The following is a 144,179-nucleotide window of genomic DNA, read 5'->3' on the forward strand; positions in this document are numbered from 1 at the left end:
GGTGAGAAGTTTGAGAAGAAATTTAGAGCAAGGATTAAGGTAAATAAAAGATGCATGTGATGGTTAATTTTTATGTGTCAAATTAACTAGATCACAAGGGCCCAGATAAATGGCTCAACATTGCTTCTGGGCCTGTCTGGTAATGTTGTTTCTGGATAAAAATAGGATCTGAATCAGTAGGCTGAGTAAAGAAGATAGCCCTTTCCAAGGTGTCCTCATCCAATCCATTGATAGGTTGAATAGAAGAAAAAGACAGAGGAAAGGATAATTTTTCTCTGTTTCAGTCAGATTGCAACAACTGAGACATGATCTCTTGTCTTTGGACTGAATGTGACACCATCAGTGCTCTTAGTTCTCAGGCCTTCAAACTAGACTAAAATTTACATTACCTATCTGGTCCTCATCTCTTTGGATTTGAGCTAAGACTTACACCACTGGTTCTCAGACCTTTGGAGTTAGATTGAAATGATATCATCTTTGCTGGGTCTCTCAGCTTGTACACTGCAGACTGTAGGATCTTTCAGCCTCATAATCATGTGACCCAATTCCATATGTGTGTATATATATATGTAAATACATATATATATTATATATATATTATAATATATATTATATATGAGCCAACAATATTATATATATATAATATATATTATAATATATATATAATTCTCTAAAAGTCTTGACTAATAAAATGTATTTGGAGACAATTACAGCTGCTCGCTGAAGTCACATGTTCCTTGCTAAAATAGCATGTGCCTCATTGAAAATATATTTTTCCTTAATAGAAATATACTTAATCCAAATCTGTAATACAACTCAATTAAGCACAACCTGTTTTCAATAAAGTTTGTTAAGCAGGGTGAAAATTTAGATTTACAAAGGTAGGGTCCATCTCCTCCAGGAACCTAGAAACAGAGCTTGAGAAGGGAAGTAAGTAAATGATTACAAAAACGAAAAAAAACTATATAGATCTACATGTATCATATTCATGGAAGAGTAATTATAGAGAGGAATTCAAAGAAACATATATCATAAGGATCACACTGAATCCATGCAAACAATGAGCTCTGAGGTAGGCAGTGCAGTTACAGCTAGGTTACTGAGGGGCTGGGAAGTACATAATATTCCAGGAAGCAACAACAAGGACAAATTCAGACCCAAAAGTGCAAGGTATAAATACAGAATAGAAAGCTATCAGGTTTGGCTACATATATTCTAAAAAATCAAATGTATGTGATTTTCTACTAATTAAAATATATACCAAAAATCTATTACGTACCAAGTTCTGTTCTTAGCAATCACCATGAGAGAAAAAGTCCCTGTTCTCATGGAGTGCGTTATCTAGAGGGAATGGGAATAGGGATCACAGAGTATTAAAGCTAATTTTCAAATACAATAAATAAACAATAAGACCTATTTTGAGAACTGAAGTAGTTTGTCTGGGTGGTTATTATTGATTAGTTGTGCAGGAGAACAAATTGTCTCTATTTGAAGCATATGATGTTGAGTGTTGACTTTGTGCAATATACCTTCCCTCTAAAGTTATTATATATTATGTGTATACATGACCACACACATACACAAATGCATTAATGGCAAAAGCAAAATGGTGAGAATTACAGAAAGCAAACTGGAGACAGATCTTGGTGAATTCTTAAATTCTACCACTACCTAAGAACCTATGAACAAGATATTTACGTCTTGACCTGTATTAATTGCAATGATGAGTGGAAAACAGCAGACTCACAAGGATACTGTGAGAAAAAAATGAAATACATGTGGATAGAATTTGAAAATTAGAGATGTAAAAATGAAGGAATATATGTTATTATCTTCATATCATCATGTGCACAAATGTCTAAAGCATGTAAAACTGAGGATAATAACATAAATTCCTAGTAATTTAAAATAACATTGTCCTTAGCCATACTGCCACAAAGATAGGTATTGTTACACTGTCAATGAAACATATGCACTTAGGAAATTTCTGATTTAATGAGAAAATTCTTTCTGGCAACATTTAAGACAGAAGCTAAGTTTTCTCATGTAATAGAAATAAAAATAACAATAATAATAGATAAGTAAAGTGATATGTAAATACACTGAATATGTACACACCAAGTACAGATACATGTAGCTAGATGATTGATTTTAGTACACTGTTGGTAAACCAGCAGAATATCAAATTGTTACTTATACTACCTTTAAAATGGCAGTTCTTCCTTCATTCTCACTGGATAATTCTGTAACTGAAAGACTAGGTCAGTCTTCACTAGAAATATGACTACATAGTACAAAGGCTCTACTTCTCAGTCTCTTTATAGGTAGCAATGATCCTGTGATCAAGTAATGGGTCAATACAAGCAAAACATCTTGTGAAAGTTTGAGAAATTTTCTTTAGAAGACTCTACACACACATTTTGATGTTTTTACTCATCCTTCCTTCTTCCTGCCAGCTGCCTAGAATCAGTATCAAGAGCTGGAGCTCTAGCTGCTGGTTTAGCTTATGGGCCACATGGTGAGTAATAGGATGTAGAAAAGCACTAACATATCTATCAGTCCTAGGTTGTTAATTTCAGGAAATTTACGAGAAAAATACACTGATACCTTGTTTGGTTCGGGGTCTTTATTTCTGAAAGCAGCATGTAAATACAATGGGACACATAAAAAACAGTAAGAGAACTCTTAAGCAACTATTATTTACTTACGAATGTCATTCACTCTGGGAAAAATATATGTCTTAAAAAACTGGGGGAGGGTGCCTGGGTGGCTCAGTTGGTTAAGTGACTGCCTTCAGCTCAGGTCATGATCCTGGAGTCTCAGGATCGAATCCCACATAGGGCTCTCTGCTCAACAGGGAGTCTGTTTCTGCCTCTGACCTTATCCCCTCTCATGTTCTCTCTCTCTCTCTCTTTCTCATTCTCTCTTACATAAATAAATAAAATCTTTTAAAAAAAAAAAACCTGGGAGAAATACTAAGAAATTTATGTATAGTCAATAAATGATAACAAATAACTGGTAATTGTTCTGAAAAAAAAAAAAAAAAAACCAGCATAAAATGAGAAGATTATTTTGGGACTGGTTCCTATTTTGATAGAAAGATGTAAAGGACAAAAGTCATAAAACTCTGCCAGTTTAAACAAAAGCCATGTGTCATCTGACTACCACAGTTTTGTAAGGTTACATCCACCTTTATTCCACTGTGCACTTGCCAAAAAAAGTAACTATGAAGATAGCTCAGGGATAAGGCATGTGGAATCAATTAAGAAGAACATGGCCCAAAATATCCACACTATCTGCACATGAATTTCCACACTCATGGAGTAGTGCTAGTCATAATAAATAGCTTACCTTTTGGAAAATAAGATAGGAAAGAGAGAGGCTATGTCATGTTTTGAACCATATCGTATCACCCCTAGGTGATAGGACTAGGATTTGTGTTTGCTCATCTTTTTCATTGTTTAACATGTGGGGAATGAAGAATTCTTCCTTTAATTGGTCCGACGCAGACTAGTGAAGATATTATTAATCAGTATACATCCTGGAAGATAATGAGTTTTCCTGATTACTTACCCTGCTGAGGACATCAGAAAACAAATGAGATGACAGAAAATAAGTAGTTATTTAAACCAACTTTTTTTCTAGAAAGTACAAACATGTCTATGAAAACAATACAAACTCAATTTCTCCAAATTGCAAAAATGTTGTATTTTATATGATCAGAACAGATAGTATGTATTGTACATACATATATAGAAAAAATAATTGTAAAACATGTTTGAACTAATGCAGTTTATACCTGCGCTATTTCAGTTTTTATCCAGACCCATCGTTATGGACAGAATTAAATTTCCTTAACACAAATAAATTTATGTGATGGTGGATGGGTAATTTTGTGTACAGGAGAACAAATTAATCCGATGATTTATTGCAAATCTCTCCAAAGGGAATGATTTACTATTAAGATAGAAAAGCACAATTTAGTGTTATCTAGAAAAGGTACCAGAGGATTTGGAGCACAAACCTGAAGAAAATGAAGACTATGTGGGTTCCTTGTTTTGTTAAGACAGAGAAAATAAGCAATTTGTTGTTTTGAAGTTGAATTCCTGTATATTCAAGACCACTTCCATATGCATCTTAGTTTCAAGATTTTATCAATGCCTGTTAACTTTCAAGTCCTGTGTGTTTTTTTGTTCCTTGTGGATCTCGCAGTGGGAATTTACATTCAGCTAAGAGGCCTAGTAACAAACTGTTCTATTTATGCAATGGAAAAGAAGGGAAAAAAATCACTTAAAATTATTTTTCTTAAATATATAATCAGATGAAAGATCATCGAATTCATGAAGAAAAATAAATCACATAATTAGAGTGTATAAGATAAAAAATAAAAAAAAAATAGGCTAAAACCAAAAAATTCAACACACACTAATAGGAGGTAAGAAATTCAGAACAGAGGATCCTGGGTGGTTCAGTCTGTTGAGTCGCTTCAGCTTAGGTCATGATCTCAGGATCCTGGGATCCAGTCCCAGATTGAGCTCCCTGCTCAGCATGGAGCCTGCTCAAGATTTTCTCTTTTTCCCTCTGTTCCTTGCCTCCTTTGTCCCACTTTCATTCTCTCTTTCAAATCAATCAATCAATCAATCAATCTTTAAAGAAATTCAGAACAGAAACCATGGTGCAAAATATATAATCAATTAATGCATTGATTGCAAATCCTGTTATCACAGTTTAAAAACATGTTCATAAATTGGACTTTTTTGAACTACCTCTGTTGCCACCATCTCTTGTCAGGATTATTACATTAACCTTCCAATTTTTACTCCCTTATAGCACAAACATTTCCTCTCTTCAGCCCGTTCTCATTCAACAAATAGCCAGTGTTCCTGTTAAATACAGAATACTCAGGATCTCATGTGACTTCTCCTCTCCAGATCACCCAGTAACCTCTCTGCACAATCAAAATAAAATCAAACTCTTCAATATCCTACAATCTCCTACAGTCCACGTCCTTGTTATCTGACCCCTTTATTTCTATCCCCCAGCAAAAATCCTCAGCCATACAGGTGGTGGCATCGGGGGTTTTGCACAATTATTTCTTTTTCCAAACTAAATGAATCACTTCTTTACCTTATTTAGCTTTTAACTTAGATGTCGTCCTCTTCATGAGGTTTTGTTGAGTCATCACATTTAAATTTGATGCAAATTTAATTTCAAACAACCCTAACATGATACACATTTCTCTGTTTTCTACCTGGCATTTACTGCCATCAAAAATTTTCTAAATTGTTTCTCTTTGTTTACTTATCATTATTTTTTTTTCTCTGCCATTAGAAGTAAGATCCAACATGACAAGAATTCTTTTTTAATTGCTATATTCCCAGCAGCTATAACAGTGGCTAGCATACAGCAGATGCTTGATAATAAGTGAATTCATATTTAATAAGTTAACTCAAGAATGATCATTGAATGAGTAAATCAAGTTTAGAATAAAGAAGTGTCCCATTATTAGAAATATTTTTGCAACATTTCAGAACGCAGTTTTTTTTTTTTAAGATAATAAAAATCATCCAGAGAGAGATGTAAAAAGCAGAGAGATTGAGAAAGAAGAGTGGTTAACAACCAAAGAACAAAATTCAGAGTGACTGCTAATCTTTCAACAGCAAAATATGGTGATAAAGACCATTATGAAAAACTTTCAATGTTCTTAGGAAACATTATCAAAGTTATATAAAGGGGAAATACTAATATCATTTAAGAGGGAAAAATGCAATAATTTAGAAAAAGTAAAATTACATATTGTGGAGGCCGAGAAAATTAAGGCCATCCCACCTGAAGTTTAGCTGATGTGGGAAACAGAGGCAGAAGAAAATCATTAAAATTCCTTATCTACTGACAAGCCCTTGAAACAGACAGAGTGGCTCTCCCCTGGGGACTCATCTGCCCTCACCTTGAGGTTTTGTTAAGGACAATCTTAGACTGACCAACCCCCTACCCACAACCAGGATCCTTTAAGTCTCTTTAGTGATTCCTTTAGGAAACTTTCTCTCTAAACTGCCAAGATAGTGTCGAGAATCATTCCCAAGTATATGGCCCATTGATATACATCTAAAAGGTCTCATGAGAAGATTTTTATTATTGGTAATAAATAACCTTTCTCTCAACAATAGCTAGCCCCTCAAGGTCCTGGAGACCTCGCTTCCAAAAATCCTTGGAGATTTACATCATCCCTAATCCCCTTTGTCCTCACCCACCACCAAGTCCACTCCTACTCTGCCTTTAAAAACTCTGACTGTAATCTGGTTTGGGGTCCAAGTCCCTACTCCACTGTGTTGGGTATACTTGGGCCCAAGCTTAAGTTTGTCAAATAAACCCTCGTGTGATTGCATCGGTGCTAGGCTCCTTGGTGGTCTCTCGTACGTGAAAATTCGAGCATAACACATATTAACAACTTTATTTTTTTCATATTAAACAACTTTAAAAGCTGTGTATTTATTGGCATATCAAGTAAAGAAAAGAAAAAAATATTGTAGAAACAATGGTTAGTATTTAATCTCTCACACATTCATGACCCTTGCAGAGAAAGTTTTATGCTCTTGCCATTTCTGTTTAGGTTTGTTCTGGATGACCTTTAGTATGATAAAAACCCTTACTTCACCTTAAGTAGACTGGTCTGTCTTACTGTTTTTCCACTGGTGTCTTGTCTTGTCTTTTCTTTTCATTTTTTTTTTAATAATTCATTTATTTATTTGGGAGAGAGAGAAAAAGAGAGCATGAGCAAGGGAAGAAGCAGAAGGAGGGGCAGAGGGTGAGGGACCACCAGACTCTGTGCTGAATGAATGGAGCCCAATACAAGGCTTTATTCCAGGACTGACCTGAGCCAAAATCAAGAGTCCTTGCTTAAATAGCTGAGCCATGTAGGCGCTCCTATCACTGGTGTCTTTGTAGGATGAGAGTTAATCCTGTGACTCAAGTTATCATAAGAGACCTTCACACCACAACCCCACCTCTTATAGAGCTTTCCCTAGAAAAACAAAGTTGGGCTCCAACCTTCTTTATAAAAATTTTATAAAAATTCTCAGTTTAGGTAATAATGATAAGACTTAGAGAAATTTCCTTTTCAGATATTTTAGTCAGCATCAATGTATTATGAGCTTTTTCTATTGCAAGTCATAGATCAATGCTAACATTGTAAAAGGAAGTATGTTTTAAGTGATGAAGGTTAGTAATATCCTTTTATATGCAAACAGTATAAATCTGAATAATGTTGTACTATAAATATTTTTCTTATTTAGAATGTTAACCTTTTCTCTCCAGTATTCGGAACAATTCAGTTGCTATCATTATTCTTAATGTAGGAGCTCTAACTTCCTACTTCCTTATCTTTTGAGATTTCACAGTACAAACTTCTTGAATAAATTCCTTTTGATTTGAATAAATGCACAAAATAAATTGCCTTATAAAATTTTCTCTTTATATATGTGTACATATAAGCATTTTATAATAGTACATATTCTTTCTACTGAATTTTTACAATTAAGAGATTTTAAGGACCTTTGAGGCATATTTTCATCAATTAAAAATATTACATAGTAAAATCAAATGAAAAAATGTATGAAGTATTTGAGTCTCAGGATAATATATGTTTCATTACAGATACTTTCCCATTCAACTTATATCCATGGTATTTATTATTTCTTATCTTAGATTATACATTTCTAAAATATGTAATGCCATAATAATAAATCAACAAAATTGCATGTGTTCTTAAAAATAGAAAGTATTGTGGTTTTTAAAATATTAATTCTGGGTCTCACTCAGATGTTAATACATACCAACCAATAAAAGCTAGGTTCTGCTAACCCAATAATTAACTCCTTATCATTTTAACAGGAAGCATAAAGTACCTAATTCAAATAATTTTTATAACTGGGTGAGATACTACTTGGAAAACACTATTATGTTAACACCCTCCATAAGTTTTTACATTACCTAATTTTAGTAATAATAAATTTAAAAATTATTGTTTATAAAAAATTTCTGCTTCATAATGCTAAGTAAAGACGTTTCATTGCATTTTATGCTTTTTTGTGTTACTGTATTAAAAAAGAGTAAAGTGAAATCACATAGTTAACCTGTTTAAACAGTTAAACTGTTTAACACTAACAGTTATTTATGTTATAAATTTATATTGTTTAAGTGAAAATAACAACAACAACAACAAAAAAGAAAAATAGATGCTACACAAAGAAAAATTCCTGCACAATTAACTGGAAATATGCATTTTTTCCCAAATATTTTCATTACTGATATTATTATCAATTAAACTACAAATGTATTTATTTTGAAAACCACAATTCCAATTAAACTTCAGCACATATACAATAATAGGATACTGCACATACACTATCAAACTAAGAGTGCCAATTTTAAATTCTACTTTATTAAACTTCTAAAACACAACATTTAAACTATTTTTAGATCCAAAGGTATTACATTAATGTAAAATATATTAGAAACATACCCTAATTTGTAGGTAATACATAGTCCTATAAAGCTAATGTATTGATATAATCGTATGAAAATTAAAATTTTAGGCTAAAATTTTAGGATATTTATAAAAATAAAACCACAGCAGATCTTATTATATGACTCAAGCTCTTTTTGAGAAAAAGCCCATAGCCTTAATCCGCAATGCTTACAAGTTGGAAAAAATCAACTCTTAAAAAAGACATTTCAAATAACTGAAGAAATAATTTAATAAAGAATAATTCATAAAAAATTATATAATAAGGGAAATAAAGCATTGACTTCCCCGAGTTTCCAGAGATACAGAGTAAATAGATGAAAAATTATAGCTGATATTAGAGCTGTAAAGGAAAGTAATAGTTTTTGTTTGTTTGTTTATTTTTATTTTTATGAGAAGTTACAATAATGTCATTGACTTGACAGGCAGTAGGGGTTCTGTGTAGAAATAATTCCTAAAAGTGCACTGAATGATCTTTTTCACTAGGAAAGGTAAAATAAAGCTCCAAAGTTCACATGTCCATGAACTAACAGGGTTAAAAGTATTGAACGCTGGGTATTCATATATATTTATGAGCCATTCAGGGACACTGAAATAAGCTCTATATCTTTTGATTTTTGAATTTTCACAATGAATTTGCCCTTTTACAGTTCCCATTTTGTCATTTATAGACTTTTAAATACTTTATTATTTTTATTAACATAAAACACAAACACAAAGCTTTAAAGCAGCATTTAATAAATATAGTCAAGTTAATAGGAAGTTCTCAATTTTTGGTACCATCCCAGACATTTCTCATTCATCCAAAACACATCCACATAATTTAAAATTTTATTAAAATTTTCCAGGAAGAGCTAAAATTAGATTGCCTAATAGTCATTATGTGTCTCCCCAAGTTTATAATATTATGGTATTTGTTCCTCAAAAATATTTTTCCTACTTTTTCATCCAAACTGGAGGGGGAGAGGGGTGGGAGGGAAAGATGGGGTGGCTGGGTAATGAACACTGCGGAGGGCATGTGCTATAGTGAGTGCTGTGAATTGTGCAAGACTGAGGAATCACAGACCTGTACCGCTGAGATAAATAAAAATACATTATATGTATATGATTAATTATATGTATGTAATGCATAATTATATAATTATACATTACAATTACATTTTTATACATTATAAATATATAAATAAATAATACATTATATGTATATATAATACATTTTGTATGTGTGTGTGTGTGTGTGTGTGTATACACATACATATATATATCAGGGCACCTGGGTGGCTCAGTTGGTTAAGCAACTGCCTTCGGCTCAGGTCATGATCCAAGAATTCTGGGATCAAGTCTTACATCAGGCTCCCAGCTCGACGGGGAGTCTGCTTCTCCCTCTGACCTTCTCCTCTCTCATGCTCTCTCTCATTGTCTCTCTCTCAAACAAATAAATATATATTTATTTATATATATCTCCAAAAAAAGAATGCACCAAAAGGTACCCAGAGAATTAAATTCAGTCTCTCTGAAAGACACTCCCGATGCCCCAAGAGAATAACAGGTGTACTTGGTTAGACTACAGATATATCCCTTAAAGTCCAATGTTGTGACGAGAGAGAGGGAAAAAGTGAATAAATGGTGCAAGAGATAAAAAAAAAAATTCTTAAAACTTTTCCAATTTATGTTCAGTCTCTCATTGCTCTCCCTTGACTTCCCCCTGCTTCATATTCCATTTCTTAGATCCCCATAAACAACCCATCATAGACTTCTATAATATTCTTCTGTATCATACTCTTTTGTCCTTGTAATAATACTCTTTTATCCTTGTAAAATGATTATTTCACAAAATGTCATTATTACTTTAATTTAATCAAAAAGATTCAACTCTATTTTTCCAACAAAGATGAGAAATTCTGAGTGAGTATTCAAGCAAGAACCAAATATGATGTCAAGAGAGAAAAACATAAATACTTATACATGAGAATTCAGTGTTTCTCTTCTACTTTCTGGCTGGAGGCAGAATGTACTAAGTGAAATTTATTTAAATGTACTCAAATGTAAATTTGAAAATTCATGATTGCGCTTTTTAATTAAAGAAAAATATAAACATATCAAAGAGATTCTCAATTTCCAAATAAGATGAAATCAGTTGTCAATTGTTAGGAAACGGGAATTACCTGTTAACGTTGAGCAGCAGGGTAACTGCTTCATGAAAAGAGGCAAACAAAACCAAATAACAGGAATATATGATTCAGGACAAGGTTCCTAAAATTTTAAAATTAAGTCAGTCGGTCAGTCAGTCAATCTGTTTGCCTCTTACTCTCTCTCAACCTTAACTTTACCAAAGTTTTAACAAGAAAATCCTTGACAGTTAAGGACATCAAACCTCAGGCCCTCAGAAGCAATTTGCTCCACATGCATTTGTGTTTACATTTTTTCTGGTGATGAATTGTCATCTCCTACATAGTAGACATTACAGGGATTTATTCCACAGAAAGTCTTATTCACATTTTCTGGCCCCCTGGAAGGATACCAAAGTACAAGAGTAATAAGAGCTCTAATGTAGAAAGGTTATTGGTACCTTAATGCATGCACCAAAAGTTGCCCCATTTTGCATAGAACTTTGGTAGGTGGTTTAATCTGAAACACAGCATGGGCCTTCTGGAAACCAATATTTTCCCACCAGGGGTCTCCCAGACTATTTATGCTATTAAAGACATGGAACGTTTCATATTTAGTGGGAACATCATGCTTATAGGGAAATTTGGTATATATATATATATATATATATATATATATATATATATATATATATATATTGAAAACTGATCTCATATTCCCTTCAGTCTGGAAAGACCTATAAAAAGTGCTGGTACATGTAAGAGGATACAAAATGACTTAAACTGTTTGTAGTGGAAGAAACTACTCCCTCCAGTTCTTCTTGGTGGAAATGTTTCTCAGTCAGTGGTTGCATAAAACATTTCCAACTGTAGCTACAGAAACCAGAAGAAACGTATCTGGGCAGCATGACAGAATGGAGAGAGCGAGGATAAATACAGGATAGGAGGAAAGTGCAGAGAAGCATACATGTCTTCATAGATTCTGACTGACTTGTTCAAATTTCCCCAGAACTTTTATAAAGCAAACATTAAAAGAAAGTTTAAAGTACTACAAGAATGACTAGATTGTTAAAATATATATCTATAGATACATACATAAGTATATAAATGTACATTTAGGGAGATATATAGATATAACATGCATAATTCAATAGCCTAATCCTAAACACATTAAGTTGAATTTCAGAAACCAGTGAAACAAAACCCTCTGAATAAACCAATTGCTGTAATTTAATACATTGAAGTTAAGGCATTTCTATAGCTCCAAAATTTGGCACAAATTAAAAAATTTTAATTTTCTTTGTATTTTGTCTCATAATGACATTTAAAATGTTAGAATAAACACATTAGTTAACTAACTATATGTAATGCTGCTAATTTAACAACTTGGTCTGTTGTCTTTGGACAACAACTGGACTTTTCCATATATTTTACTCTATTTATTTGTTTTTTATAATATATTTTAAATTAATCTTCCTGTCATTCACTGAAGCTACTATAACATAGCCATCCATTTTGCCATGGATGGATCATTATCAAAGGCAAACCAGATTATGGCATTTTCACATAGCATGCTTCAGTGATGTCCTATTACCGTCAAGCTGAAATAGGAGCAATTTAGCATGGCATATAAATCCCTTTGTCATCGGGCTTCTGTCTCCACATCCTTATGTTTACACATGCTTTCACTTCTACTAATCCTTCTTCTCTGCTCGAAGTTTCTTAAAAGTGCAATGTAATGTATAGTGTTCTATGATCTGGATAGATTTCTTAGTTCTAGACTTCTGCCACATAGTCATCGTCCTTCTCAAAACTCAGTTCAATATGTGCGAGATGGCATTAGGATTGTAGTTTGAGTGAGGTCCATTCCCAACTACATTTTTGAAATAAAATCCTATTGCTTTATTAAATCATAATATATTTTACAAAACTCAAAATACACAAAACACTATGAAGCGAAGAGTTCCCCTGCCTGCCTTTTCACCTGACCACAGGTTCTCTCTTCTTGCCAATAGCTGTTTGATAAAGTTATTTGTGTGTGCACTTCTAGAGTCAATGCATACAGATACCCATACCCTGACCTTCACTCACAATTTTTGAAACACTGTGTTAGATACTCAGTATATAAGGTGAACAAAACAGTCTTAAAATAAAAACTTGTTCTTAAGAGAGTACATTTATAAAAGTGACTGAAATACAATGTTCAAGAAGAATGCTACAATTTAATAGCCTATGAACTTTGCATTTTACCTGTGGATATGCCTTGTTTAAAATATACACCCTAATTATTTATCAACAGGTAAAAAATAATTTACAGCTTTTTCTTAAAAATAGGAAATGTGGACACAAAGAACCTACTTTATTTCTCTGTATATTTGTGAATGTATGTATTTAACTTATCTATTATAAATTCACTTTCTTACATGTATATGTATGTAATTCTATGAATTTTTGATAGAAGTACTGAGTCATATCACCATATGCCCAATAAAAATAGAGGTAGTTCCATCACTCCCTCAAAAAATCTCTCTTGTGCTCACCCTTTCCAGTCAAACCTTTCCCCACTTTGGACCAATGGCAACTGGTGATCTGTTTCTTCTCCCAGTAATTTTGTCTATTGTAGAATTAGATTTTAAAAATGGCATCATATAGTATGCAGGCACAGAAGGCTTCCATGAATTAGGATACATTTAAAAAGCATCATGCTGAATATTCAACAGTTTTTTCCTTCTTATTAAGTAATATTCCATTGCATGGATGCATGCCAGTTTATTTTTGCATTTGCCAATGGTAGGACATTTGGGTGGCCTTCTGATTTTGCAGTTGTGAACAAAGTTTCTAAAAGCATTCATAGAGAGATGTTTGTATGAGTGTTAGGTTTTCATTTCTTTGGAGAAATGCCCTAACAATCACCTGTGCTCTGGCTATTCATCTATCCCTACTCCCTAACTCCTAGCAACCACTGCTCCTTTTGCTGTTTCAATGGTTTTGTCTTCTCAAGAATGTCATATAGTTGGAATCAGATCATCTATAGCCTTTTCAGATTTGCTTTTTTATTTAGTAATATGCACTTATGTCTCCTTCATGCCTTTGCACAGCTTGATGGATTATTTATTTTAACACTAAATAATAGTCCACTGTCTGAAGTACTGAAGGTTAATCTATCCATTAACAAACTGAAGGGCATCTTGGATGCTTCTAGTTCTGGCGCTGTGAATAAACCTGCAATAAATATTTGTGTGCAAGTTTTTGTCTTGACGTAATTTTTAATCCATTTGGGTAAATGGCAGGGAGTGTGATTATTGGATTGTATGGTAAAAGTATTTTTAGTTTTGTTAAGAAACCAACAAACTGTCTTCTACAGTGACCATGTCATTTCACATTCCCACCAGTAGTGAATGAGAGTTCGTGTTGTTTATCATTTTCAATGGCATTTGAGGTTTATCAGCATTTTGGATTTTGGCCATTTTAATGGGTGTGCAGTGCATCTCATCATTGTTTTAATCTGCATTTCCTCCTGATATATGATGTTGAGCATATTTTCAAATGTTATTTGTCATTTGCCTATCTTCTTTATTAATTTAAATGAACATTAAGCTAGAATGTTATATGAATGATAAGCTCTCTTCTAAGTGATTGCAAAGACAGAAGAAATCACACCCTTTTAAATAACCAAATAGAGGGGTGCCTGTGTGGCTCAGTGGGGTAAGCCTCTGCCTTCAGCTCAGGTAGTAATCCCAGGGTCCTGGGATCAAGCCCCACATTGGGCTCCCTGCTCAGCAGGGAGCCTGCTTCCTCCTCTCTCTCTGCCTGCCACTCTGCCTACTTATGATCTCTCTCTCTCTGTCAAATAAATAAATAAAATCTCCAAAATAAATAAATAAATAAATACATAGCCAAATAGATACAACCCATTGCATTCAGGTTCTCATGATAACAATTACTAGTCATCAAAGTAAGACAAACTGATGGAACCATTTATTAGACACAGTTTATCTTAGATTCATCTGGTAACTGAGAGGGGTATCTATTTTGCTAATTTGCTTATCCATAGGAAAAATAAATTTTTCATATCTTTAGAACAGGTGCTTCAAATTAGGTGCTTAGTTTCCCACAAAAACTGGAAGATGGAGTGTTGTTTTTATTGTTTTTGTTTTTGTTTTTTTAAATAATTTCAAAGAGATGGTGCTCAGATCCTGAAGAAAGACTACCAGGTCTTAAACTCAAGAGGTTTATCTAAAAAAAAAAAAAAAAAAGATTTAAATATATTTCAGGGACAAAAAGAATTCAAAAGTTTACTTAGATTAACATTACTGAGAATTTATAGTTAGTTAAATTATTGCTCCAAGAAAAAGAAAGGCAGAGAAGTCTCTTCACTTATTTTCAACAGGAGAAGTTTAGACTCCTGTTTTTAATTTAGATTAGTCCTGACATCCCCTCTGGTCTTATTGCAATATGCAACTAAGATTTGCAACATTCTGATAAGATTTAAGTATTATTAAGTCATTTCATTGTCTAACAGTGGACTTTGATTGTCCCTTCTATTGGAATCACATTATTCACCTGGGTCATTCCCTCAATGCTTTAGGTTTTTGCACAGATCTCAATATCTCAGTCAGATTTTTCCTAACTCTGCTTTTTTAAATTGCAAACACTCTCCCATCACTGTGTCCTTTGACCCATATTCTCTGTTATTACTCCAAAGCATTTGCCAATATGTGGGCCAAGAACAGCGCAACAGTTGTTATCCAACAAAGATTAATTTCCTGGCATACAGTTTAAATTAAATATCTTTGAAGTAATTAATGAAAGGGAAAAGTTACAAGAATGGAGGAAGAAGATTCAATAGGAAGCTGTTGTAAAAATGCAGTCAAGAGGGGCGCCTGGGTGGCTCAATGGATTAAGCCTCTACCTTTGGTTCAGGTCATGATCCCGGGGTTCTGGGATTGAGCCCCTCATCAAGGCTCACTGCTAGGAGGGGAGTCTGCTTCCCCCTGTCTGTCTGCCTGCTCTCGGCCTACTTGTGATTTCTCTCTCTCTCTCTCTGTCAAATAAATAAATAAATAAAATATTTTTTTAAAAGATACAGTCAAGAGCTGGGATTTTATTAAATGCAAGAGGGTAGTAAAATATGAATGGAGCTGAGAGCTTGTTAAGATGATAGAATCAATCAGACTTAGTAGTTGGTTGGAGATGGGTCATAAAATATAGAAAGAAGTCAAATGTAAAATCCATGACTTCAGAATGAGCAAACGAACAATTAGTGACATCATTCATGCAAATATATAATACATGGAGATCATTTTGGGGATATAAAAATGATTTCTAATTCAGTTATAAGATAGACACTTTCTCTGCCACTTAGCAGATTTGGAAATTTTTTAGACTTCCTTGTCCCTCAATTTCATCACCAATAAAAAGAACACCTATTTCAAATACACATAAACTACTAAAAAGAATGTCTAGCATATAATAACAACTAAATGTATACTAAATGTATACTAAGTATTTTGAGGCCATTATATTGTTCTCACTATTAGTATTTAATACAGCAGCAAATGGATTTATGGGCATGAGTTTATATATAATACCATGATGTTATATATACATCAGTATATGTATATTGATGTTATATCAGTGGTGTTATATATACATCAGTACATAAATCCTTTGACCAGTTTATTTATAAATTAGATAATATCTATTTTCTTCTATGAGCTACCAGGTTTATAAGAAATGCTAATATGATAGTTTCATGAGGTAAAAGTCTACAGAAATTATTATGTACATAATTATAATTTTAAATTTTGAAATAATTTTGACATATAATGCATATATTCTGATTACAAGATTCAAGAGTAATAAACTTTATAATATTCTGTGTAAACTTTTTCTATCTAATTATTTGTGATCCTAAATTTTATAGGAAGGTCTAAATAAAGCAAATTTCAGTTTTTTATAGTAATGCAACTTTTTTTTTAAAGATTTTATTTATTTATTTGACAGACAGAGCTCACAAGTAGGCAGAGAGGCAGGTAGAGAGAGAGGGGAAAGCAGGCTCCCTGCTGAGCCAAAGAGCCTGATGTGAGGCTCGATCCCAGGACCTGAGACCATGACCTGAGCCGAAGGCAGAGGCTTAATCCACTGAGCCACCCAGGCGCCCCAGTAATGCAACTTTTAAAAGAAAATACTTTAGGTTGTAGATAAAAATACTAAAAATAAGTGAATATGACCCAATAATGTTTTTCTAAAAACTGCATTTTAATCTTATTTTTAGTTGTCCTATGTAATCGATTAGTGGTATGTGTCCTTTTTATGTGTGCTACTTAAAAAGTAGCAGTTATAATTAAACAAGATGGTCTTAATATCCCCTTCAGCTTGACTAAAGTTTAGACTGGTTTCCTCCCTTTTCTCAAATCATTTATTTTCAAAAACTTGCAATAACAATTCTTTCTCAGCTCCTTTGAGTTATAAAACTTTCTGCTTCATTCCAGTTTTACAACTCAGAATTGTCCTTCTCAAGAGCTGGGGAGTCATCTTTGAAATGTAATCCTCAAAAAAGAGTCTTTTTTTTTTTTTTTCTTGTCTTAATGGAGAGTTGGAGCCTTACTTCTAAAAGCATCAATTATAAATACTAATGGCCCGATCATATTGTCAACCTCTCCTCTGATAGTCTAGTACTTTTCTATTAGCTCATTGCAGTGCTTAAAATTTGTCCACCCTTTGTTTTAGTGAAACTGAGTTCAATCTCTCTTCCCTATTGCAACAGACTTGAATAAAGTCTGTCTTGCCTCTTTAAGTTACCTACTGCTCAGTTCCATAATATAATATAAAAATAAATTTAAGAGTTTCGTGTTTCCTTTGTTTTGATTCTTTGTTTTTGTTTCTAGGAATATGTTCACTTAAGGTATATGAGAATAGCTGATCATTTAACCATAATATAGCAAAGTTAAAATCACCCATGATTATGTAATGTGGATGGGACTTTTTCACAGTGTACTGTCTATATATGCACTACATGGAACTGTTAGCTATACTGACATTATAAAATATTGAAACGTAAGAAGAATTAAGATAGGATGGGAGGTGTTTTTCTAAGCTCTTTATCCAGCCTTGTTGTCCAGGAGAAACCAAAACCAATGTTTACATAAAAAATTATTAAGAGAAAAATAACCCAATGATTCACAGACTCCTAGATGGTTGGCACATAAGGCTGATACACGACTCTAAAACGATTCTTTTATTTTTTTAAAATCCTGGATACCATTTACCCCCATTCTTGGATTGGGAGGGAGACAAACCATAAGTGACTCTTAATCTCACAAAACAAACTGAGGGTTGCCGGGGGGAGGGGGTTTGGGAGAAGGGGTTGGGATTATGGACATTGGGGAGGGCATGTGATTTGGTGAGTGCTGTGAAGTGTGTAAACCTGGTGATTCACAGACCTGTACCCCTGGGGATAAAAATATATGTTTATAAAAAATTAAAAAAAATAAAAAAATTAAAAAAAAATATATATATATAGTTTGTGATACAATTTTTCAGACACTATTGTCTGACATCATAATGATTTAAAACATTCATGAAGCCAAAAACATGTTCTCATTGTTTTTGGCAGGGATTTCCAAGACTAGAAGCTCAAATTGGACATGGTGTCCTGTGGCCTTAATCTTTTCTCATGCTATAACATCTGGAGCTCCTTAGAGCTACCGACTCTGTCACATTTCTGGTGAGCAAAAAAAGCATGTCAAAGGCTAAATCAGTTTGTGTTTTGGTAAACAGGGTATGGAAAGCTCAAGTGCACAAGGTATACCTAGTCTGATTTCTCCTTGATCACAGCTAGTAAATGGAAAAAGTAACGAATGTAAGGAGTCAAGAGACTAGCCCTTGACAAGAAAAGGAGAACAATAAAAAGGTAGTAATGACTCTGTCCTGTTACCAAAAAAAGATAAAAAAGCCAATCACCCTCATGAACCTCCTATTCAACACCAAGTTACAGGAAAACAAATAGCAGCTTGTCCCCTAGTGCTGAGAAATACATTACAAACCGAAACCATTTAGTTACTCATTATTCTTTCATTATGGAGAACTGTGACCATTATTCCGTGACCACCAGATGCTTGCTAATGAGCAAACATTTCTTTTTTAAGTAAATAAAAGTTGCTTTCAAGTTTCAACAGAAAAAGTGAGTTTTAAAGTACTCAATTTTCCTTTTCTTTCAACATTTATTAGAAATATATATGTTTCATGCTCCTATGTTGTACAGGGCACAGGGAGCAATGATGATCATATAGTAAATACAGTCTTTACAGAGAAAACTTTCGATGTAGTGAAAGCAAGATGTATTGATCAAATGCAGAATTACAACAATGAAAGTGCTGTAACAGAGAAATATGTAGAACATTAAAAGTGCCTTAAAGAACAGTAAGATATACAAGTTAATATGTGGTATAATCTCAAGTGTACAGAAGACAAATTTAGAGAGTCTGAAAAATTAAAAGGGTATTTAAATAATATGTTGGCTATGAGTATCCATTAATAATTAAGTTACTGAAAAATTCATATTCTTCAGATTTTAATAAAAAGCATTATAGTTAAAATTGTGAAATAATATAAGTATTAAAAGTAGTTTCATTTTCTCAGTCAGAGAAAGGCAGATACCACATGATTTTACTCATATGTGGAATTAAAAAAACCAAACAAACAAGCAAAGGAAAAAAGAGAGAGGGAGACAAACCAAGAAACAGACTCTTAACTATAGAGAACAAACTGGAGGTTATCAGAGGGGAGGCAGGTGGGGGGATGGGTGAAATAGGTGATGGGGATTAAGGAGTGAACCCTTCCTGATGAGAACCAGCTGATGTTTGGAAGTATTGAATTATTATTGTACACCTGAAACTAATATTACACTGTATGTTAACTAACTGGATTTTATATAAAAACTTTTTAAAATGGGTAATTTATACTAGAAAAATCAGAAAAAAAAAAAGATCAACATAGAGCACAAAAATACAATTGTCAGAAAACATACTGTCATTATCTAAAAGTAAACACTTATATAAACATAAGGAAAATTTATTGGATCAGAATGTTAAATAGTATTGGTTTATTACTATTCATGTGTAAAACCTTTCAGTGATTTTCATACATTTATATTGTATACAACTACACTGTTAAAAATAATTCCATGAAAAAAATCCTTGCAGATGTAAATGAGATTATTTTTTTTTTTTAAAGATTTTATTTATTTATTTGACAGAGAGATCACAAGCAGGCAGAGAGGCAGGCAGAGAGAGAGAGAGGAGGAAGCAGGCTCCCTGCTGAGCAGAGAGCCCGATGCGGGACTCTTGATCCCAGGACCCTGAGATCATGACCTGAGCTGAAGGCAGAGGCTTAACCCACTGAGCCACCCAGGCGCCCGAGATTATTTTTTAATAGAAAAATAAAATCTAGATTTTCTTAACTCTCTACTGTGTCAAGTAGACTGACAATTACTTTGTTAGCATAATGAGTTCAGGGTACATATTCTGTGAAATAAAGCTTGTGTATTTAATTGAAATAGGAAATAGCTACAAATTCCTTTTTTAACTTTGCTGCCCTTCTCAGCAAGAGATGAAGGTTATTTCTCCACCTCACTATTCTGTGAGTGTTGGTCTTGTGAGTTGTGTCAAAGACAAAAGGAGGAAGACATATATTGTGGGAATCCAGATGCTCACCTGAAGAGGACCAGAAGTTTCCACTCTTGCCCCCCTGGCAATCTGTTTTCAAGCCACCATGCAAATAATCTCTATTCACTCCATTGGAGGATTACAGAGCACATGGAGGACTATATTAGCTGAATTTCTCTAGAACTGTCATCTGACTACCAATTGACACCAACAACGATCACCAAACATCTAAATCCATCTTAGAATATCCAGTAACAGTAGAGTCACAAGATGACTATGGCTTACCAATGATCCCAGACAGAACTCACGGGAGAACTGCCCATTTAAACTCATCCCACACTACTGACAAGATTATGAGTAAGTAAGCTGATTGTTTAAAGCCTTAGAGTTTTGTGGTAATTTGTTATACAGGAAAGGATAAACTGATAAATCTCCAAGACATCTAGTTTCTGAAATAAAATTAAATCTGTTCAGGAGACTCTGATAAAGTCCTTTTGAATAATGGCTAAAAATAAAACACAAGTAATATTTTTAGGTAAGCAATGTGCTAAACATTTTACATTTATTGTCTCTAATAATTCTCAAAGTAATAAATTTAATACTTTTCTTATCTCTACTTTATAGATATTGAAACATCGAGAGAGATTTAAAATGTTGTCCAAGTTTCCACAACAGGAAAGATAGACAAATGAATTCAAACCTAGGTTTACCTTTTAAGGCAAAATTCTTAACTAGTACACATATCTTGTATGTATCCTGTATCTTGTTCCTTCCCCTTTTTTCATAATTTCTAATAATAGTGCCTACAACAAGGATTAGAAATATTGAAACTTGCAATGGCAACATACTTTAAAATGAGAAACCACAAATGGTATAAAATAACTTTTTGTAATTTTTTTGATGCAACATGGAGGCTTAAGTGGGTAGAAGAAGAATAAATGAAACAAGATGGGATTGGGAGGGAGACAAACCATAAGTGACTCTTATGTTCATAGAATAGAATGCCTTCTTGACAGAAGCTCAATAATTATGTCTGTATGTAGTTTTATGTGGCTAACAGAATACATCACTACATAAAGAACCACAGTTTATGTTCATCTAAACAGGAAATAGGAATGGCAGTAACTGGGACATTCTCAGAAATGTAAGGGGCACCTGGGTGGCTCAGTGGGTTAAAGCCTCTGCCTTCGGCTCAGGTCATGATCCCAGGGTCCTGGGATCAAGCTCCGCATCGGGCTCTCTGCTCCTCGTGAGCCTGCTTCCTCCTCTCTCTGCCTGCCTCTCTGCCTACTTGTGATCTTTGTCTATCAAATAAATAAATAAAATCTTAAAAAAAAAAAGAAATGTAAGATTATATAGCGATGTGCTACAATCACAGAGAGTCATCAAGAGGCTCTCAGAGAAAGAAGTAAAACTTATACAAGTATCAGGTTAAGATGTGGCAAGACAAATTAAGATATAAGCCAATATGCTTCCTTGATATGATGATAATACAAGTGGAAATGAATCAAGGATCGAATATATACTATTAACATTTTCAGATAAATATGACAAGAATATTGAAAAAATACATAAGATATTGTATATCCCCTTTTATTTTTGAATGATCATAGAAGAACAGGTAAGCATTTCATGTATTTTTCAAGCATACATATGTACAAAAAAAAAAATGAAACGTTTCTCAGGAGGAGGAGCTGGTCCTTTTGAATATTTCTATTTCCAATATTAAATTACAAATCTTATTAAAAGAATATTCAAAGGAAGATTTTGATCGATGAATTTATGATGTTAGTAAATGGTATTTTAATTTACTTTTGAAATATAATGTCTTAATGCTGTAAATTAGCATATAATTATGGTAAAGCATGACCCCTTTCTTTCTCCCAGAAAGGGAACACACACAAATAAATAGATGTATATTGTCTACACATTATACATATATAATTCTATGCATGTATAGCCTTATAATTAATTTCTTCCTAAATACTATCAACAAAATGTCAATTCTTGAAAATAAATTAAAAGTGTACAGAAACACTAAGCCAAAGTGATATATGCACTCCGACGTTTATAGCAGCACTATTAACAATAGCCAAATTATGGAAAAAGCTTACATGCCCATTGACTGGTGAATGGATAAAGAAGAGGAGGTATATAAAAGAGTTGAGAATAGACTATTACTCAATCTGGAATATCACTCAACTGTAAAAAAGAATGAAATCTTGTCATTTGCAATGACATGGATGGAGCTAGAGTGTATTATGCTAAGCGAAATAAGTCAGTCAGAGAAGGACGAATAATATATAATTTCACTCATATGTGGAACTTAAGAAACAAAACAGATGCACATAGAAAGTAAATAGAGAGGCAAATCATAAAAGAGACTCTTAACTGTAGAGAACAAATTGAGGATTGTTTTAAGGGAAGTGGGAAGGCACATAGGCTAAATGAATGAAGGGGAATAAGGAGGGCACTGGGAGTGCTGAGCACTGGTGTTGTATGTCAGTGATGAAACACTAAATTATACCCCTGACATCATATGCTAATTAACTGGAATTTAAATAAGATACAAGTGTTTCTAAAGTTATCCGTAGAAGGTTAAAAAAAATAATAAATAAATAAATAATATATCCAAAAACACACTTATAAAAATAAAAGCCACCAAAAAAAAAAAAAAAGCTAAAGATGACAAAGATATACACAATGTTCACGAATTAGAAAACATTACTAAGATGTCACTTTTCCCCAAACTTATCTACAGATTAAAACCAACCCTAAGAAATATTCCTGTAAGGCTTTTCAAAAGAAATAAGAAATTTTGCTTCTTTAATTTAGATGATATCAACCTTTTGTCTGTACTGTCATTTAGATGAGCATATAATGAAAACAGAATAGCTTAATTTAAAAAAAATTAAAACACTGAAACACACAAGACAGCAAATGATACAATGAATAGAATAGTTAAGGAAAAAAGCTTATATCCTAAATATTAAGGAGAGAGGAGTGTGTCAGAACTCGTAGGCATTGTTAATTGGGGTGTAGAATATTACAAATATTTTGGAAATAAATTTTCAGTTGAATGAATGATCTTAGACAGTTTAGTTGTTTTTTTTTTTTTCCCTAGGAAAAAGACTTAAAAGACAACTGATTAGAGTCCCCCCACCCCAATCCTTGAAAAGAGGCCAAATCTGGAAACAAAAGAAATGTGGAACAGTGCAATGTGTATAACAATAACTAAATAAATAAATAAGGAAAAATACTGATTTAAATAGTCCTAGAAATACCAGATTTTCTCTTTTAGTCCAACGAAATATAAATGACACGTTGGAGTATGATTTGTAAGCTGTTAAAAATGTTTTTAGGTCCAGCTATCATGTAAAAATTCACGAGTCCTTACATAAGACAATATTGGAGAGCATAATGGGAGTTCTTCTGAGTGCCACCCTGAGGTTTTATTTTACTAGTCAGGCCACAGAAGTATAAAGAGGTTACTTAGTGCTTTGCTTATGATTTTTTGCTCTTAAAAGATATTGCATTTTAACTTTAGATCACTGACCCTTTTATTGTACCTTTCATTTCTATTTCCATTGAAGAACAGAGTAAGAAACATTAACTTGCAATTTTCTCTAAAGTGATTTTGTTTTGCATGTGCATGCAGTATATTTTAAAGTAGAATACTAGATGTTCCAACAATGTATAAACTAATTGTACCCAGGTAATTAAATAATTTACACTTTTTTGCAATTTAAAAAATATCTTAAACATTAGGTATCTCATCTCATTTAACAGAACAGTTCCATTGGTAGAAACTTAACTTAAATATTCACATATATAAACACTGCTTCAAGTAAACCTGAGTGTTCACAGCAGCGTAACTACAACAGGAATATAATTATTCTAAACACTTTCTAGCAGAGAAGTAAAGGAACACTTGAATATACATATAATGAAATAATAAAATGCTATGTGGCCATAAAATAATGAAAACATGAATATGTTAGTAATATATTATAAATGTCAGTAAATATCTCTATTAATTTTATCTGATATAATAAGATGAGTAGGATAATTTGTTTTAGAATTTTCTAATGTTAAATGTGAATGTCCATTTATATGTTAAATTAAGTTTTGAATTTGAAATTATCTTCAAGCTACTTTTCATTATTGTTATTTTACTCAATATTCATTAATATATCTAAAAATATACAAATTGATCATGTTTAACTGTTTCTTTCTTATTTTTTCTATCAATACTGAAAATAAAAACAAGAATATTACTGTTTAAAATTAATAGTTAATATACTGTGTGACAGATTTATGCTCCTTGTTTAGGAAACATTAGTTTACAAGGCCTTTTATCTTACCTATTAAAGCTTATTACAGTTAATGGCAAAAGATTTGTAGGGTGATCTAAAGAGTTACTAAAGAAAATATTTAAGTCAACCGAGCGAGTGAAAACTTGCACACAGAAGAGATTTATCTCAATTTTCTCATATCAAATTTCAGAACTAACACAGTTTGTGCAAAAATTAATTTATTAATATTTTTAAATAGAGCATTTAATAAAACACCAACATGTAACATTCAATAAAGCATGGACATATGTATTCAAACAAGTATGTCTTCATATTCAGTGGATTTTTTTAACACAACATAAACTGTCTGTTTTATTGGTATTACAGTGTAGTTTTGATACAAGCTAAATATAAACACAATCGTTAGATATTCAGTCATTTCTCCTATGAAACAATATGCCAAGATCAAGCTTAAAGCACTTTTAAAAATGAAAATATCTAAAACACCTTCCTCAATTAACTCAAAGAACAACATACACAAATGTAAAATTTTCAACTTGCCCATAATCACATCAAATGTTGAGGGGCTGACTGAACAGTGAAAAATGATGCTAAGTTTAAAATTAGCTCCAGTTAAAAGCATTTCCCACATCCACTGTCTTTGTATTCTGCACTGAGTTCCAAGGTAAAGACAGCTTCCCACTCTCCGCATCACCAGAGGCTATGAGTTCCTTGGCTGACATTCACAGACCTTTTCATCCTCTTTCCTCGAGGTCCTCAGCTTTTTAGAAGGAGACATATGGATGGGTTTCCATGGAATGGATTATAAAATACTGGTTCTCAATAAAATTCTGTGTTTTCCATTGGCATAACCATAGCTCTCTGCAGCCAGACAAGGTCTATTTTTTTAATTTTTCAACCACTCCTTAAACTTTCTTTCTGCTATTTCCTTTTTCCCTGTAATTCACCTTACCATTATTTTTCCTTTTCCTTTTCTTCTTATCATGTTTTCCAACATTTTTTCTTCAACCATTCTTGATATTTTTCTTTTACCTTTTCTTGCAAATGTTTCTTCACCAGTTCCTCTACTGTGTTTTCTTCCATTTCTTTATTAATTTTTGTTCCCTTTTTCTTTTCTGTTCATTCTTTTCCTGAACCCATTCCTTGTACGTTTCTTTAGCAATTACCTTTCTATCTTTTTTTTTTTTCATAGTCTTCTATTTCTTTCCTATTTCCTCGTTGTTTTAATTCTTCCAGAGCTTTCTGTTGCAGACAGTCACATTCTTTTTCTTTCCCAACAAACCGCACTTCCCATGGAGTTAGGCAGCTTTTTGGTAGGTGCTCCTGTTTCTGTTCTTGGTTGCCTTCTGATTCAACCACACAGGAGCAATTCTGTACCTCCACTGCTCTCAGACTCGCCACCTTAGCCTCTGAATGATGAGCATCTTCATCCACATCTTCCTCAGCCTCCCCTGGCCATTGCTGTAGTCAAACAAGATGCTCTAGTGGCTGAGGGGAGACAGTATCCACAGGTGGATTTGCTGTAGCCCAGCAGCAGTGACCACAAGCAGACTATCACCATTGCCAGCCCCTGCCTCTGCGTGCCTGCCATGAGGACCTGGACATGCAGTCACCAAGGACAGACAGCACATAAGATGGAGGCAAATCAGGCTCCCATGGCTGGTCAGCCCATATTGGGCCCATCAAGTTCAAACCAATGGTGTCTTAATTAGAATGATAAGTAGATTTTTCACAATCATGGCTAAATGGAATTGTCACCACAATTGTCATCTAAATGACTAGCTTTACCTTGAAGTTGTTATTTTGGTGCCTACTTTCCCCTCAAGATTTTTCCAAAAACCTATTATAAACTGGACAACATCTCATGGAAAAAGAATTAAAATTGGAAACTTTCTTTTGTCTCTATAAGTTATCAAATATAACAAATGTCAAAAACAAACTCATTTAATTAAGTGCATTGTAATTAAAATCACCTATAATCTCTCCTGTATACTATGAATGAGGTCTCAAGACGTATGGGTAAGAAAGCCCCATTTTACAAAGACTGCTTTGATATTGACTTGTGTTTTGTGTAACAGTGGAAAGATATAATCATTGTACATCTCAGTTTTTTAAAATCTGAGTTTTTGATACTTTATTTATAATTGTATGTGTGTCTTTGTTCTTTTATTTTTCTAATTTTTTTCTGCATAATATAATTCTACCACTTCCTTTTTAAATTATTTTGCTGCATTTGAACATACACTTTATATTTTATTTTTGGCCTTTATCCTTCTCTTTGTCATTTGAATACCTAAAATTCGTATTTTGTGAAACTTCTGAATTTCAATTTTTATTTTGTTGCCAAAAAATGTGGTTTTATTTCCCTCTATTTTTCCCATTGCTTGGTTCTCACTTTCAGTATAGATCTAGAATTTTAAGTCAAAATTAGAATTTATGATAATATTGCAATATCAACTTTTGATAGTAATTATTATTTGCATTTAATAAGAATTGATTAAAATACATTTCAATATTGGTCTTACATTCTAACACTACCTTTATGGATTTGTTATCATTCTTGTTTTCCTGGTTGCTGTTTAATTTTTTAGTTGTATAAGTGATAGTTATAATCTTATTGTGTCGTAAAAATTATTTTATTTAGTACAAATAAGAAGACAGTGGTAAAACCTCACTACCTAAGGGGAAGAAAGAAAACCTCAAGTACATAAGGAAAAGATAATTATATAATACAGTTCATGGGGTATTCCATCAACAATAAAATATATAGAAGATGGCATAGCAATTATTTCAGTGCTCAGGGAAGTAATTTTGAATGTAGTAGTAGACATGCAATCAAATGTACATTCATATCAGAAGAAAACAAGGTAATTTTTATAACATAAGACATTCCATCAAGGGAAAGAAATTTTGGCATTTGATTTGATGATGTTGAGAGAAGCCATAGTTAATTTTAAGGATATCTATATAGATTGTTAGAGAAGATGGCGGAGAAGTAGCAGGCTGAGACTACTTCACCTGGCCGGAGATCAGCTAGATAGCTTATCTAAAGATTGCAAACACCTGAAAATCCATCGGCAGATCGAAGAGAAGAAGAACAGCAATTCTGGAAACAGAAAAACAACCACTTTTTGAAAGGTAGGACCGGTGGAGAAGTGAATCCAAGGCGACGGGAAGATACACCCCGGGGGGAGGGGCCAGCTCTCAGCAAGCGGCGGAGCAACGGCGCACAAAATCAGGACTTTTAAAAGTCTGTTCCACTGAGGGACATCGCTCCAGAGGCTAAACCGGGCAAAGCCCACGAGGGGTCAGCATGGCCTCAGGTCCCACAGGGTCACAGAAGGATCGGGGGTGTCTGAGTGTCGCAGAGCTTGCGGGTATTTGAACGGGAAAGCTGGCTACAGAGACAGAGCCAACAGTAAGCTCACAGCTCGGTGTTACCTTGAACCAGTCGCAGGCTTGGTGAGTTCGGAGCGCGGCCGGAGGTCAGGCAGACAGGAGTAACTGGGCAATGTTCTCTGAGGGCGCACTGAGGAGTGGGGCTCTGGGCTCTTGGCTCCTCCAGGCCGGAGACCAGGAGGCCGCCATTTGTATTCACGTCCTCCAGAACTCTACGGAAAGTGCTCAGGGAACAAAAGCTCCTGAAAGCAAACCCAAGCGGATTACTCACCCCGGCCCCTGTTAAGGACGGTGCAATTCCGCCTGGGGCAAAGACACTTGAGAATCACTACAATAGGCCCCTCCCCCAGAAGATCAGCAAGAAATCCAGCCAGGACCAAGTTCACCTACCAAGGAGTGTGGTTTCAATACCAAGGAGAGCAGCAGAATTCCAGAGAAGGAGAAAGCAAAGCACGGAACTCATGGCTTTTTCCCTGTGATTTTTTTTAGTCTTGCAGTTAATTTGATTTTTTTCTTTTTAATTTTTTGTGTTTTTTTTGTCGCCTTCTGGTAAATTTTTTTTTAACTTTTACCTTTTCTTTTTTAACATTTTTTAACTAGTTTATCCAATATATATATTTTTTCTTTTTTATATTTTTCTTATTTGTTTTCTTTTTTTAATTCTTTTCTTTTCTTTTTTCTTTCTTTTTTCTTTCTTTTTTTTTTCTTCCTTTTTGAACCTCTTTTTATCCCCTTTCTATCCCCTCACGATTTGGGATCTCTTATAATTTGGTTAAAGCATATTTTCCTGGGGTTGTTGCCACACTTTTAGTATTTTACTTGCTCCTTCATATACTCTTATCTGGACAAAATGATAAGACGGAAAAATTCAACGCAAAAAAAAGAACAAGAGGCAGTACCGAAGGCTAGGGACCTAATCAATACAGACATTGGTAATATGTCAGATCTAGAGTTCAGAATGACAATTCTCAAGGTTCTAGCTGGGCTCGAAAAAGGCATGGAAGATATTAGAGAAACTATCTCGAGAGATATAAAAGCCCTTTCTGGAGATATAAACGAACTAAAATCTAACCAAGTTGAAATCAAAAAAGCTATTAATGAGGTGCAATCAAAAATGGAGGCTCTCACTGCTAGGATAAATGAGGCAGAAGAAAGAATTAGTGATATAGAAGACCAAATGACAGAGAATAAAGAAGCTGAGCAAAAGAGGGACAAACAGCTACTGGACCACGAGGGGAGAATTCGAGAGATAAGTGACACTATAAGACGAAACAACATTAGAATAATTGGGATTCCAGGAGAAGAAGAAAGAGAGAGGGGAGCAGAAGGTATACTGGAGAGAAATGTTGGGGAGAATTTCCCCAATATGGCAAAGGGAACGAGCATCAAAATTCATGAGGTTCAGAGAACGCCCCTCAAAATCAATAAGAATAGGCCCACACCCCGTCACCTAATAGTAAAATTTACAAGTCTCAGTGACAAAGAGAAAATCCTGAAAGCAGCCCGGGAAAATAAGTCTGTAACATACAATGGTAAAAATATTAGATTGGCAGATGACTTATCCACAGAGACCTGGCAGGCCAGAAAGAGCTGGCATGATATTTTCAGAGCACTAAATGAGAAAAACATGGAGCCAAGAATACTATATCCAGCTAGGCTATCATTGAAAATAGAAGGAGAGATTAAAAGCTTCCAGGACAAACAAAAACTGAAAGAATTTGCAAACACCAAACCAGCTCTACAGGAAATATTGAAGGGGTCCTCTAAGCAAAGAGAGAGCCTACAAGTGGTAGATCAGAAAGGAACAGAGACCATAAACAGTAACAGTCACCTTACAGGAATACAATGGCCCTAAATTCATATCTCTCAATAGTTACCCTGAATGTTAATGGGCTAAATGCCCCTTTCAAAATACACAGGGTATCAGAATGGATAAAAAAACAAAACCCATCATATGTTTCCTCCAAGAAACTCATTTTAATCCCGAAGACACCTCCAGATTTAAAGTGAGGGGGTGGAAAAGAATTTACCATGCTAATGGACATCAGAAGAAAGCAGGATTGGAATCCTTATATCAGATCAATTAGATTTTAAGCCAAAGACTATAATAAGAGATGAGGAAGGACACTATATCATACTCAAAGAGTCTGTCCAACAAGAAGATTTAACAATTTTAAATATCTATGCCACCAACGTGGGAGCAGCCAACTATATAAACCAATTAATAACAAAATCAAAGAAACACATCAACAATAATACAATAATAGTAGGGGACTTTAACACTCCCCTCACTGAAATGGACAGATCATCCAAGCAAAAGATCAGCAAGGAAATAAAGGCCTTAAACGACACACTGGACCAGATGGACATCACAGATATATTCAGAACATTTCATCCCAAAGCAACAGAATACACATTCTTCTCTAGTGCACATGGAACATTCTCCAGAATAGATCACATCCTCGGTCCTAAATCAGGACTCAATCAGTATCAAAAGATTGGGATCATTCCCTGCATATTTTCAGACCACAATGCTCTAAAGCTAGAACTCAACCACAAAAGGAAGTTTGAAAAGAACCCAAATACATGGAGACTAAACAGCATCCTTCTAAAGAATGAATGGGTCAACCGGGAAATTAAAGAAGAATTGAAAAAAATCATGGAAACAAATGATAATGAAAATACAATAGTTCAAAATCTGTGGGACACAACAAAGGCAGTCCTGAGAGGAAAATATATAGTGGTACAAGCCTTTCTCAAGAAACAAGAAAGGTCTCAGGTACACAACCTAACCCTACACCTAAAGGAGCTGGAGAAAGAACAAGAAAAAAACCCTAAGCCAAGCAGGAGAAGAGAAATCATAAGGATCAGAGCAGAAATCAATGAAATAGAAACCAAAAAGACAATAGAGCAAATCAACGAAATTAGGAGATGGTTCTTTGAAAGAATTAATAAAATTGTTAAACCCTGGCCAGACTTATCAAAAAGAAAAGAGAAAGGACCCAAATAAATAAAATCATGAATGAAAGAGGAGAGATCACAACTAACACCAAAGAAATACAAACTATTATAAGAACATACTATGAGCAACTCTACGGCAATAAATTTGACAATCTGGAAGAAATGGATGCATTCCTAGAAACATATAAACTACCACAACTGAACCAGGAAGAAATAGAAAGCCTGAACAGACCCATAACCAGTAAGGAGATTGAAACAGTCATTAAAAATCTCCAAACAAACAAAAGCCCAGGGCCAGACGGCTTCCCGGGGGAATTCTACCAACCATTTAAAGAAGAACTAATTCCTATTCTCCTGAAACTGTTCCAAAAAATAGAAATGGAAGGAAAACTTCCAAACTTATTTTATGAGGCCAGCATCACCTTGATCCCAAAACCAGACAAGGATCCCACCAAAAAAGAGAGCTATAGACCAATATCCTTGATGAACACAGATGCGAAAATACTCAACAAAATACTAGCCAATAGGATTCAACAGTACATTAAAAGGATTATTCACCACGACCAAGTGGGATTTATTCCAGGGCTGCAAGGTTGGTTCAACATCCACAAATCAGTCAATGTGATACAACACATCAATAAAAGAAAGAACAAGAACCATATGATACTCTCAATAGATGCTGAAAAAGCATTTGACAATGTACAGCATCCCTTCCTGATCAAAACTCTTCAAAGTGTATGGATAGGGGGCACATACCTCAATATCATCAAAGCTATCTATGAAAAACCCACCGCAAATATCATTCTCAATGGAGAAAAACTGAAAGCTTTTCCGCTAAGGTCAGGAACACGGCAGGGATGTCCATTATAACCACCGCTATTCAACATAGTACTAGAGGTCCTAGCCTCAGCAATCAGACAACAAAAGGAAATTAAAGGCATCCAAATCGGCAAAAAAGAAGTCAAATTATCACTCTTCGCAAATGATATGATACTCTATGTGGAAAACCCAAAAGTCTCCACTCCAAAACTGCTAGAACTTATACAAGAATTCAGTAAAGTGTCACGATATAAAATCAATGCACAGAAATCAGTTGCATTTCTCTACACCAACAGCAAGACAGAAGAAAGAGAAATTAAAGAGTCAATCTCATTAACAATTGCACCCAAAACCATAAGATACCTAGGAATAAACCTAACCAAAGAGGCACAGTATCTATACTCAGAAAACTATAAAGTACTCATGAAAGAAATTGAGGAAGACACAAAGAAATGGAAAAATGTTCCATGCTCCTGGATTGGAAGAATAAATATTGTGAAAATGTCTATGCTACCTAAAGCAATCGACACATTTAATGCAATTCCTATCAAAGTACCATCCATCTTTTTCAAAGAAATGGAACAAATAATTCTAAAATTTATATGGAACCAGAAAAGACCTCGAATAGCTAAAGGGATATTGAAAAAGAAAGTCAACAACGTTGGTGGCATCACAATTCCGGACTTCAAGCTCTATTACAAAGCTGTCATCATCAAGACAGCATGGTACTGGCACAAAAACAGACACATAGATCAATGGAACAGAATAGAAAGCCCAGAAATAGACCTTCAACTCTATGGTCAACTAATCTTCGACAAAGCAGGAAAGAATGTCCAATGGAAAAAAGACAGCCTCTTCAATAAATGGTGCTGGGAAAATTGGACAGCCACATGCAGAAAAATGAAATTGGACCATTTCCTTACACCACACACAAAAATAGACTCAAAATGGATGAAGGACCTCAATGTGCGAAAGGAATCCATCAAAATCCTTGAGGAGAACACAGGCAGCAACCTCTTCGACCTCAGCCGCAGCAACATCTTCCTAGGAACAATGCCAAAGGCAAGGGAAGCAAGGGCAAAAATGAACTATTGGGATTTCATCAAGATCAAAAGCTTTTGCACAGCAAAAGAAACAGTTAGGAAAATCAAAAGACAACTGACAGAATGGGAGAAGATATTTGCAAATGACTTATCAGATAAAGGACTGGTGTCCAGAATCTATAAAGAACTTAGCAAACTCAACACCCAAAGAACAAATAATCCAATCAAGAAATGGGCAGAGGACATGAACAGACATTTCTGCAAAGAAGACATCCAGATGGCCAACAGACACATGAAAAAGTGCTCCATGTCATTCGGCATCAGGGAAATACAAATCAAAACCACAATGCGATATCACCTCACACCAGTCAGAATGGCTAAAATCAACAAGTCAGGAAATGACAGATGCTGGCGAGGATGCGGAGAAAGGGGAACCCTCCTACACTGTTGGTGGGAATGCAAGCTGGTGCAGCCACTCTGGAAAACAGCATGGAGGTTCGTCAAAATGTTGAAAATAGTACTGCCCTATGACCCAGCAATTGCACTATTGGGTATTTACCCTAAAGATACAAACGTAGTGATCCAAAGGGGCACATGTACTCGAATGTTTATAGCAGCAATGTCCATAATAGCCAAACTATGGAAAGAACCTAGATGTCCATCAACAGATGAATGGATCAAGAAGAAGTGGTATATATACACAATGGAATACTATGCAGCCATCAAAAGAAATGAAATCTTGCCATTTGCGACAACATGGATGGAACTAGAGTGTATCATTCTTAGTGAAATAAGTCAAGCAGAGAAAGAAAACTATCATATGATCTCCCTGATATGAGGAAGTGGTGATGCAACATGGGGGCTTAAGTGGGTATGAGAAGAATCAATGAAACAAGATGGGTTTGGGAGGGAGACAAACCATAAGTGACTCTTAATGTCACAAAACAAACTGGGGGTTGCTGGGGGGAGGGGTTTTGGGAGAAGGGGGTGGGATTATGGACATTGGGGAAGGTATGTGCTTTGGTGAGTGCTGTGAAGTGTGTAAACCTGGTGATTCACAGACCTGTACCCCTGGGGATAAAAATATATGTTTATAAAAAAAAAAGAAGGATATCTATATAAAGCTTATTTTGCATAAATGAATAAGTCAATATTTTTATGCCATACTTCTTCCCTTTGCTACTTTTCTATGTCCCCTGACACCCCAGAGAAGAAATCATAGCATTAAGTAGTAAAGCTAATAAAAATAACTAAAATTTTGCATCATGTAAAAAATTTTTCCAAATAAAATTTCCAAGTAGAAAGACTAAACTAAGTCACCAAGCCCACAGATGAGCTAAAATCTCAGAAGAAATTATTTAAAAATTGCCAAACAAAAGATAAATACACTCCATAACAGATGCAATTTGGCTTATGATGCATAACAGTTTATCAATTATTATTATTACTAATTTATGGAAACTAAATCATAACCCACAAGTTACTTCTGGTTTTGATCTTTCATCATTATTATCTGGTAATAATAACAAGAATCAATACAAATTTCAAGAATTAATACAAATCAATACAAATACAATATTTAAATCAAAAACTTTTTCTGTATGATAGGACTACATAGTTAATTAAAATTATGTGTATATATTCACTCATGATGTGATAGTGTTATATTTAGAAATCTGATATAAAAATACCTCACTCTCCAGGCCTTGTCTAGTTGCTGAGTAATATTACACATATATGTGTGTATGCACACACACACACACACACACACACACACACAAGTGCTTCTAACTTACTAAAGCTTTTTATCTAGTTGGGAAGAACAAATTTTGGTTAGGAAAAACATGAGTAGTGTCAGGGTGAAGAAAGAATTGTTGCATATTTTGAAAAAATCTAATAAATTAATTTTTAAGTAATTAAACAGGAAAATAGAATTGTTTTAAGAGTTTTTTTTTTTTTTAAACATTGGAATTGAAGAAATGAGATCAGAAGCATTTTATCTTGATGAAGCCCCCAAAGTTTATTTTGCCTTTGGAGAAATATTTTGAAAGAAGTTGCTGTGGCCAGTATTGAAGAGGTTACTGCCTATGTTCTCCTCTAGGATTCTGATGGATTCCTGTCTCACTTTGACGTCTTCTATCCATTTCAAGTTTACCTTTGTGTATGGTGTAAGAGAATGGTGATGCCTCTAGTTTTGCTTTTCTTCTTCAACATTTCCTTAGCATCTTGGGGTCTCTTCTGGTTCCATACAAATTTTAGGATTGTTTGTTCTAGCTCTTTGAAAAATGCTGGCAGAATTTTGATAGCGATGGCATTGAATGTATAGATGGTTCTAGGCAGGATAGACATTATAACAATGTTTATTCTTCAGGTCCATGAGCATGGGATGGTCTTCCGCCTTTTTGTGTCTTCTTCAGTTCCTTTCATGAGTGTTCTGTAGTTCTTGGAGTACAGATCCTTTACCTCTTTGGTTAGGTTTACTCAGAGTTATCTGATGGTTATTGTTGCTATAGTAAATGGAATCAATTGTCTAATTTCCCTTTCTATTTTTTCATTGTTAGTGTATAAGACAGCAACTCATTTGTATACATTGATTTTGTATCCTGCCACATTATTGAATTGCTGTATGAGTTCTAGTAGTTTGGGGGTGGAGTTTTTTGGGTTTTCCATAAAAAAGTATCATGTCATCTGAGAAGAGAGTTTTACTTCTTCTTTGGTAATTTGAATAAATTTTATTTCTTTTTGTTGTCTGATTGCTGTTTCTAGGACTTCTAGTACTATGTTGAATAATGGTGGTGAGAGTGGACATCCTTGTCATGTTCCTGATCTCAAAGGGAAGGCTGTCAACTTTTCCCCATTGAGGATTATAGTTGCTGTGTGTTTTTCATAGATAGATTTTATGAAGTTAAGGAATGTTCCCTGTATCCTTATACTTTGAATCATTTTAATCTGGAATGGATGCTGTATCTTGTCAGTTGGTTTTGCTGTAGCAATTGAGAGGACCATGTGGTTCATCTCTCTTGTCTTATTGATTTGCTCTATCTCATTGATTGATTTGTGAATGTTGAACCTCCCTTGCATCCCATGGACAAATCCTACCTGGTCATGGTTGATAATCTTTTTTAAAGTTCTGTTAGATCCTATTAGCTAGCATCTTGTTGAGAATCTTGGCATCCATTTTTATTGTGGGTATTGGTCTGAATTCTCCTTTTTGGTGGGGTTTTTGCCTGGATTGGGATCAGGGTAATGCTGGCTTCATACAAAGAGTCTGGAAGTTTTTCTTCTGTTTCTATCTTTTGAAACAGCTTCAGGAGAATAGGTATTATTTCTTCTTTGAATGTTTGGTAGAATTCTCCTGGGAATCCATCAGGTCCTGGGCTCTTGTTTTTTGGGAGGTTTTTGATCACTGCTTCAATCTTGTTACTAGATACTGGTCTATTCAGGATGTCAATTTCTTCCTGATTCAGTTTTGGAAGTTTATTGATTTCCAGAAATGCATCCATTTCATCTAGGTTGCTTAACTTATTGGCATATAACAATTGATAATAATTTCTGAAGTTTGTTTTAATTTCCTTGGTGTTAGTCATGATCTCTCCCTTTTCATTCATAATTTCATTAATTTGAGTCCTCTCTCTTTTCTTTAGGATTAGTTTGGCCAATTGTTTATTGATCTTATTGATTCTTTCAAAAAAAAGTTTCTGGTTTAATTGATGTATTCTACTAGTTTCTCTCTCATCGATTGCTGCTCTAATCTTGATCATTTTCCTTCTTGTGTGTGTTTTTTGTTGGCTTAATTTGTTGTTAATTCTTCAGTTCCATAAGGTGTAAAGACAGCTGGTGTATTCTGGATTTTTTATTTTATTTATTTATTTATTTATTGAGGGAGGACTTGATGGCTATGGATTTTCCCCTTAGACCCACCTTTGTCATCCCCATAGATTTTGGACCAAAGCGTCTTCACTTTCATTGGTTTCCGTGATTTGTTTAAGTTTTTCTTTGTTTTCCTGGTAATCCAAACATTCTTAAGCAGGGTGGTCTTTATCTCCAAGTGTTTGAATTCCTTTCAAACATTTTCTTGTGGTTGAGTTCCAGTTTCAAAGCATTGTGGTCTGAGAATATGCAGGGAATAATCTCAATCTTTTGGTATCAGTTGAGCCCTGATTTGTAACCCAGTATGTGGTCTGTTCTGGAGAAAGTTCCATGTGACCTTGAGAAGAATGAGTATTCTGTTGTTTTAGGGTGGAATGTTCTGTGTATATCTACAAGGTTCATCTGGGTCAATGTGTCATTCAATGCTCTCATTTCTTTATTGATTTTCTGCTTGGATGATCTGTCTATTACTAAGAATAGCATGTTAAGATCTCTTGCTGCTATTTATATCAGTATGGCCCTTTATCTTGATGAACAGTTGTCTTATGTAGTTGACTTCTCCTGTATTGGGGGCATAAATATTTACAACTTGTAGATCTTCTTGGTGGATAGTCCCTTTAAAAATGATGTAGTATCATCCTTCTTTTTCTCTGACTACAGTCTTTACTTTAAAATCTAATTTATCTGATATGAGAATAGCTACCCCAGCTTTCTTTTGAGGGCCATTTGGCATGAAAGATGCTTCTCCACCTCTTCATTTTCAGGGTGGATGCAACCTTATGTTTCAAATGGTTCTCTTGTAGACAACATATGAACGGGTCCTGTTGTTTTATTGAATCTGCAATGCTGTGCTGTTTTATGGGAGCTTTTAGGCAGTTCATGACTGATTATTGAAAGATACATTTTTTTCTTTTCTTTCTTTATTATTTTTTAAGATTTTATTTATTTATTTGACAGACAGAGATCACAAGTAGGCAGAGAGGCAGGCAGAGGGAGAGGAGAAAGCAGGCTCCCCACTGAGCAGAGAACCCAATGCAGGGCTCAATCCCAGGACCCAGGGATCATGACCCAAGCTGAAGGCAGAGGCTTTAACCCACTGAGCCACCCAGGCGCCTCTGAAAGTTACATTTTTATTGACATCATGTTGCCTGTGAAGTCCGTGTTTCTATAGATGGTCTCTGAAAATTTCTGTTCTGTGACACTCTTGGGTTCTTTCCTCTTACCCCCGGCCCCGCCAAATATTTCTTGTAGTGCTGGCTTGGTGGTCACATACTTTTTTTTTTTTTTTTTTTAAGATTTTATTTATTTGAGAGAGAGAGAGAGCGATCACAAGTAGGCAGAGAGGCAGGCAGAGAGAGAGAGGGGAGGAAGCAGGCTCCCTGAGGAGCATAAAGTCCTCTGCAGGGCTTGATCTCAGGACCTTGGGATCATGACCTGAGCCAAAGGCAGAGGCTTTAACCCACTGAACCACCCAGATGCCCCATGGTCACATACTCTTTTAAACCTTGTCAGTTTTGGAAGCTGGCAAGTTTTGGAAGTTTATCTTTACATCTATTTTGAATGCCATGATATATGCTGGATAAAGCATTCTTGGCTGTATGTTGTTCTCATGTAATGCCCTGGATATGTCTTGCCAGCTGTTTTTGGCTTGCCAGGTTTCTGTGGGCAGGTCTGATGTCATTCTGATGGACCTTCCTCTGTACAAAGGAATCTCTTCCCCCTTACTGTTCTCAAAAGCTCTTGTCTAAAATTATTCTTCATCAGTCTTGCAATCAAGAGCCTTGAGGTCTTTCTAGATTTGTTCATCTTAAGGGGTGCTCCTTCTACCTGTAGGACACTAATGCTTATTCCATTCCCCATACTGGGAAAACTTTCATATAGAATTTGTTCAACTGTATCTTCAATTCTTTCTTTCTCCTTCCCCTCAGGGATCCCAATAATTCTGACATTGGAATGTTTCATGGCATCATTTATTTCCCCAATTCTGTTTTCACGCCTTTTGTTCCAGGCCTCCTCCTGATCATTTTTCTCTATCAGTTTGTCCTCTAGATCACTAATCCTATCTTCTGCCTTGATTACCTTAGCTGTTAACATATTTAGATTAGATAGGATCTCAGTGATAGCATTTTTACCTTCTTCCTGGGTAGCTTTCACTTCCACCCTTAGTGATTCCAATTCCTGGATAATTGTTACCCAGAATTCCCTTTCTGATATACTGTTTATGTCCATATATAATAGTTGTGATGGAGAGGCCTCAATATCTGAATTTTTCCTCTGTTGGGTGTTCCTCCCCTAGACATTCTGATGAGAGGTAGTTGAAGGGATGTTTAGCTGAATATATCAACCACAATCTGGCCAGGTGAACCGTGGAAAGCTTTGGACCATTTGGAAGTCACTACCAAAAAGAAAGAAGAAAGAAAAAAGAGAGAGAGAGAGAGAGAAAGAGAGAGAAAAGAGAGAAGACCCAGCCAGAATGCACCCTGAAAGTAAGATTTATAAGGTATACAAACAAAAAATGAACAAATAACTAACAAAAGTAAATGACAAGAAAAATAGAAAACCCAGCCAAAATGAACCCAGATGATATGATTTATATAATATCAGAACAAAAACAAATACACAGAAACACTGACAAAAGAAAAAGATGGGATGCTGGTTATAAGTCCTTGATGTGGGCAAGGAAAGTTACTTTGATTCTTCCTGGGTGTATCTTGTTATCTTTCTTAATGGAGTCAGCTTTCCAGAGATAAAGGGAGATTAAAACTGGTTTATATTTAGGTAGGGGTAATATTAATTAGGGAAAGAGGTTTACCTTGAAGCTTGTATCTGTATGTATATTAAAAGAAATAGAAAAGAAAAAGAAAAACACAAGTATATGTATGAGAAAAATTCAAGTTAAAAATGTTATTATGGGATATATTGTATTAAACATCTAGTTGTAATGGTAAGTAGGTTAAAAAATTTAAAAAGAACAAGAATAGTAAGATTGAATTAAAACAGAAGTTGTATCTATGAAATATACAGCTTTTAGGATATTAATGGGAGCTTAATATCTTGTTTTCCCCTGATGTTGGGGTTTTACAGTTTTATGGGGACTCTGTGGTGGTTGTCCTCTCATTCTTTGGCTGGCTTGCAGGGGGAGGGGCCTGCTGCGTTTTTGTTTTTCAGTCTGTCTTGCTTGGGTTGAGTCTTCCAGTCCCCTATCAAGGGGCCAGGTTCTGTGGAAACCATTTTTTTAGGCTTTTGTTCTCTGGAGGTTTTTGTCCTTTGACAGTTTTTTGTAACTTTTTGGAGGTTTAAGAAAAAGCTAACTAACCGAGTCCTCAGTCTCAGAGAGAAGCCTCAGTCTGCTCCCCTCTGGGTGGTCCAGAACACACAAACTCCCCCTCTGCAAACTCTTTTGAGCTGTGCAACCTCTCACTGTCAGTGCTTGTCCCCAGCCACCATCTCAGGGGTCACCCGAAGCAACTGCTTGTCTCTGCACCCCCATACCACTAAAACCATAAGTGACATTGGTTCACAGAGCCTGCTTCTGGTGGCTGCCTTTGCCTGGACTGCTGTCTGGAGTAGTTCCTTCAAGTCGGGGCTGGGAGTGTCCAGACTCCTGGCCAGCCTTAGAGACTGCTGGCTAGAGCCCCCATGGAGAACTCTTAGGCTCAGGTGGGGAGCACGATTCAGACTGGTTGCACAGTGAGCACAGAGTGTAAAAGGCTGTGGTTCTAGAGAGTCCCATCAGACTCCATCATGCAGGGAGGTGGGAGTGTGACCCAGCTGAGCGGTGGTGCATGCCGCATAACCCTGGGGTCCTGGGGACCGGGAACTGGAGTCTCCACTGCTGTACTCTCTATGGCATGGGTGGTCACCAGAGTGGCTGTTCTGGGTCTGTGGGCTTAGGTCCCTGCCTGTGCCCTCCCAATTCCACCAGCTGCCCTTTAAGATATTTTGCTCTCTTTGAGTGCTTTTAACTAGACTCCAAATTAATGCTAGTCCCCAATCACAGGGCACTTTCGTATTGGGGTATTACTTTCCAATGCTTTGCTTTGGTAGCTCCCTCCCCTTTCTGTTTATTCTCCAATATCAGTCTGATCATACCCAGTACACTTTACTCTCCACTGGTGTCTTCTGCCCCATAGGGATCCAGAAGTGTATATAATCCAATATCTCAGACTGGTTTCATGGGTGTTCAGAATGATCTGGTAGATAATCAGCTCACTTTAGTTGACTGGCTGAAACAGGGTCTCCTACTTCTCTGCCATCTTGCCCCTCCTCCTCCTAAGGTGTAATTTAAATGGTAGCTAATATGGAGAAATTGCATTGGACATGAAGATTAAAGAAACTGAAGATTCAGGTAATTGTTTATATTCAGAGGCATCAACACCTCCCATGGTTGATGAAGCTGAGAGTATAGAAAGAAATACTGAGTTAAGCACCACTTAAATCAAGGTAAAATACAGGTGGGGGATCTTAAGCATCTGAATGCAGCAAACCTGACAATGTTAAAACATAAGCATCATTGTTGTTTTGCGGATATGCTTTATTTTATATCATGTTGCATTTACAATCTTTTTATATCTATTTTGTGCCAGTACCATGCTGTCTTGGTGATCACAGCTTTATAATAAAGCTTGAAATCAGGCAATATGATGCCCCAAGCTTTGTTTTTCTTTTTCAACATTTCCTTAGCAATTTGGAGTCTTTTCTGGTTCCATACAGAATTTTAAGATTGTTTGTTCCAACACTTTGAAGAATGCCTGAGGAATAGGAGAAGATATTCACAAATGACAATACAGACAAAGGCCTGATAACCAAAATCTATAAGGTACTCCTCACACTCAACACTCAAAAAGCAGATCACCACATCAAAAAATGGACAGAAGACATACAAATGGCTAACAGACACATGAAAAAAATGTTCATCATCATTACCCATCAGGGAGATTCAAATTAAAACCACACTGAGATACTATCTTACACCAGTTAGAATGGCCAAAATTAACAAGATAGGAAACAACAGGTGTTGGAGCAGATGTGAAGAAAGGGGCACCCTTTTACACTTTTGGTGGGAATGCAAGTTGTTGCAGCCACTTTGGAAAATAGTTTGAAGATTCCTTTAGAAATTAAAAATAGAGCTACCTTATGACCCTGCAATTACACTACTTGGTATTTACCCCAAAGATACAGATGTAGTGAAAATAAAGGAGATCTGTACCCTAATGTTCATGGCAGCAATGGCCACAATCGCCAAACTGTGGAAAGAGCCAAAATGCCCTTCAACAAACAAATGGATAAAGAAGGTATGATCCATATATACAATGGAATATTGCATCTCCATCAGAAAGGATGAATACCCAACTTTTGTATCAACATGGACAGAACTGGAAGAGATTATGCTGAGTGAAATAAGTCAAGCAGAAAGTCAATTATCATATAGTTCACTTACTTGTGGAGCATAAGGAGTAACATGGCATGGAGGACATTAGGAGAATGAAAGGAAAAGTGAATTGGGGAAATCAGAGGAGACAAAACATGAGAGACAGTGGACTTTAAGAAACAAACTGAGGGTTTTGGAAGGGAAGGGGGTGGGAAGATGGGTGAGCCTGGTGGTGGGTATTTTGGAAGACACATATTGCATGGAGCACTGGGTGTGGTGCATAAACAATAAATCTTGGACACTGAAAAATAAAATAAAATTTAGAAAAAGGAAATAAGATCAAGGGGTATAGAATTTAAGTGAAGACTAGCTTAAGGATTCATTGATACAGTCTTTGTAAAATCTAAGTAAACTTTTGTTGGAAAACTTTTTAAGAACAGAATAAACATTGCTATAAAAGAAGTTCTTTCAGGGGTGCCTGGGTGGCTCAGTGGGTTAAAACCTCTACCTTCAGATTGGGTCATGGTCCCGGGGTCCTGGGATCAAGCCCCACATCGGGCTCTCTGTTCTGCGGGGAGCCTGCTTCCTCCTCTCTCTCTGCCTACTTGTGGTCTCTCTCTGTCAAATAAATAAATAAACATCTTTTATCTTTTAAAATATTCTTATCATTCATGAAGGCTAAAAGACACTGTTGGAATTTGACTTAATTTACAAGTGAAACAATGAGTTTGGTAGAAGCCTATATACAAAGGGAGTCAAGGAATATTTAGAGTGTTTAGCTTTTTTTTCTTTTTTAATCAAGGTCTTTTGGCAAATTAGTATGGGAGGACTTAAACTGAGTTTCTCGTATTGCCTAATCTAAGGTATATTCTACAACAATTCATTATTTTAATATTCAGTCACTGTTTCATTTGGTTTGCTATGGATGTTGCCAATCACAAGTAATACTCTAGAAGAATTTACACATTTGGAATATGTAATTCTAAAATTACACATGAGCCAGTTACATTGAAGACTATAATAACATATATAGTAAACAAAATAAAAAAGCAAAAAAAAAAAAAAAAGCAAATTGACATTTGGGACCCACGAGAATATTGAGTGATTTAATTGTACCATGAAAACTGTCAATAATTCACTTCTCACTGATGTAATAATTGAAAGTTATATATATATACTTATTTATAAGAAAATTGAAAAAATATTTAATGTATTCCCTGGAGCCTAGGTTGGTTTATGACTGTTACCAAGGACTTCTGGTTTCAGCTCCGATATTTGAAAAGCCTGGATATCCAGAGAGCTTCCAAGGGCTGTGAGTAAGATCCTTACAAGTAAAAATAAAACAAACTGAATTCAACAACTTTATGTGGACCCATCAAATAACTGAGGTCACGGGCGCCTGGGTGGCTCAGTGGGTTAAAGCCTCTGCCTTTGGCTTAGGTCATGATCTCAGGGTCCTGGGATTGAGCCCCACATTGGGCTCTCTGCTAGGCAGGGGGCCTGCTTCTCTCTCTCTCTCTCTCTCTCTGCCTGCCTTTCTGCCTGCTTGTGATTGCTCTCTCTGAGTCAAATAAACAAAATATATTAAAAAAAAATAACTGAGTCGAAGGCCAAACTTCCACCCCAAATTCTGGAGATGGACCAATCCAGAGATTGATTGCCAACAACTACATAGCTGGATTAGAAGCCTCTAAAGTCATAAGCAGGTAGGAATTGTTAAATAATAATTTTAATGAGGTGCTAGAAGTTGAGAATAAAATAGATTAAGTTTGAGATTCACCAGGGAACTGACACATCAGAGGGTCCCACAGAATTTTGTAGAATTTTACCGCCAGGACCCTTATTCAGATTCTCTTTATGAAGATTTGAGAATGATCCTTGTATGCTTCTGGCAAGAAGAGGGAAAGACAAATCCTTGTGATTATGTCTAATGCTTTTTTGATTATAAAAGTCTAATGCCCAGGGAGCAAACCATTATTGGTGCATTGTCCCAGAGACTTAGGCATTCCTTTCTTTCCAGGTCTCTCCAGTATTCCCTCACTAAAGAGGGGAAGAAGTTATCCTAGAGACAACACTGGTAAATTTAGTCACAACCAGAGATACAGGCCTACTAAAAGACCACAAGTTAATTGGAAAATCACATAATGCACCCATCCTCACACATTACTCCAATATCAACAGGGCTACAATGTAATAATAGTGAATTATACCTGGAAAAGCTGCAGGGCAGAAACTCTTGGAGAACCAAAAAGGAAAGCCAGAAGTCAAGAGGGGAGACAAAATCAAGGCACCAGAGGAATCTGAAGCTACCAATGGCTCAAGCAAGTCCTAAACAGAAGCGAACATATTGCCAACAGATGAAGACTGGTTTTCTATTCTTTTCTTTTTTTCCAAAGACTTTTTATTTGTTTATTTGACAGAGATAGATCACAAGTAGGCAGAGAGAGGAGGGATAGCAGGCTCCCCACTCAGCAGAGAGCCTGATGCAGGGCTGGATCCCAGGACCCTGAGACCCTGACCTGACCTGAAGGTGGAGGCTTGACACACTGAGTCAAACAGGCATCCCTGAAGACTGGTTTCCAACAACAATAAAAACAACAACAAAAATAGAAGATAAGCCGAAGGCAAACAAACAGACAAACAAAAAGACACCGCATGAAGAGATAAAGCATTAGGGCCAAACTCAGACATAATATAGACATTTTATTTGTCAGTAGAGAATTTAAAATAACTATGTATAATATATTAAGGTCTAATGGAAAAAAAATGCATTGATATTATAAGAAGATTGAAACTTAAGAAAAAATTTAAAAAAAAATGCAAAAAACCCCACAGTGTATCAGTTTGACTAGGTATGATACCTAGTTTTTTGTTCAAACACTAATACAGATGTTGCTGTAAAGTTGTTTTGTAGATGTAATTAAAATCTGCAACCCATTGACTGTGTATAAAGGAGATCATTCTTGAAAATGTTAAGGGCCTCTTATGGTTTTGGGTGCAATTGTAAATGGGATTGACTCCTTAATTTCCCTTTCTTCTGTCTTGCTGTTGGTGTAGAGAAATGCAACTGATTTCTGTGCATTGATTTTATATCCTGACACTTTACTGAATTCCTGTATAAGTTCTAGCAGTTTTGGAGTGGAGTCTTTTGGGTTTTCCACATATAGTATCAAATCATCTGCGAAGAGTGATAATTTGACTTCTTCTTTGCCGATTTGGATGCCTTTAATTTCCTTTTGTTGTCTGATTGCTGAGGCTAGGACCTCTAGTACTATGATGAATAGCGGTGGTTATAATGGACATCCCTGCCGTGTTCCTGACCTTAGCGGAAAAGCTTTCAGTTTTTCTCCATTGAGAATGATATTTGCGGTGGGTTTTTCATAGATGGCTTTGATGATATTGAGGTATGTGCCCTCTATCCCTACACTTTGAAGAGTTTTGATCAGGAAGGGATGCTGTACTTTGTCAAATGCTTTTTCAGCATCTATTGAGAGTATCATATGGTTCTTGTTCTTTCTTTTATTGATGTGTTGTATCACATTGACTGACTTGCGGATGTTGAACCAGCCTTGCAGCCCTGGAATAAATCCCACTTGGTCGTGGTGAATAATCTTTTTAATGTACTGTTGAATCCTATTGGCTAGTATTTTGGTGAGAATTTTTGCATCTGTATTCATCAAGGATATTGGTCTATAGCTCTATTTTTTGGTGGGATCCTTGTCTGGTTTTGGGATCAAGGTGATGCTGGCCTCATAAAATGAGTTTGGAAGTTTTCCTTCCATTTCTATTTTTTGGAACAGTTTTAGGAGAATAGGAATTAGTTCTTCTTTAAATGTTTGGTAGAATTCCCCCGGGAAGCCGTCTGGCCCTGGGCTTTTGTTTGTTTGGAGATTTTTAATGACTGTTTCAATCTCCTTACTGGTTATGGGTCTGTTCAGGCTTTCTATTTCTTCCTGGTTGAGTTGTGGTAGTTTATATGTTTCTAGGAATGCATCCATTTCTTCCAGATTGTCAAATTTGTTGGCGTAGAGTTGCTCATAGTATGTTCTTACAATAGTTTGTATTTCTTTGGTGTTAGTTGTGATCTCTCCTCTTTCATTCATGATTTTATTTATTTGGGTCCTTTCTCTTTTCTTTTTGATAAGTTGGCCTAGGAATAAACGTAACCAAAGAGACACAGAATCTATACTCAGAAAACTATAAAGTACTCATGAAAGAAATTGAGGAAGACACAAAGAAATGGAAAATGATCCATGCTCCTGGATTGGAAGAATAAATATTGTGAAAATGTCTATGCTACCTAAAGCAATCGACACATTTAATGCAATTCCTATCAAAGTACCATCCATCTTTTTCAAAGAAATGGAACAAATAATTCTAAAATTTATATGGAACCAGAAAAGACCTCGAATAGCTAAAGGGATATTGAAAAAGAACGCCAACGTTGGTTGCATCACAATCCCGGACTTCAAGCTCTATTACAAAGCTGTCATCATCAAGACAGCATGGTACTGGCACAAAAACAGACCCATAGATCAATGGAACAGAATAGAGAGCCCAGAAATAGACTCTCAACTCTATGGTCAACTAATCTTCGACAAAGCAGGAAAGAATGTCCAATGGAAAAAAGACAGCCTCTTCAATAAATGGTGCTGGGAAAATTGGACAGCCACATGCAGAAAAATGAAATTGGACCATTTCCTTACACCACACACAAAAATAGACTCAAAATGGATGAAGGACCTCAATGTGCGAAAGGAATCCATCAAAATCCTTGAGGAGAACACAGGCAGCAACCTCTTCGACCTCAGCCGCAGCAACATCTTCCTAGGAACAATGCCAAAGGCAAGGGAAGCAAGGGCAAAAATGAACTATTGGGATTTCATCAAGATCAAAAGCTTTTGCACAGCAAAGGAAACAGTTAACAAAATCAAAAGACAACTGACAGAATGGGAGAAGATATTTGCAAAGGACATATCAGATAAAGGACTAGTGTCCAGAATCTATAAAGAACTTAGCAAACTCAACACCCAAAGAACAAATAATCCAATCAAGAAATGGGCAGAGGACATGAACAGACATTTCTGCAAATAAGACATCCAGATGGCCAACAGACACATGAAAAAGTGCTCCATGTCATTCGGCATCAGGGAAATACAAATCAAAACCACAATGCGATATCACCTCACACCCGTCAGAATGGCTAAAATCAACAAGTCAGGAAATGACAGATGCTGGCGAGGATGCGGAGAAAGGGGAACCCTCCTACACTGTTGGTGGAAATGCAAGCTGGTGCAACCTCTCTGGAAAACAGCATGGAGGTTCGTCAAAATGTTGAAAATAGTACTGCCCTATGACCCAGCAATTGCACTATTGGGTGTTTACCCTAAAGATACAAAAGTAGTGATCCAATGGGGCACGTGTACTCGAATGTTTATAGCAGCAATGTCCACAATAGCCAAACTATGGAAAGAACCTAGATGTCCATCAACAGATGAATGGATCAAGAAGATGTGGTATATATACACAATGGAATACTATGCAGCCATCATAAGAAATGAAATCTTGCCATTTGCGACAACATGGATGGAACTAGAGCGTATCATGCTTAGCAAAATAAGTCAAGCAGCGAAAGACAACTATCATATGATCTCCCTGATATGAGGAAGGGGTGATGCAACATGGGGGCTTAAGTGGGTACGAGAAGAATAAATGAAAGAAGATGGGATTTGGAGGGAGACAAACCATAAGTGACTCTTAATTTCACAAAACAAACTGAGGGTTGCTGGGGGGAGGGGGTTTGGGAGAAGGGGGTGGTATTATGGACATTGGGGAGGGTATGTGTTTTAGTGAGTGCTGTGAAGTGTGTAAACCTGGTGATTCACAGACCTGTACCCCTGGGGATAAAAATATATGTTTATAAAAAATAAAAAATTATATTAAAAAAAAGTAAAAAGAAAATGTTAAGGGCCTCATTTCAATTGAAAACCTTAGAAGCAGAAACTGAGTTTCTGAGAGAAGGAATTCTGATATAAAAACGCAACACCGAGGATTGCCTTGTTATATCAGTAGGTTATATCAGTCTGCCTTTGGCTCAGGTTATAATTGCAGGACCCTGGGATTGAGCTGTGTGGGGCTCCCTGCTCAGCAGGGAGTCTACTTCTGCCTCTCTCTTTGCCCCTCTCCACACCCTTGCTTATGTATAATTTCTTTCTCCCTCTCTCAAATAAATAAAGAAATAAATAAGACTGTACTATTGAAATTCTGTTTGAGTTTCCCCTGACCAATCTGCCTTCCATATTCTGCACTTAAGACTACACTATTAAGTCCTGTAGGAGTTTCCAGCCAGACCCTCTTCTATAGAGATTAGACCCACCAAATTCAACCCAACTCTTAAAACTCCAATCTTTCTTTCCTTTTGCCTTTGATAGAAAGATTGATCCCACTGGTTCTGTTTGTCTGGAAAATCCTGACTGCCAAAGTCCTTGTACTGAAATGGAAAGAGGAAAAATAATAGAAAAAACAAACAGAAAAGAATTTCCTAGAACTTACAGATTTTCAAAATGTGTAAAATACACATTAGAATACTGGAAAGAGACAAGAGGGAAAATGGAGCAGAATAAATATTTGGGGTAACAACAACTGAGAACTTTCCAAAAGTAAGGACAAACCACATATCCTGGAAGTTCAGAGAACACCAAGCCAATTAAATACCTAAAAGAAAATAAAACAACAACAAAAAACAAAAACTGACACCTAGGCATACATATCACAAATAGAGACTGTAAGGACCTATTTAGCTAGAGCTACTCCGTCTTGGTTAAAAGCCATTTTGTTGTTTGTGCAGTAAAACTTAAACTGACACTGCCCCCCACCCCCCAGAGAAACTTACTTAGAAGCAAGTCTGGGAAACCAGTAAAATATGGTCAGATAGTTCCTAATAACAGAGCCCAGAATACAAGGCCAGGTCAGCCAGTTCTTGATAACAGAGCCAAGAATACAAGGACGAGTTGGGCCCGGTGGAGACATCCAATCAGTAAGAAACACACATACTTTTTCCCTAACCACCAAAGAATGTAAACCCCGCCATTTGCATGCTAACCTTGAGCACTAATTCCGACCAGAGTAATAGGTTAGGTCAAACAGCTACTATAGGGTAAACTGTAATTTAATTGGCCACCTGCGTGTGACCTAACATGACTACAATCTCATTGGCCACCTATGTGTGGCCAGACTTTTGCTCTATATAAGGTAGTCTGTAAGATGGGGAGGGGTCGCCATCTTCGGAGGCGGCCCTGACCAGTCAGTCAGTCAATTCTTAAGCCTAAAAGATCAGGATGGTCGCTCTCTTCAGAGACAGCCCTGGCTGGTTAGTCTGACTTCTAATGCTTAACATAGAATAGAGCTTTGCATAATTTTAACTTTGTCTCAGTCTCTTTCCCCTGGCCCATCAGTCTAACTTCTAATACTTATCATTAAAAAAAAAAAAAAAAAAAAAAAAGCTTTTAATAACTTTTACTTTGTCTTGGTCTCATTTCATTTAATAATGGACCTAACAGAGACCAAAGACAAAAATAAAATCCTGAAGCAAACCAGTATTAGCTGGTGGTTGCTGGAAGAGGAAGGGAACCTTATCTTTTAAAGAAACAAGGGTTAAGAATTATAGTAGACTTCTTGGCAGAACCTTATCAACCTAGAATTTTATACCCAGAGAAACTGTCCTTTAAAAAATGGAGAAATATATTCTCAGACAAATAAAATCTGAAGGAATAGATTTTTGCACTTGCCCATGTAGACAAAGTAAATTTAAGAACAAGGAAAACTGGGGCATGTGGATGGCTCAGTGGGTTAAAGCCTCTGCCTTCAGCTCAGGTCATGATTCCAGGGTCCTGGCATCAAGTCCCATGTGGGGCTTTCTGCTCAGCAGGGAGTCTGCTTCCCTTCCTCTTTCTCTGCCTGCCTCTCTGCTTACTTGTCATCTCTGTCTGTGAAATAAACAAATAAAATCTTAAAAAAAAAAAAGAACAAGGAAAATTCTCAGTGGCAAAGGGTAGCATTACCTAATGACAAAAGAATCAATTCTCCAAGCCAGTCCTAAATGTGTAAACATTTCACAAAAGAACATCAAAATGACTAAGGGTGGATTGGGGAGGTGGGGATGGGAGGTGGGGTTGCTATAGAACTCCAAGGAGAAATATACAAATCCACTTCTACAAACTTTTCTTAAATATCACTATTTCAGTAATTGGTAGTTCAAGCAGACAAATATTAGCAAATATATAGTTGACTTGAAGAGCACTTCAACAAATTTGATATAATAGTAATTTGCAGAATAATAAATCATTGAAAAAGTAAATGAAGGAATACAAATAAAATGAACAATTCACCTATGAAGACCTTCAAATAATTTCAGTAGATAATCTGTCTTAAAAGGAAATAGAATTTTATTCCTCAGTTTGGGATGTGTGTGTGTGTGTGTGTGTGTGTGTGTGTGTGGCATTGTTGTTGTTGTTTTGATTTGCTTTTTTCTCTAAGTAAGCTTTCCAGCATGGAGTGCAATGGGAACTTGAACTATAATCCTGAGGTCAAGACCTGAGCTGAGACTATAAGAGGTGGAAGATTAACTAACTGAGCCACCCAGGTGTTCCATTCCTTATTTCTTAATTGTGAGCTGAAAATAGTGACTTTCTTTTAAAGAGTATAATGTAGAAAAGGCAGAAGGATATAAGTTGCCAGTAGAGACACTTATTTATTGTTGATATTATTATTATTAAATTTTAATATATGTTTTTGTCTTTTCCTGTATTTTTTTTCTAATCTATTCTTGTATGTTATATTTTAGGAGTATTATAGTTTTATACTTTAAAGTTAGGTCAGTGATTTATTTTGATTTAATTTTTGTGAACGATGTAAGGCCTGCACTTAATTTTATTTTCTTTTTTTGCATATGACTACCCAATTATGCCAGTACCATTTGTTAAAGAGACTATCTTTGCTCCATTGTTTGCCCCTCTTTTATCCACCCCCCTGTTTTTGATGTTGAAGATTAATGAAGTAGTTTCCTATGCTATTTATACCTATTTTTATCAGGTTAGTATAATTAATTTTCTAATTTAAAAGATATTTTCAACTACAAACATATATTACACTGCTTTGAGATCATATAATTTTGTCACATTTTAGTTTGTTCATATACTAAATGCATAAGGATATATATATAGAGAGAGAGAGAGATGATAGATAGATAAATGATAGATAGATTTAGGTCATGCTTTTAGTCTATGAACTAAACCTTACTTTATGATAACTATTTTTAAAAACGTTGTATATATTTAACTAGTTCATAGAGGATGTTCTATCTACATCTCTGTAAAAATACAGCCATTTTTGTAACAATTTCCTAATAATTATAGGAATTTAATCCTCTGGTTCCCTAAAAGGAATTCCAAAGCTTCATAGCAAACTCACAGGGGCACCAAATAATATTTTAAATTTTTGGTGAAATGCAGTGAGATCTTTGGATTCTGTGCATTCTAATATTTTTTTATATCTACTTCACACATGGAGCTATCATCTGTTTTGGTCTGGGGTATCAAAGAAAAACAGTTGCTGAGAGACTAAGGCAGCTATAAACCATGAAATACTGGTACCTCTGGTTTAGTAATTTTAATGAATGGTATAACTTGATAACAACACGTGGTTGAATTGGTTTGAATATTTCATAGATCATCATGATTCTGTAACATAACAACATTCTTTTAGACAGTAAATATGTTTTATATAAAAAATTTTCTGCATTGGACACCGGGGTGGTTTAGTTGTTAAGTGTCAGCCTTATGCTTTAGTCATGATCCCAGGATCCTGGGATCAAGACCCACATCAGGCTCCTTGCTCAACAGGGAATCTGCTTCTCCTTCTGAATGCTTCTCCTTCTGCCTGCTGCACCCCTGCTTGTGCTCTCTCTCTCCTTCTCTCTTTCCCTCTCTGACAAATTAATAAATAAAATCCTTATTTATTTATTTATTTTCTACAGTGGAAAAGTCATCGTGTGTGTGTGTGTGTGTGTGTGTGTGTGTGTGTGTGTGTGTTGTGTGTGTGTTTGTGAAAGAAAGATTGTTTTTTAGGATAAGATCATAGGAGAGAAAGAATGGCTCAACACAGTCAAATCAATGTTTTCAAATTTTCTAAGAGCCTATCCAGACTACTCTAAGTGCAGCCACTGATATGGGTTATTGAGGGAAGAAGAATCTAATCGACCCATGGAGGAGTAAGTCATATGGAGACATGAAATATAATTTAAGGATGTTTACATAATAGGAAATAAATTGAGATTAAGGATGAGCGTGTGATACTTAGGTCTTATTAATAGACACAACTAGAAAGAATATTGAATTATAATCAGTGTACAACATATAACATAATACTGAAGTTGAATTATTTGGCCATCAACTTATTTGACTATAAATTCAATTATGATTTTGGTGCTGTTAAGCAGCCTTTTCTTTAGTATGTAAGATGGATCCAAAATTAATCAAATATTACTTTTAAAGTCACCTTAAAATGCTTTTTAGTTTAAGTTTACTTTTACTTTCATTAAGATTTTTAATGTTTTATAGTGGCTCAATGGCATTTTAGGCTGTTACATTGAGTGTAATAAATTGGTCATATATGGTTTCCTGTGGTCATCTAAAACTAGAGCATAGTGTAGAGTCAATTTTCTTAATTCAATTAAATAAAAAGTATGTTGATGACAATAGCAAATCTGTAGGTTCAGTGAATATCCAGTATAGCAACTTTAGAAATAAATATCTCTTCCATACCTTCCTAATATCACTTCTCTCACTTTTGTATGTTTTTAGACTTGTTTCAAATTAGGGGTATCTAGATATCAAAACTAAAATTTTCCTTAAAACCATTTAAGTATATAAATTTATATTTAAACTATGTATTATACACTGCTATGATGTGAAAAATAAATGAATATTAGATATTTCACATAAAGAACCTAGACAGAAAACAGGTTGAATGATCTCATTTACATAAATTCCTGTATAAAGTCCCAAGTGCATCATCTGGAAATGTTATTTCCTAAAGTGGAGCTTGGCCTCAATGCACAACCTTCTTTGACTGAATTTCCTTTTGGCAACACTTCTCTGCATGAATCTAAGAGACGGATAGATTAAATATGACTTTATAGAGGGTTAATTTTCTCCTATTTCCAACTAGGATGATTACATGTAGAGTTACTCTGGACTCACTTTTAAAGAAAACCTGTACTTTAATAAATAACAAAATTTTAAAAAGCTTTTAGCTCTAGAGGGAAAGCAATCTATCTTCCAAAACGAAAAAATAGAGAATAATTTCATCATTTATGAAACACTCTTGTTAATATTAATATCCCACCTTTAATTGGTTCCTCTGGACATTCAATCAACTCAACATGTTCAATTTTACTGAGAATACAACTGTGAATATATTCAAAAGTTTCAAAGAGTATAACTGTTAAAAGTGCAGACAGGAAATTATGGTCATTAAGTCTCATACAGCTTCAACTACTTTTGAAAGTATTTTGACAGTCTGTAAATATATTAAAGAACCATTGACATAAAAATTGTATGTTAAGTTAAACTGTATTATTTATTTTTTTTAGAAAAACATTCATTTTTGACAGGGAATAGTTTCAAAGGAAACTTGCTTATGTGATTTAGGATACTTGTAAGTGTATGTGTACTGTACTATTTTCTGGAGTTTTAGGAAAAAAATATTCTACCCCAAGATTTTATTTTCAACCCTTTAAAAATCTGAAGCCCTTGAATATCTCAGGCAATATTTATTGCCACCTTTATAATTTGACCAAATACATCCCAATATAAACAGGGCTATAACATTACTTAGATTTAAAGAACAAAATTGTCTCCATTTGGAATAAATATTTCTATGAGATAGTCTACTTTAAAATAAATAATAGAAATTCTAGTCATATGTCAACATAATTATGCTAATATAATCAAACTGCAAGGAAAACTACAATATTGTCTAACTCCATCAAATCCATTCTTCTTTTACAAGTATCAGCCCTATAACATTGCCCATTGAGATCACCAACACAAGAATGGGTCTAGATTTGGGTACATTTGCCTCTCTGCTCATATCAAGTTACACTTGGAATTAAAAACAGTCATGTATACATATAGCTTTAAATTTTTCATCGTTTTATAATTTCCAAATCTATAATTCCTAACTTTGAAGTACTATAAATGTGATTTAAAATGTAATTGAAAAACAAGTTCAAGTAACTAATTTTTTTTTTAATTTTGGAATAAGATAATTAGAAGTATAACAGAAGTCGCATGCTATTTATTTCCTGATTAGAAATCCATACATGAATTACCAGTGTAAAGAAAAGTACTTGAAATAATCCAGATTATTTTAAAAACCATCTAATACAAAAACTAGAGCACAAAAGCAAAGTTTATCAAGATAAGTTATTACTCCACAGAATTCTTGGGATGTTTTCCTATTAACCCACATAATAACATGTGGTTTTGCTACTGCTGTACCAGCTATGAATTTATTTTCCATACTTTTTAATTCTTTTCCAAGTAAAATTCTGATTATACACACAACCACACATATACAGTTACAATTTCAGTATGAAAGTAACATGTTTCAAAATATCCCCATTTAAAAGTGATGGGACTCTGTTGTTCTTAACATTGTATAAAAACAGTATTTACTCTTCTTAATAGTCTAGTCTACTAATTTTGATTAGGGTTCTGTGGTTTCAATATATTACTAAATAAGCTAAAACAATAAAAAATCTTATGAAAATTTGGCTTGCTATTCTTATTTTTGTTTTGTTTTACTATAAATTCCTATATATAGGATTTTTTTTCTGTTTGTTTTGCTGTACAGGAAAATGTTTATAACAGTCTTGATTGATATTTACAAACTTTACTCCAGAAAAAATTTTTAAATCAACCTATTTTTATAGCAGTATCATTTTACTTGTATTTTATTTGTTTTTGAATGATTGCTTTGTTTTAATTCATGTTATTCTGTAAAGCATCTTGTTGGATTTAGCTCTTTTGAAATGAGAATTTTTGTTGCCACATAAAACCAGATTACTGCGGTAAACATGATTTGTAAGGTGTATATGTTGCATTATTTTTGTAATGCTTGAATATAAGATCTTCAGTATCATTTTTATCTTATGTTACAAAGTAAAAGTTGAGTGTGGCAATAGCTACTTCCAGGGAGGATGTAGTAGACACAGCAGCCCAATGTTCCCACTGAAAGAGTAAGAGAAAATAAATGTATTTTTAAAAATTACAATGTAAAGATATTTGAGAGATACGTACACTGTTAATAAGAGTCTACCTTCAAATGATCTTAGATAAGTCTTCAATTGCCATGTAGGAACTTTAAATCATATGGTCCTAATTCCTCTCTTCCACTTTTTATGATATTTTATACTTACAATACATGTAATTCCAGAAAACATGAAAAAATTCTTTATATGACCTTTTAACTTTCAGAGTGATACCTAATAATAATAAATTCATTCACATTTAAATCTATTTTACCTATTTCCTAAACTATTTATTTTTAATAGATCCAAATTTCTATATGTGTCATATTTTTTCCTGCTAGAACATCCTTTAATATTCCATAAATGTTGGTAATAAATCCTATGGGTTTTTGTTTATCTGAATGTTATTTATCTTCTTCATTTAAAGAAAAAAAATACTTTTGTTGTATATAGAATTCACACAAAAAGGAAGAAACCATTTGGAAAATATATGTAATATAAGTCTTGTATCTAGAATATATATTTAAAAGTCCTACAACTCAGTCATAACACAACATATGAACAGGGGAATTTTTTTTTTGAATAGCAATTTCACTAAAGAAGATATATGTATGGCACATAATCAAGTGAAAAACTGTTCAAAGAAATCTGTTTTTAGGATTAGGTAAAATAAAATCACAATAGTATACCACCACAATTCCTATAAAATTTTAAAAGTGTAAAATGATTGCCTGTTCTAACTGTTGGCAAGAATGTGGAGTAATTATAACACTCACATACTGTGGGGATAACTGTATTAATACTTTGGAAGATAATTTTATAGTTACTTAGAAACTTATATATTCATCTACCAAATCCCTTAGTTATTACACTCTACATATTTACTCCAAAGAAATAAAGACATCCATTCAAATACTTAATTCATTACTGCTTTATATAAAAGCAAAACCCCAGAACCAACCTAACATATTTTTGCTTATCTATACATTGGAAACTACTCAGTAATGAAAAATAATAAAGTAATAATATACATAAAGGATAAATCCCAAAATACTTATGTTGAATTTTTCAAATGCTAAAAAGCTTGAACTGTACAAAAAACATAAAATTCTTGAAAATCTGATCTAAATCTATACTGACATAAAACAGATCAGTAGTTTCCTATAGTCTGAGAGAGATGGAATATAAAGAGATATTAATAACAAGAAAGTTTCTTGAAATTACATACATGTTCACTATCTAGATATGTCAAAATTTATTGTATGGTCCATAAGTATTCCTGTACATTGTGACTTCCATACAAGGAATATTGTATGGAAAGAGAATTGAGTAACTTAAATAGGGTGGAACTAGACAAACCCTACCTCAGCCAAGTGATCAAAGTCACCATAAAAAGTGAAAGTAATACTTAGTATGTACTGGATATGATAAAAATTACACTTTACTTCCAGAGTCTGTCTCTTTTTTTTCTTTTATTTTAAAGACTTATTTATTAATTTTAGAGAGAGAGAAAACATGAGCAGTGGGAGGGCCAGAAAGAAAGGGAGAGCAATAAACTCCCTGTTGAGCCAGGATCCCACTGTAGGGCTCAGTCTCAAGACCCTGAGATCACGACCTGAACTAAAATCAGGAGTCAGATATTTTCCCAACTGAGCCACCTAGGTGCCCCTCCATGGTCTTTCTGTCAAGAATAAAAAATTGCTGCTGTCTAATCATGTGAGAAAAACATCAGACAAATCCCAGTTGAGAGGCATTGTGGAAAATATCTGACCAGGACTCTTCAAAAGTGTCAATGTTATAAAAAACAAGGAATGTCTTAGAAATTGTCACAACCAAGAGGAACTTAAGGAGACCTAACAGCTAAATGTAACGGTACCCTGGATGGGCTCCTAGAGCAGAAAATGTACATTAAGGAAAAATACTGAAATATCCTTTTTAATTGAAAATAAAATATACAGCCACTTTGGAAAACAGTGTGGAGTTTCCTTAAGAAGTTAAAAATATAGCTTCCTTATGACCCTGCAATTGCACTAATGGGTATTTACCCCGAAGATACAGATGTAGTGAAAAGAAGGGCCATCTGTACCCCAATGTTCATAGTATCAATGGCCACAGTTGCCAAACTGTGGAAAGAACCCAAATGTCCTTCAACAGACAAATGGATAAAGAAGATATGGTCCGTATATGCAATGGAGTATTATGCCCCCATTAGAAAGGATGAAATCCCAACTGTGTCAACATGGATGAGACTGGAAGAGTGAAATAAAAGTCAAGCAGAGAGAGTCAATTATCATATGATTTCACTTTTTTGTGGAGCATAAGGAATAAAATGGAGGACATCGGGAGATGGAGAGGAGAAGTGAGTTGGGGGAAATTAGAGGGGGAGACAAACCATGAGAGACTGTGGACTCTGAGAAACAGTTTGAGGGTTTTGAAGGGGAGGTACATGGGGGGTTGGGTGAGCCTGGTGGTGGGTATTATGGAGGGCACATATTGCATGGAGCACTGGGTGTGGTGCATAAACAATGTGGGGACACTGAAAGAAATAAAATAAAATGAAAAATATAATACATCAATATTATTTTATTAATTGTGAGAAATATGTCATGGTAATGTACGATATTAAAATAGAAGAAGCAAAATAAATAAAATAGAGGCTAGTGGTGGATCAGTTGGTTAAGCGTCTATCTTCAGCTGAGGCCATGATCCCAGGGTGCTGGGATTAAGCCCTGCATGGTCTCCCTACTCAGCAGAAGCCTGCTTCTTCCTCTCCCTCTGCTGCTCCCCCTGCTTGTGTTCTCTGTCTCTCTGTCAAATAAATAAATAATAAGTAAATAAATAAATAAGTAAAATCTTTAGAAAATAAAATAGAAGAATGAAGTATAGGGTATAGAGGAGCTCTGTCTATATTCTCAGTAATTATGTAAATCCAAAATTGTTCTAAAATGTATTTCTTACTAATACATAATTTGACTATTTTTATTAGTAAAATTATTTGAATCATTAGTGCATGTATAAAAATATGACCTTATTTTGTCTAACCTGTCATTTCAGCAATTAATGTCACTTGAATATTGTCTTCTCACAGTCTCCCCTAACTGAATTTTTGCTGTTTTTTTCTTTGTTTTTATCTCTTACTAAACAATCTTGACCTCTCTTTACTATAGCTAATATATCCACAAAAATGCTATTTTTCAGTTGTTAATCATCCCCATCAATTTCTCCAAGATATAGAAAAAACACTAAGCGAAAATAGATTTAATAAGGATAGACAATAATTCACAGTGTTCCAAAGATGCCATTAAGATAACAAATAGTGCATGTCTTTCGAATAGATAAAAAGGAAATTACTAAAAAATAAATAAAAGTCTATGTATTTGGCTTTGAACATAGTTTAAACTACAGAATTTGTTTGATTTTTTTTCTAAAAGCTTCATATTTATCACACCTTCCTTCCAAGTGATTAGTGCAATTACTTCTATACCATATGATTACAAACAATTTAATTAATGAAAGGTAATTAAACTTTCATACTTAAAGTGCAGCATTTTACATTGGTATGCTGGTAAAGATATATTTACTAATTATATAAATACATAAGGAAGTTGACAGAATGATTGGGATAGTGTATACATGAAAACTAATTGAATAAAAATAATTTATGAAACATTGTATTGTAAGTCCCTAATGCAGAAGGGTACTTAAAATACTTAAAATTATTTTTGAGTAATTTTTCTGAGGTTTTAGGCCTATTGCATGTATAATCATTATTTTAGAAATTCTATCAGTAACGCTTTTAAAGATATAAACAATCAAAAGGAAACCTAAAAGCATAAATTTTAAATAGATGAAAATAGAAACAAATGGACAGAAGTTCCTGAACAGTCCGGTTTTATGGAGAGAGAAAGAATACAGAGAGGATATACTAGTGAGCTATAAGGCAAAGTGTGCATGCATGCACACACAGATACACACACACACGGACAAACACCACTTATGCTCCTTATTTGTATGTCACATTTTCTATTGAATTTCCCTCTATTGTACAGAGTTTTATAAATGCTGAAGATATGATTGTCCTTACTCATTTGCTGACCCATGCACATTTATTTAACAAATGTTATCTATGTGTCCTCCATTTACCAACTTTGGTTCTTTGCACATATATTCCTTTCCATCATGTAAGCTTCTGTGCAAGCTACTTAGAAGGATCACTTTTACCTCTTCTGTCAGAATTTTGAGTGGGAACTTGGTGTCGTTACTGAACCCCCTTTGGATTTGGGCTAGAATGTACTTTCTGGTTTGAGTGATAACTAGACAAGGACCCCAATATCTTCCATGATCTCTATTCTTTGGTTACCTACCTTTTCACAGGTCATTGCCCACCTTAGAAGACCTAGTAACAACCCCAATAAAGCCTGGGATTTTTTTCAACTTATGTTTATGTACATTAGATATTATAGATCATATTTCTACCATTTAATCACAAATAGTAACATATTAATGGTAAAAAATAAAACTGATAAAAACATAAATATCAAAGGACTGAGACATTAAAATGTTGACAATGAAGAATGGAAAGTGAGAAGATTATTATGAATGGGAAAAACTTAAAATTTTATGTTTCATTAACACAAATTGGATTAGCTATTATGTCCAGGCATTTAAAATCAACAATTATAGAAAGGTAATTTATGTAGATGACCCTATTTGCTTTTTTCTGCTGTAGAAATATGAAATGAGATACTTCTTTCCTTCTCTGGTACCTAAAAAAAAAAGTGGATAAGCATAGATGTTTAGGTACTAAGACATAAATTTAGAAGTTGCCAATTACTTTTGTGTTGCATAAATGAAAATTGAAAATACACAAATTAGGAAAATCTTCCAACCTCCTAGTTTTGTTTTTGAATCTGCACTTCATTGAGAAGACTCTTGTGATAGACAACTCCTACATTAGGAAAGCTTTCATTGTCCAATATTTCTCAGGAAACTGACATGAAAAAACAAAATTGATCACTGAAAGTCCCAGGAAATTTTAAAATTCTCTAGTTTCTCTTGTTGAGGAAAGTTTTCAACATAAAATGACTAGGATTGAGTTTCTCACTATCAGGTGAGTGAAACTCGAGCTTACTTGTACTTTAAACACAAAAAACTGAAAGGGAGTATCACTTGAATATGGATGCTATGAAGAAAATTTATACCGGATGGAGAATAATTTATCTGATTTTGTGTACTGATAGTTGCTCATACGTGGGTATACTTGAATTTTTCATCTGTGAGCTCAGTGTGGACACAAATAGTATATGTAGCTTGAATACTGAGCATGTCCTAGTTATTCATTCAGTTCATGTCTACAGTGTAATAAGTGTGTACGGTGTCTGTGTCTTTTCAAAGTATTTGGAGATACAACTATGTACAAAATAGGAAAAATTACTCCTCTCGGATATTGTCTAGTTAGCGGAGACAGTCAATGTGCAAATTAAATAACTGGGTAAGCAAGAAAACATCAGTTTTTATAATGGTTATGATAAATAGAATCAAATAGATGTAAACAGAAAGGAGCACCAGTCTGTGCTGAGGTCGCCAATTTGAGAAGAAGACATTTAGCTGTCAGAAGGTGCTAGTTATTTAAACAGAGTAACTTCTTGGGCAGGAGAAATGGGATGAAGACCTTAAAGTGATGACAAATTCAATATAGTGGAGGACCACAAAGAAAGCCAGTGTGGTTGAATAGTTTATTAACTATGATTTTAGTGAGTCATGAAGTGAAGCTCAGAGAGATTTTCAGAGATGAAGCTTTGGGTCAGACATATTGGATCCAATAGACTAAAATAAAGAGTTTGAATTTTATTATCAACAAATTTAAATCTGTGGTAATGGATAGTTTTGATTTGGTAAATAAAACAATATGAATCATGGTATTAAACATTCCTCTAACTTCTGGGTGAATAATGTGAAAAGCAGGAGGTTGGTTAGGAGGCTACTGCAGAGCCCAGATAGTTGGAGCTTATCTGAGAGCAGGCTAAGAGAAGAGAAAACAGGAACATGTTTATGATGTATTTTAGTAGAGAGAGTTGAAGGTATTGCTGATATAGTAGATGGAGGAAATATGAGACAGAAAAAAGGAATGAGTACTAACTCCTATCTCCGTGATTTAACACTGAGAAAAACTCTGCCAAATTCCAAAATAAGGAATTTTGCCATAAGGAAGTATATTAGTAGCCATAATTTTGTTATGGGCTTGCTTATGTGAAGCCATGTAAACTATGGATGGAATGTTCAGTGGAGGATCTATGACTCTCATGTTCAATAAACTTTAGAGATATTAGGTAGGGACACATTGACATAGAGTTTGTATGCAAAATCAAATCTACATGTCTGATTAAATAGAAATATAAATATAGGAAACTTGAAAGTTGATGACCAAATCTTTAGGCTTTTTACAATCAAGATTTCATAATGGAGTAGAAGGTAGTAAAGATGATTAAGAATATGTGGCTAGTGATATGCATGGAAAAAAACCCCGCAAGATATGAGCTATTATTGTTGTCTTAGAGCATAAAGTTGTTTAAAAAGGAGGGGTATCTCATACTATTTTTTAAGTCAGGTTAAGTAGAACACAGAGAAGTAGCAATGTAATATGGAATCATCAGTGACAACAACCAGGAAATGCATTGGAATAAGGGAAGACTGATTTATTTTGATTTCATTGTATAAAATGGTGAGAGAGGGGAGAAAATAAAAACATTGTTTTTAGACACCTTCCTCAAGAAATTTTGCGTGAAAAGAAGGAAAGCAATAGAGATACTAGTTGGAGGGAATGTGGTGTCTATTTCTATTCTGTGAAAAAGGAAAGAGACAAACTTGTGAAGTAAGATGGTCTCTGAGAAGTGACAGGTGGGTGGAGTCCCCAGCACATGGGAAGAGCGTGGACTTAAATAGCAACAGGGAAGTTTTATTCACAGTAACAAAACAAAACAAAAACAAACATACAAAAGAGGCATACAAGTGTGGATTCAGATTAAGATGTTTAGGTGAGGGGCGCCTGGGTGGCTCAGTGGGTTAAGCCGCTGCCTTCGGCTCAGGTCATGATCTCAGGGTCCTGGATCGAGCCCCGCATCAGGCTCTCTGCTCGGCAGGGGGCCTGCTTCCTCCTCTCTCTCTGCTGCCTCTCTGCCTACTTGTGATCTATCTGTCAAATAAATAAATAAAATAAAATAAAATAAAAAAGATGTTTAGGTGAATTGGGTGATATGGAAATGAGGGGAATTGAGGCATGTTTTGCAGACTGAAGTTCATGTGTTACAGCTTCAAGGGCTTCCCATCTATTCTTAGAGTCCCAGGATTGGTATGGGTTCTTATTCCAGGCATTTCCACCCAACCCCAAAATTTTCTCCACAGGTTATTAGCTCTGTGAAATTAATACAGTTAAGTGTTGTTTGTAATAATTATTTATTTTCTTTTCAAACCCTATTAATTGAAAAAGAAATGAAATGAAGAACTTTTTTTGAAAATTTATCTGAAAGCTTTTATGGAAAATACTTAAATATATGAACAACTGTGCTTAAGTTTATTGCTTAAAGTACAGTTGAAATTGATAAACTCAAAGTAGAGGAAGAAAGCACCTGTACAAGTTAGTGACCATTTTATCATTAAAAAATACTTTTTCTGATCATAACAGAAGTGTGTACTTTCTGAAATATATTCAACAGAAAATTATTACAAAAGGAAAATAAAGTTTATGTTTTAAACTTCACTGTCTTCACAATGTCAAAGCAGCTCCTATATTTCTACCAGTGTTCAGACGGAGAGATTGTACCTGGATGAATTATACTGTGTGGGGAAGGAATGGATCACTGATCTCCCCTAACATTTCATCTGTGAGGATTTACTTTTCTATTGAGGGTGGGGGAGGAGAGAAAGGGACTTAGCATTTTGTCCATTTACATTCCAGTCACTGAAATAATAACAGCTATATGGTATCTAGAGTAGAAGAGGTGTTTTAAAATAAGGGCATTCTCTCAAATCTTAATAGTTTCCACTGTAAAGACTGAGGGTAGTTCTTCCTAGATTCACTGTCTCAGAGAACTGTTATTAGTTGAGTCAAAACTTAAAATGGCTTTTGTTGTAAAATAAACAATTGGTATATGGCACTCGATGACAGGGATGGTCTGAGAATGGTTTATTGTGACAATGCAATCACTTTCAGGTATTAAATTTCAAGATGAAAACTATAAATCATTCACCTTGCCAGAGTGAAGCTTGACTTATTCCTGTGGTCAACATGGGTATGGACATCAAGGGCAAATGAGTCGAAGTAACTTGACGAAAAAAACCCTAAAGCAAGAACCACATATTTTCACCTCTTACATGAGCAAATATGTTAAATTTCCCTACTCTGAATTCTTTAATTATATACTGGTCATGCTTATTTTTCTGTTATATGACATATATTATATTATATTATATTATTATTTGTATATGAATAAATCAGGGCCAGGGAAACACACAAAGACCATAATACATTATAAAAAGTATATGTTTAATTTTCATCATTAAAATAATTTTAATTTTAAATTGATAACTATCTCTAATAGCATGGCACTGATATAATTTATTTTGCTTTTACAGGTTTAAAGTATAGTTTAATATACATTACAAAAGTGATGATATAAATAACCACTGAGTTCATTTTAGAGTTAACTTTTACATTTAATTCAGTTGCAATAACTTCATGACTCCCCAGAAAGTGTGTCTCAAGTTTTCGTGTATCTATGAACCACATGGGATCCTGTTAAAAAGCAAATTCTGATTCAGCAAATTTAGGGAGGAGGTTAAGATTCTTCATTTCAAACTCCATGGTGCTACCAATGATTCCATTCTGTCGATCGCAGTTTAAATTGCAAAAAACAAAAAAATAAGTGCTTTTGTATATCAATATATAAATGAAATAAAGTAAAAATATTTTTGGCACTAAAAACAATTATATCCCAACATGATTTTTGCTTGAATGACAAGGAGGTTATTACAACTACATGGTTCCCTTTTATCTATTCCCTTTTTCTCCCACATTTCTTATATCCATTTAAAATAAATATCCCAACTACAAATACTTTCATTAAGGACTCATGCTAACTTCAAAGTCAGCAGCATGGCTCAAAAATAAGAGGACCTTTTACAAAGATGTGTTTCTGAAAAATGGTAATTTTTAATTGCCATTTTCTCTGTCTTTCTCTTCTCCCGCCATTCCTACAGGGAATCTGAATGCATCCTTAACGCCCTTCGTTCAAAAACAGGAGTGGTAGCAAAGGTGAGGGCTGAACACCAGAAGACAAAGACAATATATCATCTCTTTCTTATTTCATTTATTTTTTTGGAAAATATTAGACTATTAATATTCACCATCATCCTAAACTTTCAATCATGTTAAGGCATTTAAAAGATTTATTCAAAATTAACAGCTAAAAAGCTGAAGAGCTTCCATTTGAGGCTCTCAACAGACGATTTGGGAATGCTGATTATACTTTGTTACTTAGTTTATTGCTATACAGGGAAGTAAAGAGTTCCTTAAAAAATTACATATATATATGTATAAATATTTATAAAATATATTTATGTAAAATGTATAGAATATAAATATATTTTATATTTCAGGTAAGTACATTCTGTATATGGTATAAAGTATATTTGATGTTATACAATTATATTTGTACAAATTTATATATTTTGTATAAATACATTTATACAAAATATTTTATTTATAATTTATATGTTTACAATGTTTATATAAAATCACATGCATGTTTTTATTTGTATAATTTTCTTTAAAATGTAAATACTACATATGATCAAATATATTTTTCTGTAATTCTTTTTTTTCTTGAATTAATGTTTGCAGAATAACAACTAGCAGCAATGCACTTCCAGGTTAGCAGTTGCAAAGGCAAAATCAGCTGTAACTTGGTTTTCAGAGAAACTGCAATTATCTCTAATAGGTACATTTCAAGTTGTTATAAATACAACAATTGGTATAAATAAAAAAAAATTGCCCTAGCCAGTTTTCAACTTTTATAGAGGAGTTATAAAGTTAATAATATTATAAAGAGTTATACTTATTAAATGTGAGAGCTCAGTCTCTTTTGCTCCGTCATTATCTTTGAATATATTATGTAGTTTTGATTAAATCTCTAAAAACAACTGTAGCTTTTGGAAAACTGTTAAGGTTTGAGATCTAGGGAAGTGTATACTTACATTATGAAGCTGTATTTTTAAACTGAATAATTTTAATATATCTGGATGGATTATAGATAATTAGTTTGTTTTATACAGTGATTTATTATAAGTAACAAAGTTAATCATAGTGTATCATCCTTTGCTCTTGTAGTGATACCTGAAGATGCACCCTCTGGGTGGCTACTTTGACTTTCAGCTTTCCATTCTGCTTGTAATATATCCACAACTAACTTTCACATGCAGAGAAACCTGTTCTCAGAAGTCTACAGACAAGCAAGCCTTGATACAATTCTTTGTAACTATGATAAGTAGACTTTTCAAGACAATAACAAAAAAAGGTTCAGAAAACACTGTTTTCATGACAATAGCACAGCAGCAAAATGAATGTAAGAACAATAGGTTATTCAATCTACCATAATTACTGCAAATAACAACAAAGCTTACAAATGTAAACAAGTCTCTTAATAAATTCATGAAGTCTACTTAGCTATTTTCTTTCTTGTCTCATTCTAAGTCTAAGCACTACTAAAATTTTATTCTCCCTGTTTTTGATTTTAATAACTGTTTTTGATTTGACTCTTAAGTGTGATTACTGGAAAAAATGTATTAAAATGAATTTCAACATATGAAATTGTGTTTAACCTATACACAATTTGTAATAACATATTTTCATATTTTCATTGTTCGTTGGTTCACAGGTAACGTATTTGTTGAGCCTAAGAGTAGATGAGTGAACGACTACCTATTAATAAGTGAAGCTGGTCAGGGGCACCTGGGTGGTGCATTTGGTTAGAACTCTTGAATTCAACTCATGTCCTGATCTCAGGATGGTGAGATTAAGCTCTGCATGGGGTTCTGTGCTGGGCAGGGAGCCTACTTAAAAGTCTCACCTTCCCCTTCTGCCACTACCTGCTCTCCAAAATAAATAAATAGATCTTAAAAAAAAAAAAAGTGAATCTGGTTGTACACTTCTTTGGTCTAACAATATCTCAGGTTAATATTTATCATGTGATGAATATAATTTTCATTTATCTCACTCTGAATATTCATGGTTTGTTTCTTTTAGAATATCTTCCAAGATATGGCATTTTCATCTTTCTTAGATGCAATGTGCTTTTTTAGGCTAAAGATTAAAAAATGCTAACTGATTGGATATATAAAGTTTAGTGCTAGCAGGTTAATAAACTATAAATTATTTATGAAAACTTTTAATATTTTAAACAATTTTTCTTCCATTCATCATTTCAAATTTAATCGCAAATATACTTGTCATAATACTGGATTAGACATAATCACTTATGGTAATATTGTTAAAAAATGTCATTTTCAAATTAGTTAATATCTTTAGAACTTGTCAATGAGAATTTTACTTTTGGTTTATTTTGAGTCAACACTTACTCATAAGAAAATGTCTACATTACGAAGTAATGCAGAAGCTAAAAGCCCCACTTCAGCCATGAAATTTAGTATTTTTATGGCAAATGCTGAAATTTTAGAGCAATAAAAAAACTAGTTAGTGGCCATAAGAAGTTAGGTACTTTCCTGAATATGGAGAGAATGCATCATAGTGTTTAAAGAGGAAAGGACTTAAAGTTAGTCTTGTCTTTGAAAAATTATCTGTGATTTACCGATTTTGTGATTTTGAAGTTTTTGTATAATATATTGATTTCATTACCTCATACATTTATTATATAGAACTTAGCAGTTTACTGTCAGCACTGAAGAGGGAATACTGGTATCAAACGAAGGGTGAGAAAATGGATATCCACAGGGCAAGATTTAAAACACATTAATTAATTAGCATTTATTTTTGTTTTATAAATTTTCCAGCTTTATTGAGATACGATTGCCCTATAAGGTTATGTTAGTTTCAGGTGAACAAGTTCATATGAGTATGAAAGTTTTAATACAAGTAGTTAAATGTGTGTTAAATATTTTCATGAACTAATGACATTGATGAAATTGAAAAGTAAAACTGGAAGTTTTAAATTCTTTCCTGCAAATAGGTTTTACAGATATAAAAGAGATTTCAGTTTTCTTAACTATATAGTCTAACATTATTTCTTATATATTGGTTTTGCAATTTCAGTATATTTTGGCTTCAAGTTTATTTCACTTGCTACTTGTTATGTGAGTAACAGTAATTCTTTACATGACAAATGAAACCAATATATATGTCAAATAAAGCACAACTTGAATGTCTTTTTATAAATCTTAATTGCATTTCAGAAAAAGTTAACTTTTTTCCCTTTTGTAATTTGAATCTATAAAAATTGGTACTACAGGATAATCACAGAGTTCTATGTTCTCAACCATACTAAACAGAAGCAAATATACAAGGCATGTAACACAGGTGTAAATTAAATCTATTTTTATGTTTTGGAGCCTAGCAATTTTCTTAATGCTATTTAACCATGGCATAACGTGCAAACTGTACTAATAAATTAGAGGGCAAAGAAATGTACTTCAGGTGTTAGTCTAGAATTTATGCTGGGGATAGACATTATTTTCTGCATTATTGAGCAGCAATTATCTTGCTTCACATATCACCACAATATTTTAAAGTTTTACTTTCATCTGAAATGGCTTCTAGTCATCACAAGAGATGCAAGTATGCTAAATTGTATGGCATATTGCCTTTGTTAAGAAAACAGAAGCTGATCACTCCATTAATCCAGAATTAGATGAGTTTACACAGATAGTTTCTGTGCTGGAAATGCAAGGTACAGATGTATTTGTATATTTATGTAACCATGTTGAAACCATGCCATATTATTTTTATTCCTCTTCTAAAAATACAATAACCACTGAAATTACATTTGACTTGGTTGATTATAGTTAATGCTGGCATGGAACCTTATATTTCAATTTAATGTTTAAAACGTTGCCACATTTACTTACCTTTAAATTGGAGCTTCTTGACAATAAAACAATAACTATGTGATGTTATTAAAATGGTATTTTAGTGTCTTTGGTAGAATATATCTTTACTACCTATAAATAATGCTTGGTATCAGCTGTGATCTATGTTTTACTTGATATAGATATACAGATATTTCGAACTTTTCTTTCTATTGTCTACATAGCTATCTATCTACCAATTATTTATGGTAAGAAAACTTGATAAACTGAACATGAGGGAAAAAACGGAGAAACCAAGAACGACTTCTGGTTGTCTGATTTGAGTAACTATATAGATGAGCTTTTAGAGAAATATTGTAACTTGGGATAAGTTCCATTCAGGGGAGATTCAAATGTCCATTTTTAGATATGTTAAAATACTTGGATAACAGTCAGACATCTAAACATGCCAACTGACCAGTAGGATCTGTGACTCTAAATATCAGGCAAGGAATGGAAGCCAATAGTCATCTCCAAAGACATTATTTTTAAAGCCATAAAAATAAATGAGATAATCTAGAATGTAGAGCTTAAAGGAAGTAAAATAAACAATAGGGGCACATTTTGAAAGAAAAGGAAAAGTAGAAAGTAATCAGAAAAGGAAAAGTGGGATAGAATTCTATCAGACCACCCAAAGTAGAAGGACCTGAAGAAAACTAAGGTGTCAAGTGAAATGAAGACTTGACAATATGAAATTATTGGCTGCGACTTCTGGTAAAATGTCAATGGATGAGGTAAGAGCAGATCCTTGTTTCCCGCTTAAATGTATGAGAAAGGTTGAAGCTTCATTCTAAAGTATAATAATGGCTACCTTGTTTTTTAGCCATCTCTTGTTCATAGTGAGAATCGTCTCCTCTGTTCCTAGTTTGTTAAGAGTACTTAATATAAAATGATCCCATATTTGTCTCCTTTCCCTTCTGCTTCTCAGGATAATTATAGCACTTCTCTACAAATTTTGCTTGATTTATTTTTTATTATTTTATTTACTTTTTACTAAACCAAACTTGAATGAGTGAAATAAAATTAACATAGTCATGGTGTGTTATTCTCTTTCTATGCTGAATGGGCAGAAATGGGGTTTATCCAGAAAATTTCAGTTTCTTAGGAAATTCTATAGAACAGGTAAAATATATACATATTCTTTTGGAAGATGAAGGTTTTCCAGGCTGCTATAAAGGAGTTGCAATAATATGAAACATAGCCTCAGTGGCTAAGGTAACCTGAAAGCAAATGTCACTATGTTTTAGGAAGTAAAAAGAAAGGCGGGGGAAGCTTGGGTAGTTCACTTGATTGAGGGTCCAGTTCTTGATTTTGGCTCAGGTCATGATCTCAGGGCTGTGAAATTGAGCCCGTTCTCTGGCTCTGTCCTCCCTGCTTGAGATTCTCTTTCTCTCCCACTGTCCTTTCCACCACTTACACTCTAAGATAAAATTAAAATCTTAAAAAAAAAAATTGAGACATCAAATTGCTTGGTGGTGGTGGTGGTGGTGGTGTTTTTTGAGACAATGTGAATTTAAATTCTTTGAGAAAAAAAATAACTAGAATTATTAAGACACCAAAGAACCACAAAAACAAAACAAAAAGCAAAAAACACCAGTTTCCTCACTTTATTAAAAACAAAACAAAACAACAACAACAACAAAAACCAAAAACAACAACAACAAAAAACAACCAGTTTCTGGAGTGTTCTTGCCAAGATGAATATATTGAACACAGAGTCCATAATATTGTAAGTTTTTAACATATATTATTTTTTATATGTTTATCATTTTGTGTTGTTTTGTTTTGTTGTTATTTTATTTTATTTTTTCAGTGTTCCAAGATTCATTGTTTATGTACCACATCCAGTGCTCCATGTAATACATGCCCTCCATAATACCCAACACCAGGCTCACCCAACCTACCACCCCTCCAAAACCCTCAGTTTGTTTCTCAGAGTCCACAGTCTCTCATTGTTTGTCTTCCCCTCCAACTTTCCCCAATTCTCTTCTCTTCTCCATCTTCCAATGTCCTGTGTGTTCTTCTTTATGCTCCACAAGTAAGTGAAACCATATGATACTTGACTCTCTCTGTTTGACTTATTTCACTCACTATAATCTGATGTTGCATTGATCATAAACTAGCAATATGATTATGAGCCCCTAAATAAGACTTTAGCTCAAATTTTGAATTACCACCTACAGGATTAGGAAAATAATTTTATTTTTTTAACCTTAGCTCATAAAAATTGGGGACAATAATAGTGTCAACCACTTAGGTATTTTGCTAAGATGAAATGAGTTCATGCAAATATAGCACTGAGAACACTGTCTAGTCCTCAGTAAGAGAATATAAATATTGACTATGGTTATTAATTAATAATAACAATTATTATTTATGGTACTTGGGTTATCAGAGAACTATTTTTGAGGTTGTGGGGATTGTGTTAATATATAGAGGATATAATTTAACTAGAATAAAAAAACAAAATGGAGAACTGCTCAAAGACAAGAGAAACGCAGGTTGTAAATCACCCGAGGGAAAAAAAAATGGTGTCTGGATGTCTCAGTCAGTTGGGTGACCAACTCTTGATCTCAGGTCAGGTCTTGATCTCAGAGTGGTGAGTTCAACCCTGGGTTGTGTTCCACACCTGGCATGGAGCCTACTTAAACAAAACAAAACAAAACAAAACAAAAATAAACAAAACAAAACAAAACAAAACAGAGAGGGGGTGCCTGAGTAACTCAGTCCATTAAGAATCAGGCTCTTGATTTCAGCTCAGGTCATGATCTCATGAGTCATGTGATAGTGCCCTGTATGCAGCTCCGCACTCAGTGGGGAGTCTGCTTGAGATTCTCTCTCCCTCTTCCTCTGTTCCTCTATCTGCAACCCCCTCATTAAAAATCAATCTTAAAAAAAAAAAAAAAAAAAAGAACAACAACAACAAAAAAGCTAATTCTAGGTGGCAGGAACACAGAAAGTGGACAGAAACCTAAGACAGTTTGAAATGGAGGAAAGCAGATGAGGAGGAAACAAACTGGTTGTGTGGTTTTACCCAGAGAAAATAGAAAGACATTGATTTTTTCAGGCAAAGAATTATGTCCCATTTTTATCCAGGATTGCAAAGGCAAATGCTTACTTTGAACACGTAGCTAGCACAAAGACATGAAGCACTGGGAATAAGACACTAGAGGGTAGTAAGAGTAGATATGTCATCCAAATAATTTACACTCAAAAAGATACTTCTATAGTTGCTACTTTTTGGATTCTAATTTAAGGCAAAATATATAATTTAAATGAATAATTTATTTAATAGACTTATTCTGCAAAATAAATATTTGAAGACAAACATTAATCTAAAGTAAATAATGATGATATAGATACATGTATATATATAAATACATACATATTATTTTATAAAATAGAAATAATTTGTGATAATAAGGGGCTATCAATTTTCCTTCATTGCTTACAACTGAGGTAACCAGAGATGAGGATGAAGGGTATGTTTTTTAACACAGGTCAGCAAACTATAGATTGCAAGGCAAATTCATTTTGTGGCTATTTTTGTATGGCACAAGAGCTAAGAATGGATTTACATTACCAAGAATTACAAATTATAAAACAAAGCAAAAACAAAGAATATCATATGACAGAGAACATATCGTGTACAAATTTGAAAATACTTACTCTTTGACTCATTGAACAAAAAGCTTGCCAACTCCTTTTTTAGTTTATAATAAACATGATACTATTTAAACTCAAAGGGAGAAAACAATTAAAAGATTTGATGAATATAAATTTTAATTTTGTAGTAGACATGATATTGGAATTTTGACAATGAAGATACGCTAAGTTATCCAGCAATTTTGGTCCTTAATGTGATAGGTTTGCCATATGCATGTATTTATTACAGTGGAATTTAAATCCAGGTGGGTACATGTGGATGTATGCTCCAGGGAGTGGGGGTTAGACAAATGTAAAACTTTGTCTCAGCATTGAGTTTTTAGCCTGCCAATGCACCTATTCTATTGTAACTATTGTAGGGATAATGGTTAAACTCTTTTTTATTGAAAGGTTGCCTGAAAGATTATATTGATTCCACTGAAACATATAGCTCTATAATAATCAATGACACATACTTTTAACTTTCGGTTTTCTGAAGTAGTTTAAACCAATTCTGAATTGTATGATTTTCCAAATTGAGAATATTTTCCACTAATAGGCCTTTATGATCAATTGATTGCTGAGAGGCATGAAACAATTTAATCAAAATAGTACTGTCTTTTAGATTCAAGTAATAGTTATTAACAGAAGTATATATACATGTACAGGGCCACATATACTGTGGTAAATATTTGTACTGTGTACAATATGTTTAATGAATGTTATGAGGCTATCCAAATTGTTATAAATGCAATTTCTCAGCATGACTGTTGTTGCATGGAAATAATTCAGTGATTAATATGGTTGGCATTTTAAAATGGGTAGTGAATAATGTGAACTATCATAATTATTTTAATTATTTTAAGTATTCTGACTGCAGCTGTCTTTAAACTTAGAAAGGAATATAGCTTGACCAAAAACAAATTAATTGAGATTCTTGCCACAAAATAAGTTTCCTTGATTGTGTTAAAATATGTCATTAAAACAAATAGGATTTACATGCCTACTGAGCTGATAAACCCCATCAACGACTTGTTTTCTCCATTGTGGCATATTTTTTTATGGATGCTATGTTGACACTGTTAATAACTTACATGATAATAATCATATGAAGTTTTTTACATCTCTATTATGCTAAACTTTCCTTTGCAAGACAGCCCACAAAAAAAAAAAAAAGAAAGAAAAAGAAAAAAAAACCCTGAAGGGATCTAATTTTAATAGCAACTAGAATCCTATTTTTCAGAATTTGCACTCGACAAAAATGCATAATGTTAGCATGGCTCTTGGATTAATATGTAGCTTTAAAGTCCTGAATACTTTTATTTTAAACTCAAGAGTAAGTCTTGGCACACCACTGGAAAAAAAAAAAAAGCATGCTTAGGATAATGTTTGTGACATAAAAATAAATGAAAGCATAGAACATGTTATTGAGCTGCCCATCACGAAATCATACACTTGTAAAAGTGAAAACCCATAAAATTGCTCAGTTAATTTTTAAAAATAGTTCTGGTTCTTCATTGTATAATCTGGAATAGATATACGAACTGAATGTCTGTGACACAGCAATTCCACTACTGGGTGTTTACCCCAAAGACACAGATGTAGTGAAAAGAAGGGCCATATGCACCCCAATGTTCATACAGCAATGTCCACAATAGCCAAACTGTGGAAAAAGCTGAGATGTCCTTCAGCAGATGAATGGATAAAGAAGATGTGGTCCAGCCAACTAAGGTTCACTTTTATTTTTTATTTATTTTTATTTTTTAAAAATTTTATTTATTTTATTTGACAGACAAAGATCACAAGTAGGCAAAGAGGCAGGCAGAGAGAGAGGGAGGAGGTAGCAGGCTCCCTGCTGAGCAGAGAGCCCGATGCAGGGCTCAATTCCAGGACCCTGAGATCATGACCTGAGCCGAAGGCAGAGGCTTTAACACACTGAGCCACCCAGGCACCCCTCACTTTTATTTTTTGATTGTGATTCTAAAAGGTACTTGGAAAAATTTCAGGATGTTCTGTACAAAAAGGCAAGTAATAATAAATGGGGAAAATTGGGTATCGTACATGAATGGACTTCTGAAGGAAAAAAAATGTGGTCCATATATACAATGGAATATTACTCAGCAATTAGAAAGGATGAATACCTTTCTAGTATGGATGGGACTGGAGGAGATATGCTAAGTGAAATAAGCCAAGCAGAGAAAGTCAATCATCATATGGTTTCGATTATTTCTGGAACACAAGGAATAACATGGAGGACATAAAGAGAAAGAAGGGAAAATGAAGGGGAGGAAGTGGGAGGGGGAGATGAATGAGAGACTGTGGACTCTGAGAAACAAACTGAGGGTTTCAGAGGGAGAGGGTAGGGGGATGGATTGGCCCGGTGGTGGGTATTAAGGAGGACATGTATTGCATGGAGCACTGGGTGTTATATGCAAACAATGAATCTTGCCACACTACATCAAAAGCTAATTACATACTGTATGGTGATTAACGTAACACAATAAAAAAAAAGAAGAAGAAATGAATGAACTTGTTAGAACTAACCATTTCAAAAAAAGGAAACTACAAATCTACAATTAAAAAAGTGAACTTTGATCATATCTCCATATTTATTAGATAACCATTTTGTCTCAGTATATGCCTGTGTATTATAGTGTTGGCCAAAATTAAGCAAAACCTTACTCTTGTGGCAGGAATTACATTAAATAATATAAGAGCATTAGTATAATACTACATTGTCTGATGTAGTTATTATTAATCTTTATTTTACATTTTACAGAAACTGAAGTTAAAATAATAAGTGATTTGCTAATGATACAAATTTATTAATTGGCAGGGCTAGTTTTTGATAGGGTTTTGATATATAGTATACTTCATTGCCTGTTTGACCTAAATTAGTTGAACTTTTAACAATAATTATGGTTTTCTCACCCAACCAGTCTTTAGAGTGTATTCAGTACTAGTTTCTTAGGCCCTCCAACCACACTAAAGAACAAAATATACTAAACCTTTGTTCTCATATACTTGATATTGGATTGGAGCTAATAACTGGTAAATAAAGAAATAAACCAGATAACATTTTAGGAAGACTAAGAGAAAGGACTAATAGAAATAAAAGTATGAGAACTATTTCAAAAGGTGATATTTGAGCTGATTCTTGAATGGTAAGTCAGAACTGAGGAGACAGGATTACAGAGGCTTAATATACATGCAATTGGATTCCCGGTCAGAAACAAAATAGAGAATGTGGTGGAAGTAATTTAGTAAGAGATAACAGCTTAAAGTTTTCAAAAATTGTAGAAAGAGATCAACAAAATTAGGCACCCAATGGCCCACATATATAGAAGAATAAGTAACTTTTAAAGAGATTTTTAGTCCAAACACAGAAATAACACCTTAGAGAAGTTGTCACTGGAAAACAAATATATGTAAAATATATATAATTTATATATTTGTATAGAAATTGTATAAATATATATGTAAATCATTATGATAGTGTAAATAATTAGAAGATGACTACTAAGTAAGACTTAAATTATATATGTAATTAAAATACAGGGCAGTGATAGAATATTCACAATGATGAGGATAGTAAAATAAGATATCCAAAGTTTAAAGCAGTGCTTGAGACTACAGTAAAAATATTGATTAACATGCAGATCCATTAAATCTAATATATTTAGGTATGATGTAATTTCTAACAAAACCATACTGATAAAAGTACAATAATATACAAGCATTCTAATTTTGAACATATATATTCATATGGTTTTAAAATTTTGAAGAAAAACTACATGGAGGTTCATAGAAATGTAGACTCAATATCATCAGACTTATATTCTTTTAAAAAATATACAGAACATTTACAGAAAAGAGTGACCATATCCTGTCCAGAAAGCAAATTGCAACACATACAGTATATATTTTGTATACAAAATAATTAGCTTGAAATTAGCATCCAGTATTTAACTAGAAAATCCAATATACGGAGTAGAAATAATTTGGTGAATTAACATAATATCTTATTAAATCAATCAAGATTTAATTAATCAAAAATCAAATTAACTAATCAAGGAATCTTAATAAAAAATAAAATATTTAACTGAATGATAAGAAAAATAATACATATGATACTTATGCAATGTTGCTAAAAGAAATCATATAACCTTAGAGGCAAATATTAGTAAGAAAAAATAGTTTTAAGTTCATGAGCTAATATCCATATTAAAATGTTAGGAAAGCTTTTAGGAGGAAAATAAAAAGACAAAAATAAAAAATAGCAAGTACTACACTACAGCAAATAAAATCAAATGCTTTTTTTTTAAAGGCCTAAAATGATAGATGTCAAGATAAAAAAAAAAAAAAAAACAAATAAAACAAAGATACCAATTGCAATCATTTTGATTCAATATTGACTTTCTATTCAGTGTAGTAATGCAAGAAAAATAATGTTATAAAAATAGGAAAGGAAGATATAAAACCCCCACTTTTCAAGATGATATAGAAAATGAATATGTGAAACACTTAAAAATTGAAAGATAAATTTAAGGATATAAGACTGAGTTTAGAAATCTTATAGGATACAAGATCAAAATACAAATTTCTTTTAAGTTTCTATAAAACTATACAAACATGGAACTATAAATTCATACAAATTCTAATTTCAAGAAAATATATAAAACACCCAGAAAAATCTTCAACAAAATTTACAAGATGTGATGTTGTTACCAAATTAACCTAAGATTCAACTTAATTACAACAAAATTTCTAACAAGTAGATTCTAAAGAATAAATTGGGGGAAAAAGGAACAGGGACCCCTAAGATATTCTTAAAGAATGGAAAATAGAAAAGAATTGCTTTTCCAAGTATCAGGGATTATTTTTAATCTAAAATAGTTAAGATAGAGTAGACTGGGACATGGATAAATGAAAAAAAAAGTTGAATAGAGTGGTAAACAGGATATTTTTTAATCAATGGCAATTGGGTCACTGAACATTCATACATAAAAACTGCCTGTACAAAATTCTAAGTGAACTCTTTATCTATATTCAAATGTAAATTGCACATTTAAGTTGTATATCATAATATATGAAAATATCTTCTTTACCTACAGACGTTTCAAACTAATACACCAAAATAATCACTTATCACAAATGAAAGGACTAATGAGCTAAATATTGAAAACATCATAAAAGACCAAGAAGTGAATATAAATTTGTAAGTATTTAACTAAAATATTATCAACATGAGGCGCCTGGGTGGCCCAGCTGGTTGCCTTTGGCTCAGGTCATGATCTCAGTGCCCCATGTCAGGCTCCCCACTCAGTAGGGAGTCTGCTCCTCCCTCTCTCTTTGTGCTCCCCTCATGCTCTCTCTCTCACTCATTCTCTCTCTATCTCAAATAAATAAAATATTTTTTAAATTATCAACAAAAGACACATATACATAATAGTATGAGGGAAATATCAAATTATAAAATGGCAAGAGACCTTATCAGCCACTGTTAAAAAGAAAATATTGTAAAGCATATTATGAAAAGGTTTTCAACATCATTACTTATCAATAAATTTAAAAATTTTAAAAATGCTATGAACCTACCCTGATGATTGAAATTCCACAGTCTGAAAAATAATTTGTGAGGATGTGCAATGGATCTTTTGGTGGAAAATTAAATTGGTACAACTACTTTGTAATAATATCTCCTCAAGTTTAGGAATATTTCATATTCACTGAACATCTCTATGCCCATTTGTACCAAGAAAATACGTAGAACAAAGTTTTGCAAAACTAAAATGCAATAACTGAAACTTGGAATCAATACAAATGTCAATCAATAGTATAATGAAAAAATAATTGGGATATATTCATATAATTGAATTCTATTTAGCAATAAAATAATAAAGCTGTTTACAAAGATAAGTCTCACAGATACAATATAATCAATGAAACCAGGCACAAGAAAATACACTACATGCTTTCTTTGCTGTATACATTTTGTCAACAAGAAAAGCTAAACTAATTTTAAATGTAAACACATAAGTGAAAATGCTCTCAAAAAAACCAACAGAGTAATTACATGGAAGTCAGAATAGATCATAGGAGGAGTAACATTGGGAAGAGATTTGAGGAATGCTTTGGGTTCCTCAGAATGTTTTATTTATTTTTTTATGTGGTAATTAAATAGGTGGTTAATTAATAATAAATACAGTATATTGTACTTTAATATTTTATGTTTTTTAACCACTAAAAGAGAAAAACCATGTATACTTAAGACAAAGAGAAAGAATGGAAGTGAAAAACTAAAGATAGTGAGTAAGCCAAATACATTGGAGAAATATACTGTTCACAAAAAGAGAAATAGCTGGGAGGGGATATGATTCAAGTTTTTATTTCTTTTTGAAATTATAGGAGGCACTACAACATGAATATATAATAGTCAACATATTAATATAGGTAAATTTTTAAAAATTAATAAACTAAGGCTAATTATTTATAATTATATACAATAGAAGCAGAAAGCTTAAAAATTTACAAATCAGAATAGAAGCCATAGAAAGCATGTAATATCACTGTAGTGAAAAAGATCAACAACAGTAATGAAATGTCAAAGTTATGATTGACCTATTAGATTTATAAAAAGAAAAAAATATACATATCATATGTATATTAGGGGAAAAGTGAATATTTTGAGAGGAAATAAGCATTACAATATACCATTTAGTAAAACATTATTCTGTATTCCAGCAGAGTACTGATAAAAGTCACCTAAATTTTTAAAGTATGCCTTCTCACAAAAATTCTAGTTCTGAATTTTTAATTAAAAACAAAAACTTCTTTGTCCATAATAATTATTTGAAAATAAATTTTTAAGATCTTTTTATTTGAGAGAGAAAATGAGAGCAAAAAAATAAGGGTGGCAGGGAAGGAGAAGTGTCAAAGTGAGAGAGAATCTCCTGCAGACTCCCCGCTGAGCCAGAAGCTCTATGTGGCCTGGACATCAGGACCCTGGAATGACGACCTGAGCAGAAATCAAGAGTCAAAAACTTAACTGACTGAGTCACCCAGGCACCCTAACTAAAAAAAAAAAAAAATATATATATATATATATATATATATATATATATATATATATAACAATTGCAGAAATAGAAAATAATCACAAGTATCATCTGGGGAAGGGACAAAAATTATTTATGAATATATGAAAAGACATGAACAATGTAGTATTCTTAATTATAGAAGCAGTTTTCAAAGAAGCATGTTCAGAATTCTTATTTTTGGGGTGGGGTACCTAATCTAATACTTTCTGGTTACCCATCAGCTTTCATGAAAACTTAAAAATAATAATCATAAAGGACAAGCTTTAGGTACTGCTGAATTCAGGCCAGTTTTGAATTCTTAATATTCATAATCTTATTTAACCTTTACACTTGCCCTGTGATAAAGATAGTATTCCAATATCATCTGTATCTTTTCAGATTCAAAAATGTAAGACACAAAAGGTTAATTAACCTGCCCCTAACAATCCTGAGGTGATAGAGTTTGAATTTTAATTCAAGCATATGCTTCATGCACTTACACTCTTTAACACAACAATGAAACTTTATTACTACAAAGTGTTGTATTAAAGAATAAGGAAACAAACCATCATCTCAACAGCTTATTTTGTCTCATCCTGTCAGCTGCTGGCATCTCACAAATGCACCTTCTCTGGAGAATCATCCTCTGCTGAATGAGGGAGTTCCCTCACCAGGGAAGATCCTTCCCCACAACAGCCCTCAGTCAATGGCTGCCTGATGTGTCCTTATAAAGCCTGAACCCCGCCCTCAGTGGGGATGGGTACTTGGGGCAGGTTCTGCTTTTGTGGAACTAGACCGAAAACACTGGCACTAACACCACATTTTTAAAATACAGAGTCACAGGGGCGCCTGGGTGGCTCAGCAGGTTAAAGCCTCTGTCTTTGGCTCAGGTCATGATCCCGGGGTCCTGGGATCGAGCCCCATGTCTGGCTCTCTGCTCAGTGGGGAGCCTGCTTCCTCCTCTCTCTCTCTCTCTGCCTACTTGTGATCTCTGTCTGTCAAATAAATAAATAAAATCTTTTAAAAAATAAAATAAAATAAAATACAGAGTCACAGAAAGTTGAGACAGTCATGAAAAGAAGTGAAGCTGATTACAGAGAATGGATGAGAGAACTGAGGCCCTCTTAGTGAAACTGTCCTTCCGGAAGAATGTGGCCAGGTGTGAATTTGGCAACCAGTCTAGATTTTCCCAGATTTCTATTTTTTTGAGAGATTTAGAAAATACTTAATTTTTTTGTGAAAAATAGGATTAAATTTGACAAATCCTGTGACTATAAATGGTATAGTATTATTTGAGATAAAGTATGTCTATAAGCTCATAAGACACACAGGTTCCACTGTTAATTTCTATGTTTATAAGTTTCTGTTGTTCCTTTTTATAAACAGAAAATAAATTATAAAATCCATACATTTTATATTTTATCTGATCAGGTTGTGTTGTAATCTAACAACTAATGTTTATTAAATGCACTTTTTATCTACTCATAAGATCATCATAACGTATGTATTTCAATAATACTTACAATTAGTGAAATCATTGTATTTTAGACAAGAGAGCTAAAATAAATATGTTAACTTTACTCTCTGTGTGACAATAGTTAAGTGGTGGATCAGTGTCAAATTTTGTATTTGAAACATCATACCATATTGCCTCCAATCAATGAAGCTGATCAGTTTGTTTTGTTCCACCTTGAAATGAAATAAAATCTATTAAAGAAAATATCAATAGAAAACCTCCGTAGAGGATGTTGAAATGCCACAGGACAAATTATACATTCAGAGAATTGATCAGTTCTTCATAGGACCACCTAATCGACTTTATTGAAAATTAAATTGAATTGACCAATTTACATAGTTGATTTGACTTCAAGGAAATACACCTTTGGAGAACAATCATGAAACCCAGATTTAAGGTGAGGGGTGTCAAAGAATATTAGGGCAGTTTTGAGAAGTGACACACACACAGAGAAGGGCACATAAATATGATTTCTAAACTTTTACTGCTTTTGTTCACAGGTCCTGATTTTTCCACCGTGGATTTTTTAAAACAAGAGTTCATAGTTTTGAATGCTCACAAAGGTGTTCTATTAAAATAACTAGTTGAGGGCACCTGGGTGGCTCAGTGTGTTAAGCCTCTGCCTTCAGCTCAGATCATGGTCTCAGGGTCCTGGGATCGAGGCCCGCATTGGGCTCTCTGCTCAGCAGGGAGCTTGCTTCCTCTTCTCTCTCTGCCTGCTTCTCTGCCTACATGTGATCTCTCTCTCTCTCTCTCTGTGTCAAATAAATAAATAAAATCTTAAAAATATAAATAAATAAATAAAAATAAAAAAATGAAATAACTAGTTGATAATGAAAAGATTTAAATCAGAGACTGTTAGGGTTGGGCAAATGAGCTAGTGGAGGAGACTTTAAGGAACTGATAATAGTAAGTTGAATTAGAAAAGAAAAAGAAAATATAGAGTCTACTAAAAAAAAGGTAAAATAATCCATTAAACATTTATTTGAAAAGGAGAAACCAGTGGAGTATTAAAATATAGAGGTAACGATGTTTCTCACACCCTGTCCATGAATCAGCAACATTGATATTACCTAGGAATTTGTTGGAAATCCAAATTCTTACACCCATCCCTGAACCTACGGAAACTGAATCTGAGAGTGAAGCCCAGAAGTCTGTTCTAATGAGTCTTGCAGGTGATTCTGATCAAATTAAGAGCTTGAAAATCACTGACATTAAGAGTAAAATAGAGATTTTTGTGCATGGGGTTCAACATGTCACTCAGCAAAATTTCCAAATTAGACTCATTAGCTGGCTTCTTGTTTATTTTTATTTAGATAACTATCTTAACCTTCATCAATTTAATGGATACTAGTCCCTGATAAGCAACCTAAAAAAAAAAATATGTGTATCAAAACTGCTAATTTCCATATACAGATGTAACTGATACACAAAATGAGATTTGTTATGAAAACAAAAACACTCCAGGTATTTTATTAAAATGTGATTTACAGAGGAAATTTGTTTTCTTCAAAACAACTACAAAGAGACAAGGAAAAGGTATTATAGGGAAGGAGGAGAAATTCTAGAGATGTAAAGGTCACAGGAAGATACTTCCAGTGGTCCAGCTGCTCAGTGAGTCAGTGAGGATGTCCAGGAAGCCACTATAAACATTTTTTTTTCCATGTGCCCAAACACTTAACCATCACTCCATTTTCTTTCTTTCCAATTTCCAAACCTCACACACATGCTTTTAAGTTAGAATCTTTCGATAAAGGAGGTGTAGGAAATGTAGTTCCTAGGTTTCCAGTCCTGGCTACACAGCGAGATATTAAATGGGCAATGGTGGACTTTATTACCAAAAAAAAGCATCCCACATAAGCAACATGTCCATTTGGATGCTCTGCTTTCAAGCATCTTTCTAGACATATTAAAGTACAGAAACAATAATAATCAAAAACATGTTTCTATTTTATATGATATGAGTATCACTATACAAATTCATGAATAGACAGTCACCCTTGTCCACAGAAGGCAAGGCACAAAATTCATCAACCACTAGAGCCATGTCTGGATGCCCCGAATCTTGTCTTCCAAACATGTATCCTTTACCCATCGCATTCTTCTTGTTTCATGATAATCACCAAAGCCATTGGTTATGTTTCAGTGGCATCAGGAACTCCAAATGGCCAGATGACAGGAAGAAATCAAAATAAGAAGGAGAGATTAGCACCCTCTACTTCAGTGAAACCATTGTTGTTTCATGAGGGAAGCACCACTGTCTCGAAGGAAGCAATACCTCCTCATCATCAGAGGGTGAAATTAGGGGAATAAGAAGAAGGATAATTGAGACTGTAATTAGAAGGAGTGAAAGAGCATTCTGCTTAATCTCTTGGTTCTTACATCTGCGTTCTGGCATCACAACAAGTACTGCATTTAAAAGGCAAGCTCCAATGCAGTCTTCTTTTATAAATAAGTACCTAAACTTGTAAATATTTTTACTTGGTTGGCAGTATAACTGATGTTTCAATATCCTATTACAACTCTTTCTAGATGACATGTGTATACCAAGATCACTGACTGCCATACAATGTTCATCGCCTCTTTTGCTATAAAAATGATTGACTTGTCAAAAGTGGTGTTGTGTGAGGTAGCAGGGCAATGAATAAGATATTCACTAAATCCAGTTACAACAATGTGGAAAGAGGGATCAGAACCAAGAAAAGTGAGATTAATTCACTTATGGAGATTAATTCACTTTTCCAAGAAAAAAGTGCTGTTCTGTCAATTTTGGAAGAGGCTCAATCTAATCAACTTGCCACTAATTAGCCAGCTTATTTGTTTATGGAAAAGTGGCATATAAATGGATCAGCATTGGTCTCAACCATTAACATATGGGGTACTCAGAAATGGCGATAGATATCAGAGCTACTTGTGACTTATTGAACGTGTACAGTGTGGCTGAGAAAACAAGGTGGCAATCATGAAACTGGGTATTTGGTATTCCTGATTATCAAGATTCTCCTCTACAGTGGGTTAACTTGGTGTACATTCAAATAGGACATAAAATATGTTCTGAAAATCTATGTTACTATTGACAGAAAACAGTCACAGAGTTCCATGTCAACAAGTTCACGACCATACATTAAACAATTACTGTCAATGTATATTTTAACCTCTGGACATATTCTATACCAAAGAAGGTGAGCAAGATCCACTATGACATTCTTACTTTGGCGAGAGCCCCCCCCCTCAATTTTCTTACACAACCTCATAAACTTTAAGGAGATCCAAATCCTCATTATATCTTAGCTGAATTCCTCTAATAGATTGTTAACTCTTTTCTCTTCATTAGCCCTGAATCTTTTAACTTATATCACTGACCAGTTAACCAAATCTTCACAAAATGTATCACTCTTCTGATTTCAATATATTTTTGTAACTGTAGCATCACATGCAAAGATTTACTCTCTTCTTTCCAGTTATAAATCTCCTAAATATATATTACTATGTAACGAATTCTCTGGATATTGTTTTTTAAATACCTTTACCATTGATCATCACACACACACACATACACACACACTCAGCCAGCAGTCCCTAAGCTCCCACCACACAAACTGAATCAGAATCTCTAGGAGTTACACTGGGCATCACTGCCGTAGAGGAATCAAAGCCCATAGGAGATAAAAACTATGTCAGCCATTATTATGGGAGGCAGTATTCCCACTTGCTTTAGTTGTCCAAAGGAACAATTAAAAAGCATTATGAACTATTTTGTAAGTAAATCTTAAAATTACTGCTACCAAATATCATAATGAGCAAAGTCAGAAATGATTTCTATAAAAAAATATTAGAAGTATAATAAATTTTAAAAACCCATAACATTATAACTAGGTTTAAAACTCAGTTCCATCACTGACTAGCTGTCAATCCTTGAAAAAGAGGTGTTTTTTTTGACTTTTAATTTTTTATTTTTTATAAACATATATTTTTATCCCCAGGGGTACAGGTCTGTGAATCACCAGGTTTACACACTTCACAGCACTCACCAAAGCACATACCCTCCCCAATATCCATAATCCCACCCCCTTCTCCCAAACCCCCTCCCCCAGCAACCCTCAGTTTGTTTGATCTCCCTGATATGAGGAAGTGGTGATGCAACATGGGGGCTTAAGTGGGTACGAGAAGAAAAAGAGTTTTAATTAAAAACTCTATTCCACATACAAATAAGAAAAAATAAAAAATGGCCTCATAAGGATATTCCGTGGATGGCTAGACAATGAGCAGAAGCCATTCAGAAAAGTACTTGGCCTCTAGGCACTGTTTGATGCGTTAGTTACACTAATATTAAAACCCATTATTAGTATAAATAGTACTATTTCTTTTAAAAATTATTTATTTATTTGAAATACAGAGAAAGAGAGCACAGAAGAATAGGGAGAAGCAGATTGTCTGCTGAGTGGAGAGCTCAGTGCAGGGCTGAATCCCAGACCCCTGAAATCATGACCTAAACCGAAGGCACAGGTTTAACTGATGGAGCCAGTCAGGTGCCCCTCAGTAGCACTATTTCTATTGCTTTTATTTTCATCTTCCTCCTACTATCAGGACCAAATGTGATATAATGGATCTGCAGTCCTGGGGTCTGTTTTGTTTTTAATTCTGTTTCTTCTAGCCGATATATTTTCCAAGAGGATTCAATGGATGTTTTATTAATATTATTTTTTAAATAAGATGACTAGATAGCCTGATAAAGCAATCAGACCCTTTAGTTAGTTGAGAGAATTGAGTCAAAACTAACTGGTAAATGAAGATACTAATTATTAACACATATTAAGAAAGAGAAGTTTACCTAATTGTGTCATGATTTTGCAAAATGAAAATATAAGTTTCAAGTTTTCCCATGACTATACTTTGTGCTTAGAGCATCTGTTTTTCAGACTTGTTTTCACCTATATGTCAAAATTACATCTCCCCTCAGTGATTTCTTGGTGTAAGGCTAAATGCTTTTTGAAATGTAAGCCTCTGCGTGTGTGTATGTGCACACACCCCAAATTAGTTATTAGGGGTAATTACACCTAACAATGGTGCTTAACTGAAGATGAAAAGGTGTTAGATTTTTAATTTAAAAGTTATAGACAAAGGAACTTTCTAACTTAATAGATCTGATAATGTGGATCTGATAACATTTCTCTCGATATTGTTTTTCTTTTTTTGTGTGTGTTACATTAAGCTGTTCACTCAGGTGGTTAGAACAATAAGAAAAATTAGTCTTAACGGGTAAAATGTTTTTCAGACCATTCTTATTATCAAATTCCATTTGCCCCTGCTGAAATTTAGATTATGAGCAGCAATTAAATTTCCAAGTTGATGTTTGCAACCTAAATTCGAATGACCCTTGAAATTACATATGAGAAAATGTTTTCTACCTCTTACAGACTCCACTTCAGATAATAGTTACACAAGCCACCAAATTTCCAAAATCCAGTATTATTTCTTTTTTTTTTTCAAAGATTTTATTTATTTATTTGACAGACAGAGATCACAAGCAGGCAGACAGGCAGGCAGAGAGAGGGAGAGGAGGAAGCAGGCTCCCTGCAGAGCAGAGAGCCCGATGCAGGACTCGATCCCAGGACCCTGAGATCATGACCTGAGCCGAAGGCAGTGGCTTAACCCACTGAGCCACCCAGGCGCCCCTCAAAATCCAGTACTATTTCTTACTGTAGCCCCTTCTTTTTGTCCAATGTCTCATCTTCCACCAAATCATAAAACTCTGTTTTTCTTTCTTCATCAATTGTTTTCAGAGCAATCACTTCTATGACACCATTGCTCTAAGGAGATCCAAATCCTCATTATATCTTAGCTGAATTCCTCTAATAGATTGTTAACTCTTTTCTCTTCATTATCCCTGAATCGTTTAACTTCTATCACTAACCAGCTGACCAAATCATCTTCACAAAATGTATCACTCTTTTGATTTCAATACATATTTATAACTGTGGCTTCACATACAAAGATTTATTCTTTTTCTTTCCAGTTATAAATCTCCTAAATGTCCTTGCTTCATGATGATAACTGATACTTTTGGGGTCTCTGCAGTAATTAACTTGGCCTTGGATATCATGGACAATATACAGAATGTCATAAACTTGTTAAAAATAGGGTTGAGACCTTGCACTAGTATCTTCACTATTACTTATTATATGTGTGTAGGAAATGTCTATTCAGAAGCCAGGTGAAACTCTCGTCCTCCAGAATCTTTAAGAGTGAAAAATCCATGCTCCTTGCTTCTGCCCATCCCTCCTAAGCCAACATTTATCACCTAATACAAAACAGGCAATTCTCATGTCCCTAAAATCTTTTCCTGTGAATTCTATAAATGTTTCCTTAGGAAATGGGGGCTAATTTCAGGTATAGACTTTTAGGCTATGGTGCGAATGCTAGTTTAAGAGAGATGAAAACTCCCTAGAGAGATTTGGTCAGAGTATCCTATATTCAAAACAAATAGATTAGTTAAAATTCCATTGCGATGTTCTAGGTAAGAGGTAATATGATTAGGGTAATGACAACAGGAAGGAAAATTATTTGGATAGAGATTATAAATATTATAAATATTACCAGGTTTAACCAAAGTAATTTGATTATACTAAATATAGGATGAGAGCATAAGAAGCATCAAAGCTGAGGTAAGGTTTTTGGCCTAAACTGTATGCCAAAAAAGTGAGGGAACACTATTGAAACAACCTGATTTTTTTGAACAAAACTAAAATCAAGAGATAAATTTTGTTTATTTCAATTTACAGATACTAATTAGAATTCCAAGAACAAAATATCAGATATGTGAGTGTCAACAGAGATAGGCAGGTATGAGACTTGACATATATTTGGCAACTGAATTAACTACCAAATCTGTGTCTTAACAACAAAATATTTATTTCTTAAATCATAGTTCAATGTATGTTATATGACTCTCCAAGAAATGGCACATGTTAATTTCTCCTCTAATTTTTTTTGCCATTTTTTAATTTTTTAAATTTGAATATAGTTGACATACAACATTATGTTCATTGCACATGTACAATGTAGTGATTCCATTATATATCTGTATCTGTATTTGTATCTATATCTATATCATCTGTATCACATCTTCTTTATTATCAGTGGGCACTTGGGCTGCTTCCATATCCTGGCTACTGTAAATAACCCAATTAAAAATTAGGCAGAGGACCAGAAGAGACATTTTTCCAAAGACTTACAGATGGCCAATAGATAAATGAAAACATGCTAAACATCCCGAACCATCAGGGAAATAAAAATATAACCACAATGAGATATCATATCTCTCAGGATGTTAGCATCAAAGGGAAAGAAATAACAAGTGTTAGCAAGGGTGTGGAGAAAAAGGAACTCTCCTGAACTGTTAGTGGAAATGTAAATTGTTGCAATCACTGTGGAAAACAGTATTAGACGTTCTTCAATTAAAATTAAAATGGGAATACCATATGATCCAATAATTCCACTCCTGGGTATTTACCTAAAGAAAATGAAAACACTAATATTGGAAGAAAAATATGTGCCCCCATTTGTTTATTGCTGCATTGTTTACAACATAGCCAACATATGGAAGAAGCCCAAGCATCCATCAGTAGATGAATGGGTAGGGGGGAATGTGTGATGTTATTATCTTGCACATGGCCTGTGTTGCCACCACAGCAGACAATCGAGAATATAGAAAAATACGTAGGGATCCTTATGCCTAGGCCTGAAGGATTAAATATACTTCTTTCTGCATAATATTGATCAGAACACAGTCATCAGGCACAAAACCAATTGCAGAAGAAAGTGGAGAAATGTTTCCATCGTTATCTGTTCATGGATAGCTAATGATCAATAAATACTTGGCAGTCTTTGACACACACTTACGTGGAATTAATGAAGGCTCACTTTACAAGATTACACTATATTGTAGTTAAATGGTTCTTATTTATTCTGTGAGGAGGAGTTTCTTTTGACACAGGCACACTTGTGGCACAGGTATCTTGTACCATAGAAAATAACTACGCAGGGCTATCTCATGCTATAAGAAGGCTTAGAAAGGGAATTTAGGAAAGGTATCTTGAGCTGTAGTAAAGAGATAAATGGACAGGAATATCGTGTGCCACAAGGGAGCTTTAGACCAAGCATTTTGTTATAAATGATTATTTTCTCTTAACTGGGAAAATCAGTTGTGTTAAATGAACAGCTAACATGACTTCTGAGAAATGATAATTGGATTCAACATTTAGAGGTAAATTCCTGTTTGAGAGAATTGATGAAGAAAAAGGCCTTTTCACAATAGATCAAAATAATAAAAATATATATTATATTATATTATATTATGTTGTGTTATGCTATGTTATGTTATCTGTCGGAGTCAATGTAGGTTGTAAGAGAGATTTACTTTTTTTTTTCTTTTGTATATGTATATACTTTTCATCCCTATGATTTATTTTAAAACTGAAAATATGTGCCTCTTCATCTCCTTTACTTATTTCTCCTATCCCTTCATCTCCTCCCCTGTGGCAATCACTAGTTTAGTTTTTATGAGTCTTTTTCTCTTTTTTGGTTGTCCCTTGTTTGTTCATTTGTTTTGATTTTTAGATTCAACATATAAATGAAATCATAGTACTTGTCTTTCTTGGACATTTTTCATTTAGCATGATATCCTCTAGGTCTATCTATGTTGTCACAAATGGCAAGATCTCATTATTTTTTTCATGGATGAGTAATATCCAATCGTGTATGTACCCCATATCTTTATCCATTCATCATCAGCGGGTGGGGATTTGGTTTTCCTTCTTCTCTTGTTATTTTCATGTGCTGGCTTGTACAACGACAGGACTGATTCACTAAAGATAAAACCATAATGAAGCTTTGAACAGGACAGGAATAACCATATGTAATATGATCAAATAATCAAACATGCATTGGATTCAGTACACAAGAACACCTGGCATTACTCAGGACAACAAATGATTCATCATTCAGTCAAGAGGCAAGGAAGCTGAGAATTCTGGTAATTTTGCGTGTTTGAGTTTGGCTTCATTTTTATCCAAAGCCCTTTGGGATTGAAATACTAGACTAGGAGGTAAGTACTTAAAATTCATGCATGCAGGCTAGATAGTGGGTTGCTTGGTCACCATAGACGTTATAACTGATATTGACAAGATCTAGGATTTCACCATGGAATGCTGGGTAAGTAGACAAGAAGAAAAGATATTTTGGAATGAATCCAAGGATTTGAGGATGGATAATCTGTAAATGAAGGTTTATTTACTTTTATTTTTCTCAGAGTAAATTTCCTCCCAGAAGATTCCTGAATCTCTCATCAAAGAGAACAAAGTGATCATCTTGGATCCTGAAAGCATAACCATCACTTGAGATATTGCAAAATCTTGCTTAATGACCCTAAATAAAATATGCCTGCTGTTCTGTACCATAATAAAGATAGAAAATCCGAATTTAGCTAAATTGAAACTAAAATTCAGCTTAATAAACTTGACATCTTAATTCTTTTTGTCAATTTATCCTTGGTAATTATATCAGAATTAAACATAAAAATTAATTCATTACTCTTGTTCCCAATGCATGAATATCAATCAATCAAAAAGGCAAAAAGTGGAAGCAATAAGAATTTTCTAAGATGAAATTTTTAAGTTTAATAGAATTAAGGAATAATGGCATACATGTAAGCCATTCTAAAACGAGTTTAATTTAAAGGAAAATTTTCTTTTTTAAGGAATATTAATTGACCCCAAGCCTCATATTTCATCAAGTTATTAAATTCCATTTTTTCCTAAGTTTGTGCAATTATATAGATGTTTTAGTTTATAACAGAAGACTCAGTATCAGTTTTAAAACACATTTGATCAAAAAATAAATGTAACTATAATACCAATTTATAAACTAATATATATATTAAAATACTGCTCAAGAAATATTAAGATATGAGCAAACAGACTGAGTCCAAAATTATATAAATTGGGTCTTTTTTACACTGCACTTCCAAATATATCAGGAGGAAGAGGAAGAAGAGAAGGTAGAAATTAAAAAAATATATATCTAAGAATAATTTCCTTTGTCACAGGAGAAATTATGTACATTGCAACATACATTTAAAATTGAAGGAAAAAAGGCTCAATTCACTACTTTCCTGCTATTCTTCATTCCGGAGTCGTGCCAAATGCCATTATTAAGGGTGGCTATTTACATACAGTGCCATAACATGATAAGCTTAAAGGTCAAAGTCTGTAGTAGAAAGAACTTCATTAAAAAGGACACATTTTAGAAATAAGAAGGCCTTTTTACAAGTAATGTTAAATGGAGAATTAAGGCAATGACCCACATAATTAAAGTAAAACAAACCCTATGAATCTGAGAGAAAAATAGAAGTTCGAGGCTTAAATCATCACAAATTACTGTCTACATTCATCAAATTAATGGGGTAATTGCTCAGCATGCACTTAAAATAGGCTACGTATCTTCCAACTGAAGTCATATCTATATGCAGACACTGATTTATTGACTTTTGTTTTATTCTTTCCAAGTGTCTCAGTGATTGATTTCTTTTAATAAAATGAACTAATTCTGATATTAAGACACTGAAAACTTTGTAATTGGTCTATGTTAAGTGATTATGTTTATTTTCATTTTTGGAAATCCATACATTATAAGAGTCATACAAATATTAATAGAGGATAGTAACAAAGGTTGAAATTCAATAAAATTTTATTCGTTTACTATCTATACTGTGGAAATTAGAAGCACATGACTCCTACAGGTCTGCATACTTCTTATTATTTCCTAAAATCCTTTTAAAACAAATGCTGCCAGATTCCATGATTTCATATATGTCACAATCATCAAAGATCCCTATCAACTGATCTCAAATGATGGACATTTCTCTGTCCCAGCTCTTTCTTTTTCTTCCTTTAATCTCTTCCTCTATCTTTTCCCCCTATTCTCTACCCCTTCCTTCTAGTTCTTTCTTTCTGCGTCACAAGAGAACAACGGAAAACAGGACATAGTAAAGAGTATGGGAAACACCTCCTAAAAATAGGATACCATCTTGGAGTTTTGACTGTTTAAACCCAAACTATATTATATGCAACTAGTTAAAAAAAAATAAGTTCAAGTTTCAAATGAGATGGTAACTTTAAAACAAAAAAATAAAATAAAATAAGAGGAAATCTACAAAAAAATAAACTACTGTAAAAGAAACAAAAAATATGTTTAGTTAGGAGAGTGAGTCTGGCTGCTGCCTGGGTAAGAGGCGGGGACAAGCACAGGTAAGAGCCTGCATGGCACACCTAGCAAATGTTGTCAAAACATTCTGCAGTAGAGGTTGTTACACTTGTGAAACTAACTGAACATGTCTGGGTAATAAAATTCTTCCCGTCCCCCAAACTCTCCAAGGAAGGTTGAGCAACTGACAGTCTCATTCCTCTTAAGGCATACAAGGTAATACTGAGGGAAAGACATAAATTTTAGGCCAGAGATAGCTAAAATGTATCTCCTCTACCAAACAGGTTGAATCAGATATACTTAGAGTCGTAGAAATACAAGCTACCTTAATCGTGGATTTAGCAACATGCTAAATATAAGCACAATGTAAGGAGTTTTGGTGACCTGTAGTGAAGTGAAATGATTAAGTTGGAAATCTAAGAAACAGGAGAAGTCAATTCCTGTTAAATGTGTAATTTGCTAATCCTCGAATACTTGCCAAATGACACTGGAAGGGTTTTATTTAAATTCCACTGCGCAAGGCTATAATATACCTATCATTCTATATAAAAGATGTTATCTGGACACTCCAGGTAAGGACACCTCAAAGGAAGGTAACAAAGATTAAAAAATTAAAAAGTTTCAAGGTCAGTACCCTTTAAGCATGAAATTTAAACACAGGGAAAAAACATTCAAGTAAAAATTAAAATAGCACTCCTCTGAGAACAGGTCAGAGACAAATCTACAGATGAAAGAGAAGTGCAAAAGCACAAGTTTTTGAGATAGAAATGAATTGCTGGAAATCACATGAGATTTGACAAATTTGCTAAATAATGTTGCATCCAGTCCTGAAATGTTATTGGGGAAGATTAAATCCTTATGATTTTTCAAGGAACAGTAGCATTTGACAACTCAAAGGGAAGATTGATGTTTTTTTCTAATTGTCAGGTGCAATATAACCCCACCCCCCAAAAAGATTTCTTTGTTCCTATTAATATAGTCTTTCTGTAGCTTGTTGTTGAGAGAAGTAACAATGGAATTATCACACTGGTAGTCATTTCAGAGTTCACACTCAAGGACAATGTTCCTATAGTTCAGGGGGCGCTTAAGGAGTATAAAAAAAGATAACCTTGACTTATCTGCAGTCATTGTTATAGATCAATAGAGTATGGGGGACTGTTAGGTTGAGAAAGTTTGGGGAATTCCTTCCTTTTTCATCTTTCATACCCCAGACCTTAAATATTATGAACCTTAAATTTAATGCAAATTATACACTTCATAAGAACAAAGTTGACAATAATAGATGTTCAAAATTCACTCAAACACATTCAATTTTACTATATAGAAAATTTACACCAAATTGCAAAAAGATACTAATTTTGATACTGAAAGATAGTTTATCAAATGTGTAGGTAATATGAAAGTTACTTAACCAGAATTAAGGTAACTTCTTGGATTTTTGATTGTTCTCAAATTCACAGACTTAATAAATGGATACATTTTAACTCTTGAAACAATGATTTTTAATAACTCCAAAATTATTCACTTCCAAAAGACTGAGTCCTGAAAACATTCATTTTATAATAGCTGTTATGTCTTACTACTAAATCACTGGAATACATCGAGGAACAAAGCAAACAAACTTTTAGTTCCCCTGGGATACTGGGGTTAGTGGCATGTTTGCATGTGATGAAAGCAGAAATAAACTACTGTAGCTACAATTTAATACAAAAAATGACCATAGTCTGACTAATCCAAGGGAAGTATAAGATTGTCAATATTTTTTTTTTGTTTTTCATATGTGACATTTACACAGAGTATTCAAATCTTAAGTGTATGGATTGCTGTGGGAGATATATAAATAAATAAATAAATAAATAAATAAATAAATAAATAAATATTTTTATATATATTTCGTGTAACCCCTCCACACACTTCCATCAAATAATGGAACATCTTGAGTAGTTCAGAATCCTATCTGATGCCCTCTCATTGGTACTATCAATTCCCCTAGTGAGGATAATGATTATTTTTATTTCTATCAACAGAGATTAATTTTGCCTGCTCTAGAATTTCTTAAATTTTCTTTTTTTTAAATTTTAAAATATTTTATTTATTTATTTGACAGACAGAGATCACAAGCAGGCAGAGAGGCAGTTAGAGAGAGAGGAGGAAGCAGGCTCCCCGCTGAGCAGAGAGCCTGATCCCAGGACCCTGAGATCCTGACCTGAGCTGAAGGCAGAGGGTGAACCCACTGATCCACCCAGGCGCCCCGAGGAATTTCTTACATTTTCCATTCCACATTGTATCTGTGTTTTGCATTTATCTATTTTTCTACTTTTTGCTATGTTGTATTCAAGTGTATAAATATATAAGCATTTATTTCTCTAGTCAACTAATAAAGTTATTTGGGATCAGGTTTAGTTTTGGTACTGTATATAAAGCTTCAAAGAAGTAGGTGTATGGGACGCCTAGGTGTTTCAGTCCATTAAGGGTCTACCTTTGGCTCAGGTTATGATTTCAGGGTCTTGGGATCCAGCCATGCATCAGGCTCCGTATTCAAGGCGGAACCTGTTTCTCCCTCTCCCTCTTCTGCTCCCCCTGCTGTGCTCCTTCTCTCAAATAAATAGATAAAATCTTAAAAAAAAAAAAAAAAAAAGGAAAGAAAAGAGAAAAGAAGTAGGTGCATATGTCTTTCAGTGGGTATATGTGGTATACTCGCATCTGTTCAATGTTTCATTATGAAAAATTCAGGGACATAGGTCATGAATATACTTAACACTAAAGTGTTTTATGACATGATTGAAGTAATTTACAATCTTACCAGTATTGTCCAAAAGCTCAGTTATCAAGTTTTTCCACACTCTCATCAAAAGTTAGAATTTCCTGGGGCGCCTGGGTGACTCAGTGGATTAAGCCTCTGCCTTCAGCTCAGGTCATGATCCCAGGCAGACTCTGCTCAGCAGGGAGCCTGCTTCCTCCTCTCTCTGCCTGCCTCTCTGCCTACTTGTGATCTCTGTCTGTCAAATAAATAAATAAAATCTTTTTAAAAAATTTTAAAAAGTTAGAATTTCCTGTCTTTTGAATTTTAATTAATCTGGCAATTGCCTATCACTATTTCATGCTGGTTTTAATTTGCATTTGCCAAAGAAAAATTATATAGAAACAAAGTTCTACTGAAAAAAAAAGTCATACTGAAAACAAGTTTATGTGTTTATTGACCATTGAAATGGTATTTTCCTGAACGCCTTTTTCTCTCTCATTTTATTATCTTGGCTTTTTTCTCATATACATTAGGGTTTTTAAAATACGTTTTTACACAGCAACAGATATATGTATTAGAAAATAATGCATGTAGTTTTCAGAAAGGGATAATAATACTCATGACTTTTTATTCTCTTAATTGGCTATTTTCATGAAGGGAAGTTCTTGACTGTAATCCATTTAATTAATTTTTATTTTGTTTCACAGATAATGCTTTTGACATTTTTTTTTTTTTGCTTTTGACATTCTATTTAAGAAAACCTTACCTGAAGTTACTACAAGTTTATAAAGATATTATTTATGCTTGTTTCTGTAAGCTTTATTATTATACATTTCTGTTTTAAGTTTATCAAACATCTGAAATTAATTTTTGTGTGCAGTATGATTTAAAAATAAAGGTTCATAGTTTTCAAACAAGGATAGCCAATATATCCAGTGCAAACTGCTGAAACTGAAATGAAATGGTAGCTGTTGTAAATAAATTACCATATTTTGAGTCTTTCTTTTTCTGTGTTCTCTATTCTCTTCCACTGGTTTGTCTATCCCTTAATCCATAATGACATTGTGTTAGCTATTGCAACTTCATTAGTCATTAGCTATTATAACTTTAGCAAACCTCGTCCTATAAATTCTTCAATTTTTTTCATATTTAAGATTATCCTTTACATTTTAGAATCAGCTTCTCAAATCTCAGATTTAAAAAAAAAAAAAAAAAGTTTATCGGGATTAGTTCCCCCCAATAGACAGATGATACAGACTGAATTCTGTTCAAAGTGTTTCAAGCATTGTTATGGCCTGCATGTCTGTATTTCCCCTTAGAGCTAAGAAATAATCCATACAAGATGTACCCACTTTGTATCTCTGTTGAATATCTGAGAGATTTCCCAGGTTCCCTACAGCTTTCGTGTGCTCTGGCTGTCATCCTCTATCTTACAAGTAGCTCGTGACTGCTGAATATTTTGTTTCAACCTTAGCCTCCCTATTACTACTTTCTGTTGGAATTCTTGGCTTTCTTATCGCAGAGCCTCATCTATTACTCTACCTTGCCCTGCCTTGGCTATCACTGTTGCCTCAGGTTGGAGCTGATAAAAAGTAGTTGGAAAGAACACCCGTTAGCCCAATGATGAAAACCTGATACACATTTTAATAAGTGGCTTGTCTGTGAACTTTGCTTCCCTACACCATCTGCTGAAAACCAAACTTATTCTCTATTTCTATGTTTGTGTCTATCAGTTTCTGGGCAGCAGAAATAGCAGGAAAGGATGCAATCATGGCTCCCATATCCCCTAAAACCAGAAGTGTGAAAAGAGCTATAAAAAAAATGAAAGTCTTGAATTTTTGTTTTTAATAAAAGAAAAGGGCATACAAAGCATACAGCATCCAGAACAAGCTTGGGATAAAGAGGAGCAAGCAATCAGCAATGAAGACGAAGAAAGATTTACCTGCCTGGAAGAGATAAATGTTCAAGAGAAAATAAAAAACCACAGACATACTCTCCACCAAGCTCTATAAAGAGAAACATGAAATGCAAATGTATTACACACCTGGGTCTGTCGTGTTATGAAAGGAGTCAACACCTTTACATTGATAATTTTTTTTTTTTTTTTGACATACAAGAAGAGTTTCCTTGCTACCTCTGATTCGCAGGCAGGGCTTCTGCCATCAGTCTCATCCCCTGGAGTGTCCTGAGGTATCACAGTGCGAATGTCTAGAGCATGACAGATGCATGTGAAGATCAAGACTTCCTGGACATAAACCAATTCAGTTCGGAGGTTACAAACCCTATCATGCCTCATTCTCTGCATTCTATTACCCTGCTACTCAAATCTTCACAGCGTGCATTATTTTCTGCAAGACTAGACATATGAGCCAACTGCTGTATTTAGTATCTGCCCACCAATGAATAAAGTACTTGTAAGGAGACTGCTCATGAGGAACTTACTAACTGTACATTGCACCTAAAGACCGCAAACCAGGGGTGCCTGAGTGGCTCAGTGGGTTAAAGCCTCTGCCTTCCCTTCAGGTCATGGTCCCAGGGTCCTGGGATCCAGCCCCACGGCGGGCTCTCTGCTCAGCAGGGAGCCTGCTTCCTCCTCTCTCTCTCTGCCTGCCTCTCTGCCTACTTGTGACCTCTGTCTGTCAAATAAATAAGTAAAATCTTTAAAAAAAAAATAAAATTAAAAAAAATTAAAAAAATAAAAAGACTGCGAATCAACTTAGTCAATGACCATTGCTGGAGAAATCTTCTGGACTGCATGTGGAAATGAGTGACTACATTTAAAATTGGAGATCATGGAGCCCCTGGGTGGTGCTGCATCTGACTCTTGGTTTTGGCTCAGGTCATGATCTCGCGGTGGTGAGATGAGCTCTGTGTGGGGCTCTGCACCCAGAGTGGAGTTGCCTTCAAATTCTCTCTCCCACTGCTTCTCTCCATTCTCTCTCTCTCTAAAAAAAAAAAAAAAAAAAAAGCAAATAAAATCTAAAATCGGAGATCCTAAACAGCAAAGAAAAATAAAGGAAAAGGAATCTTCGAGGAAAAAAGCCTTCTAGCAAGGAAATTCAAGATTCTTATACCCTTGGCTTTAAAGTTCATTTTGGAAGTTAAATGAAATATAATTTTAAAATATTCAAATGTTATTAATAAATATTAACTTTTCACATTAACTTTTATTGCATGCACTAAGCAGTCAGATTAAGATTTTAAATCAACATTTTCTGTTTTTATTATTTTCAGATTAGATATTCAGATATGAAGATTAACTCAAACTTTTTTTAAGACACCTCAAATAACTTGAATGAGAATTATAGATCCCTACAACCTAATTAAAAACTGAGAATATAACTGAATTAATGTCAGTCTTTCCTTCCAAATGGGAAATAAGTTTAACTTAGTAGCAATTATCTCCTGATACTGTGACCAATGGCATCAGGCAAAACTATATTACTTTAATGATTTAAGATTATTAGCAGGCCGTAGTTTTATAAAGGTAGAAAACAAATGTAGACAGTATCTCCTGAGCTGATGGGTGTTGCTTCTAAACTAGTTTCTATTCCTCTTTTATCCAACATATTAAATTTGTTTTTTAATGCATATTAATTCAAATAACGGTTATTTGTATTCTATACAGAATAATGTTAAGGGCTGTATTTTATACAGAATAATAATGATGTTCATATGTCTTAGCAAAGTAATATTAATGTGCTTGTAGGTATTGTATGTGTGTGTGTGTGTGTGTACATATATATTTCAAATTGTCTTAAAATAAATATTGAAAAAGATGGCAAGGGAAGGCACAATTCTGGTACCTCAGAAGCAGATAAAATATTTCAAGAACATATGAACTATTTTCTGCACCAATAGTGGTGGGAGATTGACTAATACTGTATCAGAAAGAAGGTCACTGTGATTTGTCAACATGGAAACTTTTGGTGATCAAAAAACAGTAATCTTGATGACAAGGGTAAGATGAAACTCAAAGTGCAGTGGTTTGAGAAGGGAATGAGAGGAGAAAAAAAATGAAAGTAATTAACTCTTTAGAGAAGAGAAAATTGTGTTCCCTTTATTCTCTGATATTTTAAAAACCCAAGACACAAGAAGAAACAGTTTGGAGTAGTACAACTTTAGAAATGAAGTAGTTTATTAATGAAGCAGAATTTTAAGAGAGACTGAGGAATTGGAGACCTTCAATGTTTATCTACTATAAGGAGAAACATTTTGTAAGACTCATTTCTTTGTGGGGCAAGAAATTGAATTAATAAAGGCCTTCTTTGGTTTTGTTTTTACCTGATTTGCACTATGTAACTTTTAAAGTAGCTGCTTGTCTTTGCTAAAAATAACTTTAGGATTAATTTGTTCACAAGTTTCCTCTAACTCATTTCCCAGGCTTTTCTAGGGTTGTCTGGAGAGAGAGGCTAAAGCAAAATGGTTTCTGAATAAAAAAAAAACAGTGATTCTGACAAAGAAATCTATCAAAAAAGTGTATGATTTCTCTGACATCCCATGTTTCTTACCCTCTTAGGCAGATAGAAATTAGTCACACTCCTAGATGACAATGAGCTCAATTATTAGTCCTATTGGGGTTACTTAGAAAGAAAAAAAAAAAGTCTTTATTAGTCATTTTGTTAGTCACTCAGTCAAGATAAGCTAAATGAAACAAGATGGGATTGGGAGGGAGACAAACCATAAGTGACTCTTAATCTCAAAAAACAAACTGAGGGTTGCTGGGGGGAGGGGGTTTGGGAAAAGGGGGTGGGATTATGGACATTGGGGAGGGTATGTGCTTTGGTGAGTGCTGTGAAGTGTGTAAACCTGGTGATTCACAGACCTGGGGATAAAAATATATGTATATAAAAAATATATGTTTATAAAAAAAAAAAAAAAAAAAAAAAAAAAAAAAAAAAAGATACCACAAAAAAAAAAAAAAAAAAAAAAAAAAAAAAAAAAAAAAAAAAAAAAACTGAATTCACAGTTGGCCACTGAGTGGAATCAGGGACATAGCTCTTACGTAGTCAGATGGATATTTTCCAGGTCTTCTCTAATTTCACTTTGCAGCACACTTCTTACACCTTCGCAGCAGGTGACATAGTCCCTATATTCTCTCATTATCCTCCTCTTTGGCTGTTCCTTTTTCCCACCATCTCTTCCTTTATCTGTGCTCAACTAGAAACTGAGAGCCAACCTTGATGACACACCCAACTTGCAATGAACGCAGACCCGTTTTCTCATAATCTAGAGTTTCACCTTTTCTTTATTTAAGTATTTTGGCCCAAATCACCAAAATCTGTTGTCTGACCACTATAATTGCTGTTTTTTATTGACTTCCCCCAAAGAACTTACACTTTTCATAGCCACACGCTGTTAATGTTGTTCGTCATTTTCTTGTTTTACTATGAATATTTATTGAGTAATATTTTTATCATTCCTGTGCTTCCTATGGTGAAAGAGTGTCATAGTTTAAAAAACCTGTTATTAATATGATAATCTATTTTATGGCTATCATTCCATATCATAAATCACAATTTCCATTGCATACCTTTCCAGCATGTTTTCACCCTTGTCATGCATTAGTATTCATGATCTAGTCTTACAGGCATTCCTTGGGGGAAAATACGGTATGTTCTTTCTGGACTCAAGGATTGCTTCATTTACTATCTTAAATAGCATTTCCGTACTTTTATATTGACTAACTCTGATTTGACATTTAAGTATCTGCTTAAATGTTACTTTGTAATTAAGAATTTATTGATCTCTAAAATCAATTGAGTGGCCAGAGTACATGGACTCATGGCATGCTTCATTTTACATGTTCTAAAACTTATTACACACTTCAGAATTTGTTTGTCTAGCACACTATAGTATAAACCCTACACAGGAAGGCATTATAGTCTAGGGCACAAGTGGGTTTCCAGACTCAAGTGTGTTTCCAGCCCTGCTTTAGTGCATGCTGCACTGGAGAGGATTAACTGATGAATTAATACACCTTGTCTTAGAATTCACTTGACTTTTGGAAGACATGAAAATGCAATTGAAGTTAATTCTTCCAGTAAATTAATAACTGTTCGTTATGGTAAGAAGCATCTTTTATCTCACACAAATCTCCATTTGTGTATGCCAATATTATCTCAGAATAAGGTAGTTCATTAGTTTAAAAAAAAAAAAAAGAAAACATGTAAGAGTATGTGTAAGGGCCTAAAACATTCTCGAATGAGCACACCATTCTATATCTGCTTTTTAAAATGAGCTTACACAAAAATAGTGAGTTTAAACAATAAAAATAAGCTCAAATGACCAAGATAGTGAGAAATGAAAACAGAAATTGGAAACAAGAAAGCAAAGGGATGAAAGAAAGAAAATAAATAAATAAACTGACACTATGGGAAACTCTGAATAAGGCTGAGATTCTCAGAATGTCTCAGGTATTAGATGAGCCAATTTCTTCTGAAATTGTGGGGTGGCTATGAAGCTAACAATAGGAGAAATCATATATCTGTAAAAACAGAAAGTAGATCCATGAGTTTTCATTATACCTTCACACTGGTAAATTGCCCCCTCTCCCTTCGACAGCAGACTGAATTTTTTCTGTGGAGAAATGAACTCAATCAGATAGACTCAAAAGAGGTCTGAGATTAAAGCTGAGATTAAACTAAGATTAAAACTACTATACTTTAAATATGGAAATAATTATAAAGTCTAACTTCAAAATAAAAGTGAGAACTCCACCCAAGACACCATCTGCCACTAGCTATAAGAACCTGTAAGAAAATGTTAGCTAGGCTTAAAAATGTCACACGGGAGACTAAAGACTCACTTGCAGGAACACTTACCCGCCTAAGGAAACAAAACAAAACAAATTTAAATCCTTAAAGACACTCCCTTTTATTTAAAAAAAAAAAAAAAAAAGATTTCTTTCTTTTTTTTTTTTTTTTTAAGATTTTATTTATTTACCTGACAGGCAGAGATCATAAGTAGGCAGAGAGGCAGGCAGAGAGAGAGGGGGAAGCAGGCTCCCCGCCAAGACGAGAGACCGATGTGGGGCTCGATCCCAGCACCCTGAAATCGTGACCTGAGCTGAAGACAGAGGCTTTAACCCACTGAGCCTCCCAGGCGCCCCAAAAAGATTGATTTATTTCTTTTAGAGACAGAGAGGGTGCAAGAGTGGGAAGAAGGACAGAAGGAGAGATAGAATCCCAAACACACTCCCCACTGAGTGATTTGCCAGCTGCCTGGGGCTTGATCTTAGGACACAGAGATCATGACATGACTCTGCCACTAAACCAATGGACCAATAAGGTGCCCTGCGACACCCTTTTTTAGATATTTTTTCTGTAATGGACTAGAAAGATCACTCCACAAGATCTAAACCAAACCAAAGCAAAACAAAACTAAACAAAACTCATCAAATCCCATCAACCTACAAGAACTTCCAATGAACTTAGATACAGTCTTACTCTTAAATACAGGGAAAGAGCCAAGACTTACCCTACATTTGCAAGAAACCTCTCACATGAAACATAGATACCAAAGCAAATTGACCAGTTAAAGGAATCCAGAGAAAGAGAGAATTCAGGGAACAGAAAAAAGCAAAAGAATTGGTAATTAAATACTATTAACATCCTGAAGAAAAGAATATGTATTAGATAGGAAATCCATGCAAAACACTAGTAGACCTTACAAAGGCACAGTAAGAAAAAACTTGCATAAGACTTTCTTCAAGTAATAAACAGCATTGCTAAGCTAGCTGAAAGTACTGAGAGCAGAGTTATACTTCTTGTGGAAAGTTAAGGTATTTTTTATTGCAGACACATGAAAAATTAAGTAAAATGGAAACAAGCCTCTTATTAATTCTAGAGAAAACAAAAACCATATATGTAAGAGAATACAATCATAACACAGTAGATTTGCATCTATAAGTAGTAATTACCAGATCTTTGTAATGTTAAAACATAATATTGAAGTAGCATAAAATTAAATGCAATTATAATATAAAATATATGGGACGTATACATGTGAGGACAGATACAAGGAGTTAGTTGTATTTTTCTTTAGTAGGAACCCGTAGTTACCCTTAGTAAAACTATTTCAAAAGAGGTAAACCAAAAAATGTAAACATATTATTTTTGTGAAATGGAGACAAATTCAAAAGGAGTAACTAGAGATAGCCAAACCTTTGCATCTGGATAACAGAAATCAGAATGGTGAGATCAGCATTGGTTTTCAGCACTGGTTTTCATTATGTGTTGAGTAGAACTCTATTTTAACTATGAAAATTTGTACCTCTGATACAAATGTTTATAAACAAAGGAAACCACTTCATATCTAGGTATTCTAAAAAGCCTTGCATACAGAAGCATATCGTCACAAGTTTTACTCTAATCCAAAGTAAATACATGATTACTCAGGACCCAGGTAAGAAAATTAATGAGATTTCTCTTTGAATATATGGGTTGGAGATTCTGTATATTTATTTCTCTGAAATTATTTTCAATAATTAATAAGTGGCAATTATAATTTTAAAACAGCTGTTTTCATTAAAATATACTTATACCCATATACATATAAAAAGGTAACAAAGTGAATCAAAATGAGGTATGATTTTCCTAATACAATGAATGCAAGGTGAGAATAAAGGAATTCTAATAGTAAAAATGAATAAAATGTCAATGGCCATAAATCGTTTAAAGATTCAGATTATCAAGTCAGAGATATGTCTCTATGTGAAATAAGACACCGAATGAAAGAAAGATAAGATTTGGGAAACTGGAAAATCCAGTATCTATTATAATATCCATAGGGAAAACAGATAAAATAAAATGCCTATCATAAAATGGTAGGCATTAAGTGAGAAAAATTGAAATTTAAAAACATATACACTTTATAAACATATATATATATATGTATGTACTTCTTTATTTTTTATTCTCTACACACACACACACACACACACACACACCCCAATGTTGAGATACAAATGCTTTTTTAAAAATTTAAAGCAAGGCTAGGACCTCTAGTACGATGTTGAATAGCAGTGGTGATAATGGACATCCCTGCCGTGTTCCTGACCTTAGCAGAAAAGCTCTCAGTTTTTCTCCATTGAGAATGATATTTGCGGTGGGTTTTTCATAGATGGCTTTGATGATATTGAGGTATGTGCCCTCTATCCCTACACTTTGAAGAGTTTTGATCAGGAAGGGATGTTGTACTTTGTCAAATGCTTTTTCAGCATCTATTGAGAGTATCATATGGTTCTTGTTCTTTCTTTTATTGATGTGTTGTATCACATTGACTGATTTGCGGATGTTGAACCAACCTTGCAGTCCTGGAATAAATCCCACTTGGTCGTAGCCTCAGCAATCAGACAACAAAAGGAAATTAAAGGCATCCAAATCGGCAAAGAAGAAGTCAAATTATCACTCTTCGCAGATGATATGATACTATATGTGGAAAACCCAAAAGACTCCACTCCAAAACTGCTAGAACTTATACAGGAATTCAGTAAAGTGTCAGGATATAAAATCAATGCACAGAAATCAGTTGCATTTCTCTACACCAACAGCAAGACAGAAGAAAGAGATATTAAGGAGTCAATCCCATTTACAATTGCATCCAAAACCATAAGATACCTAGGAATAAACCTAACCAAAGAGACACAGAATCTATACTCAGAAAACTATAAAGTACTCATGAAAGAAATTGAGGAAGACACAAAGAAATGGAAAAATGTTCCATGCTCCTGGATTGGAAGAATAAATATTGTGAAAATGTCTATGCTACCTAAAGCAATCTACACATTTAATGCAATTCCTATCAAAGTACCATCCATCTTTTTCAAAGAAATGGAACAAATAATGCTAAAATTTATATGGAACCAGAAAAGACCTCGAATAGCCAAAGGGATATTGAAAAAGAAAGCCAACGTTGGTGGCATCACAATTCCGGACTTCAGGCTCTATTACAAAGCTGTCATCATCAAGACAGCATGGTACTGGCACAAAAACAGACACATAGATCAATGGAACAGAATAGAGAGCCCAGAAATAGACCCTCAAATCTATGGTCAACTTATCTTCGACAAAGCAGGAAAGAATGTCCAATGGAAAAAAGACAGCCTTTTCAATAAATGGTGCTGGGAAAATTGGACAGCCACATGCAGAAAAATGAAATTGGACCATTCCCTTACACCACACACAAAAATAGACTCAAAATGGATGAAGGACCTCAATGTACGAAAGGAATCCATCAAAATCCTTGAGGAGAACACGGGCAGCAACCTCTTCGACCTCTGCCGCAGCAACATCTTCCTAGGAACAACGCAAAAGGCAAGGGAAGCAAGGGAAAAAATGAACTACTGGGATTTCATCAAGATCAAAAGCTTTTGCACAGCAAAGGAAACAGTTAACAAAATCAAAAGACAACTGACAGAATGGGAGAAGATATTTGCAAACGACATATCAGATAAAGGACTAGTGTCCAGAATCTATAAAGAACTTAGCAAACTCAACACCCAAAGAACAAATAATCCAATCAAGAAATGGGCAGAGGACATGAACAGACATTTCTGCAAAGAAGACATCCAGATGGCCAACAGACACATGAAAAAGTGCTCCATATCACTCGGCATCAGGGAAATACAAATCAAAACCACAATGCGATATCACCTCACACCAGTCAGAATGGCTAAAATCAACAAGTCAGGAAATGACAGATGCTGGCGAGGATGCGGAGAAAGGGGAACCCTCCTACACTGTTGGTGGGAATGCAAGCTGGTGCAGCCACTCTGGAAAACAGCATGGAGGTTCCTCAAAATGTTGAAAATAGAACTGCCCTATGACCCAGCAATTGCACTATTGGGTATTTACCCTAAAGATACAAATGTAGTGATCCAAAGGGGCACATGCACCCGAATGTTTATAGCAGCAATGTCCACAATAGCCAAACTATGGAAAGAACCTAGATGTCCATCAACAGATGAATGGATCAAGAAGATGTGGTATATATACACAATGGAATACTATGCAGCCATCAAAAGAAATGAAATCTTGCCATTTGCAACAACATGGATGGAACTAGAGCGTATCATGCTTAGCGAAATAAGTCAAGCAGAGAAAGACAACTATCATATGATCTCCCTGATATGAGGAAGTGGTGATACAACATGGGGGCTTAAGTGGGTAGAAGAAGAATAAATGAAACAAGATGGGATTGGGAGGGAGACAAACCATAAGTGACTCTTAATCTCACAAAACAAACTGAGGGTTGCCGGGGGGAGGGGGTTTGGGAGAAGGGGGTGGGATTATGGACATTGGGGAGGGTATGTGATTTGGTGAGTGCTGTGAAGTGTGTAAACCTGGTGATTCACAGACCTGTACCCCTGGGGATAAAAATATATGTTTATAAAAAATAAAAAATTAAAGTCTAAAGAAAAGAAAAATTTAAAGCAAGATACAATCTGAAGGAAAAATTCTGGCACCAAGCAATGTATAAAGAGTGGGGAGAAAGATTAATTAGTTTAATGCAATGTTACAAAGTAAAGTCTAGTTCTTGATCACAGAAGCCAAAATGGAATTAAAGCATAAAGTTATCCCATAAACCATAAAGATATGTAAGTACTGGACAGATGCAGGAGACATTTATCAAGACCAAACTCTTTCCTTTCTCCTTATTATAAAGATCCAATAATAAAAGAACATGGACATACAAGACTAATATGGTCCAGACATAAGTAGCATACATCCCCCAGAACAATAGTAAAAAGAAAAGTCCTAGCTATAGTCAGAGAAATGACAAAAAAATTCTTTATAAGATTTGTATAAATATATACATACAGGCCTAAGTTTTTTAGATCTGCCATAATATCCCAGACTTGAATCTTATGTCATTGAATTTAGGCAAGTTATTTTTTCTAACAAGTCATATAATTATATATTTTGTTGTTTTGATCCTCTTAATAATCCATGTACAATAGTATATAGCAATGTGTGGTGGAAATCATCAACTAAGAGAAAGCAGACCTGTGGAAGATCTACAATGATCAGGATGAGTACTGTTTTGTCTTAGGTGTTTGATCCAAGACTAGATGGAATATACTCAGCTCTTCCTGGATCCAATCATTAGTGGAACTACATGCCCTGGAAATAATTCAAAAGGTAACCATTATGGACACAGATATGAAAAGAGAAAGGCAAATGGCTAGCAAGCTCTGGGCTTAAAGTGTAATATTGTGGTGATCTTGTTTTATTTTTGTTTTTGTTTTGTTTTGTTTTTTAATCTCCCATTTTATCTTCCATGTTCACAGAATTAAGACTGAGAGTACTCCAATCCAGAAAAACTATCAAAAATAGCAAAATTCAGAAAAAATTATAATAGTAAGACCTGGCGCCATAAAACTGCCAAGAGAAAATAGTCTGGCAGTATTCTGGGAAATGCTTTCTTGGATTTGACATAAAAAATACAAACAACAAAAGCAAAAATCAATGAGATGAGACTACATCAAATTAAAAAGCTTCTGCACATCAAAAGAAACAATCAACAAAATGAAAAGATAACCTACAGAATGGGAGAAAGTTTTTGAAATCCATATACCCAGCAAGGGGTTAATATACAAAATATATAATATACAAAATATATAATGAACTTATACAACTTAGTAATACACACACACACACTCACACACACACAATCTGATCAAAAAATGGGCAGAAGACCTAAACAGACTTTTTTTTTTTCCCTAAGAAGACATCCAACATCCAAACACCAACCAGAGACATGACTTTTCATGTCATGTCAACATACTAATCATCAGGGAAATGGAAATCAAAGCCACAATGATATATTGCTTCATACCTTTTAGAATGGTTAGCATCAACAAGAGATAAATTTATTCAGATAAGGGAACACTGTGTCCTGTGGGTGGAATTGTAAATTTGTACAGCCATTATAGAAAACAGTATGCAATTTCCTAAAAACATTAAAACAGAATAGTGAATTAATGTATGCATTCCCATGTTCATTGTAGTATTATTCACAAAAGCCATGATACAAACTTAAGTGTCCATCAGTAGATGAATGGATAAAGTGTGTGTGTGTGTGTGTGTGTGTACATACGATGGAATGATATTCAGCCATGAGAAAGAAGGAAATCTTGCCATGTCTAAAACATGGATGAACCTTGAAGACCCTATGCTAAGTGAGTTAAGTAAGACAGAGAAAGAAAATACTGCACGATATCACACATATATGGAAGCTAAAATACTGAGCTCATAAAAACAAAGTAGAACAGTAGTTACCAGAGCCTGGGGGTGGGGAAAATAGGGATATTTTGTTTAAGGTTACTAACCAGAAATTAATAGATAAATAAGTAGTAGAGATCTAATGTACAGCACAGTAATTATAGTCAACAATAGTGTATCATAAAAGTCAAAATTGTTAAGAGCCTAGATCTTATTTGTTCCCAACACACACAAAAAAAATAATAATTACTATGTGATGTGATAGGTTAGCTAATGCTATGGTTATAATCTTACTTCAATACATAAAAATATATTAAATCAATATGTTGTACACTTTAAACTTATATAATACTATATCTCAATTGTATTAAAATAAACATAAATTAAAAAACAAATAAAAACAAACATTAAACTAAGAAAAAACAAGTCTCTTTGGTCTAAGCACTAGGATAAAAAAAGCCCGGTGGAGATCTAGAAAACAAATGCATCTTATAACCATATGCAGTAATAACTGTGAGCCTAAGCTTCCCATAGACATTGAGCCACCAGAGTCTGACTAGGCTGATCTACCTACACTATGTGTTATAGCCACCAGCAGAGGTGACTAATCTACGGTAAATACAACATCAGCTTCATCAAGTTAGATCAAAACCTACTTATACACTCACTAGCATCTCTAGACTCTATCAGTCTGAACTATGGGATCAGTATAGTCCAAATGGGCCCCCTCTGCTCCACATAAAATGGCCATGGCAATGTCCTAAGGACAAGAAGCAACCTGTTCTCTGCCCAATATTTAGTGAATGTGGTAGGACTGATCCCTGCCCACCACAGAGGCACTAAACCCAGCTGGGGGAACCATACCTCATCTTACAACAGGCAGAAAGAGGTAGGAATCTTAAACTCAACATGAATTACCATAGGTCTCATTTTCTCTGACCCACCATCCCATGGCACAGAGGCAAGTAAGATCCAGCATCTCTCACACCTCTGCCCAGCAGTAAAATTTGAACCTGGCCCAGTGCCCCATGCTATCCACCTAATGACATAAATATCTTCATCTAGTTACTCATGGCCATCCACCCAACAGCAGAAGATCATCCAAGCCAGTCATTTCTTTTCTTTTCTTTTTTTTTTCTCAAGATTTTATTTGTTTATTTGACAGAGATCACGAGTAGGCAGAGAGGCAGGCAGAGAGAGAGAGGAAGGGAAGCGACTCCCTGCTGAGCAGAGAGCCCAATGTGGAACTTGATCCCAGGACCCTGAGATCATGACCTGAGCCAAAGGCAGAGGCTTTAACCCACTGTGTCACCCAGGCGCCCCAAGATTGTGAGCTCTTTAATATATTTCCGGGGTTTGTAATCACCCCAAAATTCAGTACCATATGACCTTTTGAAACTTACTAACCATCTCATGACTGAGGCTCAGAATATTTAAAAAATGGAATAAGTAGAGATAAAGAGGATAAATTTTTATTCTCCTTAAATTTTCTTAAAATTCATTAGATTTTTGAGACAAAATTCTAAAATTTAATGTAGTACCCAGTGAAAATAAAGGAAATATTTAGAACAATTATATATTTTTCAATGAGGAAGGTAAAGAGACCTAAATGAAAGAGATTAAATATTTCATTTGGAGAAGTAAAACCGTATACTGTACAGTATACTATAGGGTGTGATGGTGTACATGTATATTGTAATACTTAGAGCAATGTTAATAAAAATACTTGAACACATTATAAAGAAATCAAGACAGAATCTTCAAAATGTCTAAGTAACTTAGAGGAAAGCAAAAATGAGAGAGAGAGAGAGAGAGAGAGAAAATAACCGAGAAGCAGAAACGGATGACAAAACTCAAAGTTGAGAGTAAAGAATTCTTGATACTCAACATTTCTTTTTAAACCCAGTTAGAAAATGGGCTAAAGACATGAGACGTTTCACTAAAGAGAATCTATAGATGGCAAATAAGGAAAAACATTCAACAGCATTCATCATTAAATACATCAGGTGTCAGCACACACCTACCAAAATGTTTTATAACTGTGATAATATCAAACGAAGACCACTTATACATTTCTGGTGGGACTGGAAAATGGCACGGCCACTCTAGAAAACTATTTGGCAGTATTTTCTAAAATAAAAATTCATCTACCTTATTATCCAACAATTGAAAACATGGGCACTTATCCCAGAAAAATAAAAATGTCTGTCCACACAGAAACTATATGCAAGTGTTCGTAGAGTTTTGTTTGTAATAGGCAAACATTGGAAGCAATCCATATATCATTCAATGGGTGAATTAAACTGTGGTGCTTCCATGCCATGCAGTACTACTCAGCACCAAAAATGGATAAATAATCCATATACAAAAGCTGGATGGGTATCTACAACATTATGTTGAATGGGGCAAGATCCAACATTAAAATATTTCATATAGGAGGGTTTCATTCATATAATATTCTTGAAATGACAAAACTATGGAAATAAATGACAGATTAGTGGTTTACAGGAGATCTGGACAGAGGTGGGTGGGGACAGGAACGAGATAGTAGTAACTGTGACTATAAAATGATAGTATGAGGGAGGCTTGAAGTGCGGGAAAAGTTCTGTATCTTGATATCTAGATGGTTCTACGAAGTGCCACATGTGATAAAAAAGCACAGAATCTCACACACACACACACACACACACACACAATTATAAATGCATGTGGACTGAAATGGTGAAATCTAAGTAAGATTATTGGTTTCTACTAACTTAAATTTCCTGGCTTTGTCAATGTACTATAGTCATGCAAATCTTCAACAGGGGAAAGTGGAAGGTATGCAGAACCTCCCTGTACATTTATCTGCGACCTCATGTGAATCTATATCAAAATTTAAAAATAATTAAAACAATATAAGGATGGGCTACATAATTTTTAATAATTAGGTAAATACGTTAGGATGAGGAAGGTATAAAACTGAAGCATATGGGTAGATCAGCACCAGGACAGACTAAGCACTATGCAATCATCAAAAATTCTCAAAGTACAGGATTTTTTTCAGAAAAACAGAACTCGGGAGAATTTATTGTAAGCAGACCCATGCTATGTCATATTAAACAGAATCCAACAGACCAAAGGAAAGTAGTGCTCTGGAGACATCAAGTCTACAAAAAGCAAAAAGCACCAATTTGGTAAATATGAAATGTAATTAAAACAAGTTTTTTCATTGGTAAATTTCCTTAATAGACTATTAATACAAAGTGATTGCTTAGAGAAAAAAAAATAATTATAATAATTGCATTGTGGAAATTATAATTTAGGTAGAAATAAAATATGTGATTGTTATTGTACAAAGAGCCACAGGAGAGGTAGACTATAAAATTATAAGGAATTTATATTACGCATGAAATAGTATAATATTGTAGCAAGTTAAGAGCATAAGCTAAAGATATGTTGTAAAACTTAGGCAAGATTTTTTAAATGCAAATTAAAATTAAACAAAGAAGATATGTCGGGGTGCCTGGGTGCTCAGTGGGTTAAGCCGCTGCCTTCGGCTCAGGTCATGATCTCAGGGTCCTGGGATCGAGGCCCGCATCGGGCTCTCTGCTCGGCAGGGAGCCTGCTTCCCTCTCTCTCTCTCTCTGCCTGCCTCTCTGTCTACTTGTGATTTCTGTCTGTCAGATAAATAAATAAAATCTTTAAAAAAAAAAAAAAGAAGATATGTTCCATATATACAATGGGATATTATGCCTCCATCAGAAAGGATGAGTATCCAACTTTTGTATCAACATGGATGGGACTGGAGGAGTTTATGTTGAGTGAAATAAGTCAAGCAGAGAAAGTCAATTATCATATGGTTTCACTTACTTCTGGAGCATAAGGAAAAACATGGAGGACATTGGGAAATGGAGAGGAGAAGTGAGTTGGGGGAAATCAGAGGGGGAGACAAACCATGAGAGACTGTGGACTCCGAGAAACAAAATGACGGTTTTGGAGGGGAGGGGAGTGGAGGGTTGGGTGAGCCTGGTGTTGGGTATTATGGAGGGCATGTATTGCATGGAGCACTAGGTGTGGTGCATAAACAATGAATTTTGGAACACTGAAAAAAAATTACATTAAATAAAAAAATAAGTACAATTCATAAGCTTATAGTGGAGATTAAATGAATTATTAAAACTATGCCGTTTTTTGTCTACAGAGGGATAAAGAATAAAATTAAAAAAAAAAACAGGCAACATGAAAACCTATCACATATCAAAATAATAGACCTAAAGTCAACCATATTCATGATTACAGTAAGTTTAAATCATTTATACACAATTAGAAGTCAGAAATTTTTAGACTAGATAAAAGAGCAAGCCCCAAAAGTATCTTGAATTAAAGAGATATTTTTTAAACATATAGATAGTTAGGGTGAAAGGAAAATAATAGAATTTGTTATTCTATGAAGGCACTCTTCACAGGAGAGCTGGACAACCTAGATGTCAGAGGATGGAATCCACGGACTAAAGAAAGTGTTTAGGATGGCTGGTGATACAGGTGGCATAGAATTGCACCAAGAGTAGAGCAACAAGCAGGAGAGGAGAGGGGGCAGACATCAAGAGAGCTGTCACCTGAAGTTTCTGTCAGGCTGGGCCTCTTAGGGGTTTTTGAAAGATGTGAGAAAGTTGCAGCTGTGTCCCTGATGGGAGCAGTGTTGGGGGGGGGGGGTGAACCAGGTAGAGCAAGAGGTGGCAGATTTTCTGAGGTACTCTGCCTGGGTCACCTCTGGAATGTGGGTTGTGGTCAGGCTAGAGAAGAATAAGTTTCATAGTTGGGGTCTACCTTCTGAGAATAGAGGGCACCATGACTTAGAAAAAGAGTGAGGGGGTCACCTGGGTGGCTCAGTGGGTTAAAACCTCTGCCTTTGGCTCAGGTCATGGTCTCAGGGTCCTGGGATCCAGCCCTGCATCGGGCTCTCTGCTCACCATGGAGCCTGCTTCCTACCCCGCTGTCTGCCTCTCTGCCTACTTGTGATCTCTCTTTCTCTGTGTCAAATAAATAGATACATTTTTTTTTTTAAAAGAAAGAAAAGAAAAGAAAAGAAAAAGAACTAGGGCCAAGTGCAAACACTGGTGAATTTTGTTTGTACCTTGGGGATGCGGGTTGAGCTGTGGGGAGTAGGAGGGGTACAAGGGTGTGGACCTTGAGTAGATTCCTTTCAGATAGAATTATAAAGGAGTTCAGTAATCAAAAAGATTAAACAATGGTAGCAGAATGTGTTTCCAATTAATATACAAATAAAACAAAATGTTTACAGAACTAAAAGGAAGGTTAGAGAAATACTCACTTTTTATGAGGGCCTTAACAATCTTTCATATGTTTACACCTAAGCGTCAAGGTACATGAAAGAAAACTGAGAGAAATGTGAAAAGAAACGGAATCACTACTATGACTACTATGAGTACTAAAACGGAATCACAACACTGCTTTCTTGATAATTGGTAGAACAAGTAAACCAGAAAGTAATAAGGATACAGAAGAACTGGATGTAAGTATTAGTATTTTCAATAATTCATATCATTTTTTTAATACTAGAAAACAAAGTCTTTAATCTATAAGCTTCTGCCTTTAGAAGAAGAAAAATAATAAGGGCCACCTCTTGATGGCGCACAGGAGAAGAAAGAGGCACAAACTAGTAAGCTTCAAGAGAAAGACAGCAGTGGTAGACAGTAGAAAAGACTGACACCCCAAATAATTCCTCAGTCTCATACTTATGAAAAAGTGGGTAACAACCAACAAAGAAGCCAGAGAAGATTACGCATTGACCATGAGTCTTTTAGATACATAAGAAGAAAGGCAAAATATGTCTGGTCACGTAGTACATGACCTATAGTGGGCAAGCCCAAATTAAAGGATTTCTGACTAACTCCTGATGCTCCTGGGAAGGGAGGATAATGGAAAAATGAAGCAGGTAGCGTTCTGCCCTGAGCGAGCAGGGCATCCCCAGCTGCTGGGCCTCAAGGACGTCTATCATCCTCTCCCCCAGAGGCCTGTGGTCAGTACGTTTTTTTTAAGGCTATATCTAAGCATGCTTGGTAACTAGTATAAGTTCTTATAGGTTATATTTTAAGCAGTATGTTGTTCTGAGGGATTGGTTAGAAATAAGATCAAATTAAACTCAAATCAAAGGACATTAAGAAACTAGTGAAATAGAAAACAGGATACCAACAGAAAAAATACATAAAATTAAAATCTGGTTCTTTTGAGAAATTTTTTGCCAGACAGGAGATAAAATTTCAGATATTAAGAATGAAAGATAGGATATAACTATAAATAATACAGATGTTAAAAATAGAATACAATTGACAACTTTGTGGCAAGACATTCTGTACATTATACAAAGCTTACCATAACTAACTGGGATCTATTGAAGGAATGTAAGGATGGTGCAATATTTAAAAATCAATGGATATGGACTATCATATAAATAGACCAAAATATAATACTTCATGTTTTATTCATGGTAAGACTACCTTAGCTAACTGAAAATATAGGGGAACTTACTTAACCTAAACAAAAACACCTAACAAAAACAGTTTACACCATACTGGATGACAAAATACTGAATGATACTCTTCTAATATTAGGGATCAAGCAAAGATGTTCACATTCATCAATTTCATTCAACATTATATTGTAAGACACAGTCAGTGCAATAAGCCATTAAAAATAATCATATAGATAAGAAATGGGGAATTGAAATTGCCCAGCTGAGATGTTTTTGATTTCCTGACCAGAGGAATCTATAAGCGTAACAGTATTACCGTTTAACACCATCAAAATTTTAAGTGGGTTGTTATGCAGCACAGAAAACTTAAATTTACATTTCTGAATAGGAAGCTATGATAATACTCCATGGAATTATAAGGGTGACTTGGAAAATTTGTAACCGTGATGTTAATACATGTGAATGTTAGATTGTATTTTGAATATGGGGGATCTCTTTCATACATCTAAGTGGAGAGGTTAGGGAAGCAGCTGAATATAAAAGATAAGATTTCAAGAAGGATCTATGGTTGAGAGGTAGACGTTTGAAAGTCATCAGAAATTATATGGTATTCAAAGTCATTAGACTGGGTGACAAAATTACAGTAGTGAGTTGAGTTACATGAAGGAAGAAATTTAATAATCCTTGACATTTCATATGGAAGAGCTAAGAGACATGCAATAAGAAAAGGTAGATACTGAGAAGTCAACAAGGCTAAAAGAACTCAGATTTTTTTTTGATGAAAGACAAATGAAGCTAGTTGGAAGCCAATGTGATCAACAACATTAGACTATGCCGAATTAAAAGAAGAACCCAAAATTGATGAGACTTTAATATGGAAGTCATTGGTAACTAGTTCAAGGACAGTTTCAGTAAAGTGGTAAGCAACATACTGATTGGAGTTAACTTACAAGATGCTTGCACAGTAAAAATTAGACTAATATAGACAACTATTTAGATATATTTGGCACACAGAGAACCAGGGAGGGAAGCAGGTCAAGAAAGTATTTTTCCCTTCTTTTTAAAATAATATTGAAGAAAAAAGAGTATGTTTGAATACTCATAAAAATAATCCCTTAACAAGAGAAAATGGAAAAAAAATAACAGAAAAATGTTTGAGATTGATCTATCTTAAAATTGTAAATCATGAATGAGATTTAATTTTGAGCTGACACATTTTTATGAGTTGAAGAATAAAGTTAATTTTTTCCATTACTGAAAGTAAATCTTATAGACACTATTGATTGCTGATTAGTTTATAAGGTAGATATTTTCCATAGTTTAAATGAAATCAATCTGTAAATGTACATACTTAGAAAATTATATGTAAAATGTATGATAATATAAGCATACTACAATATGTACAGTTTGCATTATATGGAAATTTAAAAAATATTTTAATTTTCTAAAACTGTAAGTACATTGTGTTAAATAGGACTTTTTAAAATGTGTAACAGTATATTACTATTTTCCATTTACACTGTTTAGACAATCAAAAATGTTTATGTACGCCCCTTCAACCAACTGTGTACAAATTATGTTAATAACTCAATCTCCCCCAAAACATTCTTTGATCTTTTTTTTTAAAGATTTTATTTATTTATTTGACAGAGATCACAAGTAGGCAGAAAGGCAGGCAGAGAGAGAGGGGGACGCAGGCTCCCCACTGAGCAGAGAGCCCAATGCGGGGCTTGATGCAAGGACCTCCAGATCATGACCCCAGCCCAAGGCAGAGGCTTAATCACTGAGCTACCCAGGTATCCCAAAACTTTCTTAGATCTTAATCTTATCATTGAAGTTAAAATATAATTTAAACTAATATTTTTGCAGTGAGGCATGAAAATTGATAAACAGATTCCAAGCAGTAAATGACATTCACAGATAAATATCTATATGAGAACATAGAAAAGAATATTAGCTCATGAAGAAAACTAAAAATGTCATTACTACCAACTGTTAAATAAAAGTCTGTTTATTTCTAAAATAATTTTGAGAATGAAATCACTATAAAATTTAAATGTATTTAAAAGATCGTATGAGATTCAATGTAAAAATGTCAAATTTTACAATACAATATTACTCACCAATATTTAAATTAAAATGAAAAAAGTTCAGATGTCAAAATTCTGAGTCATAAAACATGAATTACTTATGGAAAATACCAAATATCACAGACCTGGGCTATAAAGTAAGTCTCAACAAATGCTGAAGATTTGCTCTCACAAAGAAAATAGTCTTCAAAAATAGTGTATTTGTTTGAAAAACAAGTTAAGAATTTTTCAACAAAGACCCTTAAGAAATAAATTTGTTGAATGATAATGTTAGAGGAAAAAAATGGGCAAATATGACCAAGGAATAAAAGGAATAGGATTAAATATACATTATTAGAACTTAAAAAAAGAAACAAAAACACTGCAGATATAATTATAAATCAACATGCTAATATGTTGGAAAATATAGACAAAATGATAATATTTATAAAAAAGTTACTAAAAATGATTAAATATATAATACTCTGAATAATCTGTTAATCCTGATATATGGCAGTTAAACATATTTCAATTCACTTTTCTGGATATTTAAATGATATGTTATTTTGCTCCTTTATTCTACCATGATGTATTATATTAAAGTTTTAATATTATATTGGTTTTTTTATAGTTAAATTTATGTGTTATGAATCTGTAATTTTCATTTTTTGTAATATATTTGTCAAGTGTTAGTATAATCTTGCTAACCCATTTAAATGAGTTGAATAATGTTCTCTATTTCCTAAAACATTGTTTAAAACAGTAACACTTTCAAATTTGTTTGATAAAATTCACAAGTTAAGTCATTTGGATTTGGCTGTGAATTTGCAAAAAAATTTTAATATATGAACTTAATTATTTTGATAATTAGAGTGCTATTCATACTTTCAAATCCTTCTTTCATTAGATTAATACAGGTTTGTTTTCCTATAATCTTTTTCTATTTCTTTTAAGATGTCCATTTTATTTGGTATGAAATTGTTCTTAATAGTCATTAATTACCATTTTAATATTGGTATAATATTATGACTTAGCCTCTGTCTTGCTTAATAATAATTGATATTTAGTGTGTTTCTTAATTTAAATATTTAACCTATTAAAAACTAATAAAACATATTGTTCTCTATTTTTTATTGTTTCTCTACTTTAGAATTCACTAATTTCCACTCTAGTGTTTGCTATTGCCTTTTTTCTACATGCTCTGGGTTTAATATCCACTTTTCATTTTAATTTTTTTTTTTTAAAGATTTTATTCATTTATTTGACAGAGAGAAATCACAAGTAGATGGAGAGGCAGGCAGAGAGAGAGAGGGGGAAGCAGGCTTCCTGCTGAGCAGAGAGCCCGATGCGGGACTCGATCCCAGGACCCTGAGATCATGACCTGAGCCGAAGGCAGCGGCTTAACCCACTGAGCCACCCAGGCGCCCTCATTTTAATTTCTTAATGTGGAAGTTTACATACACATCCAAAGATATTGACAGTTTCTTTTGTCATGTATATAATATTACGGACATAAAACTTTTTTAAAAAAACATTTTAATTTTATCCCAAGAATTTGATCATATAGTATTTTCACTGCTGTTTGGTGAATAATATTTTCTAATTTCTTTCATGATTTCTTGTTTGTTTCATAAGTTATCTAGAAAGATCATGTTTAATTTGTAAACACTTGGAATTTTCTAGATAATTGTTGCTCAATGCTAATTTGGTGTCAGAAAACAGAACACAAAACACTTTATTACTTTTATCCTTTAAGATTTATAAACATTTTTCATGCCCCAATTTATAATTTGTCTGCTGTTTGTTAAACTAAGATATGTACATGAAAAACATATAACCTAAGTTGTTTCATACAGTATTGTATAAATAATTTTTTTTTTTAAAAAGAGGGAGAAAGACAGTGGTGGGGGACAGTAGGGAGGGGTGGAAGGAGAGGGAGAGAAAGAATCTTAAGCAAACTCCACACCCAATATGGAACCCCACACCGGGCTAGATTTCATGACTCTGTGATCATGACCTGAGACAAAATCCAGAGCAGAATGCTTAACTGATTGAGCCACCTAGGCACCCCCATAAATAACAAATTTGCCATGTGGATCATCAGACTTATTCAAATAGCCAGTACCCCCACTTTTTGCCAACTTCTTTCACAAATTGTAGAGAAAATACAACTAAATCTATAATTACACTTGTAGAGTTTTCTATTTTTAAAAATCAATTAATTTCATATTTAGGAGTCTGTTACTGCATACTTTCCATCCTGACAGCCTCTGTGTGTTATATCCTTTATTGAGAGAGTAGTATAGCTACCTGAATCTAGATTAAGATTGGATTATAGGAAAAATGCTAATAAAAGTCATACTTTCCTTTCAAATCCTATTTTGTTTTAATCTAGTTAAGGCATACCCAAAATATCTAAAAAAATAAAATAAAACTTGTCTTTATCTTAAAAACAAACTTGTTATTTATTTGTATTTTCTGTAATTATTGAAATTGTTGAGAAGAAGTTTACTATCTTATTATTTCCTTTCTACTTTCCCCCTTCGTGCTACTTTCTGTTTTCACCATTTGTTCACTATTATTTCTCTTTTCCTTCCTTGGCATCAATCATTAGTGTTTTTAACATTCCATACCAACCCTTTTATTGGTACTTGCCTATATGCATTTATTTGTGGTGCATGTGGTAGATTTTTCAGGAAATTAAAATATCTTTTTAAATCATATTCTACATAGTATCAATATCATACAAATCCACAGAAAATGGGGAACTCCACAACAGTATAATTCTACAAGTCTGTGTATGGACGACTGTATGTCCAATCTGCTACTGAAAACAATTTGTTCTATATTGTTAATACAATTTGTTCAATATTTTTTCAATTTTATTTTATTTTTTTAGTGTTCCAAGATTTATTGTTTATGCACCCCACCTAGTGCTCCATGCAATATGTGTCCTCCTTAATATCCACCACCAGGTTCACCCATCCCCTCACCCTGATTACCTCCAAAATCCTCAGTTTGTTTTGCAGTCTTTAATAGATATATATAATATCCACATCAAATGGATATTAAAGACACAGATATAAAGATATAGATGACTTTATTTTTGTCACATTTGCTGCTGTCTTTTCACTGGCACTCTTTATCTCTTGTAGCTGCCATTCCAAAATCTACCTTAATAGTTTCTCCATCCCCTACCTCATAGTTCTCTTATAAAATTTTAGAGTGATGTTTCTAAAATATGCATCCCATGTCACATTTCTGCTACTGTTTACTGTGCTTTCCCATTCTCTAAAGTCTGAATGACCCCTTGGATGACATACAAGAAGTACCATATTTTGTATTTGTTTCTCAGAACTTACCCTCTAGAAACAGATAATCTTCCAGCAATACATAACAACTATTTCCAAACATGACACATTTTGTCACACATTCATGTCTTTGTACATGGTGGTATTATTTTTTGACCAAAATAACTCAAGGACCAGTTTCAGAATTTTTTTTTTTTTTAGAAAAATTTTTTGTATGCCATCCTGTGGGTTTTTTATAGTTCTCTGTTTTAAAGTCACCAAATTATATAATTCTCTTCTACTTAAATTACTATTTTTTAAATAGACCTCAAAAATCCTAGAAATGTTTTCATACTGTTCAGGGAATTTTCAATAAATATTTGTGACATAAGAAATAAATAATTTTAAACAAGATCACAAACATAATTCAGTGAGAAAAGAATAACAAATAATGGGGAGACAACTGAATATACACATCCAAAAAAATAAGATGAAGCCTCTTCCTTACACCATAGACAAAAATTAAGTCATAATGGACTATAGGTCTAAATGTAAAAGCTAAAAGTATGGATCTCCTAGAAAAAAATAGTAGTAAGTATTCATGATTATGGATCATGTGGAGCAAAGCATTCTTAGACACTCCAACAAAATCACAAGTTAAAAAAGAAAAATAGAAATACAAATAATATTTTCATTAAAATCAAAAAATATTGTGCCTCGAATATCTTCAGCAAAAAGAAATGAGAATTTTCCTTTCAGGAAAAGGGGCCTAATATGGTGTATAGGAAGACCCTGAGTTCACCTTTTCACATGGACACACTCAATTGATATATAGAACAATTTATATATAGAACAATTCTTCCTGAGGAAGTACTGAGGGCTGATTGAAAAGCTTTAGCAAAACAAGGAATAGAGGAACATAAAGAACATCAGGAGAGATGGAGACAGAATAATGATGGGAATCTCATCCCCAATAATGATGGGAATCTCATCCCCCAATGAATTTCAGTGGAGAGGGACAGTATTGAGGGAATTGCTTGTAAAATTATGCATTTTGGGGAACAGTGAAAGAGCCATGATTGAAAAGGAAACTAAACAAGACATGAAAGAAATCTAATCACTAACTCTAGAGGATCTGCCAAATGTTGGGAAATTGCTGGAAACTTCTCTCTGGTGGGTGTTGCTAGTGAGGACCATCACTTAGGATCACTTCCAACTCAATAGCACAGATAGAAACAAAGTCTGGGCACATTAGCCAGCCTGTTGCTTCAAGGAGCCCTAGGCCATTAGTCTACACCTGCTCCAGCTATGGTCCTGAGATAGTCCTAGTATCAGTGCCCACCTGAACCTTAGCAGTTCCACCAAGCCAGTGCCAACACAGCACACAAGACAACACTGGCCTGCGTTCTTTACACCTCCAGCTTCACATCAAGCCAGCATGAATGCAAAGCACTCCAAGGACACCCTTATTTGACACTAATTTCAGCTACAGTGATCTCAGCCATAAACCCCTATGCAAAGTAACATAGGACTCTCCAGACCCAGCAGGATTCAGATCCAGCTAAAATTTTCAGGCACATGCATCTCCACAGAGGATATTCCTATACAAGGACACTCCTTCAAGGTCAAGGAGAGCTAGTTACTTCACCTCACTCATAGAGATAATTGCAAAAAAATCAAACAAAATGACAGAGCAGATGAATATGCTTGAAATGAAAGAATAATACAAACATTCAGAAAAATAAGCAAAATTGAAGAACAGTCTACCTGAGAAAGAGTAGAGCCTTTGGCAAGGCTATCATTCACAACTGAAGGAAAGATAAAGTTTCCCAGACAAATGAGTTAAAGAAGTTAACTTAAGAACTTAAAATAAATGTTAATTTTACTTAAACAGAAAATAAAGGCCACAATTAGAAGAATATTATCAAAAGAAAGCACTTAATAAATGTTATAAATCAATCACTTATAAAGCAGGGATGATAATTAAAAAATAAAATTAGTATAATTGATTATATCTAAAAAATAGTTAATAGACTCTCAAAAAGATGTAAACAGTGATATCATGTACATAAAATATGGATGTAGGATTAAATATAGGGCTTATATGGCAACCCATTTAATAGAAATCTATATAATTAAAATGTTATATATAAACCTCATGATAACCACAAACTGAAAGCCTATCATAGATACACAAGAAGTAAAGTTGAAGAAATCTAAGCATAACACTAAAGAAAGTCATAGATTCCAAGGAAGAAAGCAAGACAAAAGAGGATGACAAAAATAAACGGAAAACAATGAACAAAATGACAGTAAATAGATATCTATCAATAATGACTTTAAATGTGAATAGTCTAAATGTTCTAATCAAAAGACAAGGAGGGAGTGAATGAATAAAAAAACAAAACAAAAACAAAACAAACAAACAAACAAAAAAAACCCATCTATATGCTGCCTACAGGACAGTCACTTCAGATATAAAGGTATGTAAGGACTGAAAGTGAAGAGATGGAAGAAATTATTCTATGTAATTGGAAGCAAAAATATGAAAACAAAGATGGGGGAGCACAACTTAAGTCGGACAAAATCAACTTTAAAAACAAGGACTAGCTAAAGACAGGATATTAAATAATGATGAATCAATCCAACAAGAGGATATAACAATTCTAAGTATCTCTGCACCCAACATAGGAGTACCTAAATATATAAAGCAAATATTAACAAACATAAAGGGAAAATTTGACAGTACTACAATAATAGTAAGGATTTTAACACCCCACATACATTGATGGATAGATCATCCAGACAGAAAATCAATAACAAAACATTGGCTCTGACCAATACATTAGACCCGATAGATTTAAGAGATAAAACATTCCATCTAAAAACAGAATACACAGAATACACAGAATACACATTCTTTTTAAGTGCACATGGGACATTTTCCCAGAAAGTCACACATTAGGCCACAAAATAAGTCTCAGCATTTTTTCTGACCAAGATGATACGAAACTAGAAACTAGAAATCAATTATAAGAAAAAAAATAGAAAAAAAAACAATAGAGGCTAAACAACATACTACTGAACAAATAATGGGTCAATGAAGAAATTAAAAAATGAAATTAATAAATAGAGACAATGGAAAATGGAAACAAAACAACTCAAAATCTTTGGGACACAGCAAAAATAGTTCTAAAAGGAAATTAAACAGTGATACAGGCTTACCCTACATGAAAAGGATCTAGAAGGGAAAAAAAAGTCCAAAGTTAGTAGAAGAAGGGCAATAATTCAGATAATAAATGGAGACAAAAATATAGAAAAGATCAATGGGAGTATGAGCTTCTTTGAAAGAATAAACAAATTGATAGCTGCTAGCCAGACTTATTAAGAAAAATAAAGACTCAAATAAATTAGAAATATGAGAGATGTGACATCCAACACACAGAAATGGATTATAAGAGGTCTCTACAAAAAATTTTATGCCAACAAACTCTATAACCTAAAATAAATGAATAAATTCCCAGAAACATATAGTCTTCAAAGACTGGACCAAGAAGAAATAGAAAATCTGAACAGACCAATTACTAATCACAAAAATGAATTAGTAATAATAATAATAATAATTAAAACAAAACACCATCCCAACAAACAGAAACCCAACACCAGATGGCTTCACAGACAATCTTGTGGAAGCATTTAAAGACAAGTTAGTACCTAGCTTTTTCAAACTATGCAAAAACAAACAAAAAAATAGAAGCCTAAATAAAGCTCCTCAATTCATTCTGTGGCCAGCATTACCTCATTATCAAAACCAGACAGAGATACTATTAAAATAGAAAATAACAGGTCAATATCCCTGATCAACATAGATTCAAAAATCTTCAACAAAATATTAGTGAAATAAAATTAATGATTACATTAAAAGGATTATTCATCACAATCAAATGTGATTTATTTCAGGAAAATAAGGATGGTTTAATATATACAATACAACCATGATATATCAGTTTAACAAAATAAAATGTTAAAATCATATAATGATATAAATAGATGCAGAAAGGACTTTTAACAAAATTCAACATCTGTTAATGCTAAAAACTCTCAGCAAAGTGGGTTTAGAAGTAGCATAACCTCATATAGTAGAGGCCATATATGACAAAACCACAACGAATATCATAGTCAACGGTGAAAAACTAAGAGATTTTCCTCTAATATCAAAATAGGCCAAGGTTGTTCATTCTTGCCACTTTTATTTGGCTTAGTATTTGGCTTGTCTTAGCCACTGCAATCAGACAAGAAAAAGCAGTAAAATTCATCCAAATTTGTAAGGAAAAATTAAAACTGTCACTAATCATAGATGACCTAATATGACTCCACCAAAAAACTATCAGAATAAACAAATACAGGGTGCCTGGGTGGATCAGTGGGTTAAAGCCTCTGCCTTCAGCTCAGGTCATGATTCCAAGGTCCTGGGATCGAGCCCCGCATCGGGCTCTCTGCTCTGCAGGAAGCCTGCTTCCTCCCCTCTCTCGCTCTCTCTCTGCCTGCCTCTCTGCCTACTTGTGATTTCTATCTCTCTGTCAAATACATAAAATCTTAAAAAAAAAGAATAAACAAATACAATAAAGTTGCAAGACACAACATTAATAGACAGAAATTATCTGCATTTCTAAATACCAATAGTAAGTAGCCAAAGAGAAATTTTTAAAAATCCCATTAATAAATACATCAAAAAGAATAAAATACCTAGGTATAAATTTAACCAAGGAGGTGAAAGACCTATACACTGAAAATTATAAGATATTGGAGGAAAAAAGACAGTTGAACACAAATAGAAAGATACATTGTGTTCGTGGATTGGATGAATGAATATTGTCAAAATGTCCATACTTCCCAAATCAATCTACAAATTCAATTCATTTTCCATTAAATAGCAATTGCATTTTTCACAGAGCTAGAATAATCTTAAAATTTGTATGAAATTATAAAAGATTCCTAAAGCCAAAACAATGTTAACAAGAGAATGAAGATGAAGATATCATAACCCCAGATTTTAAACTATACACAGAACTACAGTAATCATAATAGTATGGTACTGGCACAAAACAGACACAGAGATCAATAGCACACAGTAGAAACCTCAGGAATATACTCATACTTACACCATCAATTAATATTCAACAAACAAGGCAAGACTATACAAAAAGGAAAAGAACATCTTTTTGATAAATGTTGGAAAAACTAGAAAGCTACATGTAAAAGAATGAATGAAACTAGACTACTTTCTTAAATCTTGCACAAAAATAAATTCACAATAGATTAAAGTCCGATATACAAGACCTAAAACCATAAAACTCCTAAAAAAATGGTAGTAATCTCATAGAGATTTATTTTAACAACATTTTTCTGGATGGGTCTCTCTTGAGGTCAGGAAAACAAGAGCAAAAGTGAACCATTGAGACTACATCAAATTAAAAAGCTTTTGTATTCCAAAGGAATCCATTAACAAAAGAAGATGACAATTATTGAATGAAAGGAAAGATTTGAAAATGAGATATTCAATAAGGGGTTAATATCCAAAATATATATCTATAATTCAACACCAGAAAAACTAAGAATACATTAAAAAATGGTCAGAAGACCTGAATAAACATTTTTCCAAAGAAGACGTAGATGGTGGGGCACGTGGGTGGCTCAGTCATTAAGCATCTGCCTTCAGTTCAGGTCATGATCCCAGGGTCCTGGGTTTGAGACTCACATTGGGCTCCACACTCAGCAAGAAGCCTTCTTCTCCCTCTCCTATTCCCCCAGCTTGTATCTTTCTCTGTCAAATAAATAAAATCTTGAAAAAAAAAAAAAAGACATAGATGGCCAATAGACACATGAAAAAATGCTCAATATCACTAATCATCAGGTAATGCAAATCAAACCACAATCATGTATCACCTTACATCAGTCAGAATGCCTAGTATCAAAAAGATGAGAAATAACCAGTGTTTGTGAAGATGTGGGGGAAAAGGGAATATTGTGTACCATTGATGGAAATATAAGTTGATATGAACCACTATGGTACAATATGGAGGTTCCTCAAAAAACTAAAAATTTAAATAAATTACTGTATTAGGACTAATTCTACTCCTATTTAGACAAGGCAAATGAAAACACTAATTCAAGAAGATATATGTGCCTCTACATTTATCATAGCATTATTTATGATAGCAAGATGTATCCATTGATAGATGAATGGATAAAGAAAATCTAGTTAATCAAAACAGAACGAAATTTTGCCATTTGCAGTAATATCAATGAACCTAGAATGTGTTATGTTAAGTGAAATAATCCAGGGTGACAATGACTAATACCATATGATTTTACTTACGTATGGAATCTAAAAACAGATCATGGAAACAGACTCATAAATACAGAAAACAAATGAGTGGCTGCCAAAGGTGAGGTGGGTGGAGGATTGATGGTACAGGTGCATGGGATTAAGAGGTAAAAAATTACAACTATAAAATAAATAAGTCACAGAGATGAAAAGTACAACATAAAGAATACAGTCAATAATAATATAGTAACTTTCGGGCGCCTAGGTGGCTCAGTGTGTTAAGCCGCTGCCTTCAGCTCGGGTCATGATCTCGGGGTCCTGGGATCCAGTCCCGTGTCGGGCTCTCTGCTCAGCGGGGAGCCTGCTTCCTCCTCTCTCTCTCTCTGCCTGCCTCTCTGCCTGCTTGTGATCTCTCTTTAAAATAGATAAATAATAAATAGTGATAACTAGATAAAATCTTTAAAAAATAATAATAATAATATAGTAACTTTATATGGTGACAGATGGTCTTATCTGCCTCTTATTATGGTGAATTATAAAGAATTGTTAAATTATAAAGAATTGTTATATCCCTGTTGTACACCTGAAACTAATGAAAACATTATATGTCATGTATACAAACAAAAAAGCTCAAAGAACAGGAGAAAATATTTTCAAATCATTTATCTAATTAAGGACTCATATCTAGAATACATTAAAATACTTTTAATTCAACAAGAAGACAATTCCATTGACAAATAAAGAAATTAAATAGACACGTCTCTGAAAGAAATGCACATATCCCAATAAACACATGAAAAGATGCTCAATGTCATTAGGTATTAAGGAAATACAGATCAAATTGTTAATGATGTATCAGTTAATACTACAGAATGACTACAAACAAAAGACAGATAACAACTGTTGGCAAGTATTTGGAGAAATTGGAAACTTCATCCTTGAAATATAAAAATTCTATACTACTTTGGAAAACATTTTGGCAGTTCATCAAAAAGTTAACATGCAATTACCATATGATCAAAAATTTCACTCATAGGTATACTTCATAAAGTAAGAAAACTATATGGTCATACAAAAATTTAATATGAATATTAATACTATTCATATTAGACAAAAAGCAAAAACAATTCAAAATATGCATTAAATTGTGAGTGGATAGACAAAGATGCTATAGACACAGTGGGATATTTTTCACCAATCAAAAATAAATGAAAGGGGTACTGGGTGGCTTTGTTGTTGGGCATCTGCATTTGGCTCAGGTCATGACCCCAACATCCTGGGATCAAGCCCCACATCATACTCTCTGCTCAGAGGGAAGCCTTCTTCTTCCCTCCCACTCCCCCTGCTTGTATTCCCTCTTTCTCTCTCTAAATAAATAAAAAAATATTATAAATAAATAAATAAATGAAATACTAATATGATGCTCCAACATGAATGAACTTGGAAAACATGAAGCTGGGTAAAATAAACCAGTCACAAAGAACTATTCTTATTTTAGGAAATGACCAGAATAAGCAAATGCGTAAAGACAGATAATAGATTAATGGTTGTCTAGGAATGGAGAAATAAGGTGAAAGGAAGTAACTGCTAGTGAGTACTGGGTTTCTTTTTTAGATGATGAAAATATTCTAAAATTCATTATGGTGATGTTTGCACTGTGTTCATGTATTAAAAACCACTAGAAGCTTTAAAGGTATATATAATACTGTACATTAATTATATTCCAATAAGTCTGTAAAAATAATAAAAATTGAATGGATAAATGGGTCCAAAATTACTAAACCAGGCTACACAAAGTAGTTCCTTTTAAGTTTGTTCTTATATCTGCAACCAATATAATGAATGATCTAATATTATTTATAATTTTGGAAACCTATACTAATTGATTTCCATTTATGAACATGATTTAACTTTCGCTATTTTCTGGTGACTTAAGTAGTTTTTGATCCACATGTAAATTCTAATGCATTAAAATAGCTTAAATGTTTTAAATTTCCTTGTTTTATTCCTAGAACAATGTGATATTATTCTCCCCTGTAGCACTTTATTTGAAAATCAATATCCATTAGATACATTGAAGTGTGACTGCTTATGAATAGAAATAGAATCTAACACAAGCTAAATATATTAGCCATGTTTAAATACAAACTTTTAAAAAAATATTTAAAAGGACTTTAAATAGTTACCTTATAATGAAGCATTAATATTATTTTTCTGTATAGAGAAAGGTAGAATTTTAACATGATAATCACATATACTGTTTGAATACAAGATCTAATATTTTCATTAATGTTTCACCATACTTCATTTTCACCTGTTTTTTTTTTACCTTTCTTTTAATTGTGGTAAGAATGTTTAGCATGAGATTACCCTTTTAACAAATTATTACAATACCATATAGTATTTTTAAGTATAAGAACAATGTTTTATAGCAGATCTTTGAAAATTTGTTTTTCATTCTTGTTACTTTTTTTTCCTTTTCTTTCTTTCTTTCTTCCTTTTATTTTTTATGACTATAGTTGACACAAAATGTTACATTAGTCTCAGGTGCATAACAGTGATTCGACTTCTTTCTATGTTATGCTGGGTTCACTACCAAGTCTAAGTACTTTCTGTCCCATGAAACACTATTACAACATCATTGACTATGTTCCCTATGCTGTGCCTTGATTCCCATGATTTACTCATTTCATAACTGGAAGCCCACATCTCCCATTTTGCCAACTCCTCCCGCCCGCCTCCACCAGCCACCTTTCTGGCAACCATCAGTTTGCTCACTGTATTTTTAGGTCTGATTCTCCTTTTTATTAGCTTGTTTATTCTTTTGTCTTATTTTATTTTTTAGATTACACATGAGTGAAATGATTTGTTTTAGCAGGGTTTTTTTTTTTTTTTTTTTTTTTTTTTTTTTTTTTTTTTGGTCCAGAGTCAATTAGAGCTGACAGTTAAGTGCATTTTTGTCACTCCATCTCGTAGCTTCCTTCGATTTTCAGAGACTCACATTAGAAAGAACAGGAAAAGATGTACAGGTGTATGACTACATATACAAGGACTAGGTCCCAGTTCCTCCATATATGGAAAAAGACCAGTATATTTTAACCTCTCTGACCATCACCACCTACATGTGTGTGAAATATTGACAATAATTCTCCTTTTAGAGAGGCTGGAAATGGACACGATGAAAAGTAAAAGATCTAACATTGTACCTGATATCGAGAAAACTGACAATATATTATAATGATTACAGTAATATATACACTATGCAATGATTTTGCTGGCTCCTGAAAGATGTATGAGCTACCTTACTGTGGGGAAACTGTTCTAGGGAAAAAGCCTATTAAATAGATTATGTACAAAAGAAGGCTTGAGTCTTAATTTTAGATTTAAGTACATTCTCAAATCTCACTGCAATCTTAATATTATTCTGTAGTGTTGTTCTTGTTCTAGGATATGATACTAGATTGGGATTGCTCCCATTCTAAAAGTTTACTTAAAGAGATTTTTTAATCTCTAATTTGCCTGATCGATTGATTAGCTTCAGAGGTTGGGTCAGTTTCCTAAGATTATCTTTATGTAGATTTAAATAAATATAAATAATTCTTTATTATTCTCATTTTTCTGGTTCTGAGCTTTATATATTGCACAGCAGCTTTCAAGCAAATGTATTAAAAACTGAATGAAATAAACTACATTAAGGAGTCTGAAACAGGATAGAAATTCAATCTTTTTTATATTCTCTGATTTAAAGTTCAGAATCACCCTGGATCCTCTTCAGCCAATTAATTTCCATTTTTGTTTTACTTCCCAAAGAACTATATGTACTGTAGATCAGAGGCCAAAAAGTTTCTTTATATAACTCTTAGTACTGAGTGCATTCACGGAAAGAAAAGAGATGAGAAATGAATTGTGAGTATATATCTTGGGGTTGATAGATATTCATGTAGTTGGTACATAAAAAGGCAAATTTTGATGGTCTTTCTTAAAATTTTCTATGAACTATGACAAGGCTGTAATCTAGGTCTAAAGGATCATGTTTCATTTCTAGAATTTTGATATATAACTATTTTTGTTTTTTATTATTATTTTCAAAGATTTTATTTATTTATTTATTTGACACACAGAGAGAGAGTACACGAGCAGGAAGCATGGCAGGCTGAGGGAGAGGAAGAAGCAGACTCCCTGCTCAACAGGGACATGGGGATCCAACCCATGACCTGAGATCATGACCTGAGCTGAAAGCAAGAGTCAGATGTTCAACCAACTCAGTCACCAGGAGCCCCCAAACTACATATTATATTAATACAGCTAACAATCACATTATGGTTTTATGTCATTTTTATAACAAACACAAACTTCTGATAAACTGACATCTGTAAAATTGGTGTGTGTTAATATTTTAAATATTTACAATATACAGTGCTATAATGAAGGGACAGCACATACTGCAACCAAAGAAACACATTTTTCCTTTAAATTTTATAAAGCTTATATACAATGTCAAAGCTTCAAATTCAACAAACACAACATGCATTATCTAAATTGTATTGACACATAATTACCTAACTTTCATATTTTTTAAATTATTAATAAGCTTCTTGATAGTCATTAAAATATTAAAAGACAAAGTATTTGAGTTCATTGATATCATGTAAATTTATTGTTTTATAGCTAAAATTCATAACCATAGAATCATTTCACTAACAATCTTTACCATGTCTTACTAACTTCTTATCATTTTACTCCCAAATGCAACATAAACAGATGAACCAAAGGTTACAGCATGTACCAACTAGAAACACAAAAACACTTAAAGTTCAAAATCCCTATTAACTTTCCAATTTCAGTTTCCAAAATTGCTGCTTTTTTCATTTCACCTGATCACTACAGAGTTAGGTCTGAACCTACACTCCCCATTAAATGCCAGATTTTAAAATTTTTATCGTGTACACCATGGAATATGAAAGTATTTTTGACTGACAGGCTTAGAATGGAAGCTAGACTATCAAGAAAAAGAGATGTCAATTAGATTAACAAAATTGAACTACCACTTGATGCAGAGTGAAATATCACTTAGATATGTAAACATTTTGAAATATCAAAAATAATATTTTAAAAAGGAGAAAGCTATTTGTACCTTCTAGAGTAAAATTACATTATTGTTAAAAGATACATGTTTGTTGTAGGAAAAAAAAAATCTAGCTGCTTTTCTCCAGTTGAAGATGGGGTGATTTTAAAGAGTTTAGCTTTTTACATAAATTTCTACATTTCTTTATACATGTGCATACTTTTTGAAGTCATTATTATTATGATGAATATTAACAGAAGGAGATAACTACAATCAGCAATTAATTCAATTAATTACAATCAGTAATACATTAATACACTATTTCTTTTGCATTGTGTACTACTCAATGCTTTGCAGCAAGAAATAGAAATTCAGCTAAATATCTATTTAATTTCTTTGCAAAAATTAATTTAGAAGACTGAGGACTAGTGTATTAATATAGAAGATGACAATTATCTATATTCAATGATATACTGACCTTGTTTCCTGAGATTTGCAAATGTAGAAATTTATAATTTAAATGATTGAAAAATATAAGTAAGTAAGTGTATTTATGTTTTAATTAGATGAAGTTATCAGTATTATGGTAAGGTCTTTATTTTCCCCAACAATTTTTAACATTTAACTTTTGTGTAATTCTTACTAAAATTAAATCATTCTAAATGTACTTTTGAGTTTATTTTACAAACTGCTACATTTGTAACCTGTTTATATTTTTTCATTTGGTAAAGCCACAAGACAATTCCTTTAACATTTCACACTAACAAATCCTTGTGATTTGTTTAAATACGAAAAATTTCCAGTGTTCGTATTTGTGGTGCTCTTAGATTCTCTAAAACATTCTCGTGAACATTCTGAACTTTATACTTGGGTAAAGAATACCCACAGAAAAAAGTTAACATTTTGTTTTTTTTTAAATCCCTCTAGGAATTATTATGCTGTATCCTATGAAAATATTCTGAAGTAGTTCTTTTGTTCTTATAATAGATCTCTGATATTAAAGAAAAATGCTCCTTATAATTTAATACTATATGTTCTTTACTGTGTATAAAATAATTGATGAAGATAGGGTATTATGCATCAAATACTGATTCTAGTAGTATTCTGTCAAAGCCAGAACAGAAGAAATTACCCATTAGCCTTAAACAGAGATGGGACAAAAGAAATCTGAAAACCATTTTACCATCTCTAAAATACAAAACGAACAAAAATGACTGGGTCATGGCAACTAATTTTCTCTCAATTAAAAGTAATTTATGCTGTAAATTATTCTGTAAATTATGTTATTAAGCCTTTTTTTTAAATGGAGAATCAAGTTGTCCAATATGGCAGATCATGTAGTTGGGTTTATTGAGCCTCTTGTCTTTTATATATCTGCCAAAAGATATATTAAATGAAGTATTAAAACTTCGTTTAAAAAAAATATTCAAAGAGGGTAATGCTGCTAAGTTTGGAAACATAAACTGCGTTTCAAAGGTCCGTTATACTCACAGTGTTGGGTATAATTTCTTGTTCTCCTATTTTGAAACTTGAATTCACCTGGTAATAACCAAAGAGAGAAGTAGGGCAGAAGGCCATTCTGTGGGTGTGGATTGTAGCAAGAAAGATGATTTTTAGGGACTGGGACTATACTGGCAGGTTCTCATTTCAGAAGACAGTTCCCTCCCTATGGCAAAAGGAGCAGCAAGCAGGGTTTAGGGAGTGAGTGCGGGAAAGGAGTCTATGTGCTCATCCTTTTTGCTGCTTCTGAGAGTGATTTAATGCCCAATATACATTCACTCCCTGCTACCCTGAGCAATGGCACATCTTACACCTTGCAACCGCACCCTGACCATTGCATCCATGAAGGTCATTTTTATTGTTATTATCTGGTATTTGTTGCTGGACAGTATTTTTAGTGCACCATCTAGACCCTTGCTTTGAACACTTTCTTCCTTATGTTTGGGGATCTTTCTACCCAAACTGTGTCCTTTCACACTCTCCATCAGTGCACTCAGTCTCAGAATGACCTATCTGATAAATGTGGATATTCAGTCTTCTGACCAAAGTGATAGGTTCAGGCAGTGGTTAACATCTCAGTACTACTCCATTTATTCACTAGGATTGTTATCTAAATACTGAATACCAGTTTTGCTTTAGAACTTGGAGAATGCTTATTTGTAGGAAAGGGACCAGGAGAGAAAATGAGGCAGGGACAACTAAAAATCAAAGTCAACAAGAGAGACCAGGCTCTGGCCAAATGAAGACTTCAACTCTACTCCTGGGACCCACATGAGCAAAAAAAATTTCGCCATTCTGAAAGATTCCTAAAATGCCAAGAAAATGTACTTTTGATTCAGAGAGTTTGTTTCTCAAACAGATTATATTTTAAAGCATCAATAATGAAGCTGCCTTGTCCTTTTAATTTATAGTTTGGATTCAGCTGACCTCTGCATGAAGCAGGCCATTAAGATTTGATTTAGGTTACTCCCTACCTTCCATCTCAAATATTTAAAGTGTTATGTCCTCTGATTAAAAGCCTGTTATTCTTTTATATGACATTTTAGGATAAAAATTATCATTTCATATTTTGTTCCTTATATCTATATTAAAAGTTAAAAGGCAGTAACATCAATAAATTTTTAATTGTGTTAGCACACTGTCCTCCAGAGATATATTATTCATATTTTTCTAATGACTGAATGAGCAAATTTCAGAAAGGAAATGATTTGTTTCTCACATTTAAAGGGTATAGGAGAAATTTCCTCCCTTAACTTTTTTTTTAAGTAATTGGAAATAATTTTGCTATCACCTGCCCTTTATATTCATTTCCAAATCTTATTTGCTTTATTCAAATATTTATTTCTGACATATTTAGGCTCTACGCCTACTTACATGGAAATTTTTATTCCCTTAATCTGTAACATGAGTATTAAATGAGCATGATATTGCTTACCTCAAGATGATACAGTCATAGATTACTTAATTGCATTATTTAATATAGTAAGGAAAAGAAGTTTTAAGCTGTGTTATTTAAGAATACATAACTATTACAACAGTGACACTGTTTTGACTGGAAATGCTGCTTTTCTAAAGCAGTTTTAAATACTTACCAATGGGAAGAATAGAAAAACAAGTTGACTATAATTTTTAAATCATTTTTATACAAAATAATTACATATCAGGTATCAAGAATAGTAATAACAAAATGCATATATAATGATTCTGGTGCAGTTTCCTCAAAATATTTCTTCCTTTCAAGACAATAAATACATATGCTAATAGAACATTTGATTTTCCACGAATTGGATTTAAATCATCAAAACTAAGTCCCTTGTCTCTTACGCAGTTGAAAACCACATGAAAATAAATAAGCAAGTTGGAGGATAGAAAGAGATTTCTATGCACCCCATCAACAGATCTGGAATTTTTCTTCATATTTCTCTCCTTTTCACCTCTTAATGATCAAGTATTGACAGATGTCCCAACTAACACTTCTCAAATTTTGTGCAACTCCATTCCCATTATCACTGCCTGAAATCAGGACTTGACCATATTTTCTTAGCTACATCTCAGCAACTCACCACAGCCAACTTACTTCAGTGTTCACCCTGCTACTATATTTATCCTAATATTAAGGTGTGTGTATAACTATGTAATGCATTCACAGATACATAAGGATATAGAGTATATTCTTGTGGGTTTCTCCTGTGTTTCCACACAGCCTATAGGTATAAAGCCAACATTTGTTCACATTTACAAGACTTTTCATAATCCAGCACCAGCTTGTCATTGGAGACTGCCCAGTAAAACCTATTATCATATTAAGATCATTATATTCACATAATCAGCACTTTCCTTACATTCATAATCTTGTACTTAATTTCCTTTTCTTTCCTGAATATTCTCTACACACTATATATGATATAAGAAAACTTATACTAAAGTTTAAGTGCAAATATTTCCTTTCCTAGATCTTGTCCTTCACTCTTATCAAACAAATTTAGTTGTTTTTTTTTTTTCTGTTCCCAGCATGCCATCCACATACTTATCAATAAACAATGTGTATGTGTAGATATGTATATTTGCATGTGTGTTGAATTTGTCTATATTTTGCATCTCCAAAAACAGCTATAAACTTCTGAACTCTGATTTTAATTGTTTTTGTATTCCCAACCCCTTCACAATGAGAATATAAAAAAGAAGCTTCATAGATCTTTACATGTTTAATGTAAAACTCTCATGTTACAATATTCTCAAAAGACTTTTAAAAATAAAAGAAGGCATATAAAGTTATAAAGTAAATTTTCAGAAATCATGTGGAATGTTAAAGAATAATTTGTTTTCTTCTGTGTACATGTAAAACAGAAGGACAATAATTTCAAATTCACTTATCATTCTGCTACCCATTAAGTTGGTCTCAAAAGAAAGTTTTCATTAGTGGTAGAAATAGAAGGTATTTATGCAGGAAACATGGATTGTGTGATGATGAACTGTTTTGCATGCAAGTGAGGTTAGAAGATTCTTACATGAAAAACAGTGTGCCTTCTCATATCCATCACTGGGCTTCATTAAGTTATGAATGACATGTGCTATTGTAGCAAATTTTAGATTATCCTTTTATTAAACAGTAATGTGCAATGATTATTCATTAGTGAAGAATCCTGTTGGGATTCTCAACAGTGAAGATTGCAATATCTTAACAAATATAGATACAAATTATATGATTAACTATTTAAAAACCAGGCTTTTTTTTTCATCAGAATTCTACCAAAGATGAGAAAATAAATTCACGTGAAAATATATTTATAGATTTCATAAAACCACATGATTTTGTAAGTTAACATTAATTCCATTCAACAATATTTACTGCATTACACAAATCTCAACTAAACTGGGATGTTGGAAATTCTTCAAAAAATTAAATTGGGACACCTGAGTGGCACAGTTGGTTAAGCATTTGACTTTAGCGTAGGTCATGATCTCAGATCCTGGGATTGAGCTCCCCACTCAGCAGGGAGTCTGCTTCTCCCTCTTACTCTGTCTCTCCCCTGGCTCATGTTCTCTCTCTCTCTCTCAAATAAATAAAATCTAAAAAAATAAACAAACAAACAAACAAATAAATAAATAATTCAAATCAAATTAAAAAATCAATCAGGAAGCTATGGAAACTATTGTGAATAAGTATTATATGCAACAATCTTTAATGCAGTGTAACTTTGTTTCTCTGAACACAGAGACATAAATTGATACACATAGAAAGGCAATCTTGCTGGATCATATGAATGGAAATGAAAACAAATTGAACCCCCTCAGGGTCCCTGGGTGACTCAGTTGGCTAAGTGTCCAACTCTTGGTTTTGGCTCAGGTCATGATCTCAGGGTTTCGAGACAGAGCCCTGCTTTAGGCTCTCCCTCTCCCTTTGCCCCTCCCCCTGCTCATGGTCTCTCTCTCTCTCTGTGTGTGTCAAATAAATCATGAAACTTAAAAACAAAAATAAAAGCAAAACAAAACAAAACAAAAAACTTTGTTTTAAGCCAGATGGTAAAAAAAAAAAAAAAAGTCATTATTTGTTGTATAAATCAAACTCTTCTCTGCTTTCAGTGACAATTTAACCTTACCAAAATGGAAGATAACACTGGATAGAAAATGCTTGTTCTGATATAGTGTGTGTGTGAGAGAGAGAGAGAGAGAGAGAAAGAAAGGGAGAGAGAATGAAAAAAAGGAAACACTGAGTAAATCGTACCTAATTGCAATTACAATAATTATAATTGAGAGACCACTGATTTATTAGATCAGGATACTTATTTTACAGGATACTTAAAATATACTTTCAATATCTAAATCCAATGCACAGTTTTTTTTAAATAAAAAATATTTTATTTATTTATTTGTCAGAGAGAGACAGAGTAAAGTAGGGGAAACAGCAGGCAGAGGGAGAAGGAGACTCTGTTGAGCTGAAAGCCCAATGTGGGATTCCATCACAGGACCCTGAGATCATTACCTGAGCCAAAGAAGCCAATGCTTAACTGACTATGGCCCCTAGGCATCCCCAGTGCACAGACTATAGCAGCATTATCAACAATATTCAAACTATGGAAAGATTCTAAATGTCCATTGACTTTTGAATGGATAGAGAAAATGGGTATATATATATATATATATATATACACACACACACACACGAATATATATGGGTATGTACCCATATATATACGAATATATATATGTATATATACATATATATGTTCTATAATATGTTTATATGGTATGATATATGGGTATATATATGAATATACATATATGTATATTCATATATATGCGATATAATATATTTGTATATTTTTATGTTTTATATATTTAAATATAATATATTTATGTGGTATGATATATATTATATATTATATATTATGGAATATTACTCAACGATCAAAAAGGATGAAACTGTGCCATTTGCAATGACATGGATAGGGCTAGATTGTATTATGCTAAGTGGAATAAGTCAGTCAGAGAAAGACAAATACCATATGATTTCAGTCATATGTAGACTATAAGAAACAAAATAGATGAACATATAAGAAGAGGGGAAAAAAGAGAGAGAAAGTTAAGCAAACCATAAGAGACTCTTGCCAATAGAGAATAAATTGAGGGTTGGTAGAGGGAAGTGAGTGAGGGATGGGCTAAATGGGGGATGCGTATTAAGACGGACACTTGTGATGAGCACTGGGTATTATATGTTAGTGATGAGTCACTAAATTTTACTCCTAAAACCAGTATCCCACTGTATGTTAGATACCTAAAATTTAAATAAAAATTTGAAAAAAAGGTAAACAACAAACATACACACTTGATACACAATAAATTATAAAATTACCTCTATATATTACTTTTTCAATATCACTCAAACATATTGATTTCACTAAACATGTAACCTCAAGCAATTACATTATTTAATCCTCCTTATTAACAATTGTAACATGTACTCATTTACTGAAACTTGGGATATGTTATCATCACTCATTTAGTAAAAAGGATGTCTTAATAGCACTGATTGTGATTCCATATTTATCTATAAGTTTGAATATGACTGAGTCTATAAAATTTTAAATATTAATCTTTACCCCATTATATCATTAAAGACTAATTAATTGGGAAAATCTTAGGGAGAGTAGGATATCTTTTGGATGAGCTGTTCAAAATTATTCACTGCAAAGAAAAATGAAGTCACCCTGAATATCCAGACATGCTATTCAATTGAATATTGTGACACTAAAAAAGACAGAAGATAATATACTATAAGGGAGACTGTGATTGTTAATTTTATGTGTCCACTTGGCTGGGCCACCATGTTACAATATTGGGTCAAACATGATCTGGATGTTTCTGTGAAGGTATTTTTTAGATGAGATTAGCATTAAAATCAGTAGACTTTGAATAAGGCAGATTATCTTCTATAATATCGATGGGTCTCTTCCAATCTGTTTGTAGATCTACCCTCGCAGATCCCAAAGGAATTCTCCCAGCAGAGTACCTTCAGGCTAGAACTGCATCTTTTCCCTAGGTCTCCAGCCTACTGGCCTACCCTGCAGATTTTGAATTTACCTAGTTTCCACAATTACTTGTGCCAGTTCTTAAAATAAATCTTCCTCCATCTACATACACATTCTGATGGTTCTATTTTCTCTGGAGAATGTTAATACAAGAACTTAAGAATAAACTTAAGAACTTAAGAATAAAGTTAAGAACTTAAGTTCTTAATAAACTTAAGAACTTAAGAATAAACAGGGTATATGTAGACACTGAGCTGCGAGAGTTCCTAGAAAAAGCTCAATATTCAAAAATCACTTTAACACCTGCTAACCTCCTAACTGGTATCATTATCAGTCTGTCGTTATTAAATTTGATTTTTGACGACATTTGACTAAATACACCAACTGTAGAATCTATTGTTAAAGAGCACTTTATTTTTTTTTTTTAAATTTTTTATTTTTTATAAACATATATTTTTTATATACATATATTTTTATCCCCAGGTCTGTGAATCACCAGGTTTACACACTTCACAGCACTCACCAAATCACATACCCTCCCCAATGTCCATAATCCCACCCCCTTCTCCCCAACCCCCTCCCCCTGGCAACCCTCAGTTTGTTTTGTGAGATTAAGAGTCATTTATGGTTTGTCTCCCTCCCAATCCCATCTTGTTTCATTTATTCTTCTACCCACTTAAGCCTCCATGTTGCATCACCACTTCCTCATATCAGGGAGATCATATGATAGTTGTCTTTCTCTGCTTGACTTATTTCGCTAAGCATGATACGCTCTAGTTCCATCCACGTTGTTGCAAATGGCAAGATTTCATTTCTTTTGATGGCTGCATAGTATTCCATTGTGTATATATACCACATCTTCTTGATCCATTCATCTGTTGATGGACATCTAGGTTCTTTCCATAGTTTGGCTATTGTGGACATTGCTGCTATAAACATTCGGGTGCATGTGTCCCTTTGGATCACTACATTTGTATCTTTAGGGTAAATACCCAATAGTGCAATTGCTGGGTCATAGGGCAGTTCTATTTTCAACATTTTGAGGAACCTCCATGCTGTTTTCCAGAGTGGCTGCACCAGCTTGCATTCCCACCAACAGTGTAGGAGGGTTCCCCTTTCTCCGCATCCTCGCCAGCATCTGTCATTTCCTGACTTGTTGATTTTAGCCATTCTGACTGGTGTGAGGTGATATCTCATTGTGGTTTTGATTTGTATTTCCCTGATGCCGAGTGATATGGAGCACTTTTTCATGTGTCTGTTCGCCATCTGGATGTCTTCTTTGCAGAAATGTCTGTTCATGTCTTCTGCCCATTTCTTGATTGGATTATTTGTTCTTTGGGTGTTGAGTTTGCTAAGTTCTTTATAGATTCTGGACACTAGTCCTTTATCTGATATGTCGTTTGCAAATATCTTCTCCCATTCTGTCAGTTGTCTTTTGATTTTGTTAACTGTTTCCTTTGCTGTGCAAAAGCTTTTGATCTTGATGAAATCCCAGTAGTTCATTTTTTCCCTTGCTTCCCTTGCCTTTTGCGTTGTTCCTAGGAAGATGTTGCTGCGGCAGAGGTCGAAGAGGTTGCTGCCCGTGTTCTCCTCAAGGATTTTGATGGATTCCTTTCGTACATTGAGGTCCTTCATCCATTTTGAGTCTATTTTTGTGTGTGGTGTAAGGAAATGGTCCAATTTCATTTTTCTGCATGTGGCTGTCCAATTTTCCCAGCACCATTTATTGAAAAGGCTGTCTTTTTTCCATTGGACATTCTTTCCTGCTTTGTCGAAGATTAGTTGACCATAGATTTGAGGGTCTATTTTTGGGCTCTCTATTCTGTTCCATTGATCTATGTGTCTGTTTTTGTGCCAGTACCATGCTGTCTTGATGATGACAGCTTTGTAATAGAGCTTGAAGTCCGGAATTGTGATGCCACCAACGTTGGCTTTCTTTTTCAATATCCCTTTGGCTATTCGAGGTCTTTTCTGGTTCCATATAAATTTTAGAATTATTTGTTCCATTTCTTTGAAAAAGATGGATGGTACTTTGATAGGAATTGCATTAAATGTGTAGATTGCTTTAGGTAGCATAGACATTTTCACAATATTTATTCTTCCAATCCAGGAGCATGGAACATTTTTCCATTTCTTTGTGTCTTCCTCAATTTCTTTCATGAGTACTTTAAATTCAAACAAATATATTACACACATATATTCAAACAAATATATTACACAGAGAATTAAACCAGTAAAGATTATTAATCATTAAACACTATGGTTTCATTGCACATGTGAGTGGTCCTCTGTATTAATAAAAACTTGTAACTAATAGACACAATAATGTCTAGCATTTACTGAGTGTTGTTTTGTACCAGGTCTTAAACTATGCATTTTACATTTACTCATTTAGTAGTAAAAACCAGTCTATGAGTTGACAACTACTGGCAATATACAGATGAGGAGGCAGGCCAGAAGAGGGAAAAATTATTTCCCTAGACTTTTAATAAGTAACTGGACTGGGAAGCAAATCCAGGTCTGTCTCATTCCAGAGACACAGATCCAGATACCACAACTTCTTGGTTAATAGCCAATCCTAAATTGTTCACAGTAAATGGCTCCTTAGTAATCATTCAGCATCACTAATTTATGTAAATCTTCAGTTCACTTCAATACATTTGGAAATATATGACTACCATTTTTACTTTCAGTTGTGAATAATATTCATTGGCAAATTTACTACTATAGTTCCTCAAAGTTTGCCAGGTTATAGAATATGATATCAGAGTCCTAGATTTTCAAGGCTTTAACATTACAGCTCATTCTTATAAAAAGTATATACACACTATCCTGTTTGGTCTTTTGTTTCGGATGAAATATAATATGACAATGTTTCACCAAACACATTTTACTAATGATTAATTTGAAAGATTGTACTGTGGAAAGGTTAAGGGCATAGCCTCTGGAGCCAGAATGTCTGGAAACAACTCTTAGCCCCTCTGCCATCTAGCTGTATGTACTAGGCCAAATCAGTCAAATTGCTGGGTCTCAGTTCTTCCATGTGTAAAAGTAGGGATAATAAAAGTGTCCACCTTCAAAGGGCTTTTGAGGGATATATGTTAGTCCATAATTGTAAAGCTGTTAGAACAGTCATAAACATGGTACAGAGTTGGAAGTGTTTCACTTACTTTAAATATTAGTTTAACACATACATATCTGAATGGAATTCTGTATTCTGAGGTTAAAATTGCAATTAATCTACATTTTAGGTAATGTTTTACCCAATGCTGTTTGGGTTATTTTTTCTAAGTTATAAAACTTTATCATACTCTTGGCTCCGTTCTGTTCACTATGCTTGCTTAGTCAGCCTTAGAAGCCAGCCCCAATTACAAGCAGATACTTGGTCATCCATTATGCTAGCTCTGTTATTTAGGATCAGTAGTTAATGGATTTCTGATGTAGATGGAAGTTTTTCTGTAACTGAGATATCACTTTGACAGATGAGGTCACAATACTTTACTGATGCTCTTTCAAGCCTGAGGAATGCTTGCTAACACAGGCTCAGCTGAAGCATTTCAGAAGAAATGCATACTACCCAGCCATCTGGATCACTCAATACAGATACAATTTTTAAAATTTCTATTTCAAGGGTTTGAACAAACTCTACAAACCGAGAAAAGTAAAATTCTTGTTAATTAAATATTATCTTTTTAATGGGTAGTTTGAAAGGACTAGACACCTTCAGTAAAATGAAATACTGTTTTTGATGTAATTGTCATTAATTTGCATTCAAAGTTATTAAATTCAGTGTCTTTTCTCTCTAACAAAGCCCTGCTGTTTCATTTATATTGTCATATTTTCTGAGTAAAAGCTCCTGAAACAACAAGAATTAAAAAAAAATAGAATTTCATTTGAAAGTTTACTTTTTTTGTTGTTAAACCATTGCTATAATCACTGTAATATTAAGGCATTATGTAATTCTGTTTAGGAAACTAGGGCACTAAATGTTTTTAGAGTTTTCTTCATTAGGAACAAACAAAATTAGAAAATTACCTTAATTTTTTTCATCCTACCTTGAATAGATAAAAATGTCAATTTACAGTTCAAATGAGGCTAATTTGCATTTTTTGTAGATTGAAAAGAAGTAATATGAATATCTGTGTTAGTGGAAATATCACAATATATTTTCAGATATGTGAATCACTGGAAATAAAGAAATTATATACAGTGTGTAGAGAGCAAATACATGTAAAAACATCATAATGGCACTAAATAGAGTTCAGATTTATAATTTCATATGTATAATGAACTAAAATGCTATATGGATATTGTATTTAAATGAATATGTTTCATTCTGTTAGTAGCAGGAAATAAGTTAATGTTTTCTTGTTTATTTAGAGAAGGGAAAGTTTATTTAGAGGAGGGTCAAGTGGAGATATGGGCGTTGGTCAGAAGCACAGACCGGTCACCTGCTGTAAAAGGAAGAAAGAGAATATCTGGGTAAGGAAGAAATAGGCCACACAATTGGTAGAGGGAGCATGCAGAAGCTCTTTGTAATTGCTTCTATTGTTTTAGTGAAATACAAAGCAAGCTTATTAGCTGAGAATAGGGAATGGAGAGTAGGTATCAGGAAATTGAGAGAGGAGAAAAATATGGAAAAGTAAGTAGAACAGAGTATGAGTTGACTAGGTAGCAGAATAATAATCCAGTGTTTTTTAACCTTTCTTTTCCTCAAATTCACTCAAAGTATTTGTTGGAAATAGAGATTCTTGTGAAGATTTTGATTCCATATATAGGTTTGCTCAGCAATCTTCTTATAACAGGGACCACAGGCAATGGTAGGATTATCTACAATTAGAAAACTGGATTTGAATAATTAATAAGACTATTGCTCTCTTTTATGTAAGTAGTGCACTGGATAATACCTGGGTTAAAAAATGAATAATATAGTCTTTTATGCTAAATGTGGGAAATACTACAAGCACACATACACACATACTCACAAACACACACAATTCCAAGTAAATTTAACTATACTGTGAAACATTCAATTGTAAATGATAAATATGACATAAAAAACAGCTTAAAATTTTTCGGTTTTGTTTCTTAAATCAGAATAACCAAACATCTTAGAGGAAGAATAGGGATGCTTTGTACGTAGAGACTTTGCACTGATGCCGGTAAGTAGAGAAGGATGTAATCTATCTTTAGAAGAAGATAGATCTCACTGAAGAATTTTTTCCCTTCCTCTTTCTTTCTTCCTCCCTTTCTCTCTCTCTATTTCTGAAGCAATTTTCTTATAATCAAGAATAAAAGATAAGAAGAATCGGGTACTTTCATACTTTAGGTATACATTAAGACATGCAAAGTACAAAGAATAACACAAAGATTGAAATGAAATTTTAAAAGATTCATGCTCCCAGAACTTACAATTTTATGTGGAGA

At 33.9% G+C, this 144,179-nt stretch overlaps 2 pseudogenes; one reads left to right on the forward strand and one right to left on the reverse strand.

Moving 5' to 3' along the window:
- Window positions 1–25,418: 25,418 nt before the first annotated feature.
- LOC131825676 (coiled-coil domain-containing protein 34-like) lies at window positions 25,419–38,568 on the reverse strand (annotated as a pseudogene).
- Window positions 38,569–41,028: 2,460 nt separating this feature from the next.
- Window positions 41,029–97,635, forward strand: LOC131825677 (protein downstream neighbor of Son-like; annotated as a pseudogene).
- Window positions 97,636–144,179: the final 46,544 nt, after the last annotated feature.

Source organism: Mustela lutreola, chromosome 2, assembly GCF_030435805.1.
Source record: "Mustela lutreola isolate mMusLut2 chromosome 2, mMusLut2.pri, whole genome shotgun sequence".
NCBI classification, from domain to species: domain Eukaryota; kingdom Metazoa; phylum Chordata; class Mammalia; order Carnivora; family Mustelidae; genus Mustela; species Mustela lutreola.